Source organism: Oncorhynchus masou, chromosome 27 (assembly GCF_036934945.1).
Source record: "Oncorhynchus masou masou isolate Uvic2021 chromosome 27, UVic_Omas_1.1, whole genome shotgun sequence".
NCBI lineage: Eukaryota > Metazoa > Chordata > Actinopteri > Salmoniformes > Salmonidae > Oncorhynchus > Oncorhynchus masou.
Window position 1 is genome coordinate 50,788,166 of NC_088238.1, and position 112,410 is coordinate 50,900,575.

General features: G+C 43.3%; 5 protein-coding genes, 1 long non-coding RNA gene, 2 other non-coding genes and 1 pseudogene across 11 annotated transcripts; 3 read left to right on the plus strand and 6 right to left on the minus strand.

The window, feature by feature from the left end:
• Nucleotides 1-12,924: 12,924 nt before the first annotated feature.
• LOC135516357 (DENN domain-containing protein 4C-like) lies at nucleotides 12,925-64,310 on the minus strand. Its single transcript, XM_064940615.1, has 34 exons — nucleotides 63,864-64,310; nucleotides 42,794-43,104; nucleotides 41,161-41,413; nucleotides 40,540-40,609; nucleotides 39,071-39,240; nucleotides 38,284-38,525; nucleotides 37,994-38,060; nucleotides 37,855-37,913; nucleotides 36,579-36,723; nucleotides 36,175-36,350; nucleotides 35,893-35,993; nucleotides 35,463-35,681; nucleotides 31,970-32,115; nucleotides 31,242-31,280; nucleotides 30,515-30,648; nucleotides 30,222-30,354; nucleotides 26,201-26,407; nucleotides 25,841-25,969; nucleotides 24,710-24,857; nucleotides 24,249-24,380; nucleotides 23,902-24,027; nucleotides 23,606-23,749; nucleotides 22,293-23,413; nucleotides 21,789-21,993; nucleotides 21,439-21,530; nucleotides 21,014-21,189; nucleotides 19,760-19,951; nucleotides 17,172-17,361; nucleotides 15,866-15,976; nucleotides 15,442-15,579; nucleotides 15,109-15,226; nucleotides 14,716-14,869; nucleotides 14,515-14,579; nucleotides 12,925-14,297 (listed from the first exon to the last, which is right to left on the minus strand). Exons 2-34 carry the CDS (start codon nucleotides 43,090-43,092, stop codon nucleotides 14,161-14,163), a joined length of 5,838 nt encoding a protein of 1,945 aa, XP_064796687.1. The 5' UTR covers nucleotides 43,093-43,104; nucleotides 63,864-64,310; the 3' UTR covers nucleotides 12,925-14,160.
• Nucleotides 64,311-67,349: 3,039 nt separating this feature from the next.
• LOC135516360 (HAUS augmin-like complex subunit 6) lies at nucleotides 67,350-75,161 on the minus strand. The gene is made up of 16 exons (XM_064940618.1): nucleotides 74,704-75,161; nucleotides 74,410-74,505; nucleotides 74,246-74,324; nucleotides 74,001-74,133; nucleotides 73,318-73,462; nucleotides 72,897-72,959; nucleotides 72,697-72,751; nucleotides 72,410-72,583; nucleotides 71,923-72,122; nucleotides 71,564-71,693; nucleotides 71,336-71,438; nucleotides 71,158-71,236; nucleotides 70,733-70,865; nucleotides 70,278-70,364; nucleotides 69,297-69,429; nucleotides 67,350-69,196 (listed from the first exon to the last, which is right to left on the minus strand). Exons 1-16 carry the CDS (start codon nucleotides 74,829-74,831, stop codon nucleotides 68,433-68,435), a joined length of 2,502 nt encoding a protein of 833 aa, XP_064796690.1. The 5' UTR covers nucleotides 74,832-75,161; the 3' UTR covers nucleotides 67,350-68,432.
• On the minus strand, nucleotides 69,957-70,060 carry LOC135516614 (small Cajal body-specific RNA 8). Its single transcript, XR_010451961.1, has one exon. It is a non-coding gene; the product is annotated as a small Cajal body-specific RNA 8 (non-coding RNA).
• On the minus strand, nucleotides 70,958-71,088 carry LOC135516613 (small Cajal body-specific RNA 8). Its single transcript, XR_010451960.1, has one exon. It is a non-coding gene; the product is annotated as a small Cajal body-specific RNA 8 (non-coding RNA).
• A 2-nt stretch (nucleotides 75,162-75,163) lies between the features above and the next one.
• LOC135516363 (tripartite motif-containing protein 16-like) lies at nucleotides 75,164-78,467 on the plus strand. Of its 2 annotated transcripts, XM_064940622.1 has the most exons (7): nucleotides 75,166-75,280; nucleotides 75,388-76,017; nucleotides 76,162-76,257; nucleotides 76,466-76,756; nucleotides 76,934-77,093; nucleotides 77,209-77,268; nucleotides 77,383-78,467. In XM_064940622.1, exons 2-7 carry the CDS (start codon nucleotides 75,427-75,429, stop codon nucleotides 77,910-77,912), a joined length of 1,728 nt encoding a protein of 575 aa, XP_064796694.1. In that variant the 5' UTR covers nucleotides 75,166-75,280; nucleotides 75,388-75,426; the 3' UTR covers nucleotides 77,913-78,467. The 2 variants fall into 2 exon arrangements, with proteins under 2 accessions (XP_064796695.1, XP_064796694.1); XM_064940623.1 differs by having other exon boundaries at nucleotides 75,164-76,017; nucleotides 76,466-76,699.
• Nucleotides 78,468-82,604: 4,137 nt separating this feature from the next.
• LOC135516372 (uncharacterized) lies at nucleotides 82,605-88,665 on the plus strand. Of its 2 annotated transcripts, XR_010451925.1 has the most exons (4): nucleotides 82,605-82,941; nucleotides 83,196-83,324; nucleotides 84,740-84,881; nucleotides 84,980-88,665. It is a non-coding gene; the product is annotated as an uncharacterized LOC135516372 (long non-coding RNA). The 2 variants fall into 2 exon arrangements; XR_010451924.1 differs by having other exon boundaries at nucleotides 83,196-84,881.
• Nucleotides 88,666-88,740: 75 nt separating this feature from the next.
• On the minus strand, nucleotides 88,741-93,651 carry LOC135516367 (perilipin-2-like). Of its 2 annotated transcripts, XM_064940629.1 has the most exons (9): nucleotides 93,548-93,651; nucleotides 93,189-93,220; nucleotides 92,629-92,824; nucleotides 92,078-92,160; nucleotides 91,482-91,767; nucleotides 91,003-91,187; nucleotides 90,673-90,780; nucleotides 90,194-90,484; nucleotides 88,741-89,429 (listed from the first exon to the last, which is right to left on the minus strand). In XM_064940629.1, exons 2-9 carry the CDS (start codon nucleotides 93,216-93,218, stop codon nucleotides 89,307-89,309), a joined length of 1,302 nt encoding a protein of 433 aa, XP_064796701.1. In that variant the 5' UTR covers nucleotides 93,219-93,220; nucleotides 93,548-93,651; the 3' UTR covers nucleotides 88,741-89,306. The 2 variants fall into 2 exon arrangements, with proteins under 2 accessions (XP_064796701.1, XP_064796702.1); XM_064940630.1 differs by lacking the exon at nucleotides 88,741-89,429 and having other exon boundaries at nucleotides 89,727-90,484.
• A 2,137-nt stretch (nucleotides 93,652-95,788) lies between these two features.
• On the plus strand, nucleotides 95,789-99,860 carry LOC135516366 (stabilizer of axonemal microtubules 2-like; annotated as a pseudogene).
• Nucleotides 99,861-99,925: 65 nt separating this feature from the next.
• On the minus strand, nucleotides 99,926-108,761 carry larp7 (La ribonucleoprotein 7, transcriptional regulator). Its single transcript, XM_064940621.1, has 13 exons — nucleotides 108,443-108,761; nucleotides 107,913-108,146; nucleotides 107,482-107,582; nucleotides 107,295-107,378; nucleotides 107,040-107,204; nucleotides 106,836-106,941; nucleotides 106,311-106,673; nucleotides 106,004-106,142; nucleotides 105,605-105,759; nucleotides 105,254-105,369; nucleotides 104,980-105,139; nucleotides 100,728-100,819; nucleotides 99,926-100,544 (listed from the first exon to the last, which is right to left on the minus strand). The coding sequence occupies exons 2-13, from the start codon at nucleotides 108,127-108,129 to the stop codon at nucleotides 100,467-100,469; spliced, it is 1,776 nt and encodes a 591-aa protein (XP_064796693.1). The 5' UTR covers nucleotides 108,130-108,146; nucleotides 108,443-108,761; the 3' UTR covers nucleotides 99,926-100,466.
• Nucleotides 108,762-112,410: the final 3,649 nt, after the last annotated feature.

The window sequence follows — 112,410 nt, forward strand, 5'->3', positions numbered from 1 at the left end:
GTAACAACACCTCCGCCACTCTGATCCTCAACACAGGGGCCCCTCAGGGGTGCGTGCTCAGTCCCCTCCTGTACTTCCTGTTCACTGATGACTGCAGGGCCAGGCACAACTCCAACACCATCATTAAGTTTGGCGATGACACAACAATGGTAGCCCTGATCCCCGACAACGACGAGACAGCCTATAAGGAGGTCAGAGACCTGGCCGTGTGGTGCCAGGAAAACAACCTCTTCCTCAACGTGATCAAGACAAAGGAGATGATTATGGACTACAGGAAAAAGAGGAACGAGCACGCCCCCATTCTCATCAATGGGGCTGCAGTGGAGCAGGTTGAGAGCTTCAAGTTCCTTGGTGTCCACATCCCCAACAAACTAACATGGTCCAAGCACACCAAGACAGTCGTGAAGAGGGCACGACAAAACTTATTGCCCCTCAGGAGACTGAAAAGATTTGGCATGGGTCCTCAAAAGGTTCTACAGCTGCACCATCGAGAGCATCAATGCCTGGTATGGCAACTGCTCTGCCTCCGACCACAAGGCACTACAGAACAGAAGATAGTGCGAACGGCCCAGTACATCACTGGGGCCAAGCTTCCTGCCATCCAGGCCCTCAATACCAGGCGGTGTCAGAGGTCATAGATTGTGCTCTCTGCTACCACATGGAAAGCGGTATCAGAGCGCTAAGTCTAGGCCTAAGAGGCTTCTAAACAGCTTTTACCCCCAAGCCATAAGACTCCTGAACACCTACTCAAATGGCTACCCTCTCCCCCTCTTTTACACCGCTGTTATCATCTATGCATAGTCACTTTAATACCTCTACCTACATGTAAGGTTGAAGTCAGAAGTTTACATACACTTAGGTTGGAGTCATTAAAACTCATTTTACCCACTCCACAAATTTCTTGTTAACAAACTATAGTTTTGGAAAGTCGGTTAGGACATCTACTTTGTGCATGACTGTCACGCCCTGACCTTTGAGAGCTTTTTATGTCTCTATTTTGGTTTGGTCAGGGTGTGATTTGGCTGGGCATTCTATGTTATTTTTTCTATGTTGAGTATTTCTTTGTTTTGGCCGGGTATGGTTCTCAATCAAGGACAGCTGACTATTGTTGTCTCTGATTGGGAACCATACTTAGGTAGTGAAAACTGAGTTTAAATATATTCGGCTAAGGTGTATGTGAACTTCCGACTTCAACTGTACATATTACCTCAACTAACCGGTGCCCCCGCGCATTGACTCTGTAGAGGTACCCCCCCCCCCCCCCGTATATAGTCTCGCAATTGTTATTTTTACTGCTGCTCTTTAATTACTTGTTACTGTTATTTCTTATCCTTATCCATATTTTTTTTTAAACTGCTTTGTTGGTTAGGGGCTCGTAAATAAGCATTTCATTTGAATGTTGGGCTGTAGAGAGAACTTTTGTATCTGTCTCAGCTAAAGTCCGGTGGAAAATACTCAGTAGGGTCTCTACTAATCAAGTATGGTTAGCTTTGGAGAGGGACTGTGTCGCACGGCCTTCTGCTGGCTTTTCACTCCACCCCCTCCATAGCCCCCAATGCAATACACTGTAATAGACTGTACATGGGATACATATTGGCTTGTAGGGAGATACGTTTTCTACCTGTCTCAGCTAAAGTAGGGTGGGAAATACTCAGTAGGGTCTCTACTAGCTGTTTCTTTATAGAGAAATAAAATCAAGAACTTTGAGGAACACTGGGCTGAAGGGAGTTGTAATTTTCATTAAGAAAATATTAAACCTAGTTCAGCGCAAAACAAGTGACAATTAATTACAATGAGCATAATCCATTGCACTAGTTTGTTCCGGCTCAGAGAGGAAGAGGCGATGCGAGAGGTTTCACGCTCGCCAAAATCTGTCAAATAAACTCTGTGGGCTTATTTTGGATTTAAGCTTGCCTCCTGCCTGCCTTCCCGCTGTTGGGACAACAACTCCCATTGTTAGGGCATAGACATGAGCACCTCATCATTATATACAGATTTCTGGCTGGAAAGGCCTACACTTTTAAGCCTATACCTTAAGTTAGATACACACAGACCACATGAGAGAGGAATGTACACAACACAAGGGCGAGATAGACAGAGACAGTTCATGAACATCTACCTTATCTACTTTGAAGAACTAGTCAAATGATTTTGTCAGACAACTGTGCAGCATACTTAGGCAGGGTAGCTAAATAGGATGACTAAGGACAGTACGTATAGTATGGGGAGCACATTGGGTTCTGCTACTGCCTGGGCAGAGGTGAGATGATTACCTTAAAGGAAAAATCCACCCAAAACCACTAATTCCTTTAATTTACAGTGTTAAATAGCACTAATATGTGAAAACAATATTTTTTGTTAACAAATGTTTCATTTTGGCGTTTTAAGGTTGGTAGCCACATGGAAAATCCTTGTGGAAATCTGTTGCAGCTCCAGTCGACTCCAAAGTCCACAATGCAATGTTCTCTCTAAGAACTGGTCGGCAAGCTAGCAAACGTAGCGAAACACAATAATACCAAAGGCAATATCAGCATGTAACAAAGTTAGTTAGCTGTAAAATCGCCTAAACAAACTGCACTATCAATTTAGGAGTCTGCAATCTCACCATGTTCAACCCGCAGATCGATGAACCTCACCGATTCTAACATTCTTAACGGTTGAGGAGATGGGTAACGTTTCCCATGCTTCGTCAATGGGCCATGCAGTGCATTCTGGGCGATTCTGCGACCAGGAGAGCTCTCCTTCAAGGAGTGTATGGAAGTCTATTGGGCACGAACTCAAAAACCCAACATTAGCAATACTTTTGTGCAATGAGGGCGTTATATGTTTTTCATTCTTTGAATTCCTATCTCCTTTTTATAATGTCTCGGGCAATGGAACCATGCAATGCACCCTGGACTATAAAGGCAGGCAAATAGGAAAAATGTGCTAGACCCTCCGTTAAATGAAACATTTATCAAGGTAGGAATATCGCAAATTATCAATGGCTCATTCGAGAGAAGACATCCTCACGATTTATGACTTCGGCCAGTATTAAAATCTGACATGTATGATAGACGTTTTCACGATCTAAAAGTCGTATTCCTATTAACTTCCAGTGTGGTGAGTTTCACGGTGCTATATCATAACGGACGGATTTCTGCCTGCTTTAATGCCAATAACTCAGATACACAGGAAAACATGAAATGACAGAGGGAATTGACAGAATATCACTCAGAGAAGCACAAAAACAATACAACATTCAAAATGGGTGAACCTTTAAGGAATGAAAAAGAATAGTTATCAAATAAAAAAGTAATATACACAACTGAAATATTTTATTATTTCATAGTAATTGCCTATTTTTCTTTTGATGTCTATCCAATGTGGACCTGACAGAGACAATGGAACATTTTCATTGTTTTGCTAATTCAATGTTCACTATTTTTGGCTTTGGAATTTCCATTAAAAAGCCCCAAAATCATTGTAAGGTCATTATTTCATAATACATTTCATTTAAAAAAATAAATAATTGCACTGAAACTGAACCAACCTCAACAAGCACTAATTGGGCGCTAGAGGGGACAGTGAACGACACACTGCAAAACTAACCATATTTGGTTAGTAGAGACAGTACTGAATATTTCCCACCCCACTTTAGTTGAGAGTATCCCATATACCGTGTATTTCCTTGCAGTGATAGGAGTGGTTGGTGTAAAGAGTCACCAGTACACAAGATACCCATTTCGGTTTTGCAGACTCTATTGAGTAATTCCAATAACATATATTTGTATTTTATTAAAAGTGTATTTCTTTAAATATAGCCTACACAATAGCTTTAAATATACCAGTGTTTGTGTAAACTTTCAAAAGAAATGCTGGGCTCCCGAGTGGCGCAGAGGTCTAAGGCACTGCATGTCAGTGCTGAGGCGTCACTACAGACCCTGGTACGATTCCAGGCTGTGTCACAACCGGCCATGATTGGGAGTCCTATAGGGCGGCGCACAATTGGTAATGCATAGTGGATATGACACTACACAAAGTGGATGTCTACATGTATCCAGGCTACTGCAGTAGGCTATCTATAATGCATGGTGGATATTGAGTTCTCTCCTCAATTGGTCTTCTCTGTCTAAATTCTTCTATGGACACTCCTGAATTCCCAATGTGGCAGGTACCTCTGAATGGGATAACACTCTCATTATAAAAGCTTAGGAGTTGGATGATCACTTCACGACCCAGTCAGCGGGCAAGATTGTTGTAATGATGGTTGGTAAATAAAAAATGTACGCATGAATTTGCCTCGTGGAGCACCAGGCTCCCACTCTCGTCTGTGTAGCACAGCTAGAAGCCCACCACATCCAGAGGCTTGGAGGAAAACATGAAGGGGGACACGCCGAACATGTCGTACCCGGACAAGGGTAGCTGATTCAGGTTGAAGAGCCTCTCCACCAGGGGGGGTCTCATGCTCAGGCCCCCTGCGTCAGGGTGTGTAAAGCTACTGTGACACTGAGGGGGTCGGGGTGGAGGGTCTTGCAGGCCAACACAAGCTTGGAAGGCTTCAGGTTATGGGCCTGCTCGGTCCAAGGAGCATGAAGATTGATCAACATTGTCTATGGAGTTGATTGCATCCAAAGTCAGCCCATAGCACACAACACACAGACATAACGCTCCTGGAATAAGACACAGGCATCAATTTACAACATCACATACATAACTTTCCTGGGACAACTATGGTATAATGCAGTTGATATTAGCGAACTACAAGCTAACATTATTTTAAGGACTAAGAAGAATTTCACTAGCTATAAATCATAAAACATATTGCTAGGATTCCTAGGAACGTGAAGCGAGGCCGACAGAGATGGCCGCCTCGCTTCACGTTCCTAGGAAACTATGCAGTTTTTTTTTTTTTTACGTGTTATTTCTTACATTAGTACCCCAGGTCATCTTAGGTTTCATTACATACAGTCGAGAAGAACTACTGAATATAAGATCAGCGTCAACTCACCATCAGTACGACCAAGAATATGACTTTCGCGAAGCGGATCCTGTGTTCTGCCTTTCAACCAGGACAACGGAATGGATCCCAGCCGGCGACCCAAAAAACGACTTCGTAAAAGAGGGAAACGAGGCGGTCTTCTGGTCAGACTACGGAGACGGGCACATCGTGCCCCACTTCCTAGCATTCTTCTCGCCAATCTCCAGTCTCTTGACAACAAGGTTGATGAAATCCGAGCAAGGGTAGCATTCCAGAGGGACATCAGAGACTGTAACGTTCTTTGCTTCACGGAAACATGGCTCACTGGAGAGACGCTCTCGGATGCGGTGCAGCCAGCGGGTTTCTCCACACATCGCGCCGACAGAAACAAACACCTTTCTGGTAAGAAGAGTGGTGGGGGCGTATGCCTTATGGCTAACGAGACGTGGTGTGATCACAGAAACTCAATTTGATTTAGAATTCCTCACAATCAAATGTAGACCGCATTATCTACCAAGAGAATTCTCTTCGATTATAATCACAGCCGTATATATTCCCCCCCAAGCAGACACATCGATGGCTCTGAACGAACTTTATTTGACTCTTTGCAAACTGGAATCCATACATCCTGAGGCTGCATTCATTGTTGCTGGGGATTTTAACAAGGCTAATCTGAAAACAAGACTCCCTAAAATGTATCAGCATATCGATTGCGCCACCAGGGCTGGCAAAACCTTGGATCACTGTTATTCTAACTTCCGGGACGCATATAAGGCCCTGCCCCGCCCCCCTTTCGGAAAAGCTGACCACGACTCCATTTTGCTGATCCCTGCCTACAGACAGAAACTAAAACAAGAAGCTCCCACGCTGAGGTCTGTCCAACGCTGGTCCGACCAAGCTGATTCCACACTCCAAGACTGCTTCCATCACGCGGACTGGGACATGTTTCGTATTGCGTCAGGCAACAACATTGACGAATACGCTGATTCGGTGTGCGAGTTCATTAGAACGTGCATTGAAGATGTCGTTCCCATAGCAACGGTTAAAACATTCCCTAACCAGAAACCGTGGATTGATGGCAGCATTCGCGTGAAACTGAAAGCGCGAACCACTGATTTTAATCAGAGCAAGGTGACTGGTAACATGACCGAATACAAACAGTGCAGCTATTCCCTCCGTAAGGCTATCAAACAAGCTAAGCGTCAGTATAGAGACAAAGTAGAATCTCAATTCAACGGTCAGACACAAGAGGTATGTGGCAGGGTCTACAGTCAATCACGGACTACAAGATGAAATCCAGCTCAGTCACGGACCAGGATGTCTTGCTCCCAGGCAGACTAAATAACTTTTTTGCCCGCTTTGAGGACAATACAGTGCCACTGACACGGCCTGCAACGGAAACATGTGGTCTCTCCTTCACTGCAGCCGAGGTGAGTAAAACATTTAAACGTGTTAACCCTCACAAGGCTGCAGGCCCAGACGGCATCCCCAGCCGCGCCCTCAGAGCATGCGCAGACCAGCTGGCTGGTGTGTTTACGGACATATTCAATCAATCCCTATACCAGTCTGCTGTTCCCACATGCTTCAAGAGGGCCACCATTGTTCCTGTTCCCAAGAAAGCTAAGGTAACTGAGCTAAACGACTACCGCCCTGTAGCACTCACTTCCGTCATCATGAAGTGCTTTGAGAGACTAGTCAAGGACCATATCACCTCCACCCTACCTGACACCCTAGACCCACTCCAATTTGCTTACCGCCCAAATAGGTCCACAGACGACGCAATCTCAACCACACTGCCCTAACCCATCTGGACAAGAGGAATACCTATGTGAGAATGCTGTTCATCGACTACAGCTCGGCATTTAACACCATAGTACCCTCCAAGCTCGTCATCAAGCTCGAGACCCTGGGTCTCGACCCTGCCCTGTGCAACTGGGTACTGGACTTCCTGACGGGCCGCCCCCAGGTGGTGAGGGTAGGCAACAACATCTCCACCCCGCTGATCCTCAATACTGGGGCCCCACAAGGGTGCATTCTGAGCCCTCTCCTGTACTCCCTGTTCACCCACGACTGCGCGGCAACGCACGCCTCCAACTCAATCATCAAGTTTGCGGACGACACAACAGTGGTAGGCTTGATTACCAACAACGGCCTACGAGACGGCCTACAGGGAGGAGGTGAGGGCTATCCCATCGGAGTGTGGTGTCAGGACAATAACCTCACACTCAACGTCAACAAAACTAAGGAGATGATTGTGGACTTCAGGAAACAGCAGAGGGAACACCCCCCTATCCTCATCAATGGAACAGTAGTGGAGAGGATAGTAAGTTTTAAGTTCCTCGGCATACACATCACAGACAAACTAAATTGGTCCACTCACACAGACAGCATCGTGAAGAAGGCGCAGCAGCGCCTCTTCAACCTCAGGAGGCTGAAGAAATGGTTTGGCTTGATGCGGTGCAGACAGCTTATTAATTTGCAGCATCTCCGGGTCGCCTGAGAGAAATATGCCCCAGGCACAATTCAACAGCAGAAGGAACAGTATGACATGCAGGGATCTCAAACAGGCAGTGGTAGGCTAATGCACCCAATAAGCTGATTTGCACAGAAGAACCTTTAATTCAAAAACCTTAAACTTCACAAACAGGATTTTGAGGTAATTCACCTAAAGAGCTGGTTTGCACACCACCATAAAACTCTAAATACAAACCTTTGATCAAAAGACTTCTCAAACAGGTGTCTGGGATGAGCCGATGTGTAATCATCTTATCTGATACCAGGATGATGGGAAATGCTATTTCTGTCTGTAGAAAAACTAATTCTGATTGGCTAGGCTTGGCTCCCCAGTCGGTGGACCTGGCTCACAAGTGAGTGGGCCTCTGCCCAGTCATGTGAAATCCATAGAGTGGGGCCTCATGAATTCTATTCAATTGACTGATTTCCTTCGATGAACTGTAACTCAGTAAAATCTTTGAAATTGTTGCTTGTTGCAGTTATTTATAGTTTGTCCATCATAAAAAACTGTGGCATTATTGTAAGGGTCAACAAGAACTTTACATGCAATTCCTGGATTGTTGTTTTAAATGTATAAGTTTTACAATGCTCCACAATAGATAACTACTTCAGAACAAAAGCTGCTCAATGAACATGCATTTTTTTTCTTACTATATTAAATAGTTAACAGTTGGGCAGGCGGCGTACGCCACCCTTAAGCAGTCTAACCAAATTAAATGTTATGAACAGACCACTCAATCAGTTAGCAGCGGTTCCCAAACTTTTTATAGTCCCGTACCCCTTCAAACATTTAACCTCAAGCTGCATACCCCCTTTTGCACCAGGGTCAGCGCACTCTCAAATGCTGTTTTTGGCCATTATTGTAAGCCTGCCACACACACACTATACATTTATTAAACATGAAAATGAGTGTGAGTTGTCGTCACAACCCGGCTCGTGGGAAGTGACAAAGAGCTCTTATAGGACCAGGGCACAAATAATAAGATAATAATAAATCAATCATTTTGCACTTTAATTAACTATCTTACATATAAAACTTATTTGTTCATTGAAAATTGTGAATAATTGTGAATAACATTAACCACAGGTTAATGAGATGGATGTGCTTGAAAGGATGCACATAACTCTGCAGTGTTGGGTTGTACTGGAGAGAGTCTCAGTCTTAAATCATTTTCCACACACAATCTGGCTGTATTTAGTTTCCATGCTAGTGAGGGCCGAGAATCCACTCTCATATAGGTATGTGGTTGCAAAGGGCATCAGTGTCTTAACAGCACAGCCCAATTCAGAAATCTGGCAGTGGCTTCTGATTAAATGAAATTTTCACAGAACCGCTTGTTGCAATTTTGATGTTCAGATATCGATAAGTGGACTGGAGGCAGGCCATGAAAGGGATAAGATTCCAGTTGTTTGTGTCATCAGTTTCGGGAAAGTACTTGCGTAATCCCCTCTCGCCACTGGGATTCTCTGCCAGGGGCTGAGTCACGGGCTTACTGGTGCTCTTCCATCCCAGCCCTAGGAGGGGTGCGTCACTTGAGTGGGTTGAATCACTGACGTGATCTTCCTGTCCAGGTTGGCGCCCCCCTCTGGTTCATGCCTTGGGGGAGATCTTCGTGGGCTATACTCGTCCTTGTCTCAGGATAGTAAGTTAGTGGTTAAAGATATCCCTTTAGTGGTGTGGGGGCTGTGCTTTGGAAAAGTGGGTGGGGTTATATCCTGCCTGTTTGGCCAGGTCCGGGGGTATCGTCGGATGGAGCCACAGTGTATCCAGACCTCTCCTGTCTCAGCCTCCAGTATTTATGCTGCAATAGTTTGTGTCGGGGGGCTAGGGTCAGTCTGTTGTATCTAGGGTATTTCTCCTGTCTTATCTGGTGTCCTGTGTGAATTTAAGTATGCTCTCTCAGAGGACCTGAGCCCTAGGACCATGCCTCAGAACTACCTGGCCTGATGACTCCTTGCTGTCCCCAGTCCACCTGGTCGTGCTGCTGCACCAGTTTGAGTTTGAGTTTATTTTTTATTTTTACAGGGACAGTGCACATTAAGCAACGTTTCAGTAAAAGTGCCGGTTTTAGCCAGCCGGCTAATTTTCAACCGCAGTCCCTGGGCAGGTTATTAAAAACAATTACAATATAGACAATAGCAACATAGAACAAGCAAGACATAGCAACATAGGACAAGCAAGACATAGCATACAGACAGAGCAACATAGGACAAGCAAGACGTAGCATACAGACAGAGCAACATAGAACAAAAAGCAGCAAGACAACTATTCAACTATTCTGCCTGCGGCTATGGAACCCTGACCTGTTCATCGGATGTGCTACCTTGTCCCAGACCTGCCGTTTTAAACTCTAGAGACAGCAGGAGCTGTAGATATACTCGGATTGATCGGCTATGAAAAGCCAACTGTCATTTACTTCTGAGGTGCTGACCTGTTGCACCCTCTACAACCACTGTGATTATTATTATCTGACCCTGCTGGTCATCTATGAACATTTGAACATCTTGGCCATGTTCTGTTATAATCTCCACCAGGCACAGCCAGAAGAGGACTGGCCACCCCTCATAGCCTGGTTCCTCTTTAGGTTTCTTCCTATGTTCCGGTCTTTCTAGGGAGTTTTTCCTGGCCACCGTGCTTCTACACCTGCATTGCTTGCTGTTTGGGGTTTTAGGCTGGGTTTCTGTACAGCACTTTGTGACATCAGCTGATGAAAGAAGGGCTATATAAATACATTTGATTGGTTGGTTGATAATTGCGCACTCAACTCACTCAGGTGCTTCGATATATCACATTTGACATTGTCTATAAACTTGAGTTAATTTGCACACAAAAAAAATCATACAAATACCGGTGTGTTGTCCTTGTTAATGCAGACAGAGAAGAGCTCCAACTTCTTAATCATAGCCTCTAGGTCAATTTTTGAATTTTTAAAAGTACTTTAACAAACATTGGACTAAAAGGAGCTTATATTTTGGGTTAAAAGACATCTCAATATCAACTGTTCAGAGGAGAATGCGTGAAATCAAGCCTTCATGGTTGAATTGCTGCAAATAAATCACTAAAGGACACCAAGAAGAAGAGACTTGCTTAGGCCAAGAAACACGAGCAATGGACATGAGACCGGTGGTAATCTGTCCTTTTTTTGGGTTCCAACCACCGTGTCTTTGTGAAACGCAGAGGAGGTGAATGGATGATCTCCACGTGTGGTTCCCATCCTGAAGCATGGATGAGGAGGTGTGATGGTGCTTTGCTGGTGACACTGATTTATTTAGAATTCAAGGCACACTAAATCAGCATGACTACCACAGCATTACGCAGCCATCCCATCTGGTTTGCGCTTAGAAGGACTATCATTTGTTTTTCAACAGGACAATGACCCAACACACCACCAGGCTGTGTAAGGGCTATCTGACCAAGATGGAGAGTGATGGAGTGCAGCATCAGATGACCTGGCCTCCACAATCACCTGACCTCAACCCAATTGAGATGGGTTGGGATGAGTTGGAACGCAGAGTGAAGGAAAAGCAGCCAGCAAGTGCTCAGCATATGTGGGAACTCCTTCAAGACTGTGCAAAGCTGTCATCAAGGCAAAGGGTGGCTACTTTAAAGAAAATATAATTGGATTTGGATTTGTTTATCACTTTGGTTACTACATGATTCCATATGTTATTTCATAATTTTGATGTCTTCTCTATTATTCTTAAATGTAAACAGTAAACATAAAAACCCTTGAATAATTAGGTGTCCCCAAACTTTTGACTGGTACTGTGTGTGTGTCTGCATCAGGAGATAAAGCGGGTTCTACATATGTCCATCTTACACAAACTGCATGTGCCAATGGGCCAATAAACAGTTTCTCAAGGACTGAAATAGCTAAACGCACTGTTTTGCAGCATAGCCTCTTTTAGATACATCTATTTTATTAGATTGTTAACTTTAGCATACTAGTAACATATTTATCTTTACAGTTTCTAGGAAGTTTTGAAAATATAGATCTCATCTTTTATGGAATAGAAGAATAGTCAGGATTAGACTAAACATGTTGCGGTTGCATGTAGGATATAAAGCTTTAAAAAGCTTAAATTTTCCCCTAAAAAAAAATTGTACTGGTGTGGCATGTCAAGAAGCTGATTAAACAGCATAATCATTACAAGTGCACCTTGTGCTGGGGCCAAGGAAAGGACATTAAAATCCATAGATTAGGGCCAGATGAAATCATTTAAATTGTCTGATTTCCTTATGAACTGTAACTCAGTAAAATCTTCGAAATTGTTGAATGCAGTTTTTATATTTTTGTTCAGTATATGCATTTGTATAATTTATTTTTTACATATTGTTAGTATTTTAAAATCATTCATTCATAACTAAAGTTACTTTTCCAGAACTGTGTTGGTGTTTTGGTGGCAAGATGTACTCCCTTAATGCCATGTTGAAGAGTGGGTTTGTAATTGTCTCCAAACCAATGCAGTGACTAATGCAAATAAATCACTAGATGCAGGGTTTGTTTTGAATCAGGTCACAACTAATTTATTGCGGCACAATAGTGTATAGACATTCACATCAATTCCACAGGACAGTAGAGGGTCCGTTTAACCATTTTGAATAGAACGGTCTTTCTGTACATCCTCTGGCGAGCATATCATCATAAGCTCTTAGCCAACAGGAAACGCTCAAATGTACAATGCCACATATGGTGGGATCACTTCAATATAAGAAGTTAGTCAAACGTATAACACCACTGTGTGATTGGATTGATACATGTTCTGTAGTCCATATGTTACCATATCATAATAACAAATAGTTGGAATTAGGTTTATTTTAGGTTTCCTGTCAGTTTTAGATCCTCATCCCATTTACTGATTTGGAAAGAAATGGTGAAAGAAATGTTCATCGGTGGTAATGTTTGATGTTTAAACCTTTAAAATGTTGGAACAGAGGATAACAATTGTGGTTAAATCATGTACTAGTCTAAGCAGGGCAATCTGAACAATGAACAGTATATTCACACGTCTGTATATTCACCCATTGTCCTACAACGCGGTGTGTAAAGCCGTTGTAGGAGTTATGATACTTTCTGGGATGTCATTTGGGTCCGTATTCTTAAAGCATCTTAGAGTGCTGATCTAGGATCGACACTTCTATTCATAGGCGCTGGGCACATCTCTCCTGTTTGAATACACTATACCGTGTTGGTTTTAATGAGTCCTTTACGTTCTGTGTAGTCTCTTCTGCTCTTCTTTGTCAAAATTGATATTCCATTCACAATCAATGGAAAACAAGAGACGTGACAAAATGAATTTAGGCAGACCACACTAAAATATGTAAACCTTAAAAGCTAGCTTGTCCAAAGAAAACTATTTGCCATAACTACAATGCTTCATGATGCTTTCCAAGGGAGATGTACTAATCTATATATTATGGTTTATGATTAAGGAGTGACCCAAGCATGTACACAAGCAGATTTTTTATCACATGAATGCATATTTTGGCATATTTTACCATAATCGTTTTAACTGTACGTTGCAGTTAAAAATGAAATCGTTAAAAACAAACTAACACATTGGACTGACTGACTGGTCAACAGCTACCGCAGTAACTTACCATGGTTTCTTTTCATGTGAGAGAACAGCTCTCATCTTGCTTAAGGCATGGAGCGATGGCAGGAGAAGGAAAGAGCTGCATGTTAGTGGTTTGGCATCTCAGTTCCCTTCCAATTCACGCTTATGTTTGATGTCTAGCCCCAAAATGGGTATACTATCTCTCCCCTATTGGGATGTCAATATTGTTAGAATCCAAACTCATATAGTTCTTGCTTTTCTTTAAGACACAAGTGCAGGGTTCTGGAATGTTCTCGAACTGATCTTGACTGACCGTCTGCGGCAGCCTCAATATGCCCTTATCCAACACTTATTCACACACAAACAAGAGAAAAGTACTCCTCAAAAATAAATTGCATCGAGAGAAACCTCCAAAATGACAATAACATTAGTTTATAAGACTGAAACCGGAGAAATTATCAAGGCACCAATATTCCTCCTCGTTTTGAAAAAAAGGCAAACCCGGTTTTCAAATTTCTCCCATTTAGAAAAATATGTACAAAAAAGACAACCAATGGACTGGTAAAGTTACCGTTTCTAAAAGTGCACATCAATGACAGTGACGATCAGTATTCTGTCCATGGGTGAATGGCCTCCTAGGTTACTACAAGGTGGTTCTAGAGGTCACCGTGGGGCTACAGGACAGTAGGACAGAGCTGGAGCAAGGTCACACACAGGACTGGGCAGTGAGATACACACTTCACTCGCTCTACAACATCGATAAAGAAACACACCATTTCATAAAGAACAAGTCTCTACCGCATCCTCCAGAATATTCACATAAATAACTATTTGAGTTACAAATCGGCCTGCGGGAAGAGCTACAATAGGCAGGAGAAAAAACATCAACAATAGGGCCTTTCGGGATAGGGATAAAAAAAAAGTACCATCTTTGGGCGATAGGAGGGTGTAAAAATGATCTGTCCAAGATTCTCCCTTACACCCTGACCCACCACTACACCCATCAAGTTTCTTTCCCCTTTCTCCTCTGTCTCCTCTGTCTCCTCTCTGCTCCTCTCCACGGCGTGAGTGAGGGCCACAGGTGGAGCACTTCCCAGACCATCCAGTAGAGGGCAGCGGTGGCAAGGTCAGATGACTGGAGCGCCAAAGCACTTGAGGCACCACTGGACATTGCTGTTGGGTGGCCGGTCAATCTTGTGCAGAGCCTTGAGCTGCTCTGTGCTCAGACCATCAAAGGCCTGGCGGTATTCACGGTCAAAGGCCTCTGTTGGAAACACAGGAGGGAAGAATATCCAATCAGAACATGATAGAAACCTGGAAATAGAATTTGTTTTTTTTATACATAGCTTATCAAACTCAGGATAGAAAAGCTCATAGTAGCTGTGGTAACTACAGCAGTCTCAACAACAGTGGTTGATTGGAATTACCCAAATCCAAGTCTTGGTTTAAAGAGTGTTGGGTTGTGAAAACAGTTCACTCACCGACGTCAATGTTCTCCCGTCCCAATGCCACAAGCGCCAGGAAGAGGATCTCCCTATAGATACCCCTGATAAGAGACAGATCGATTAATTCATGAATAGATCAAAACAGTACAGACAGACACAAACAGAGAGCATTGACAAATGCAATGCTTTTGTCTCACAAAATGGATCAACCAAAACCATAAGCTTCAGAGGACGTACCTTTGGCGTTTGACCTCCGGGTGCCGCTTGACCTCTCGGAGGAGCAGATTGATGGGGCCGTATACGTCGTTCGTCTGGATGCTGCGGACGATGCTGTTGAGGAAGGTCCGTGTCTCCTGATGGTCCGTGGGGGCCAGGGTGGCCTTCTTCTCCACTGGGGAACAACAGATGGGTCATTACTCTTTACATTCATTGTTCAATACATTAGAATAATGTATGTCATGGGTATAGATATTTTTAATAGCAGACATCCCAAAGTGCTGTCCATTAACGAATATGGCCAAAAATACATCATACATGCAGACAGAGACCCAGAGAGAGAATGCACAGTGTTCTGAGGATGATTGCTTGGTCAGACGTACGAGCTCTCGCTCTCTGTCTCTCTGTACTCACGCAGGGTCCTCCAGCTCTGGTAGAGGGGATCGCCAGGCTCCTGGTGCAGGTTGATATTGTCCCACAGCAGCTGCACATACACCTGTTTACTGTCCTGGGACAGGGAGGTCTGGGGGAGCTGCAAACATGGTGAATTAAAAATACAGACACACACAGTCATCTTCTGTTACCCTACTTGAACAGTGCTCCGGCATGATCATAAGGAGAGAGCAATGTTCCTATCTGCATGAGATTGACCACTAGTCTATAGTTACAGTACTCTCATGTGGAGAGGAGTACTGTGTGTGTGTGTGTGTGTGTGTGTGTGTGTGTGTGCTCTGCATGGTCATGTACCTGTACTCCATTGTTGCAGTGTTCTGAGGTGAGGATGAGGCCAGGCAGGTAGCTGGGCAGGTCCAGACGACAGAAATAAAACACCAGGTTCCAGAAGATGATGGGGTGTTGACTCAAGAATTTATGGGTGTAGATCACCTGGTTGTGAATTAAACAGTGCTCAAAAGGAGTACAACAGCTTATTGTTCAAATCTGTCAAGTCACTGGGATGATGGAAACAGCAAAAGCAAGATTGAAACCTGAGCAGATCATCTGCTAAATGACTTAAGTCAATGGGACACACATACAATAGCATCTTGACATCATTGACACATAAATAAGTCATAATTTGTGTAACAATCTATGGGTTCTATTTTGCGTTCCTGTCTAGTTGAAATGTTGCATCTTTCTGAACATATTCTTAGGTCTGTTAAATGTGGATTACCTGGTCCCCCTCGTTCTCTAGTAGCGTCTCCAGTTCTTTGCGGAGAACCAGGGGGCTGAGGTAGGGCACAGACACTGGCATGGGGTTGGGCCGCTTTTGTCCCAGGCCATCCTGAGAGAGACACATACAGACGGCTTTAGGCAGTTGCGTAACTCCTTCTGACCATCCACACAAGATATCATTTGTTGGAAGGTGAATGGGCGCTCCAGTCTGAGGTCCTGAGCGCTCTGGAGCAGGTTTTCATCAAGGATCTCTATGTACTTTGCTCTTTTTCATCTTTCCATTTGATCCTGTCTAGTCTCCCGGTCGCTGAAAAACATCCCCACAGCATGATACCTACCTCTGGCCACTCTACCATAAAGGCCTGATTGGTGGTGTGCTGCAGAGATGGTTGTCCTTCTGGAAGGTTCTCCCATCTCCACAGAGGAAGTCTAGAGCTCTGCCAGAGTAACCATCGGGTTGTTGGTCACCTCCCTGACTAAGGCCCTTTTCCACCGATTGTTCAGTTTGGCCGGGGGCCAGCTCTAGGAAGTGTCTTGGTAGTTCTAAACTTCTTCCATTTAAGAGTGATGAAGGCCACTGTGTTTTAGGGGACCTTCCATGCTGCAGAAATGTTTTGGTACCCTTCCCCAGACCTGTGCCTCAACATAATCCTGTCTCGGAGCGATACGGACAATTCCTTCGACCTCATGGCTTGGTTTTTGTTCTGACATGCACTGTCAACTGTGGGACCATATATAGACAGGTGTGTGCCATTCCAAATCATGTCCAATCAATTACATTTACCACAGGTGGACTCCAATCAAGTTGTTGAAACATCAAGGATGATCAATGGAAACAGGATCCACCCGAGGTCAATTTTGAGTCTAATAGCAAAGGGTCTGAATACTTATGTTTTTTATTTTTAAAACATTTGCTAAAATGTCTAAAAACCTGTTTTCGCTTTGCCATTATGGGGTATTGTGTGCAGATTGATGATGATTTTTTTTAAAGTAATCCCTTTCAGAATAAAGCTTTAACAAAATGTGGAAAAAAATCAAGGGTTTGAATACTTTCCGAATGCACTGTAACTGCATGGCCAGTATGCATGCTGCAGTTTTAGAGTACCGGAAAATTACATTTCAATGAAAGTCCACAAACAGAAAGTCATTTTCGACTCAAAGATGAATTTCAATTGATACCCTGAATTGACTTAGCTGAAATGTAATTGACTCAAGTCCTGGAAGTGGTAAGGATTGCGAGGACATTACTTGGACGTTGTGAGGACATTACTGGGACATTGTGAAAACATTCTAAGGACACTCACCACCTCTGTCAGGCTGCAGGGCAGGCTGGTGGTGGACACACCGTGTCCGGGTTGTCTCTGGTAAGAGACCAGGCTCTGTAGTGGCCCGCCCACGCTGTTACTACGCGTCAGAGAAGTCCCCCGCTTCCCTGCCTGGTGTTCCAGCAAGCCCAGAGGGTCCGACTGAGCCGGCTCCGGTACCGGTACCAAACTGACAAACGTACAGAGGAGAGGGCAAATACAGAGACATATGAACTTTAACAACAAACATTTACAGCAAGTGTGAGTCAAGTCGTCAGCTTGTGATGTTTCGGCTCTGACAGTTCAATTTAAAAGAAGAAGAAGTTAGCATCATTAGGATACACGTGATGCCCTTATAATAGTATCAAATATATTTAGAACTGTCCTCTTGAGTGGCACAGTGGTCTAAGGCACTGGTTCGCAGTGCAAGCTGTGCCACTAGAGATTCTGGGTTCGAGTACAGGCTCTGTCGCAGCTGGCTGTGACTGGGAGAACCATGGGGCGGTGCACAATTGGCCCAGTGTCGTCCAGGGTAGGGGAGGGTTTGGCCCGTCAGGGATGTCCTTGTTCCATCGGGGACTAGCGACTCCTGTGGTGGGCTGGGCGCAGTGCACGCTGACACTGTTGCCAGGAGTACGGTGTTTCCTCTGACACACTGGTGGGGCTGGCTTCCGGGTTAAGTGGGTGTTGTGTCAAGAAGCAGTGAAGCTTGGCTGAGTTGTGTTTCGGAGGATGCGCCTCTCCCATGTCCGTACGGGAGGTGCAGCGATGACACAAGACTAACTACCAATTGGATGCCACAATATTGGGGAGAAAAAGGAGCGTTTAACACACACAATATAAATATATTTAAACTCAGCAAAAAAAAGAAACGTCCTCTTACTGTCAACTGCATTTTTTTTCAGCAAACTTAACAAATATATATATTGTAAATATTTGTATGAACATAAGATTCAACAACAGACATAAACTGAACAAGTTCCACAGACATGTGACTAACAGAAAGGGAATCATGTGTCCCTGAACAAAGGGGTGGGGTCAAAATCAAAAGTAAAATCACCAGTAAGTATCTGGTGTGGCTACCAGATGCCTTAACTACTGCAGTGCATCTCCTCCTCATGGACTGCACAAGATTTGTCAGTGAGATGTTACCCCACTCTTTCACCAAGGCACCTGCAAGTTCCTGGACATTTCTGGGGGGGGAATGGCCCTAACCCTCACCCTCCGATCCAACAGGTCCCAGACGTGCTCAATGGGATTGAGATCCGGGCTCTTCACTGACATTCCTGTCTTGCAGGAAATCAGCCATACTGCTCCTTTTGTGCGTGGTGGCATTGTCATACTGGAAGGCCATGTCAGGATGAGCCTGCAGGAAGGGTACCACATGAGGGAGGATGTATTCCCTGTAAAGCACAGCGTTGATTGCCTGCAATGACAACAAGCTCAGTCCGATGATGCTGTGACACACCGCCCCAGACCATGACGGACCCTACACCTCCAAATCGATCCCACTCCAGAGTACAGGCCTCGATGTAACGCTCATTCCTTCGACGATAAATGCGAATCCGACCATCACCCCTGGTGAGACAAAACCGTGACTCGTCAGTGAAGAGCACTTTTTGCCAGTCCTGTCTAGTCCAGCGACCGTGGGTTTGTGCCCATAGGCGGCATTATTGCTGGTGATGTCTGATGAGGACCTGCCTTGCGACAGGCCTACAAGCCCTCTGTCCAGCCACTCTCAGCCTATTGCGGACAGTCTGAGCAATGACGGAGGGATTGTGCATTCCTGGTGTAACTCGTGTAGTTGTTGTTGCCATCCTGTACCTGTCCCGCAGGTGTGATGTTTGGATGATCCTGCTTAGGTGTTGTTAAACGTGGTCTGCCACTGGGAGGACGATCAGCTGTCTGTCCTGTCTCCCTGTAGCGCTGTCTTCGGCATCTCACTGTACAGACATTGCAATTTATTGCCCTGGCCACATCTGCAGTCCTCCTTGCAGCATGCCTAAGGCACATTCACACATATGAGCAGGGACCCTGGGCATCTTTCTTTTGGTGTTTTTCAGAGTCAGTTTCAGTCACTTAGTGTCTTAAGTTTTCATAACTGTGACCTTAATTGCCTACCGTCTGTAAGCTGTTAGTGTCTTAACGACCGTTCCACAGGTGCATGTTCATTAATTGTTTATGGTTCATTGAACAAGCATGGGAAACAGGGTTTAAACCCATTACAATGAAGATCTGTGAAGTTATTTGGATTTTTACAAATTTTCTTTGAAAGACAGGGTCCTGAAAAAGGGACATTTCTTTTTTGCTGAGTTTATATATAGAACTAAACCTAGATACTTCATCTATGTTCTTTTCAATGGGAGCAAATTAAGCACAGTGGGCAGAGCCAAGAACAAGCTAACGAGACCCTATTGGCGCATTCCAACATGCATATTTCTGTTCGGGAACGTCTGCAGAATGTAGGCCCAGTTGCATTTCCTCTCCTCACCAGATTTATACATCCGGTGAAACATCTGGGTTCTTGTTCTACCTGTGTTAGTATAGTCACTAAGTCATTCATGAGACAGGCATTTCTGTGAACAGACCTCTTGTGAGTGGCGGTTTGGCTGGCCGGGGCCTCCCCTCGGTCCTCAGAGCAGGATTCTGGGAAGCTGATGAGGTCCGGGTGCGGGGTGTCGGCTGCACCCACAACCCCGAGCACAGTGGAGTCTGTAGTTGTGGGCTGGTGGCTGGCGCTGTGGATACTGTCTCCTGATGCACTGGGCTTCAGGTAGAAGCTGTAGGGGAGATCAACACTTTGAAACAGAATAGAGCATACACAACTATCCAGCCATATACAGTACTGTGAAAAAGTATTTTCCCCATTTCTAGTCGTCTCTATTTTTTATATTTTTATACTGAATGCTATCAGATCTTCAACCAAAACCTAATTTTAGATAAAAGGGAACCAACAATTACATACTTATTTAATTAATTTCATAAATAAAGTTATGCAACACCCAATGGCCCTGTGTGAAAAAGTAATTGCCCCCTTACACTCAATAACTGGTTTTGCCACCTTTAGCTGCAATGACTGCAACCAAACACTTCCTGTAGTTGTTGATCAGTCTCATGTCGCCGTGGAGGAATTTTTGCCCACTCGTCCACGCAGAACTGCTTTTACTCAGCAACATTTTGGGGTTTTCAAGTATGAACTACTCGTTTCAAGTCCTGCCACATCTCTATTGGGATTAGGTCTGGTCTTAGTCATTTTTATGTCGACTTGATAGTGTGTTTCGAATCATTGTCTTGCTGCATGACCCAGCTGCACTTCAACTCAGATGGATGGCCTGACATTCTCCTTTAGAATTCTCTGATATAGAAGGAACCATGAATTCTGCTCTGTAAATGTAAGTCATCCAGGTCCTGAGGCAGCAAGGCATCTCCAAACCATCACACCACCACCACCATGCTGGACTGTTGGTATAAGGTTCTTAGTGTGGAATGCGGTGTTTGATTTGTCAGGCATAACGAGACCCATGTGGTCCAAAAAGTTATACTTTTGACTCATCTGTCCATAGAACATTCTTCCAAGAGTCTTGATGATCATCCAGGTGCTTCCTGAGTCAACTTCTAGTCATTTACAACATTAACAATGTCTACACTGAATTTCTGATCAATTTGATGTTATTTTAATGGACAAAATATGTGCTTTTCTTTAAAAAACAAGGACATTTCTAAGTGACACTAAACTTTTGAACGGTAGTGTATATAAAACACAGGGAAATCACTGGGTTTTAAACCGGAAAAATGTACTATTAAACGGATCTATTCAACGATCAACAAATCCAGACACCCACGCTGTGTTGGTGCGCAGGTCGTGGAACTCGACGTGGAGCAGGGGCAGAAAGGCGGCGCGGCAGAAAGGACAGGTGGTGTTGAGGTTGGAGTCGTCTGCCGTCCAGCCCGCCATGATCTCCTCGTCGTACACCAGACACTCACACGACCGACACAGGGAGCAGCTGGACATCAGCACCTAGGAACACGTGGAAACGCACACACACAGAAACATTACAGATGCACCTGGCATAGGCTACTTGAGGCTCCCTGGCTAGATAACAGCAGCAAACTCATGTTATGGATAGCAAGATGTCACCATCTAAAATGACTCTATAGCTCCTTTGTAGGTACTGCCAGGTTATTAAAGCACTTGTACTCACTCTTTGACTCAGTGAGACAGTATGTTGAGTACTGTAGCCAGTAATTGTGAGTATGATATTCTCACCTCTAGGGCACAGTTTTGGTAGATACTTGAGGAGCTGGTGTGGTGGGAGCCTTGATCAGAGTCTGGACCTCTCCCTGGCCGTCCTGGAGTCACTACACACACACATAGAGTATACAGTCACTCACTTCTACACTCAGTTTTCAACCATACACCAGTCTACATATTTTTTGTGTGTTTACTGTGCACGCAGAGGTAACATTGCGACTGTTTATACAGGTAACGTTGCGACTGTGTATACAGGTAACGTTGTTTGTCTCTGCATGCATATATAGGAGTATGTGAGTATATGCCTATATACTTTTGCATTTATATAAGCTGTGTGTGTGTGTGTGTGTGTGCGCACGTCTTACGTGTGGAGTGAGGTCCTCTCCCTGTGTCACTGCTGCTACTGCTGCTGGCCAGGCTGGTGCTGCTCTGTGTCAGTCCGTTGGACACCAGGCCTTGGGTTGGCCCTCTGTGGGTGGGACTGTCCCCTCCTCCACCCCCTGACAGCATGGACTCATCCAGCCCGGCAGGGAAGCTATCCCTATCCCTGTAGCCCGGGGCCAGCTCATCCTGGGGAGAGGGGGGAAATAAGAAAAATGTCAAACTTCCAAACGATTGAGAATCTTCATATTATTCCCATGTACAACATTGAATGCATTCTGCAATATGATTTGCGAGGTGAAACTGAAATGAGAAGCTCTGCTTGAATAATGAAATTCTTACATCATTTTTCTGTATATAATGTGTTTGACCGTGTGGTATCTATACCATCCGGCTGTTGCAGGTTAATTTTGTGCAATTAATTACCATTTTACGGTTATTTCTTAGTTAATCTATGTATGCATGTTCTGCAGTCCATCCCCGCTCACCTCATCATCGGAGTAGGAATAGGCTGAGGCCACAGCCCCCCACACTTTGCTGGCCAGGTTCCCTGCCTGCTTCATGCCTGACTTCAACACGTCCATCTTGGGACCAGAGAGCAGGGTATCCATCTTCATGCCTGAGATGGAGTTGATGACCGAGCCCAGCGAGCCATTTTGCGATGACCTCACCAGCGCAGTCAGTGACGACCTCGGGCTGGCCACAACACCGCGGCTCCTGGTGGCCATAACGGCGAAGGTCTTGGAGCGCGTGACAGCAGCAGGGCTGCGTTTGGGCGTCAAGTCCCCGCTTGAACCCCCTGGGTGTTTGACAGGGGGCACAGGGAGGCTGGACCTCCGTTCTAGAGCTTGCTTAACTGGGGCAGTGTCCGGGGAAGAGTCCCCTCCCTGCCCCCCCTGGTGGAACTCCATACTGGAGGACTTGGGGCCCAGTGGGCTTCGCAGGCTCATGTACATCTCAATCTCGTCTGCCAGGTTTCGGGACACCACGGCGGGCAGGGAGTGCGGCAGCTCCTGGCTGGTTACGGAGGCCAACTCTTCGTGCTCTGAGACCAGCAGGGAGAGGGGATCAGCCCCCACATCCACCTCCTTCATCTCCAGGGTTGGCAGAGAGATATCACCCCTCCCCCCTGAATCTCCTTCCTCTTCCAACTTCAGTCCCATCTCATCCTCCCCGTCCATTCTCTCCTCCTCTTTCCCTAGCCCCTCCTCCAATGGGGTTGGGTCCATTACAGGACCCTCCTCCTCTGACAGTTTCCCCAGCATCGGACAACGCCCCTCCTCTGACTCCAACTCCTTAAAAAGGGCCTTGGCTGATGGATTTGTAGGTGGTTGGGTGGTGCCACACCCAGAAAGGGCATCGGCGAGGATTCGGGCATCGGCACCCATGCGTCTCGCGATGTGGTCCACACCATTTTTCTCCATCAGCATGCCGGCACGACTCTCGACGCTGAAGCTGCAGCTGCGCTCCGAGAAGGCCTTCTGGCGCTGGCCCTGCCCCTGAACTGCAGGCCCCGCCTCCCCAGAGCCACCCGGGGCTGTAGACTCACCCTCCTCCGGCAGAGAGACATTCTCGCTCTGGCTGCGCAGAGAGAACAGCTTCCCTGGGGCTGGTGGTAGAGAGGAACACAGAAGCATGCCTTCAATTCTGGGGACCTTTTTCTGTCCGGAAGTTTACTCAAATAAACCCCCCCCCCCCCCCCCAGAGTTCAGTGATATTGCAGACGTTACCCTTAATATCAAATGTGTCAACCTCAGATTGAGATTAGGTTTATAAGTTTGGGTCTGCTCCTGTCACTTACCAGTTTCTCCTCTCTTCATGGCAGTATCGAAGCTCCCACCTGTGGACAGCTTGACGATGCTGGGGACATGTGGGATGGCTTCAACAGGGCTGGTGGGCTCCGCTACGACCACAGAACTGTCCACCGAGCCAGCTATGTCCCCACCTGAAGAGACATTATCCCACACCAAGTGAACATTATTATTTTAGTAATTTTTGCTGATAGAAAATCCTGAATAAAAATGCATGCTCAACCAGCAGGTGCGTTCTTCTAGATTAGACTGGCGTATATATTTTGGAAATGCCTGATTTGGTTACCATTGTGCTGTGCTTTGGGCTTGCTGCGGTGATCCACATCAACAAGAGGGGCTGCTGATGGAGCCAAATCCACTTGCACCTGATGCAGCTCATCTTTAGAGCCGTAGCCCTGGTCAGACTGACCTCCTGTGGGACACCAACATAGTGTTGTCATCTACCCAGTCCGTTCAGACCTGTGCATATCTAAGGAGTTGGGGCTCGGAGCTATAGGCTAGTACCTAGGGGTTAGGGGCTAGCAGCGAGGGGCTGGGCAAAGTTGTGTGAGTGGCCTGGTCCAGTGTTTCCAGGCTGCAGCCTACCTGTGCTGCAGCCTACCTGTGCTGCAGCCTACCTGTGCTGCAGCCTACCTGTGCTGCAGTGGTTGTCCGTGGCGTCTCCTATGATGAGGCTGCGTGCGAAAAGCGTGTGATCCTCTCCGTTCACCTCACCGGAGTGGTCTGCACTCCCGTGGCTCAGCAGGTCGCCGCTCACCGACACCACTACAGACAGAGAACAGGCCTACATCACTTCCTGTGTCCCAGATCAGAGTTTTAGGTGAGTAAGGTAAAAGGGAGCTACTGCCCTTTACCATGTAGTAGTTATACAAAGAAACAAAGCAATACAGCCTGTACAGTATAATACTGTATTATTGTGAATCGACTTTACTGTCCTACAATCAAGCACTGATTCATTACATTGCATCGTTAAAATGGATTTAAAACATATAGAAAGAAATATGAAGTTGGCGCAAAACCTGTTGTGATTCAACTCCAACCTAAGTGAAGGACACTCTCCCATGCTCTGTCCCTGTAGTGTTCTGACACCTCACCTGTCGTGATGATGGTGGGTCCTTTCGTGGCGGGCATCCGGTGGAGTGCCTGTTTAAATTGGGCCACAGTGCGCACCACGTTGCGAACCTTGGCCCACATGAAGAGACCGCTGCGGTTCCTACTTGGCCAGGGGCCTTCCAGAACAGCCTGGAGGAAAGAGCAGATTGCAAGTTAACATGGACCTGCTTCGAATTTAGGTATTTGTATGAGCTAGTTTAAAGTGCCCTAATTTTAAATGTTTGCAGATATATAAGGTATAAGCAATATGGTGGAATCTCCACCACTAAACATCTTAAAGGGATAGTTCGATATTTTGGTAATGAAGCCCTTTATCTAATTCCTCAGAGCCTGCTGAACTAGTGGATACCATTTTTATGTCTCTGTGTCCAGTATGATGGTAGCATGCCAATGTTTCCTGTAGACTTCCAGTCATTGCGCTAACGCTAGTTAGTATTATCTCACAAAACTACTACAAACTTCCTTCATACACAAAAATGGTGTCCATGAATTCATCACTCTCGGGAAATTTCCCAAATATATCCCTTCAACCCAATCCAGACCAAACACTGAAGGGTCAAAGGAGATGGGGCAGGGAGATAATTGGACTGTATGTACATGTAACTGCCAAAATAAAAGGAAACACGTGAGTAAATGAGGCATACAAAATATATTGAAAGCAGGTGCCTCCAGACAAGTATGGTTCCTTGGGTTACAACAATAACAATGTCTACACTGTATTTCTGATCAATTTGATGTTATTTTATTGGACAAAAAAATATGCTTTTCTTTCAAAAACAAGGACATTTCTAAGTGACCCCAAACTTTTTAACAGTAGTGTATACATACATACGTCTCTGTCACCAGATCTCAACCCAAATGAACACTTAAAGGAGATTCTGGAGTGGCGCATGTGACAGCGTTTTCTACCACCATCAACTAAACACCAAATTATGGAATTTCTCGTGGAAGACTGATGTCGCATCCCTCCAATAAAGTTCCAGACACTTGTAGAATCTGTAACAAGGCGCATTGAAGCCATTCTGGCACAACGCCCGATTAAGACACTATGTTGGCGTTCCCTTTATTTTGGCAGTTATCTGTAAGTGTATGGGCTGGTTAAAGTAACCCACCTTGTTGTAGTAGCCATAGGTGATCGCGTTAGGGTGCACCCCTGCCTTCTTCATCTCCACCAGAACACGGACGGCCATGACCGGCTGACCGTACAAACCACACAGCTGCATCACTACACGGTAACACACCTACAGAGGGAGAGATTGTGGCTAATAATAACAACAACCTAATAGCTACAGTAGACTTCCACTGTAGTCGTTACCCCTGTAGTGGAAATGATGGCACTCGCGCACACACACACAAAGACTCATGTTAACATTGACAAACACACCGCCCCTTACATACCAATCCCCACACCATCCCCACAACCAGAACCCCACAACCCAACCCTTCCCATACCCCAACTCCCCTCCCTTCACCTCATCTAGGACCTCCACCTCAGACGTCCTCATCTTGAGCAGGACGTTGTAGGCCTGCTGCATGGCCCAGCTCTTTGACTGGACCAGCCTCACCCCCACGGGCAGACAGATGAACCACAGACTGTAGCAGTGGCTGAACAGACACTTGGCCCACAGTGGAGGGTCGGAGTAGAAGCGCTTGGCCATCTTGTAGGCCAGCTTGATCTCCTGCAGAGGGGCATTTCTGTTCAGTTTAAATTAGCTTTATTTGTCACTTTAATGGGGATGGGAGACATGAATACAATTGAATAATGAGTGATTCCAGATGATTTTAAGTTTATTATTATCTTGTGCTATTTCCTCATGGTCAGAGTTGGGAGGAGAGTGTGTGACTGTGCACGTTCCTAATGGTGAACCTTCCTTCCCTCCCTCCGTACAACAATGGCCTAATAATACTGCATGTAACCTTCTGAGACGAGTCTTTCAAGCACCACAGAAATATTAACACCCACATACTGACACCCACCATGTTTGTGGTATGTGTGAATATAAAAATGTGTGGTGTATATTATGTAATCTATTAATATAATTAGATTAGTAAAAATAAAAGTTTTGTAATACCCATGGTATACGGTCTACCAAATCAGCGTTCAGGGCTCGAATCACCCAGTTTATATTATGTAATCTATTTATTTTCAAGGTACTTTTTAGGTTTTCTACATGTAGCCAGTAGCCAGACAAGCGCTACACATACAGAGCAAACAGTTTTGTCTGACCTGGAAAAATATTGGCCTCCCACAAAAGCAGAGGATGACAAAACAACAAGAATCACAAGACAAAATAAGCCTGTTTCCTGGGAGGTCTATTATTCTAAAAACGGGTCACAGTGACCACCTTTCCCCTCCCCCAAAACACACACACCCCCTCTTCCATCTCTGTCCAAAGTAAGCTGGTTGTCTGTACTTGGCCTAGACAAAACTCAAAGAGCAGCAGCGTTATAGGCCAGAGTCTGCTATTCTACTCGGCCCCATTGTAAATAAGTTGCTGCTGATGACAGTGGTGAGTGACTTATTTTTATTGGAACCAGCCTGTGCACCATTCCAGAAGGAGAATGGTTGTCCAAAATGGCACCATATTCCCTACATTGTGCACACACTACCCTATAGGCCCTAGTGAAAAGTACAGTACTATATAGGGAACAGGGTGCCATTTGGAATACCAGGTGAGAGAATGACTCAGCAGCCGACAGCGTCCATGGCAGGCAACGTTATTCCCTGATTGGGGAATTGGTCATGTGGTCAGGGCAGTAGACAGGACACAGTGAGTAAAACTAAAATGATCAGGACAATGTTGTTGACCAATGTGTGTTGACCAAGATGGCGCTGCAGTGAATTGTAGCAGTTTTACGGGCTTCTGAGCAATTCTGCTTTTTCTTTTTTTTACACGCTAGTCTGAACTTTTTTTTTTTTTTTAACATAATGTCTCCGCCATAATTTCCTATGGCCAAAAACAGCATCTGGACATCAGAACAGCTTCGAGGCACACAACACTGAACCATGCATGAGAGCCCCAGCTGATCAGAACTGTGTGATCTCGCTTTCCAGAGCCGATGAGAGTAAGACCTTTAAACAGGTTAACAGTCGCAAGGTCCACTGAAAAATAGTCCACTGAAAACTCCAACCACCCAAGCCATAGACTGTTCTCTGCTTCCGCATGGCAAGTGGTATCGGCACATCAATCCCGACACCAACAGGCTCCTGAGCAGCTTCTATCCCCATGCCATAAGACTGCTAAATAGCTAACTAAATACACCACATGACCAAAAACATGTGGACACCTGCTCATCGAACATAATTCCAAAATCATGGGCATTTAATACGGAGTTGGTCCCCCCCTTTGCTGCAATAACAGCCTCCACTCTTCTGGGAAGGCTTTCCACTAGATGTTGGAACATTGCTGCGGGGACTTGCTTCCATTCAGCCACAAGTCATAAGTGAGGTCGGGCACTGATGTTGGGCGGTTAGGCCTGGCTCACAATCGGCGTTCCAATTTATCCCAAAGATGTTAGATGGGATTGAGGTCAAGGCTCTGTGCAGGCCAATCAAGTTCTTTCACACCTATCTCAAAAAAAACATTTCTGTATGGACATCCATTTTCTGCACAGGGGCATTGTCATGCTGAAACAGGAAAGGGCCTTCCCCAAACTGTTGCCACAAACTTGGAACCACAGAATTGTCTAGAATGTCATTGTATGCTGTAGCGCTAAGATTCCCCTTCACTGGAACTAAAGAGTCTAGCCTGAACCATGAAAAACAGCCCCATTATTCCTCCTTAACCAAACTTCACAGTTGGCACTATGCATTGGGGCAGGTAGCTTTCAACTGGGATCCGCCAAACCAAGATTTGTCCATCGGATTGCCAGATGGTGAAGTGTGATTCACCACACCAGAGAACACATTTCCACTGCTCCAGAGTCCAATGGCGGCGAGCTTTATACCACTCCAGAAGACGCTTGGCATTGCACATGGTGATCCTAGCCTTGTGTGCGGCTGCTCAGCCAAGGAATCCCATTTCATGAAGCTCCCAACAAACAGTTCTTGTGCTGACGTTGCTTCCAGAGGCAGTTTAGAACTTGGTAGTGAGTGTTGCGTGCTACAGCACTCGGCGGTGCCGTACTGTGAGCTTGTGTGGCCTACCACTTCGCAGCTGAGCCATTGTTGCTCCTAGACATTTCCACTTCCCAGTAACAACACTTAGTTGACCGGGGTAGCTCTAGCAGAGTATAAATTTGACGAACTGACTTGATCCTATGACGGTGCCACTTTGAAAGTCATTGAGCTCTTCAGTACGGGCCAATCTACTGCCAATGTTTGTCTATGGAGATTGCATGGCTGTGTGCTTGATTTTATACACCTGTCAGCAACGGGTGTGGCTGAAATAGCCGAATCCACTAATTTGAAGGGGTGTCCACATACTTGTATGTATGTATGTATGTATGTATGTATGTATGTATGTATGTATGTATGTATGTATGTATGTATGTATGTATGTATGTATACACACACACACACACATAGTGTAGCTAAGAAAATGGCTACACGGACTATCTGAGTTGACCTTCGTGCAAAATTAAAATAGTCTCTATCATCACTCACAGGGCTCTACGCACACGGATACTCCAACATAAATACAAACACTCACTCCAATAATTTGCACACACACATTTATACTGACTCTATCTACAAACACTCCCTCACATACAATCATCATATACACTGCTGCTACTCTGTTTATCATAGATCCTGATGTCTAGTCACCATAGCCCTATACATATCTACCTCTATCGATCCAGTACCCCTACACATTGTAAATATGGTACTGGAACTGACCCTGTGTATAGTATGCTTATTTACTTTATCGTGTTCTTATTTTTATATCTCGTGTTTTTGTTCTACCTTGTTATTTTTAGTATTAGACTGTTATTGATTATTGCATTTTAGGGGTTAGAACTTGCAAGAAACGCACTGACATTAAAAATGAAACACACCCTACCGCACACACTTTGCACTAACTCTCCTGCACTGACTGCACACACTGGATTACCCACACACACAATACGCCCACACACATACACTCACCACGTACGCTCTGCTTCGGTTTTACCCATCCTGTTGCCTAGTAACTTTACCCCTAACTATATGTACATACCTATCTCAATTTCCTCATACCACTGCACATCGACACGATACTGGTACGTCCTGTATGTAGCCATGTTATTTTCACTCTTTATTGTTATTCACTGTGTATGTATTCCTCATGTTTCTATTTTATCTTTAACTCTACATTGTTGGTAAAGGACCCGTAAGTAAGCATTTCACGGTCAGTCTACACCTGTTGTTTTTCAAAGCGAATAAAACGTTAAAACGTACTATACCAGAATTAGCCCGTTACACCTGATCCTCCGGTTGACCGCTTATGTTATTGTACACATCATTGCATCTATCCCATGGTCCTGCCACTGTGCATGTGCGCGCGCGTGTACCTGCTTGGTCCTCTTGGCCAGCAGTGCAGGGCTGCTGGACAGGCTGGCCCCTGGTGTACTGCTCCTCAGCGCTGGTATCACCTCTTTGGGACGGTCAAACAGGTCCATACGCAACCGAGGGAAACTCTTATAACTAACAGAGCGAGAAAGGAAAAAAAAAAAACACCAGAGGTATGAGAGTGAAACTAATGCAGACTGAGCCAGACGTCCACTGTAAAACACTACCGGTCTTACTGGTGTTATTGCGCTGTCAATGTGTTGGTGTTGCAGCATTGTACTGGGGGGTAGCTCACCTGTAGCGGGTAGGGGGATCAGATTCGTCCTCAGTGGTGGGAGGTTCTGGGGGCATGACGAAGACTGTATGCTCACTCCTCTGTGATTCGTCTAGTTCCATGAGCTTAGTGTCCTCCGAGGACTCACCCTCCACCTATGGAAAGGAAAACATGTTCTCAGTGTCAGCGCACATGGCCATATATACACACAGACAAGCCTCCAGAGTGGCGCAGTGGTCTAAGGCACTGGATCGCAGTGCTAGCTGTGCCACTAGAGATTCTGGGTTCGAGTCCAGGCTCTATCTCTACCCAGCATCGTCCGGGTTAGGGGAGGGTTTGGCCGGCAGGGATGTCCTTGTCCCATCGCGCACTAGCGACTCCTGTGGCGGGCTGGGCGCAGTGTATGCTGACATGGTCGCCAGGTGTACGGTGTTTCCTCCGACACATTGGTGTGGCTGGCTTCCGGGTTAAGTGGGCATTGTGTCAAGAAGCAGTGCGGCTTGATTGGGTTGTGTTTCGGAGGATGCATGGCTCTCGACTCTCGAGTCCATATGGGAGTTGCAGTGATGAGACAAATTGGATACAAAGAAATTGAGGAGAAAAATGGGTAAAAATTAAATAGAAAACAATCTATAAATAAAAACACAGACAAATCAAAATCACTAAAACCATTCTTCTAATGCATAAAAATGAGACTCTAGTTGGAAAAGGAGATGTGTTAAAACTTGATTAGGGTCCGAGGGATTACCTTAGTGCCTTTGTCGTTGCCTTTATCAGAGGGAAATAGCTGCAGGGGGAAAAAAGTAAAAGAACAGATTAAATCAGAGGAAAATTAGCCTTCCTCCGTCAGTCTCCCCTGGAGGAATGTTACGACTGAGTCACCAATAAAACACATTTTAAAGCGCCACAGAAATCGGGTTCGAAAATTGACATTGCTCTTGGGCCACGTTCTTGTCTAGCAGGGTTTGGGGGGAAATTCCAATTAAAAAATCTAAAAGTGAAGTTTATTTTCAAAGATACATTTTCAATTAATTAATTGATGTTCAATTCACTTCCTGGCTTGATGGGTGTTATAATGGTATTGGCCAACCCAGCAGGCAAAGCATAAAAAATGACATCATTTCAAGCAGTTTTAGCTGCAGGGAACACTGTTGGAACTTAAAAATAATTCATTGAATTTACATTTACATTTCATTTACATTTAAGTCATTTAGCAGACGCTCTTATCCAGAGCGACTTACAAATTGGTGAATTCACCTTCTGACATCCAGTGGAACAGCCACTTTACAATAGTGCATCTAAATCATTAAGGGGGGGGGGGGGGTGAGAAGGATTACTTATCCTATCCTAGGTATTCCTTGAAGAGGTGGGGTTTCAGGTGTCTCCGGAAGGTGGTGATTGATTCACTTCCTGGATAGACGGAGTTGATATGAAACTGACCCCCCACACGGACTCCTGTTGCTTTATAATGCTCACCTTCTCAATGCAGTCGTCGAAGAAGGCAAGGCCTGTATCCTTGTCGCTGACGAATGTGCACTCCTCGATGAAGCGTATAAAGATCTGAGTCTTGGTCAGCTGCGAATAGAACTTCTGGTGAGCTCGCTCCCTGCTCTTTAGGAAACCTGGGAGAGGACAGAGAGCCAGGTCAATGGGCCTACCCCATAGGAAACCCTCAGGAAATGCTACACAATTGTTATATAAACACAAACGATGTGTGGCCAGAGTCAAAATAAAATGGCAAAAGATATTTGCATTGTGTGAATTTTATAGTGGCCTTATTTTAAATTACAATGCTCCAGTAATAAAAACCAAATGTATATTCAGTGAATGGGTAGTGTGGGACTCGGGTCTTCAATAACTCATTGAGATGGTGAACTAACCTTTAAATCAAATGGGCAATAGAATATAATGGTATAAGTATATTTTCTTACGAATGCATTATGTAGTTGAAAGTATTTAACCCAGGATGAAGACAATATAGCCATTACAGCTTGTCATATAACCAAGATGTGTAGCTCTTTCCCCACTGGTTCTGCAGCCTCCATGGACCTAAATGAGGATGTGATTACTTTCCAAGAAGCCTACATCAGTGGGAAGTCTTTGCAGCCAATGCCACGGATGATTGATTTCAGACACGTTGAGCAATGACTGAGTAGGCCTGTGAAATGAAAGATATGCCTGTTATGAACACTTGGAGCAGCAGTCAGATACGCTGTCTGGTTCGCACAGCTCCTGGATGACATTAAAACAATGTAAAATGTACAGTACCAGTCAAAAGTTTGGACACAACTACTCATTCAAGGGTTTTTCTTTATTTTTACTATTTTCTACATTGTAGAATAAGTGAAGGCATCAACACTTTGAAATAACACATATGGAATCATGTAGTAACCAAAAACTAAATACATTTTATATTTGACATTCTTCAAACTAGCCACCCTTTGCCTTGATGACAGCTTTACACACTCTTGGCATTCTCTCAACCAGCTTCATGAGGAATGTTTATCCAACAGTCTTGAAGGAGTTCCCACATATGCTGAGCAGTTATTGGCTGCTTTTCCTACACTCTGCAGACCAACTCATCCCAAACCATCTCCATTGGGTTGTGGTCAGGTGATTGTGGAGGTCAGGTCATCTGATGCAGCACTCCATCACTCTCCTTCTTGGTCAAATAGCCCTTACAGTCTGGAGGTGTGTTTTGGGTCATTGTCCTGTTGAAAAACAAATTATAGTCCCACTAAGCGCAAACCAGGTGGGACAGCATAGCGCTGCAAAATGCTGTGGTAGTCATGCTGGTTAAGTGTGCCTTGAATTTTAAATAAATCACTGACAAAGTCACCAGCAAAGCACCCCCACACCTCCTCCTCCATGTTTCATGAGATCATCCGTTCACCTACTCTGCGGCTCACAAAGACACGGCGGTTGGAAACAAAAACCTCAAATTTGGTCCAAGCAGGTCTCTTCTTCTTATTGTGGTCCTTTAGTAGTGGTTTCTTCGCAGCAATTCCACCATGAAGGCCTGATTCAGTCTCCTCTGAACAGTCGATGTTGAGATGTGTCTGCTACTTGAACTCGGAAGCATTTATTTGGGCTACAATTTCTGAGGCTGGTAACTAATGAACTTATCCTTTGCAGCAGAGGTAACTCTGGATCTTCCTTTCCTGTGGCGGTCCTCATGAGAGCCAGTTTCATCATAGCGCTTGATGGTTTTTGTGACTGCACTTGAAGAAACTTTCAAAGTTCTCGAAATTTTCCGGATTGACTGACCTTCATGTCTTAAAGTAATGATGGACTGTCGTTTCTCATTGCTTATTTTAGCTGTAAAAATAAAGAAAAACCTTGTAATGAATAGGTGTCCAAATATTTGACTGGTACTGTACATTGCGCAATAATAATACTTTGAGAAATGTGTTAGAAGCAAAAAAATCTAAATGATAATTTTACAGTTTAAAAAAAATGTTTTTTTGGTGTTGTAGTATTTCTACACCACTTTTTCTTGTCTCATCGCTGGGGAGAGGCAAAGATCGAGTCATGCGTCCGCCGAAACATGAGCCACCAAGCCGCGCTTCTTAAAACCTCTTCGGGCTAGGGGGCAGTATTTTCACGTCCAGATGAAAAGCGTGCCCAAAGTAAACTGCCTGCTACTCAGGCCCAGAAGCTAGGATATGCATATAATTAGGTAGGTTTAGATAGAAAACACTAAAGTTTCTAAAACAGTTTGAATAATGTCTGTGAGTATAACAGAACTGATATGGCAGGTGAAAACCTGAGAAAAATCCATCCAGGAAAAAAAGAATTGAGTTCACGCTCTTTTCAATGGGTTTTCTATGGGGATCTACAATTCTGGGACACTTGCTTGCGGTTCATATTGCTTCCACTGGATGTCAGCAGTCTTTAGAAATTGGTTGATGTTTTTCCTTTGTGTAATGAAGAAGTAGGGCAGTTCAGAACGAGGGTTGAGTGAAGTGTACTGTTTGTTAGAGGCGCGTGACCTGAAAGCACACTCCACTTTGTTTTTATCCGCTATTGAACGCAGTTTATCCCGTCTTAAATTTGATTGATTATTTACGTTGAAAAAAATACCTAAAGTTGCATTAGGAAAGTTGTTTGAAATGTTTGAAAGTTTACAGGTAACTTATTAGATATTTTCTAGTCATGTTGCGCGAGTTGGAACCAATGTTTTTCTGGATCAAACGCGCCAAATAAATGGACATTTTGGAGATATAACGATGGAATTAATCAAACAAAAAGGACCATTTGTGATGTTTATGGGACATATTGGAGTGCCAACAAAAGAAGATCTTCAAAGGCATGAATTATATCATTATTTCTGCATTTTGTGTCGCGCTTGAGTTGAAATATGAATGTCATGTGTTTGTTTGGTGGGGTGCTATCCTCAGATAATCACATGTTTTGCTTTCGCCGTAAAGGCTTTTTGAAATCTGACACGTTGGCTGGATTAACAACAAGTGTAGCTTTAATTTGGTGTATTGCAAGTGTGATTTCACGAAAGTTTAATATTTATAGCAATTTAATTTGAATTTGGCGCTCTGCCATTTCACCGGATGTTGTCGAGGGGTTCTACTAGCGGAACGTCTAGCCGTAAGAACCGCTTGCTTAACCCGGAAGCCAGCCACATCATTATGTCGGAGGAAACATTGTTCAACTGACGACTGGATTCAGCTTGCAGGCGCCTGGCCTGCCACAAGGAGTCGCATGAGCCAAGTAAAAGTATTTTCTTAACTGTCCATTTGCACATTTTACGGCCGTTTTGTGTATTCTCTCGGGACAGACAATACAGCGTGTGCGCAAGATTTTGTTCTGGGTACCGTGATGTTGTGGGCAAATAAATGAATGAAGGACTGAAAACAATCTATTCCCCATTGTTACAGTGTAGTTCGTTTAGTGAGTCAGAGGGGACTTGGGTGATGGGTTTGAGATAAGAGTGGTGAAACACACCCACACTAACCCTGTAGGTCATATAGTGAGTCTGCAGAGGTGGCCTTCTCGGAGGGGGCCTGGGTGATGGGTTTGAGATAGGAACGGTAGCCCTTCAGGATGTGGGCCATGAAGCGCAGCAGGGCCTCTTGGATCTCCATCTCCAGGGAGGTCATCTTCTTGTGCCATGTGAAGTCCGCCTCGATGGGGGTCATCTCCACCGCCAAGCCCTCCTGGGCTGTCCGACGCACTGGAAAACAGCCACCAGATAGGGATAATTACATTTCACATACTGAAGGACTAGGGATAGTAGGCTAAACATGCTATTAACTTATATCCTTTTCACCAATCACACTATGCTGTATCAGATATTTTACAGCACGGTTCCATGTCTCAGGCATGAAGCAGTTTCTATGAGACTCGAGAATAAAGTTGAGCTAGAATTATGTGACTGTTTGTACCGATGCCCAGCTGGTGTTGCAGGTTGGTCAGGGAGTTAAACAGACTCTTGCAGGGCTTCTTTGGGAGGTTCTTCCAGTTGCTGTGTTTCTTCTCATCAGACCTGCAGAGATGGTTCAGAATGTTAGTAAGGCGTAATTGGAATGTGCTCATATTGGTGTAAATGATAAAATACCTCATATGCGATATACGGACTGAAAAACGGCTTCTGGGGCATCGTCAACAGTGAGGATAAGTGTGTTAACAGATGGGGGGAATGCTTCTTTAAAGTGTCTGGATCTTACAGGTAGATAGTGTTGGTGTCCAGGTCCACACAGACCACGTCCGGAGGAGGGTCATAGAGGTCAAAGTAGCGGGAGTCCACGCCCACAATGAAGGGACAGGGTGCGTTGAGGACCCCCGCCAGGGAGAGCGGGCAGAGGGGGATGTACGGGCACTGCCACTGGAATGGAAAAATCATCTAGATAGCAGGACACAGACAGAGAGAAAAGCAAACTTCTTTTTCACATTTTGATAAACTTTTTCACATTTTAACCTAACGTCATTCCTACACGGTCCACATAATGTATACAAGCGGTAACTGGATAAAAAAAAAAACACCAACCAACCCATCCATTTTATTTATATAGTTCATTTTAAAAACACTTGTCAAAATTAAAACCGAGTGACCATATCCTTTATCACTCACCGCCACCACAGCCTCTGCTACCCCGGTGAGTACAGCGGGTCTCAAGGAGTGCAGCAGGATCTTACTCTCCAGCAGGACAAAGTGCAACAGCGTGGCACAGTTCTCTGAGCCCAGGTTAATCAGCAGTGTACTGTAGTCTGCACCACTGAGGAGAGAGAGGAGGGTCGAGAGGGAAAGGAGAGTTGGGAAGAGAGGAGCACAGAGGTATTGGGGAAAGGATTCAAACGAGACTCAGGGATACAATGGGTCATGAACGGTTGGTTGGATTGGTACATGTGCAGCAAAGAAGGTGTGTGGGTAAATCAGAAAGGGGTGAAGGTAAACTGGATTGAGACAAAAAAATCAGATTACAAAACCTGTTTTTATTTTTTTTTAAACCTTTTAAGGGAAAAAATACTTTATTTTATTTTCAGAGAGTAATAGGTTCAAACTTTGCAAAGCAGCAAACGCTTGTAAATCTGTCCCAAAGGCACTAGCCAGCAAGTCTTCCAGTCCCAAAAGGAATGAGCTCACTAGCTGACCATCTACTGAAGAGTTTGTGGTCATAGACACATCTTTGTGAAAATGAAAAGAACTGAAAGACCGGCACGCTGAATATGCTCCCAATTTACCACCTTTATTGACAACGTTTTGAATCAACACAGATCTTCAGGTCAAAGAAAATCCATGTTGGATCGAAACGTTGTCAATGAAGGTGGTCAACTGGGAGCATATTCAGTATGCAGGCCTTTCTGTTCTTCTCACTAGCTGAGCAACAACATATTCTACTCTGAAATGAAAAGTAGAGAGGAAAAAGCCTGATGGAAGACATGAGGTTTCTTGGTGGAATGCAATAGCAGCACAACAGTTTATTTCATCTGTACAGGGGCTGTGTTTCTGCACTAAATAATGACGGAACTGTCCACAATGTGACAGACAGGCAGTGCTGTTTCTGGGACAGTCCTAGTGCCTGTTTTCCAGTGGTAGTTTCAAAGCGTGAATATTTGACCTGGGGAAACTGTCAGTAATTCATGCGTTTTGCATTACAGAGACAGTTTGGAGTGTGCTTGGTGGATGATTGCCTTTTCTAACCCCGGTATTTCCTCTGGAAAAACTGTAGTTGATGCTCTACCATGACAACGGAAACGACCGTGCCCTTTCTCTCGTTCTGCAACTGAAGTTTTTCCTTAGGACCTAGATTATACTGTCTCTAAACCAGTTGTCGAACGGACGTACCCTCTGAAATCAAGCCATTGAAAAAAAATAAAAAATGTTGATAGCCTAGAAAAGGTCTTACCTGAGAGGCATAGGAGTACACACAGGCTGTGCGAGCATCAAGGTGTCGTGTGCAGAGAGCTGAAAGAGAATACAACGCTGTCACAACAGCGACACCAACATAAACTGCATTCGCCAGCACAGAAATAACGACATCTCACCTGGACCAAGATTCTGGGCCTCTGAGGTGAGGGGAAGGACACGTTGTGCATGAAATGGGAGATGTGCCTGGCAAAGAAACACACGCAAGCAAAATAATAGCATTAGCTTCAAACACCCACCTCCTCCTCTCCAGACCCGGGTCAAATACATGCGTCAAACACTTTCATCTTGAGCTGCGTCTGATTTCGTTTTCCTGGTACAATGAAGCAACGGAATAGTCCCAAAAGTGAAAACCCCAAGCTAAATCCAACTCAAATCCCCAACCATTGACAAATGACGGCATCCTTACTTTTCGATGGGCAGCGGGTGGGGGCCCGAGACGGACAGCTTGTAGAGGAACATGAGGAATTTGCGGAACGACTCGAAGAAGGGCCAGCGGGAAAGGAGGCAGATGCACTTGTTGGTGTTGACTGTCCGGTTGGGGATCATCTTCTTCTCCACGGTGGTGAGCAGGCCCAGCTGCACCTTCTGCTTCTCACTGAGGAGATCTATGGGGTAGGCCTCGTAGAACTGGATGGCAGCACCGTACACCTGGCACAGAGCAAATTAGATTAAAGATATATTGATAAGAATTTTAGGGACTTTAGCGAACACCATTCACACATTTTTATGATAGGGAGAGTAACATTTACGCACCCGTTACTAAATTGCGAAATGCAACAATTATATAGCAAAGTACATTTTGAAAAGCAAATTCCCTACTCCCTCTAGTTCAGGGAAATGCAACGTGGTTTGTGACATAACTTGTGATGAGATTGTAGTTTGCTCAAGAGGCAGCTGACATTCAGGTGCCTTGATACACACAACCTGAGGGGAAAAGTAATAATTCTCCCCAATCCCAATGTCACATGCAGCTCAGGAAGTGAGACTTGAATGTTGACTATGACAACTCTCACAGGGCTATTCAATTCCTGTCCTGGAGGACCAAAACATTTCCGGTTTTCATTCTCTCCTAATGAAAAACTAAACAAGTGTTTCAGCCCTGCAGGACATAAATTGAACAGCCCTGATCAATCCATTCACGAATCAGTGTAAATCCCTGTTCACTGATAATTCCATTGTTATAGTCCACCTACCTTTTCCCCAGAGGAGTTGGTTAACACAAAGGTGGAGAAGACAGGGAGAGGGTAGCGTGTGTTGGGGGTCCAGCATTCGATCTTAGCCCCCATGGGGAGGCAGAACAGGGGCACAGACTCCGACAGGGGGAAGGATTCATAGTCATCCTCTGGGTAGCGGAAGATGAGGCCTGGAGGAGAGAGAGCAATCAGTCTATCTTTTTTTTTATACTGCCAGTCACACACAAGACATGTAATAAACCTAGCTATGCAATATTGATCTAACTGGGGTACACACGATGTCAACAGATCCCACTACACAATCATAACAGAACATTGAAGGGACGAGAGGAGGTTGAAAGGACAGAACTTGGAATAAGATCAAACCCCTTTCACTTGTCATCCCTTCATTAACATCAGCCAGTGTGTTGAGATTTAGAACACATTATTTTCAAAAGAAATCAACACTTTGCTGACCAATGCCTTGTAGTAGAAAAACAAAGCAACTGAAGGAGTAGGCGGGGTAGGAAGCAGCGTGTGGTCTGGCAAACAAACGTCATCACCTCACAGGAAGAAGGCCTAGTGAAGATAAAGTGTGTGTGCATGTGGAGTCTCTGAACCGGGGCCCGTCTAAGCCAACACCCAGCTCTGACCTCAAAAAGTAGCAAGTTGGAGATGGGGACAAACTGCTGCATTTACAAGAAGGTGGATACATAGCGTGAATGAAACCCTCTGAACATTTTAAGGGGTAAATGTCTTCAGAAACATTACATTTCTACACATGCTTTTGTATAGTCCATAAGAACCTGTTTGGAGGTCATTTAAGTGAAAAACCCAAAAGCAAAAAGATAAACCATTTAACACTGGGTGACAGCAATGACGCACACCACTATTTTCCACCTTGAAATAAATTAGCACCAGAAATTTGCCAATGAGAGTCGCCGTGAACCCATCTAATGTGAGGCCAGTGCCCTTTTCTAAACTCCAGGTTGATGAATAGTGATTTCAACCTAGGACTTTGTCCCAAATGACACCCTATTCCCTACAGAGTACACTACTTTCGACCAGTGGCTATAGGAAATAGGGTGGCATTTGTAAAGCAAAACATCGAGATTCAAAAACGCCAACAACAGCCCCCAAAACAATCCTGCTAATTTCTAGCCATTTATTCCAGGAGTCATCAGGGAGAGTGTGGTTCAGTTTCCAGGTATTTGAGTGACAGATAGAGTTGTCATTTGCTAGTGCATTTAGTCTTATCGTCAGCACACAGAAAGCTCCTTTCAAATCAGATCAATCATAGGAGATCAACGTACAATTACTGTGAAGTCAACTCAGGCACGAAGTAAGTGGAAACATATGGTAAACAGCATTGAACAAAAGGCTAGAGAAAATAATAGCTATCCATCACTGAGCGCAGAAAAGAAAGACTGATGCGGAGAGATGGGTAGATTGAGAGTAACAATAAAGAGCCAATAGCGTGTGAGACTCACCGGCTTTGTAATTAATGGAGTTGGACACCGACACTGATTTCTTGTAGCACAGGAAAACACTAGAGCCCCACTGGAGGAGGAAAAACAAGACCGTGTGACTTTGGGCTCAAAACAACATTTTCAAAGATTCATTTCGACAGAATGTTCTCAGCGAGGTTGAGTGGCTTGGCCTGAATTTCATATCACGGTATATTCCAGCTCCATACGGTACATTCCACACCCATTGATTCCAAAGCTCTATCTTTCTGGCCCAGGCGAAGACGCTTCTAGGGGTCGAAATGTTGTAAACCAACCGAAAAGGTTTGTGTTAGAGCAATTGAGTGTGTGGGCATGGTTAAGAAAGTAGCCGTGTCCAAACCAGAACTCCCCATAGGGCAGGAGCCCATCTCCTGTTTCTGTAGCGTGAGGGAGCTTGATGTACAAGTCCACCCCTGGACAGGGCTCTAGTCCATCTCCTAATGCGGAGTGCCAAGCAAAGGCATCGGGTGCCATTTTTAGAGTCTTTGATATGACTCGATGAGGGATGGAAGCACCAACCTTCTAATCACAGGAGGGAAACTCTAATCACAAGGCCACTGAGTTGGTCATGAGCCTACTTCATTACCAGTGGCCTCAACTCACCATGCCACAGTTGAGGTTCTTGTCCACCTTGCAGAAGGTGTGTGGCGGCGTCTCGCCCTTGCTGGTGACGATGACGCAGATGTCGGTAACGGACAGGGAGTTCTGGGGCTGGACGGGTGGCGCGCGGCGTAAGGTGATGAAGATGCGCTGCGAGGTGGCAGAGCTGTTGTTGACGTTGGCACAGCGGCCATACGGCGTGGCCTGGATTACCTCACAGCCCTGGATGAGACGCTCCTTACCTTCATATAACACCCTGAGATACAGAGAGCGGGGGGAAACAGACAGACAGAGGGGGGGGAGGGGAGACAGAGGGGGGGAGAGAGATAATATTAGTGTATAATATGTGCACATTCACTCACATCACACATGAATACATACAAACAACAAACACATTCACAAACTAGACAGAATAATTCTACAGATGAAGTGAATTGGAGGAGCAATTACCTTTACAGAGTCTTTCACAAACTGGTAAGAATGAAAGGGAAACAGAAAGACCCAGTACCACCATGGACAAAAGAAAATAAGCCTAGGTATGGCCAGCGCCTCCAACTACAGGACACCACTGGAGTGAATTTTCAAAATGTTGTCCAACATATCCCATAGTAGGTAAAAACTGAGAAAGAGAGAAGGAAAGAGTGTCACAGACTAATGCCTTCGCCCACGCGGCTACCCTCTGACCTGCATTCAAAAGTCCTGAGCGTCAATGTGTGAGGAAGCCGAGACTGGCAGATAGAGTGTTGGGGAATGGCAATGACTCCTTCCTACACATAATCAGTCCTCACGCAGACCTGGCCTCTTGTTCACTCTGCAGAACGTGTCTGACCTACTGTAGTAGGCAGTCTACCACAGAACACAAATGTTTCACTGAGCCATCTCTGGAGTTTAACCCCAATAGATAGCGCACATTCTACTTCAGAAAACATACAAATTGTAAATACACGGGTCTTTTGAAGTTTATTCAACCTTGCAACACCAAAATAGGTTTTGGAGTCTCGGTGAGTTAGCATGGTGCAAAGTTTAAACTTCAGTGTTGTCACATTTCAAGTAGGGCCAATGGGGGTTATTGCTACACACCTTCTCTGGCCACAGAACGTTACATGGCCACTGGAAACAAAACAGAACTGAAGTGAAGGCAAAACGCAACAAAGAGTAGATATTTTCCACTGGTGGGGGAATATCTGTGGTTTCTAGACACTAATTAAATAGTGGGTGACATCACTCTTCTAAAATGCCACATTATTGGGTGCTGTTATTTCCCTAATAGACAAACAAGGAAAAGTGCCTGAAAATGAAATGATTTACTTCACAAATTGGGATGCATTCAATAAATCTAGCATATAACCCATTAAACCCATAAGCACAAAAGTCCACAAAAGCGCAAAAATACACGAGAAGCAATGTTTCACGACCATTTTCTCTCTTATCAGTGGAAATTGATTAAACTAGATGTACTTTATTAGAAATGACTACTCCGGTAATTGGTCTCATTAGGACGAGTAAGGGACTTAGAGGTTATGGCTTTCCTGTTTTAGAGTTAACCCTAATGATACCATTGTGTAACACTTTAACTAGTGTAGTGCTCACACACTTTGAATAGCTCATTTGGGTTCACAGAAGAGCACACACACACCCGATGTCAATGAGCGGGGGCTTGTCGTGGCCCCTCTTGTAGCAGAGAAATATCTCGGGGCTCTTAAGGCTGCCATGGTTGAGGTTGGCCTGCTGCGCGCTGTAGGTGCTCTCGATGCAGGTGAAGCCCTCTGGCACCGTCTCGCCCGCTGACTTGTTGATGACGGCCAGGTCAGTGATGGGCGCCTTGGGCCCGCTGGACTTGGTCTCCGACAGGTCCTGCTCCAGTGGCGTGGACTTGTCCGTCAGCCCGGCCACCACAAAGTAGTCGGTCACACGGTGACCCTTGTCCTCGATCATGACTGGGCGTGCCTGAGGAGAGAGAAGAGCAAAAGGTGAGGATAGAGGTCAGAGAATGTAGCCTAGGTCTTAGGGTGCCATTTGTGATGCAGCCTATGCGCACTATGTAGGGAATATTTATATTTATTTAACTTGGCAGGTCAGTTAAGAACAAATTCTTATTTACAATGACGGCCTACACCGGGCCAATTGTGCGCCGCCCTATGGGACTCCCAATCACGGCCGGTTGTGATAAAGCCTGCAATCGAACCAGGGTGTCTGTGGTGATGCGTCAAGCACTGAGATGCAGTGCCTTAGGCCACTCGGGAGCCCAATAGGTTGCCATTAGGATGTTAAAAGTATAAAGGGAATAGGTTCACTTTTAGGACACAGCCTTAGTCTATAGATGGTACTGAGGAAGTCACATGGGAGCGATCGCCTACTTATACCTCACTTTCACCATGGGACAGTCCTATACATTCTAACAGCATATGTAGAATCCCCAATATGATTGTATATGTCTAACAGTAAGTGAGTGTCTGAACAGCATCCCACCATAAATTACCTAAAGTACTTAAGGAATGACTGGACTTGTTCACTTCCTGGTCGCAGACTAAGGGGCATGGAGAGAGTTAGGAGCTTCGTGACTTGGGAGAGGCAGAAGAGAGCAGCAGAGCAGTGTGGAATCCACTGTGAGCATAAATCAAGACGAAACAAGTCTTAAAAAACCGCTCTGTGAAAACTAAAGAATTGGAGTCTTGTTATTCTTTTCACATGGGATATAAAACGTTTCCATCCGGAGAATAAGGACCACTATGCTAAAGCTCAGAGATGATTGAACAGATGTTCCTGCTGTAGAAGACGTAACATGACTCACCAATTAGCAGTAATAAGCACCATGGCAAATATTTAGTAATTAGCATATGTAATTAGTGATGTGCAATTTATTCCTTGTGTTACTATTTTTCACTCTGCATCGATGGGAAGCAGTTTACACCTGTTATTTACAACACAAGTTTGACTCAGAGGGGGTGGCAACTATCATAGCTGCTCTCTCTTTGTGGGTATAAAAAACAATTACTTTTATAATAGTCTACATGGTACTCAAATCCCTCAACATATCGCTGAACAAGCCATTGGCTGGGCACGATAAACACAAGCATAAATACTGTCAACGGTACAGCCTCAAATAACTCGGCAGCATAAGTCCAGATCATCTTGCATAATGTGACATGTGAGAGTGTGGGGATCCCATTGAATACGGACTGCTTCATACACTTTGAAGCAATTGGAGGAGTTCTCTGTGGTGCAAATAGGGATTATTCAGACGTCCAAGAAAAACACTGGGCTTTGGAAGGAGAATATAGCATAAAGAAGCAACACGGCCGTCTAAGAAGAAAGAAAAGCCAAGAAAGCAGTGGAGACCCACACAGGAAGAGACATTTTCCAGTGGTGAGTCAGGAGTCAGCTGCAGCATGGGGCAGGAGCAAGAACGAAGAAAGGAGCAACGTGGCTCCTCTGAACTGAAAGAGCACACGGCTCTGGACTTAATTTAGCCGGCTTCATAATAGTGTTTAAATCAACTCCGTCTCAGAATTTCAGCACGGCACCATGACCTTGTTCTTGCCAGGTCAGACGTTATCCAGTGCGTCACGTGTAGCAACATGAGCAGCAGAGGAAGAAAGAGTTTCAATCTCCACACAGGCGGTTGGGGAGGGAAGCATAGCAGGGTTTCTTTATTCACCAGCAGCAAAGTCAAAATGGGAGTTTCAGGATATCCCTCTGGATTTAGCAGCCTTTAATTATCTCACTAAAAAGGTGTAGGGATAAACAGAACTGCTACCAACTCAACGAAGAGCAATATTTTAGATCAGGAGGTACACAGCTCAGCTCTGTATAAAGAATCTCAAAGTAGGAGTGCTGAACTAGGATCAGATTCCCCTGTCATATGTAATTTTACGAGTTATCATCAAAAAAAGGCCAAACTGATCTTAAATCAGCACTCTTACTGTAAGACACTTGATACAGTCGCAGTATGCTAATCAAAGACTGGTTTCTCAGCACGACTCAAGAGTGAGTGGTGCATCCCTGTTGGATTTCACCCTCAAAGCATTACATCATGGTCAAGAGCCAGACAATACAGTTTCATGTTTTGTGAAAGATCGAGGGCTTCCACAAACAAGGCAGGCAAAAAAAAAGCTTTGATTAATGAGAGAGGGGTGGCATCCCCTCTGATGGCGTTTGGTTGGAGAATACAATGGAAATGCTAAAAGTTCCCTGGAGCGTTACATGGTCAAATGGTGAGGGAAGGGGGACGGACGACATATGCACACAGTGGCTTCCTCTCTGGCTAGCTCAATGGAGAGAGTGAGTGGGACAGACAGGCACTCAGGCTCATAGGAGCACACAGATGCATCCCATAGAACGCTCTTACCCGTGGCCGTCTCCTTAGCTCTGGGGGGGGTGGAGAGAACCACAGCCAGCCAGCATTCCTTCCATACCATGAGGGTTTGTCATGTATACATGTCTCATGTGCCTACTTAGTGGTACTTTCCAAATCATGGGATAGAGACATATGCAGGGTACTGATCATGGCTGATATTGAATCTTGGCCAAAATATTGTGTGTGTGCAAATCAAAATGCATGCAAGTTTCTTTTCGCGTCGCGCATTAAACAAAGTTCTCATCCAAATGAATCCGAACATGCTTTCTCGTACCACAAATATGTTGTTTGTCCAACCCCTTCACCATTCAGATAGTGAGTTAGCTTGATTCAACAGAGCCCATAGTATGCTATGCAGTGCACTATAGCAGACAGAGATAAGGCACTGACGGTCCTACTTTCTGCAGAGATTTAAACCATCGTATCCATGGTTACACCTCACTGGTAACAGAGTCAAGAAATAGACTTTTGTTTTTTTAAATATATTGTTTACCATATAATAAAGCACACCATAAAATGTGTTCCAGCTAAACGCTCCGTTATGACACAGAGACCGTGTTTGTCTGTTGGTGGTTAGTGGACATGTGACTGGAAAACAACTTGTCTTGTTACTTTTTAAATGTGTATGCGTAGGCAGAGGGGTCTGGCTCTCTCAAAGTAGTGTCAGACATTTCACATCAAAACTCTGAAGACCACTAATTGGTCTTTTGACAAAGCACATCAGTGCTATTCACATCAGACCTGTTTCAGATCTGATTGGTCAAAAGACCAATTAGTGAAAAAAAAGATCAGAATTGGACTACCAAAGTAAACGCATTCACGAAAAAAAACAGCTGAATTTACAGGTTTTTGCACTATGGCAACATAACACATAACTTAGTGACTGATGTATTGTTTGTTTCAGAGCTAATCAATACTATACTGTGTTTCAATTAACACGGACTGAGCCATTTAAATACATCTTGCCATAACATCTAAGTTATAACATTGCATTACCCACAGCTTAACGAGGCTAGCCTGAATGGGCTTTTAAAGCAGCTTACCATGTGCCCTGTGACAATGAAAATATCAATATTGATGGACTAGGGACACACGGTCATGATAACTAGACCAGAAGCATACACCTATTTAGAGTAGCCTCTAGACTTGTTCATTCAAGCAGCTGTCACTCAAAGTGTGTTGTCACGTTTGTCTGAGTCTGACGCCTAAAGGGGTCTACACAAATAGAGCCGACAGAGGACCGTTTGCATCGCTCTACACGTAGTTGTATGTACATTTGTGCAGCTGAATTTTTTGGAACCTCTGTCAGCTCCGTTTGAGGACACTGTGTTGATCCCTTCGAGTGAACATAGGGGTGAGCGTTGAGAATTAAACTATGAATTGGCATTGAGCTAGGGTGGATGGGTGCTAGCCTTAGCACCATGCGTAGCTAGGCTATCCTGAGGTGCTAAGCTCATGTTAGCTGATGAGAGGTCAGGGGTCAGCAGCAGAGCCGACAGTGTTCATTCCTTGACCCAGAGGCCCTCATTCTTTAGCACTGTCCATGTGGTGCCAGTATGGAGGAACTTGATTTCAAAAAGCATCACTTAATGTAATAATTAGTAGTAGGTTAAGTAGTAGTAGTAGTAGTAGTAGTAGTAGTAGTAGTAGTAGTAATAGCAGCACTAGTAGTATAGTATTAGCAGCACTAGTAGTATAGTATTAAAAGCACTAGTAGTAGCAGTTGCAGTAGTAGTAGCAGGAGTACTAGCACTAGTAGCATCAGCACTAGTAGTAGCAGCAGCAGCTCTAGTAGTAGCAGTAGCATCAGCACTAGTAGTAGTAGTAGTAGTAGTAGCAGCAGCAGCATCAGTAGTAGCACTAGTAGTAGTAGCAGCAGTAGCCGTTGCAGTAGTACTAGTCATAGTAGTAACAGTAGTACTAGTAGCAGCACTAGTATTACTAGTCGTAGTAGTTGCAACAGCACTAGTCGTAGTAGTTGCAGCATCACTAGAAGCAGCAGCACTAGTAGCACTAGCAGCACTAGCAGCACTAGCAGCACTAGCAGCAGCAGCACTAGTAGCACTAGCAGCAGCAGCACTAGTAGCAGCAGCAGCACTAGTAGCAGCAGCAGCACTAGTAGCAGCAGCACTAGTACCACTAGTAGCAGCAGCACTAGTACCACTAGTAGCAGCAGCACTAGTAGCACTAGTAGCAGCAGCACTAGTAGCACTAGTAGCAGCAGCACTAGTAGCACTAGTAGCAGCAGCACTAGTAGCACTAGTAGCAGCAGCACCTAGTAGCACTAGTAGCAGCAGCACCTAGTAGCACTAGTAGCAGCAGCACTAGTAGCACTAGTAGCAGCAGCAGCACTAGTAGCACTAGTAGCACTAGTAGCACTAGTAGCACTAGTAGCACTAGTAGCACTAGTAGCACTAGCAGCACTAGCAGCACTAGCAGCACTAGCAGCACTAGCAGCACACTCACCCTCCGATCAAACAGGTCCCAGACGTGCTCAATGGGATTGGGATCTTCGCTGGCCATGGCAGAACACTGACATTACTGTCTTGCAGGAAATCATGCATAGAACGAGCAGTATGGCTGGTGGCATTGTCATGCTGGAGGGTCATGTCAGGATGAGCCTGCAGGGAGGGTACCACATGAGGGAGGAGAATGTCTTCCCTGTAACGCACAGCGTTGAGATTGCCTGTAATGATAACAAGCTCAGTCCGATGATGCTGTGACACAACGCCCCAGACCATGACGGACCCTCCACCTCCAAATCGATCCCCCACCAGAGCACAGGCCTTGGTGTAACGCTCATGCCTGCGACAATAACTGCGAATCCGACCATCACCCCTGGTGAGACAAAACCGCGACTCGTCAATGAAGAGAACTTTTGCCAGTCCTGTCTGGTCCAGCGACAGTGGGTTTGTGCCCATAGGCGACGTTGTTGCCAGTGATGTCTGGTGAGGACTTGACTTACAACAGGCCTACAAGCCCTATTCCCAGCCTCTCTCAGCCTATTGCAGACAGTCTGCACCGCTACTACTACTAGTAGAAGCCTAGCACCACTACTACTAGTAGAAGCCTAGCACCACTACTACTAGTAGAAGCCTAGCACTACCACTACTAGTAGAAGCCTAGCACTACCACTACTAGTAGAAGCCTAGCACTACCACTACTAGTAGAAGCCTCGCACTACTACTACTAGAAGCCTAGCACTACTACTACTACTACTACTACTACTACTACTACTACTACTACTACTACTACAAGCCTAGCACTACTACTAGAAGCCTAGCACCACTACTACTAGTAGAAGCCTAGCACCACTACTACTAGTAGAAGCCTAGCACTACTACTACTACTAGTAGTCGTAGTAGTAGCAGCACCAAGAGTAGCAGCAGCAGGTGTGTTTGTGTAAACCAGAAATGATTGACACTGATCACTGATCATTACGATTAGATAAGTAGCCTGTACTAGAGAGGTCTAATGAAATAAGTTGACTAATGACAGATTGTTAATGGAAGAATTGATGGCTCCAACCATAAAATTAGTTGTAGAATACAATTTTAAAAAAGGTGGGACAGCTTAATGTTAAAAACGTATCATTCCATTTATCATTATACCATCAATTAGTCCATTTATCGTGATATGGATTTGTCCATACAGCCCAGTTGTGGGGGTTAGGCCACTAAAATCCACTTACAGTCCACTAAAAAAAACATATTGCCACATATTTTCTGTTGAATAAAATTACCAACTCAAACGATTAGTTCACAATATCACTGGATTATTGAAGACGACTCATACACGGAGTATAAAACATTTATACTGTAGACAGTTAACATTAGACCACAAACATCCACTAACACAAAAAGAGCTCCTTGTTCTCTCGCCGTCAGTGTGGTGCCAGCAGGAGTCGTGAACAAACTCTTATCCCAGATCATCCTTTAAGGTGGTAGAAGTAGTAGTAGTGGGGGGTATGACTCATTCATGGCCATGCCAGCTTCCCGGCAGCGTGGGCACAGATGCCTGCTCCCTCACATAAACAAGCAACACAGGCACACAGACACACACTGTACTGCCTGTCCTGCCAACACCCCTTTATACCAAAGCAGTTAGTCCTTCATCAAATCTGTAAATCTGCACCTTGTCAGGCTCAGAACAAAATAAATCCCCCAAAACTACCTACAACCACAAAGTCGTGATGTAATTTGTGTCGGCCTAAGTAAACTAATGCACACAGCATCTCATATCAAACACGCCCTTCGCTGGAATTAAACAGAGGAAACATCACCCTTTATAATCACTGTCTGGTATGGACGACACTTCCTTTATCCCCCGGGATAAGAGGCATCATCACAGCTTCGTATTCAGAAAAGGGTCCTGACAAAGTGATTAGCTCCACCGCCGTTTCCCTGACAACGGCACTCTCAACCAACCCAATCGCTTGGAATTCTGCAGCACAATGGATTACCTGCTGAACACCTACACTTAGAAAAGTACCCCCAACACACACCACACCCACACATCCGGAGAGATGTGCTGCCTGCCTGCCAAAAACCTGATCCACCATGCCAAGAGCCTCCTTCTGACACATAGGGCCAGATCAAATTCCTCCAGTAGACAGAGGGAAAGAGGAAAGAGACAGTAAGAGACAGAAAGAGAGAGTTGAGAGAGAGGCCCGTCAGGTGTGTCATGCCACATGCCCCACAGAGCAGATGATGTGTTTCTCCTTGTGGGAAACAGTTACGCAGAACACACACACGATATGACTCACATATTGCACTAGTACAATAAGACAAGTAGGCGACCAGTACGTTGCAATAAACTTTAGTGAACAGAACAGATAAGCATTGTTCATCAGGAGGCACAACTGCAAAGTGTTGACAACTAGTCTTCCAATTTAGAGAAGAACAAGCAGAAGTTCTTCTCTTTGTGGGCAGACTGTGCAGGGTAGACAAACACTGGCGCTGCCATGGCAACGCTTCCCCAACAATGCCAGGCAGCCTCATGTTGTTATTCTATCTGGCCAGGGGTGAGTTGCCACAGGAAATCAATCTGGTGTGGGTCTTTCAGGTGGCACGCAGAGACTGTATCCCTACATGCACTCTGAGGTCTACAAACAGTTCAATTCAGATGTAGGCCTACAGTAAATAAAAGCGGGGAAGGGCTGTTTTAAAGTCCACTTTAAACATCCGGAAAGCAAATAAAGATAGCTTAGGCAGGGATTCAACTAAAAGCCTTTGAGGTTTATGGTGCTGTATGGTTCAGTTGGTGGAGCATGGCTGTAAAGCATCTTTCTACACCCGCATTAACATCTGCTAAATATGCGTAAGAGACCAATAAAATGTGATTTTTATTCTATTGGGAGTTCAATACCCGGCTTCCACCCATACATAAAATGTATACACACGACTACATGTCGCTTTGGATAAAAGTACCTAAATTAAAAATGAGCGTGCATGGACTCCATTCTCGTTCGGCCATCTTGTCTTGCGAGGACAGCGGCCTGTGTAGACTATGGGGAAACATGGAAGAGGCATCGGCCAATCAGACTGTGTGGCCAGAACTAACCGTTCAACAATCTGACACCAACATAAAATGAGTCAGCAATAAATGTGTTGAGACAAAACAGTGACTAAAGCAACCGCAGGCCTCAGGCTAATAAAACAAATTAATATACAACTACTATCAAGAAGAGGTTCATAATAAAGAATTGAACTGGTCTGTGAAATGTCCATTGTTCTTACTAGTCTTTCCTAATGTTGTAACATGAGCCCGAGTCACTAAAGGTTGTGAACATAAAAAAAGGCCCCTCCCTAACAAAAACCTGTTCCTGTGTACCTCTGGGGCAGAGCTGAACTACTCGGGCGTCACACTGTATTTGTTTGGCCTTTACTATAGGAGCGCTGTCTCCGCAATGCTGGCTGTGTGACTGAGCAACAGAGGGCCATATCAAGTGCCAACACTACTCAAACCACTCTTGTTTTCACATGTCGTATTCATTAGACACCAAAACAGAAGAAAACAGACAGGGGGAAAAAATGACAAAAACAGGGAGGGCCAACCTGGACTGCAAAACGCTTTGCTACGGTGTTCCCTAATGACTATGTCCCAAGAAAAGAAAAAACACATTCCGACATGGAGGCACGACCTGAACTTGTCCAATAAGAACGCACATTTTTTGTTTCAAAACATTTCCGTACATTGTGCTCTTTAGAACACAGCCCTGTTGTAAGCCATATGGCAGAAATTCCCTTAGTCTTTGGCCAACCAGGGGGCGTGCTGGCCAGTTCCTCACACCCAAATTTTATTTATATATATTTATACACACACCTTCATCGAGTCTCTAGATTCACAGGGAACGAGAGGCCAGGAAAAGGTCATGTTTTTTGGCTGTGGCGCTGGTCTCAACTTGAAAACCTGACAAAGCCTGCAGCGTTGGTCCAACGGCCCTCAGGCAGATGAGGTCTTTTCTAGGAACCCTCACAACACACAAAACGCACTAGGGTGGCACCCTTAACAGGACACGGTGTACCAACTGCCAAGTTTATGTCCAATTTGAACAGCACTCCAAATCTCTCCCTACTAGGGGATATGGCCAAAATATGTTTCTCATTTTTGGCAGAATGGCAGTACTTTACAGTATTTTATGTTTCTGAATAATCAAAGTTCTAATTACGTTGTATGAGTAGTAGAACTTAGAATGGCAACAAAGTCGTTAAATGGGCTTTCTCAGTGTTGGTGTTTTACTCAACCAAATTAGGACAAAACGGAGAATAAAGTAGTCAAATGCGCAGAACTTCACTTAATTTAGCACTGTATCAAAATAGTGTTAGATGTCAATTTGGGATGTAACGATACACGTGTCCTTACCGAACCGGTCGGTCCGCGCTCGGGGCCCGAATAAAATACAAATAGAAATATAAAAACATTAGGCCTATGGGCAACGCTGCGCTTCCTGACTGATGCCTTGACATGTTGCTTCAATATATCCACATATTTCCCTTCCGCATGATGCCATCTATTTTGTGAAGTGCACCAGTCCCTCCTGCAGCAAAGCACCCCCACAACATGATGCTGCCACCCCCGTGCTTCACAGTTGGGATGGTGTTCTTCAGCTTGCAAGCTTCCCCCCTTTTCCTTCAAATATAATGATGGTCATTATGGCCAAATAGTTCTATTTCTGTTTCATCAGACATTTCTCCAAAAAGTACAATCTTTGTCCCCATGTGCATTTGCAAACCGTAGTCTGGCTTTTTTTTTAATGGCGGTTTTGGAGCAGTGGCTTCATTCTTGCTGAGAGACCTTTCAGGTTATGTCGATATAGGACTCGTTTTACTGTGGATATAGATACTTTTGTACCAGTTTCCTCCAGAATCTTCACAAGGTCCTTTGCCGTTGTTTTGGGATTGATTCGCACTTGGCTGGTCTTGGCTGATTTCTTTAGATTTTCCCATGATGTCAAGCAAAGAGGCACTGAGTTTGAAGGGAGGCCTTGAAATACATCCACAGGTACACCTCCACTTGACTCAAATAATGTCAATTAGCCTATCAGAAGCTTCTAAAGCCATGACATAATTTTCTGGAATTTTCCAAGCTGTTTAAAGGCACAGTCAACTTAGTGTATGTAAACTTCTGACCCACTGGAATTGTGATACAGTGAATTAATCTGTCTGTACACAATTGTTGGAAAAATGACTTGTGTCATGCACAAAGTAGATGTCCTAACCGACTTACCAAAACTATGGTTTGTTAACAAGAAATTTGTGGAGTGGTTAAAAAACGAGTTTTAATGACTCCAACCTAAGTGTATGTAACCTTCTGACTTCAACTGTATACACAACCACACCTGTCATACAGAGTTAGTGAGAGAGATACGAGCGTATCACAGAAGGAACAAACAGAGTTCACCTACCGAAGAACAGATGCTTCTCTCTCGATAACGGTTTACAGAAAGTTTCAATAGGTTGCAATGACAGGAATCCCATTAACTTAGATTCATGAAACTAAGGCAGAGTTGAAACCCTACACAATTTAGTAAGCCATCTCCTTCCCATTTAGAGTGCTATAATCAAACAATACTTTTGAGCGAACTCAAACAGGATTCAGCAATATCTCCAGGAAGTCAAATAGAACACAAACTAATATCCAGAGGGTCCTGAGAGAGGGCAAAGCAATTCAATTCATATAAACTTGAGGCTCATTCCAGTTCACATAGAAAATATTGCTCTGACAATTAATTCAAAACTACATTCTTTAAAAGACAAGAACAATGTGTTTGTCTCATCCCCATAACATCAAGATATAGATGTTGATTGAATATACGTCAAAATACTTTCATATACAAGATACAACAGCATATTACATATAGCCTGCCCTAATCACATGGTAAGAACCTGCTTTCGTCAATCTGGTGACAGCTTGGACTAATACCTCCATCGTGCAGGACCCATGTCTCCCTCAAGTGCCACTCCATGGTTATAGTCTGCCTAGAGCTTGTGGCAAAGCAGCGGCCCTGCCACCTGTCATCACAGAGTGGTGTCTGTCTGCGCCACAGAGCTGGGACAAGGTTGCAACAAAACTCCCATATGAAAGGAAATGGGAGTTTGCCTGTTTTGAGTCGGATGGAATTCCCCCCCCAAACACACAAAAATGAAGTCAAATATTAACTTCAGTGATCTACAGAGCTCCGTCTTGTCTACACATGACACTTACAAGTGACTTCTGCTCTCATTGAAAAAGACAGGTCTAGGTGCACAAAAGTGGCTTTGTGGTCTGATTATGTTCAGAACTGGCTGACCACTTCAGGTGGTGGGCAGGGATTCATTGTGTGCGGATTTCTTCTCAGTCTGAACACAATTAGGCTACCAAAAGCGCATCCAGTGGCCGATGTCATCAGCACTCCTCCCAAAAGTCTCCCGAAAACATGTGTTTTTGGGACCAAGGCACCTTTTCATTATAACGTTGCTTCAAATGCTAGCCAGCTAGCTAAAATTTAGAGAAAAAAAATGGGGAGGGGGGCTAGTTATGGTAACCCGTTTGCTATCCCTTTAACGTTGCTTGCTAGCTAGTTACAGAGGTTAGCTGGCTAGTTAACACGACAATCACAACTGATGGCAGTAGCTAACATATTGTGCCTATTCCACCGTTAATAGAACGCATACTGGCACTTGATATAGAGCGGGAAAAGGGAATCTGGTCACTGTGGACACATTCAAAATGTACAGTACAAGTCAAAAGTTTGGACACACCTACAAGGGTTTCTTTATTTTGACAATTTTCTACATTGTAGAATAATAGTTAATACATCACAACTAGGAAATGACACATGGAATCATGAAGTAACCAAAAAGTGTTAAACTAATTCAAAAATATGTTATTTTACATTCTTCAAAGTAGCCACCCTTTGCACACTCTTGGTATTCTCTCAACCAGCTTCACCTGGAATGCTTTCCCAACAGACTTGAAGGCGTTCCCACATACGCTGAGCACTTGTTGGCTGCTTTTTCTTCACTCCGCGGTCCAACTCATCCCAAACCATCTCAATTGGGTTGAGGTCAGGTGATTGTAGAGGCCAGATCATCTGATGCAGCACTCCATCACTCTCCTTCTTGGTCAAATAGCTTGGAGGTGTGTTGGTTCATAGTCCTAGTATCATTTGTTTTTCAACTGGACTAAGTGCAAACTATGCCTATCACTGCAGAATGCTGTAGTAGCCATGCTGGTTAAGTGTGCCTTGAATTCTAAGTAAATCACTGACAGAATCCCCAGCAAAGCACCTCCACAGATTACACATGCAGGGATCATACATTCACCTACTCTGCGTCTCACAAAGACAGCGGTTGGAACCAAAAATCTCACATTTGGACAAAAAGGACATATTTACCAGTCTAATGTGTATTGCTTGTGTTTCTTGGCCCAAGCAAGTCTCTTCTTATTGGTGTCCTTTAGTAGCAATTCAACCATGAAGGCCTGATTCACGCAGTCTCTGAACAGTTGATGTTGAGATGTGTCTGTTACTTGAACTCTGTGAAGCATTTCTTTGGGCTGCAATTTGTGAGACTGGTAAACTCTAATGAACATATCCTCGGCAGCAAAGGTAACTCGGGGTCTTCCTTTCACGTGGTGGTCTTCATGAGAGCCAGTTTCATCATAGCGCTTGATAGTTTTTGCGACTGCACTTGAAACTTTCAAAGTTCTTGACATTTTCCGGATTGACTGACCTTCATGTCTTAAAGTAACGATGGACTGTCCTTTTTCCTTGCTTATGTGAGCTGTTCTTGCCATAATATGGACTTGGTCTTTTACCAAATAGGACTATCTTCTGTATACCTCCACTACCTTGTCACAACACAACTGATTGGCTCAAAACGCATTAAGGACGAAAGAAAATCAACAAATTAACAAGGCTGCCCCTGTTAATTGAAATGCAATACTGCCAACTACCTCATGAAGCTGGTTGAGAGAATGCCAAGAGTGTGCAAAGCTGTCATCAAGACAAAGGGTGGCTACTTTGAAGAATATCAAATATATTTTGATTTGTTTAACACTTTTTTGGTTACTACATGATTCCATGTGTGATTTCATTGTTCGTTTTGATGTCTTCAATATTATTCTACAATGTAGAAAATAGTAAAAATAAATAAAAACCCTGGAATGAGTAGGTGTGTCCAAACTTTTGACTGGTGCTGTCGGTGTTGATGCATGACACATTTGGAACACTAAAGCTGCATGAACTGTCAAGTCTAGACACGGATAACAGGCAGCAATCAGCCAACAATTCCACCGATGCGCAGGTAAAGAGGTTAACATCGAATAGCTTATTGAAACTATTTGCCAGAGGCAATAAGCCTCATCTGCAATTTGCAGCAAAAAGGGAAAACAAATCTGGCTACGTAGATGGAGAAAATAACGCAGCCATCCAGCAGAATGGGAAAACAAGAAGCTGAGTGAAAACCCACATGACTGGGGAAAAGAGTGATTCAAACGTACTCCATGGGCACCACCTGTTTTTCAGTGCAAGCAACATGTTGACTCAACTCCTGATGTTTTTTCTCCTGCTCTGGGTAACCAAGTGCAGTCCGACAAAGACTAATACATTACACAGGGTTTCCAAAACTCGGTCCTGCACGTTTTGGTTTTTGCCCAAGCACTGCGCAGTTGGTTCAAATAATCAAATCTTGATGAGAAGTTGGCTATTTGAATCACTTAAAATAAAGAGCTGTGTTTCATGTAGGCTTAGCCTGGCGTGATGTTTTGATAACCATGTAAATCATTAGGACAAGGTGACTTATCAATATATCGCCAGCAAGCTTCTGCACGTCATCTCTAGCTGACACCTTTGCTAACAGGTATTGTGTCGATTTAAAACTTGCACAAGACAGTTAACAGAATTGTCCATTTAAGACATGGTTTTCAAAACGTCACACCAGGGTAAGCCTACACGAAACACAGCCCTTATTTTAAGTGTCTCTAAAATCCCCTATGGGAAAATTTTATGAAATTGGAACCATTTCCCTGTTTGACCGCTAGGTTTTATGGGTATTATGACTCATACTGTGGTACTCTATGACAATGTCATATTCCTAAGTCTTCCAGGTCCTAGTGATTATCCAATTTCACGTCGGAGCATCATCTGATTTCAACAGACAAGCAGAGTATACACAACCGTTGAGAAATAGAGCGGCAGAACAATCAATTCTATGCAAGACAAGCTTGTAAACTTCCCTCGCACCAATTCTATGTAAAGCTGTGTCAAAAACTGAGTTTCTCCAAGGCAATTTCATGATGCATATCATGCAGGCATAAGAGCACAATAACACAAATATGTTTTGTCACATACCAGACAGTTGCAGGGAATTGTGTTGTTTTACAGAGTCAGCCATAGTAGTAGGGCACCCCAGTGCAAATTAGGGTCAAGTACCCTGCACAAGGGCACGTTAACAGATTTTTCACCTTGTCGGCTCGGGTATTCGCACCAGCAACCTTCCGGTTACTGGGCCAACACACTAACCGCTAGGCTACATGCCACCCACAAGTTCAATACAATAGGCTACATTACAGTGCATATAGAGTTGAAGTCGGAGGTTTACATAGGATCACCACTTTATTTTAAGAATGTGAAATGTCAGAATAATAGTAGAGAAAATGACTTATTTCAGCTTCTATTTCTCCAATACCTTGACATTGTTGTCCTTAAGCCATTTTGCCACAACTTTGGAAGTATGCTTGGGGTCATTGTCCATTTGGAAGACCCATTTGTGACCAAGCTTTAACTTCCTGACTGATGTCTTGACATGTTGCTTCAATATATCCACATATTCCCCTTCCGCATGATGCCATCTATTTTGTGAAGTGCACCAGTCCCTCCTGCAGCAAAGCACCCCCACAACATGATGCCGCCACCCCCGTGCTTCACAGTTGGGATGGTGTTCTTCAGCTTTCAAGCGTCCCCTTTTTCCTTCAAATATAATGATGGTCATTACGGCCAAATAGTTATATTTTTGTTTCATCAGACATTTCTCCAAAAAGTACGATATTTGTCCCCATGTGCAGTTGCAAACCATAGTCTGGCTTTTTTTTATGGCGGTTTTGGAGCAGTGGCTTCCTTCTTGCTGAGTGACCTTTCAGGTTATGTCGATATAGGACTCGTTTTACTGTGGATATAGATACTTTTGTACCGGTTTCCTCCAGAATCTTCACACGGTCCTTTGCTGTTGTTCTGGGATTGACTCGCAATTTTCGCACCAAAGTACTTTCATCTCGAGGAGACAGAACGCGTCTCCTTCCTGAGTGATATGACAGCTGCGTGGTCCCATGGTGTTTATACTTATTCATCTGTACAAACAATAGTACGCGTGGTACTTTCAGGCATTTGGAAATTGCTCAAGGATGAACCAGACTTGTTGATGTCTACAATGTTTTTTCTGAGGTCTTGGCTGATTTCTTTAGATTTTCCCATGATGTCAAGCAAAGAGGCACTGAGTTTGAAGGTAGGCCTTGAAATACATCCACTGGTACATCTCCACTTGACTCAAATGATGTCTGTTAGCCTATGAGAAGCTTCTAACGCCATGACATTTTCTGGAATTTTCCAAGCTGTTTAAGGGCACAGTCAACTTAGTTATTACACAGAAGACAGTGAATGTTCCTGAGTGGTCAAGTTACAGTTTTGACTAAAGACTACTTGAAAATCTATGGCAAAACCTAAAAATTGTTGTCTAGCAATTTTCAACAAGCAATATGATGGGCAGTAATGGGCAAATGTCACACAATACAGGTGTGGCAAGCTCTTAGAGGCTTGCCCAGAAAGACTCACATCTGTAATCGTTGCCAAAATGTGCTTATACAAAGTACTGACTTAGTGGTGTGAACACTTACGTAAATTAGATATCTGTATTTAATTTAATACATTTGAAAAAAAATCTAAAAACATGTTTTCACTTGGTCATTATGGGATATTTGTGTGTAGATGAGTATATATATATAAAAAATTATTCAATTTTGAATTCTGGCTGTAACAACAAAATGTGGACTACGTCAAGGGGTATGAATACTTTCTGAAAGCAATGTAACTACTAAAGTCGGGACAATACCAATAATATTGTTTTCCATGGCAAAATGAAAAGAACTACACAGACCAAACTCTTTGGTCCTTTAAAACCCTCCTGTGTAAAATATAGTCTACTATAACTTGGGAAACTCTGGATGACAACAATGATGTACGTAGAACGCCATCTCTAAAGAGTCTTGTAAAGAGAGATGTCAATAGAACCTGACAATGTTCACTTGTCTTTCTACCCTTCTTTTCACTCATCAGTCAGCAGCTAAAAGCAGGTTCTCTGTGTCAGTGTTCCATTCTAAGACGGCTTGGTTACCATCTGAAAGTTGGGCACTATGAAATATAGTACTGTTGCATTGATGTTTATAATGCACTTCATGTCAAAGAATTCGTATCGCCAAAATATCCAACAAAAGACATGCTTTACATACAAGCCTGATAAAATGGTAGCACTGCGAGGCGTGACGTTGTCTTCTGCCCATGAGAGTAGTGTTGGCTGTAGGAGAAACAGAATAAATACAAGGCTAACAAACCCTCTTGATCATCGGTCTGACGTATTTTTATTTAACCTTTATTTTACTAGGCAAGTCAGTTAAGAACAAATTCTTATTTTCAAATCACGGCCACGGAACAGTGGTTTAATTGCCTTATTCAGGGGCAGAATGACAGATTTTTACCTTATCAGCTCGGCGATTCGATCCACCAACCTTTCAGTTACTGGCCCAACACTAACCACTAGGCTACCTGCTTATGATGACTATAAGCAGGAAACAGGGAGAGAAAATGGGAGGGAATGCGTTTTTAAAAGGCTAAAATATACTTGAAAAAGGCTTAATTACAATATTTATAATTGAATAGCTCTGGTGCCATTATAATACTTTGGGTACTCATTAACAGGTGAAAGGCAGCGGATAAGAATCCCACAGTGGAAGCTGAAGAGTGAAGGAAAGCTCAGCTGAAACGTCAAGACTCACTGCCTCCTTCCTCAAGCGTGACGGGCGGCCAGACAAAAAGCAATGTTTCCACAGGGAAGTGAAGGGAGAGGGGAAACACTCACTGCCCTAACTACACTGACAGACGAAGCACCCAGATCCATTGAAAGATCAGAACAAAAAGATTGCAGAGACATCCGAGTCAGAGGAAATGAATAGGTCACCTGAGAAGACACCAAAGAATGGATTCTTTCAATTATCCTTTGCAAAGTTGGACGAGTAGGCCCATCTCCATTTATAAATGACCTCCTGACTGTGTGTGATGTGCACGTCTTATTTAGAAAACTGAAGGCATGTGCTACAGTGTCAATACTGCACTGAGGCTTCAGGTGAATTGAGGCCTATGTCGTCTATAGAAACATGAGTATTGGGATGCAAAATCTTCAAACTAAGTGTAGGACTAAATTAAAATACGATATTTAGAAAACAAGGCCATTTTAAAAAGTTAAAGGCAAAACATAAAGCTTTGTTGTGAGCACTAGAATACCAATGAATTCTAACTCCACTTGGCCAAACTAAATTCCCTCATTGGAACTATTGCTGTAACTCAATTAAGAGACTGAAACCATATTCAGATTATCTTCTGCTTCACACGGAACGAACCACAATATCAATTTCCTCTGTGGCACATCTGAAACACACAGAAACAGCGTGGACCTAAACAGCATGCTGAAGTGAAGCATATAAACGGTATCATAGGTAGGCCTTTTCCTGCGAAAAAGAACTAAGTACATGCTGTACAAATTAATTATTACTTTTTCAACATTGTATTTGTCAGAGGATGGGCAGTGCCATGGAGGCCAGCTCCATTTTGAAGTAGTCAATTCTTCTACTTCTATGAGTTGGTAAACAAACTAAGACTGTGCACTGCCCCCTGGAGTGTGTTGGAGTGTGTTGTATGAACAGGTACCAAAGCCACGGTTGGCAATTTACTGCCACATGCAGTTATGGAATGTTTGCTCAAGAGTATAATTCAGTATAATTCATTGGCTGAACACTCCTGATGACCTGGATGGAATTATGTGATACTTTCTTTACCCATCAGAAGTCCCACCAAATTTTAAAAAATTTAAGTTCTCAATGGTGTTGCCCATGCTAAAAAATGATTTTTGGCACTAGAGTCCTCTATCCATCTCTATGTTTGAGCCCTGTTCGTTGTTGTTCCCTATATAGAGTGTGGAGCTCTCTTTTATTTTCAAGTTTTCTACTCCACCAGCACCTCGCCTATATAGGTGTGTGTTTCTTTTTCTTCAAGGTTGATGTTCCCTTGCCAGACTGCTTCCTTATTTTCCCGTCACCTGACACAGATCTCCTGGCACCTAGTTGAAATATCTAATTTACCTACAGTATCAGTCAAAAGTTTGGACACAGCTACCTCATGAAGCTGGTTGAGAGAATGCCAAGAGTGTGCAAAGCTGTCAAGGCAAAGGATGGCTACTTTGAAGAATGTCAAATACATTTTCATTCGTTTAACACTTTTTTGGTTACTACATGCTTCCATGTGTGTTATTTCATAGTTCTGTCTTCACTTATTTCTACAATGTAGTAAATAGTAAAAATAAAGAAAAACCATTGAATGAGTAGGTGTGTCCAAACTTTTGACTGGTACTGTATGCACGAAGACACACCCAACTGGGTCCATGACCCAATTAGTCATGGCATAACATTGAATGTGCCAAAACATACTCCAATACCCACTCAGTCACAAGTTCTCACAACAGACACACTAGTAAGTACTATGGCACCACTTGCTAGAGAGCAGCATTTCATTGCATTCCATAGCGGTTGGCCTGAAACAATATTCAAGATAGAAATCTGAATAGATTGTGTAATTCATTGTTTCCCATGCACAGAGACAAGTCAGATTATGTTCCTCCTCACAAGAGTATAGTCTTATTTTAGGGAATACTGTGCCACAAACTGCATTGCTAGTAAAATGCCTGAGATGACACACACCCAAAAATTGTTTGTAGAGGTGCTGACTAACAAAGAATAAACTGTAGAAAAATAAAGTCACACTTCATATATGGTCCCAACAATTTCATGTGTTAATAATTTAACATAAAAAAAAATACAAAAAATATCAACATTTCGGCAATGCAGCACCAATTAAACCATTCAATTCGGTAGCATATAGAGCAGGGATGGGCAACTGGCGGTACGGCCTGCGACCCCCAAATCAATTTCCCCCTTATATAATAGCAAAATCTCTCCACCCATGGAGTAGTGTAAAATTGTAGCAAATTTGTTTTAAAACTGCAACATTTTCTCTATGCCCCATGGCAAAATGTGTAAAATGACAGGAAATTAACTCTAAAACAAAATTACACTTAGGGCCTCAAAAGGCTGGGGCCTGCTCTGACTGCATGAGTGAGTATGGATGTGGGTACGCAGACCCGCGAGCCACTGTGGGCCTCATAATGAGTTCAAATTTTTTTTGTGGCCCCCACCTGCATCAAAGTTGCCCATCCCTGATTTAGAGGGTGAGACTTTCTTTTAGCACAAATGCATTGCTACCCTAATGGAAACCAAAATGTGGCTACAGTAACCTGTGGGGAAATACCATTCTTTGCCCTGCTGGAACTAATGCCATAGACAACTGGCACAGAGACGCCATCAAATCAAACTTTACTTATACAGCACATTTTAGACATGAATGCAAACGCAATATTCTTCACACAATTATTATAATATTTTTTTAACTATAAAAATAAACTGAAATATGTACTACAAAACACAAGAGGATAAAAAAATAACAAAAACAGAGACTAAAAAAGCACCCTAAGGAAAAGCAAAGCTAAAAAGGTGTATCAAGATCTCTTAAATATGTCCACAGTTTTGGCCCTCAGGTTGCCATGGCAGACACACATGGAGACCCGCTTAGAAGTAGGGAGGAAGGAATGACACATTCTGTTTGTCACTGCAGCACCACAGTTGCTTGCTGGCAATCAGTCAAGTGCTGAGCAACATATATTGTATGTGAGCACCTTGGCTTGCAGGAACCTGTAGGTTACAGAGCGTCATTGACAGACATTTAATTCTTAGTCAGGGTCACACAAACGCAGACAGACATTGCAAATTCAGTAACAAAAGTCCACTTAGGCTCAGCCTAAACTGAGGTCCACACTTTGAATGACATGTAGTAGAGACTTATGGAAACACTAGGCTACTACAAGTGCTCTCTGCATGTTTGTTTTTTTAGGTCCATTACTACATTTAATGTTTCCCAGTGGAGAATGGTATTTGTGAAAAACAAGTAAAAGTTATATATTTTTAAAGCAGTTATAGTATGAGTGGTGGTTGTTTCATTTGATAGTATATTGTTGGAATTGATCTTAAGACTTTCTTGCTGGAAAAGCGAGGCAGATATTTCAAAAAACAATGGTTTTGCCTGACAATAGACTACCTGAGCGTTGACACACCAAAGGCCTACAGGAGAACCTCTCTCACGGTATAAGGGGCCTAGAGGGGGCGGGGGAAGTATTACGTTCCAACTGTTGCATCGTAGCCTATGGCTTTATTATAAAAGTAGGTCAACATTTGATCACTGAAAACAAAGCATTTCATTCTCAATAAGAGACAGCCCGTCTATGTTGCGCAGTAAAAAAACAATTACGCAGACACCGGGCTCTAGCAATACATTCACGCAAAGGATTTCAATTTAAATGTTTGAAACATTGCATATCGTTACTGCATCATAAAGTAACAGTTTATTAACACAAAGTTAAAGCGCATAGAACCCTAACAAAAACAAACTTGCTTTAGCTCCCTAACCAGAAGAGGCAGACAGTGCTGTAATACTTACCAGCTGTTTACAACACTACAAGAGACAATTTTGACATGTAGGCAACTTGCAGCTTTCACTCGCTCGAGTTATTCCGATCCAGTTTTAGATTACAAAACCACCACTGAAGGCACAAAGTGTCCGAACTTCGATAATCCTTGGAAACTTTGTCACACTTGTTCGCTGAAGTATAGCTTGTTCACGACACTCTTATCGGTAGCTGTCGGTGCAAGCAGTCGCCATGTTTGCGTTTGGTCACACTTTAGTGAGCAATTATTTTTAATCTTTACACCGCTGCATTAGACAGAATGAAACCGCCCAGATAGTGACTGGCACTCAGATGACAAACCCTCTCTGCCTTTTTCCAACCGCCTCTTAAAGCCAGTTTATGCTTGATCTGAAAATGTGGTCGGAGGCTTCGTATGGCGGGTGTGACGCAATTGCGGAGCATCCAGCGGCCAAATCAAGCTCTGTACCGCATCGCTGTGCGCCTATCAAATTGTGCAACAATGCTGAGGGCTCTGTACAGCTGCATTGACATGATTGGTTGACGCTAGGTGGGGGCGGGAGGTCATGTACAAACACAAACTCATTTCCTTGACAACTTCCTTCACAACAGCTCTTCTCTGCTCCACGAAGCGCAAAAAGTATGTTTGCTTTGACTTCTGCGGAGGCGCATTTACTGTATGGTCACTGTAGATGTCAGCTTGACAATGTAAGGCTAATGCCCCTACCCCCATGTGAAATGTAATGCATGATGTCTTGACACCAAAATATTGTAGGCTGCAAATTCAACAGGTGTTATCGAGTGCTATAGTATTTGACATTTTTTGACAATATATTTTATATACAAGCTCCCTTAGTCAGTTTGGGTGTTATATAGCCAATACTAGGTCTACTGTATAAATAAGCAATTTTTCAAAAATCAAGTAGGCCCATATTTCATGAATTGAAAAATCCGATCAGAATTCATCCAAAAATAATCCAATGATTATTCTGGATAACGTATATAGTTTCCCATGACTAAATGTTCTTACTGATGAGACCCTTAAAACCTTAAGAAGCTGAAATATTTCACTTTTATACATTCCCCAATCGCTAGAAAAATGGGACTGAATTAATACTGAACAAACATATAAACAGAGCACGTAAAGTGTTGGTCCCATGTTTCATGAGCTGAAATAAGAGATCCAGAAATGTTCCATACGCACAAAGCTAATTTCTCTCAAATTCTGGACACAAATTTGTTTATATCCCTGTTAGTGAGCATTACTCCTTTGCGAAGATAATCATCCAACTGACAGGGGGCATATTAAGAAGCTGATTAAGCAGCACGATCATTACACAGATGCACCTTGTGCTGGAAACAATAAAAGGCCACTCTAAAATGTGCAGTTTTCGTCAAACACTGTCACAGATGTCTCAAGTTGAGGGAGCGTGCAATTGGCAAGCTGACTGCAGGAATGTCCACCAGAGCCATTGCCAGAGAATGTAATGTTAATTTCTCTAACATAAGCCGTCATTTTAGAGAATTTGGCAGTACCTCCAACTGGAAGCTCATCTGCTTGGTCGTCGTCCTCACCAGGGTCTTGACCTGACTGCAGTTCTGCCACGCAACTGAATTCATTGGGGAAATGCTCACCCAATGGTGAAAAAAGTATCAAATTGTCATACTAAAAGTAAAGATACCTTAACAGAAAATGAAAACAAAGTTATCCAGTAAAATACTTATTTGATTTTACTCAAGTAGTATTTGGTTTTAAATATATGTAAATGTAATTGCTAAAATATATTTAAGTGTAAAAAATATATATATATTCCTTAATACACTGAACAAAAATATAAATGCAACATGCAACAATTTCAAAGGTTTTACTGAGTTACAGTTCATATAAGGAAATCAGTCAATTAAAATAAATTCCTTAGGCCCTAATCTATGGATTTCACTTGACTGGGAATACAGATATGCATCTCTTATAGAACAAGACTTGTTCACAGATACCTCAACAACCACAAAGTAGGGGCGTGGATCAGTAAACCAGTCAGTATCTGGTGTGACCACCATTTGCCTCATGCAGCAGGATACATATAATTTGAATAGTGTTGATCAGACTATTGATTGTGGCCAGTAGAATGTTGTCCCACTCCTCTTCAATGGCTGTGCAAAGTTGCTGTTAAATTGGCAGGAACTGCAACACACTGTTGTTCACGTCAACCCAGAGCATCCCAAACATGCGCAATGGGTGACATGTCTGGTGAGTTTGCAGGCCATGGAAAAACTGGGACATCTTCAGCTTTCAGGAATTGTGTACAGATCCTTGCGACATGGGGCTGAACAGCACAACACTGGGCCTCAGGATCTCTATAAAATGCAATTGCTTTCATTGTCCGTACCTAATGCCTGCCCATATCCCGACTGCTGCCATGGGGCACGAGAGTATAGTCTTATTTTAGGGAATACTGTGCCACAAACTGCATTGCTAGTAAAATGCCTGAGCTGACACCCAAACATTTTGACATCTTTGACATCAGCAAATCTCTCGCCCACACCATCTGCCCGGTAGTTGAAACCGGGATTCATCTGTAAACACACGTTTCTGTAGAAGGTGAGCATTTGCCCACTGAAGTCGTTTATGACACCGAACTGTAGTAAGGTCAAGACCCTGGTGAGGATTAGCATGCAGATGAGTTTTCCTGAAACAGCTTCAGACAGTTTGTGCAGGAATACTTCGGTTGTGCAAACCCACAGTTTCATCACCTGTCCGGGTGGCTGGTCTCAGACAATCCCGCAGGTGAAGAAGCCGGACGTGGAGATCCTGGGTTGGTGTGGTTACATGTGGTGTGTGGTTGTGAGGCCGATTGGACACACTGCCAAATTCTCTAAAACAACATTGCAGGTTTAAGGTTTGAGAAATAAATTATCTGGCAACAGTTCTGGTGGACATCCCTGCAGTCAGCATGCCAATTGCACGCTCCCTCAAAACTTGAGACATCTGTGGCATTGTGTTGTGACCAAACTGCTCATTTTAGTGTCGATTTATTTCCCCCTGCACAAGGTACACCTATGTAATGATCATGCTGTTTAATCAGCTTCTTGATATGCCACACCTGTCAGGTTGGCAACGAACTGCTCACATCCCGGTTACATAAATTTGTACACAAAATGAAATACGTTTTTGTGCATATGGAAAATTTGTGATCTATTTCAGCTCATGAAACACCTTACGTGTTTATATTTTTGTTCCGTGTATTAAGCAAAGCAGACTACACACTTTTCTTGTGTTCTTACATTTACGCATAGTCAGGGGCACAGACCAACATCATTTAAAAACAAAGCATGTGTTTAGTAGGTCACCAGATCAGAGTCAGTAGGGATGACCAAGGATGTTCTTTTGTGAATTAGACCATTTTCCTGTCCTGTTAAGCATTGAAAATGTAACAAGTACCTTTGTGTGTCAGGGACAATGTATGAAGTTAAAAAGTACATTTATTTAGGAATGTGAAGTAAAAGTAGTCCAAAATAAAATTCTGAAGTAGATATCACCCAAAAAACAACTTACGTTGTACTTTAACAACACTATGCTCACTGGCATACTGAAGTTGTGTGCTCTTCAATGACTAATCCTGGTTTCCTGGTACCAGGCAGACAGCGTGTATGACGTGGGGGAGCAGTTTGCTGATGTCAACTTTGTGAACAGTGCCCCAAGATGGGCAGGTGTAAACTACAGACAACACAATTGCATTTTATCGATGGGAATTTGAATCCAGAAATATCTTGACAAGATCCTGAAGCCCATTGTCGTGCCATTCATCCGCCGCCATCACCTCATGTTTCAGCATGATAATGCACAGCTCCATGTCGCAAGGATCTGTACACAATTCCTCTAAGCTGAAATTGTCCCAGTTCTTCCATCGCCTGCATACTCAGACATATGACAGCATGTTCCAGTTCACTCCAATATCCAGCAACTTCACACAGCCATTGAAGACGAGTGGGACAACATTCCACAGGCCACATTCAACAGCCTTATCAACTCTGTGAAGGAGATGTGTCGTGCTGCATGAGGAAAATGGTGGTCACACCAGACACTAATTGGTTCTGATGCACATCCCTATTACTATGTTATCTGACCAACTGATGCATGTCTGTATCCCAGTTATGTGAAATCCATAGATTAGGGCTTAAGGAAATCAGTCAATTGAAAAAAAAAAAAATGCATTAAGAACTGTAACTCAGTAAAATATTTTAAATTATTGCTTCAGGGTAGTTTAGATGATTGAACCCCCAATAACTCCATGCAAGTGTAAACAAGGCCTTTACAAGCCCAGGAACTGAATCCCAAAAAAGATTGGTAACAATTTAATTCATTTAACAATATACAATTCATGTTTGTTTATTCTCACCCATCATATGTCATCTTAGACATAAAAAAATATTTAAAACTTGTTTCCATGTTAGTTTCAGACCATGTTAGATTGGCACACATATGTACAAATATTTTAATTGCATGTGCATTGAAATTAGTTAGCCTTAATTGTGAAAAAGTAAGAAACTAGAAGACTGCTCAGAAAATATATAATGTGGAGACACTACAGGTCGTCTATGGGGGAGAATGTGAACAGTTGCGGGAGGTTATACTGCCCTGTTCTTGGCGGTGAGGGGCTCTCTAGAGTGTCCAGATCCAGGGAAAAGACCTTGTCCGTCACTTCCACTGTGGCTGAGGTCTCCAGTGTTGCTGCCATCAGCCAGTCTCTGGCGTCCAGGCTCCTCTTGTCATGCTGTGAGAGAGAGGGCTCTGGCGCCCCCTGGCGGTGGTCCATGAAAGAGGCCTCTCCAAAAGCCTGCTGGATCTTGTCCAAACGCCTGCGTGCATCCAGCAGGGCTGGCTCAGTCTCTGTGGGGAGATAGGGGATGTGGGGGAGGAGCAGCTCTTCCTCCTCGGTGTTGGATATGTCCCTGGAGTTAATGGAGGTCAGGAGGCTGCTGTCGTTGCCCGGCAGCTCGGGAAGTGTCTCCTGATCTATACTGTACTGCTCGGGGAACACCTCTTGGTTGATGCTGAACTGGACCACGTTGTTGTTGCTCAGGCTATTGAGGGCCTCCATGTTGGAGGAGTCCCAGGACAGGGTGGACATGAGGGAAGCCTGCTGGGGGGCTGCAGTACTGCACCCATTGGTGGGATCCAGGCTTGTGCTCAGGGAGGAAAAGTCGTGGCCAAGGGAGGCCTCATGTACCTCGCTGAGGGGCATGAGGCACCCACGGATGTCGTCGCAGTCAAATGTAGCAGACAGGCAGGCCTTCTGAGCCTCCCCTTCCTCCACCGCCCTTCGCCAGGAACTCTTCACATCCAAAACTGAGGGGGGGTGAAAACATTGCTCCTCTGACCAACAAAAGGCAAAATTGAAGAGAGCATTCTGCCTTTCAAATTACATCAAATAAGGTCCAATACTCACTCAAACTCTCTGGGGTGCGTGGAATCTGCTTCCTGGTGGAGAAAGGGTCTTCGCCAAGAGTATCGAGTATGTCTCCCAGCTCAAGTCCTCGTAAACTTATGTTGCCAGGGCTGGGGGTCACAGCCTCCGCAAACTAAAAACGCACACAAACAGTAAGGAATTGAAAATGCTCCATGCATGCATGGCATGTTAAGCAACATGGTACAGACAATACCAGTCATACACAGATCAGTGGGTTAGAACAGAAATTTTCCAATCGTGCTGAGCAGAACCCCTAGTTATTTAGTTACGTTCCAGTGTTCCGACCAGCATTAATACAGTTCTGAACTGGTTCAAACCCCCAAAAGGTAATGGTTCAAATAGTTATTTTTTACCATTTAAAATCAGTTTTTACATTTAGCCAATCATTAACTCCACCAATTAGCATGGACAGAGCAGCTTGCTATGGAACATGCAAGCTAGTTGTTTACATGCTCGATGAACAGTTAAGTGCAAGGCACGTGATGTGAGGGTGTGGATAGAGTGAAAGAGGGGTGAACATTGAGGGGGCTTGGCTTAAAGCGCTGAGCATCATGACATGTGAATTGGAATGGTTGTCATTATTAGCATCCTAATTTCACTGAATTCCCAAAACCAGTTCCAACCCCTGATGCAGGTATGGATTGTCTGCTCCGTATCTCTCCATTGAGATTTCACGCAACTCGCCCCGGTCTTCAGAGAGCAGGTATGCTATAGGGAAAGCTAGCGACGGTCAGAGCACCCCAGGGGCGGCAGGGTAGCCTAGTGGTTAGAGCGTTGGACTAGTAACCGGAAGGTTGCGAGTTCAAACCCCCGAGCTGACAAGGTACAAATCTGTCGTTCTGCCCCTGAACAGGCAGTTAACCCACTGTTCCCAGGCCATCATTGAAAATAAGAATTTGTTCTTAACTGACTTGCCTGGTTAAATAAAGGTAAAATAAAAAATAAATATGGAAACTGTACCCGATTTGCTAAGTTGTCCAACTCAGAGTCAAGGATCTGAGCCTTTTTCTTCACTGCAGACACACAAGGAGTCTTCCTTACACTGGCCTATAAAGAAACAGAATGGTCACATAGGTGATTATCATACCCTGATGAAGACAGCTTGGCTGTCGAAACGTTGGTAATTACATTTTTGCATCTGAGCTCCTAGAGTGTGCAGCTCTTTTATTTTCAAGATTTCTACTCCGCGAGCCAGCACCTCGCCTAAAGAGGTGTGCATTTATTATTTTTCTTCTAGATTACCTGTGATTAGACATGTACATAAATTAGGGACATATTTTGGTATTCAGGGGTGACTAAAAGGCCAAAAGCCTTTAAATCTAAAAAAAACAGATTTATACATTGAATGAGCTAAAACAAAGCCTTAAAATATATATTTTTAAAGCCAATTAGGATGCCTATTGCACATCACCTACCGGCAGGTGGCTTGGTGAGGGAGCTTCGGCAGGGACATCCAGAGGAGATTCACAAAGTGCAGGGAGGGGAGTCAGTGGGAAAATGGCCACACGAGGAAGAGATGCAATCATCTCAACAGCTGGAGGGTAGAAGCTGTAAAAAATAAAAAAAGAGACCTGTTATAAAGACATTCTGTGGATCAAATGATGTTGGAGATTTGGTTAGAAAAAACAAGACTGGATAACGGTTGTCTGCTCCGTATCTGTCCATTGCGATTTCATTCAACTCGCCCTGGTCATCAGAGAGCAGGTATGCTATAGGGAGGGCTTGTGACGGACAGAGCACAGCTCAGGACTGACCAGGTATCTGCCTCCCAACAACAGAGGAATCAGAATACTAGTTGCCCATTAGCAATGAATGCAAGGCAAGCAGAGTTTTAATATACCTTTTGAGGGTATAATCCATTGTGGTAACGGTCTCCATTGGAACAGAGTCAGTCGCCACAGGCTTCTCCTCAGGAAATTCTAAGTTATGAAACCACCACAAGGTACCACTTGTTAAAATATTCAGTTAAACAATAAAAGCAACTTAGAAGTGGAAATATTTTGTTTTGCTTTACTCACCGGGTAGATTGGCCGGATACTGAGAGAAGATGCTGGATTTGAAGCTGGCGTCGGTGGCTGGCTCAAAGGACAGAGGAGCCATGGGGAACAGAAAGTCCAGGGCCTAAAGGGAGAGAGAGAGAGAGAACAGACCTCAGTCAGATTTGAATAGCCCTGGCCTAGGCAGTAGGGGCTGTTGCTGGACAAAGCCATTTAATACATCCATGTCAAACCAGAAAAGGCACTTACAGGATCCTCGTTGAGGAACGAGGTCAGCGGCGTGCGTTTCAAACAGTCCGCCCACTTCCGGTCCCACTCCGCCTCCAACTTTCTGATGAGGCTCTTCACCTCGGGAATTTCTTCCTTTGAAATCCTCTTCCTGTAAAGAGAAAGACAGTGGGATGCAGTGATGCCCGAGAGAACCGAGCTTGACAGTTTAAAATAGCTATTAATACTGTCCAAGATGGATTTAAATTGCTGCGGTTTTGTGTTAAAAGACAACGAATTACAAACATGTTAAATGCTGCTACGCAATTCTACCAGTAATACATAAACTGGGTAGTAGTTCCCCAACAAGCAAGCCTCTGCAATAGCAGTTTGTAGCCCACCTCATGACTCGGAGATCCTCCATGGCGCGGGCCATCTGTAGGTTCCTCTCCTGCAGGTGCAAGGGGTGGAGCTGGGCAATGGGGGTGTGTCCTGCCACCCGGGTCCTTTCCTCCTCTAGGAGGACCAGAGCCTGGTGGAGCAGCTCCAGCATACGGAGGATGTTCAGCTGGCCTGCCTCGTAAACACTGCCCACACTCGACTGGCGAACACACAGAACTTACTTAGTGATAAACACTAGGGCAGTAACCACACCACTCAGAAAGTTCCACTTATTTGTAGCATTTCCAGTACTAGCATACCTGATTCAATCAGTTAACTTAATGACCATTTATTAGTTTCATCGGTTGTGCTAGCTCTGGAACATATCAAACACGTGGAACAGCTGGGGTTACTTGAGAGGTTTGGGAAACATTGCACTGACATATGGACTAGGTTCCAAATGCACCATCCCCCGCTAAGCTAAAAAGGCATTTTTGCACGTCTCACCAGGTGGCATAACTGCTCTATCCGCTCTAGCAGAAGCCGGGGGATTTTGAGGGCAAGGTCCGTCCCGTCCAGGGTGTACTGGTCCACATCTCCCCTGATGACACTCTCCACCACCCGCCGCTCCTCCTCCAGGGTGGACAGCACTCCGTCCATGGACGACCACAAGGAGCGCACCTTGGGTGTGTTCAGAGGTGAAATGGTCAGACTATTGCACATATAAATGTTATGAATGTCCATTTCTAATCATGTTATACAAACTATAAGTCATTTATAAAATGAAGGAAAACCTTCTGAATCTTGTCAGCTTGAGGGGTTCCCTCCTGTTCAACTTTCTTGTGACGCCTGCACAGGGGAAATACCTTTATTTTACCAGCTGCCATTGATAATTAGCACTTGGTGTATGTTTGATACAAAAAAAATGTACATCTCAACTACAGTCCCAAAAAATATATACTTAAAAAAAGGGTAGATGGAGACTCATACATACTTATGCAAATCATCATACTTTGCATCTTCAGCCCTCCAATCTCTCAAAGACTTCACTCGAGACCTACAATTGAGAACAGATGTAGAATGGCCAAAACAAGGCACATTTGAAAAGAAACAGTTGACTGGCAAAGGCAAGACATTCACCTCAGGGCATACAAACTCCAAACCTCTGTGACCACTTGTTTTAAGAGGGTGGCTTGATGATTACTTGCTCATCATTTGCACCTGTGCCAATTCACCAGAATCACAACACATCTAACCAATTAAATTAAATTAAATATATATATATATATATATATATTTTTTTTTATCTAACCAAATTAGTCTCAACAACAATTTGACACTTATAGGCATTGTAAACGCCAGTGTATCTACAAACACATCCAATGCCTGTGGTTTGTGTAGTAGCCATGACTTACTGGGCCTGTCTCTGGTACTCCTGCAGCATCAGGTCCTGTTCCACAGCTCCTCTCAGGAATCTGGTCTTGACCAGCTGAAACCGCTTCAGCGCCATTTCCACAGAAGAGGCAGGGGCTGCCGCTGCCTCTGGGACCCATGTGCCATCTAACACACATTGGCTGCGTTCACACAGGCAGCCCAATTCTGATATATTTTCTTCACTAAAATTGGTCTTTGACCAATCACAGACCATTCATATCAGTTTTTTTCATCTGATATCAGAATTGGGCTGACTGAAAATACCCACTAGCCAGGTTTCCATCCAATTGATGACAAAGTGATTATTGTAAAATATGCACATTTTTCCACCAGAGATGTTTCCATCAAAATTACTTCTTGCGGATAAAAAAAAAACATTTCAAAAAAGTCTGTGCGTGATGACGTAGTGCACATAAAATAACTTTGCAGTCAAATCCCCATGTACCAAAAAAAATACAAGTTAAATTGGTTTGCTTCACATTTACCTCTACCGATGGTTGTCACAACAAACAAAAAAATGTGCGTTATATAGCGAATATGCCCACTGTTAATGGCACGTGCACTCTAACAATTTAATCCATTTTAGAATAAGGCTGTAACATAACAAAATGTGGAAAAGTCAAGGTCTGAATACTTTCCGAATGCACTGTATAGGTCTTACTACCTGTTGAAAATGTCTTCATCTCATGCAACATGACATGATTGGCTAGATGGAGCATAAGGTTGACGAACTTGGGTCCACCAGGCGAGAGGAATAGTGACGCCACCACTTTGGGAACTGTGCTCCCCTGCTCATCCTGAAAGCACAGATAAAGTTCAAACACTTTAGACCTGTTGACCAGACAGTAGTCTTCTGCAACAAGTAGGTCAAATCATGCACATCTGAAAGAAGACATGTCAAATCCTTACCATTAGATCTCGCAGCCAAGCACAGGTCACCTTACGGAATTCGGCATCTGCTTTGTGGTCCAACACTGGCCAGCAATGCCTGCATACAAGACCCAGCATTTTACATGATTGCAAAAAATGGCAAATGTGTGAAGAGAAACAAGCCGGGACTGGGACCATCATACCTGTATGCATCGTGGAAGCGTGCGGGGTTGAGTTTTTCTAACAGGAAATTGGTAACTATGTAGAATGCGTCCTTGTTTGGTTTGTCAAACATATTGCTGTTGGTGAGAAACTGGTGTCAAAACAGGCTTCTGACTGAGCTGAGAGAATGGAGTCGTTCTACCTATGCCTATTATTTTCATTGTCATGACATCGCCAGTTTGTCTCACTGGATTGAAACAGGGTTGCAAGATTGATGTTGATACTGTCAACGCTAACTGTTAACGTTAGCAGTTACCACAACAGTCAATACTTACGGTCCAAGAATGATGTGTTTAACATTGGCTTTGCTGGCTCCTGATGATAGTGCGACTTCGGGTTGAAATCCAAGACCCACAAGAGACCACCACAGATATTTACCATTCGTTCTCTGAAGAGTCGACATTCTTCCAGCAAGCTGACAGTTTTGAGATCTAAAAGTGATCTGCTAGCTAGCAGAAGACTGAAACATACGATGCAACTAAATTACCGGTAGCTAACTAAATTGTCTAGCTAGTTAACGTTAGTTGGGCAGAAAGCGAACATAGCTAGCGATAGTAACTAACGTTACCGTCGTCGAATTCCAACAAATACAATTGCCGTAAAAAAAAAATAAAGCATGTACACCATACAAATGTAGGTACTCGACATTACGCATGCCAACTTCGATGAATGTCTTCTTCAAACCGCCAAATATTTCAAGAAGAAAAGAAATAGCCGGATGCTGATCTGCATACTTCCTGTGTTGCGCATAATTTTGTCCCCTACAGATCTCGGATTGATCCTTCGCTGCTAGTCGATTCAACAATAAGAACACATTTGAATTGTCATATCTTGAATTGATAATCACGACTGGTAAAATGTGTATTATTGAATTGGAATTAGACTAGTTCAACTAGGTGGCTGGGATATATTTTAATCGTCTAGCTGTCTAGATTAATTCACGTTTTGTTTGTATGTAGCATTACTGCCGGGGTGTGTCTTTGTGAGTGATCGGTGAAATGGCTGAGCAGGGAGTTCTCCTGGACCAGGGCCAATTCTGCTGCTCTATCTGCCTGAATTTACTGAAAGAGCCGGTCACTATCAACTGTGGACACAGTTACTGTAGCAACTGTATTGAGGACTCCTGGGATAAGGATGACCCAACGGGTGTCTACAGCTGTCCCCAGTGTAGACATACCTTCTCCCCAAGGCCTGCTCTGATGAAGAATAGCTTGCTAGCCATGGTGGTCGGGAACATGAAGAAGACAGGGCTCCAGGCTACTTCTCCTACTCTGTGCTTTGCTGGACCTGGAGATGTGGAATGTGATTTCTGCAATGGGAGAAAGCAGAAAGCTCTCAAGTCATGTCTGGTGTGTCTAGCCTCTTACTGCGAGACTCATCTCCAGCCTCACTATAATGTAGCTCCATTGATGAAGCATAAGCTGGTCAAAGCCACCACACAATTACAGGACAATATCTGCTCTCATCATGACAAACTGATGGAGATTTTCTGCCGGACCGACCAGCAGTGTATCTGTTATCTGTGTACCATGGATGAACATAAAGGCCATGATACAGTCTCAATCACTGCAGAAAAGACTGAGAAACAGGTGAGAATCAGAGCTAATCTTAGTTATTGTGATGAAAACAACATGGGAAAAAAACATCACATGTAGATAGGCATATGAGGCAGATTTGCATTGTCAAATCGCATCAATGCCATGTAGCTCAATAAAGTGTTTTTTTGTCCACAGAAGCAGATAGGGACAAGTCAGCAGAAGGTCAACCAGAGAGTCCAGGAGAGGGAGAAAGAGTTGAAGGAACTGCAACAGGCTGTGGAGTTTCTCAGCGTGAGTATTGACCAGAGGAGATTAACCATGTCATCTTTGTTGCAGTCGTGTTGGGCAGATCATATGATCCCAAACCGCCTGGAGAAGCGTTTGATATCTCAGGAACCACAATGATATGATATTGCAATCTTCTGAGGCCCCAAGTCAGAGAAATAGAATAGACTTTTTAACATGAAGCCATCTCTTGTCTACATGTGTGTTTTAACAGCGCTCTGCACAGGCAGCAGTGGAAGAAAGTGAGAGGATCTTTACAGAGTTGATTGACTCCATTGAGAGAAGGCGCTCGGAGATGAAGGAGCTGATCGTAGCCCAGGAGAATTCAGCTGTGAGTCAAGCTGAAGCCCTCATGGAGCGTTTGGAGCAGGAGATCACTGAGCTGAAGAGGAGAGAGATTGAGCTGGAAAAGCTGACACACACAGAGGATCACATCCATTTCCTGGAGGTAGCTTCACTGAGTGACCATCTGTCTGTTATTGCAAAAGGAACTCGTTATTCTGGGGTGGGTTTACCAAAGCCTTTATAGCTAGCTAAAGTAGTGAGTAGTATGTTATTTATATAGTTAGCGGACTTAGACTTATGTCTCTTGTAGAGTAGCAAAGTGCTTCATTTTAGGAATTTGTTAGTTCACACACAAGATTGACTGTCAAACATCCATACAAATTAATTCTCTCTGCAGAGTTATCAGTCTCTCGCCAGTCCCAGTGTATTTTCAGACTTGCCCACCATCGATGTCCGTCCTCTTCAGTACTTTGAGGATGTGAGTGAGGCTGTGTCTAACCTCAGAGAGAAACTGGAGGGCATCTTGAAGAGAGAATGGTGCAGAATCTCCACCAGAGGTAGGTTAGAAAGTAGAGTTCCATCTGCATACTTTGATGACATTGAAGTTCTAGCCTACACTTCATTATATTGTCTAATCATAACACTTTCACTGTGTGTGAATGTGCATTTCAGTGAATCTAGTGGATGTTCTACACCCACCCGAGCCCAAGACCAGAGCCGACTTCTTACAATGTGAGTGCAATTGCTAACTGTTGTACTTTCAATGATACTCGCCACAAACCCTGAGATACAAGTAAAGAGGGGGACTCATATCATGTTTTTATTTCTTAATTTCTCTTCCCTCAGATTCATGTCGGCTCACCCTGGACGCAAACACGTTATACAGACAACTCTTTCTGTCTGAGCGGAACAGAAAGGTGAAACTGAAGCGCAAAGGCTACTCCTACCACAGTAGTCCAGACAGATTCACTCAATTGTGTCAGGTGCTGTGCAGGGAAGGTCTGTCTGGGCGCTGTTACTGGGAGGTGGAGTGGAGTGGGTGGAAGATTTATGCAGGCGTTTCGTATAAAGACATCAGCCGATCTGGGCCTGCAGATGATTGTCAATTTGGACACAATGACAAGTCCTGGAGTTTAGAGTGCTGTAGTAATGGTTACTTTTTCCGACATAATAATGTAAAGACTGAAGTGGCACGCCCTCAGTCCTCCAGAGTAGGAGTGTACCTGGATCACCAGGCGGGCACTCTGTCCTTCTACAGTGTCTCTGACACAATGACCCTCCTCCACAGTGTCCAGACCAGATTCACGCAGCCCCTCTATCCTGGGTTCTGGCTTCATTGCTTTAAGACCACAGCTGAGTTATGTGAGTTAGACTAGAGTCTTATGTCAGTGATGCTTTACTCTACTATTCAGTGAGTTGTTTATCAGATATAAAACTTTCCTTCTATGAATCTCAGAGGATTGACTCTCACGGATTGAGCTCTCGGTAGTCTAGATAGAATTTGAGGTTATTTTCCCCAAATTGTAGGATGTTTAAAATCAAGTAGTCAAGTTAATCAAATGTCTGTGTTAGTCAGACAATCCATATCACTAGTGAGATTTTACTTCTGGAAGTATGTATTAGGGCAGGCAATACATTGTTTTCAGAATGATCTCTGAACTTGACATGTCTGTGTGTTATTGCGTATTCTATGTCAGCAATTTTTATGTAGGCTACTGTGCATATGTTGCAGTCAGCGTTTTTGCCGGTATATTCAATTGGTATTTGTCCTAGAACTCATGTTGCATCATGTTACAGGTCCCCTCGAGGTCCATATTATACCAATAGTTTTTCAATCAACTGAAGTAAGTAGTTTACTGAGCCCTTATTAACTCAATATTGACAATGCTGAAGCAAATGGAAACTGATAAATAAACTGCGTATTTGTTGAACATCTGATTAGCGTACTACTTCTTAAACCTTCAGAGCCTCCTAATGTCACGAGAGCAATCAGTCGTTGGTGTCATATTTACATTTGAGTCATTCAGCAGATTATATTATCCAGAGCGATTTACAGTAGTTTGCCTTGTTTCACAGCCTGAGGAGAACTGGAACCACTCTGGGCCCAGAACCTACATGATTTGAAGTTGTTAAATGGTCTTCTGACTTAGCTGGTAGATTCCTTTCACTGGCCAGATTACTTGAAAGCTCAGGTGTGCAAGCAGGCGTTTGTGCAGATAGACTTCTGCTAGACCTAATGAGCCCTTCGCTAAAAACTTTAGTGGCTTCTGACTTCAATTCAACACTGGATCATTTCTCAATGGTTGTCATTACAGGAGATCCAAGCTTTTTCTCAGAAGGTGAAAGTACGAGGATGTTTGGACTCATCAAGCTGCCAGAGGATACAGTCTCTTTCAGATTGTTTTTCTCTGCTAGGGAGTCTTCCAGAAGACCACCAACACTATCCCTTGAAGCGGGGGAGAAAAAAATGGACTTTCGATTTCTCGAAGCACATCCATTGTTCTTTTACTCTCCTCCCTGGCATTCTCTGGAGTTGACCATAACAGCCATGACCTCTCCTGTCGACAGTGCAAGAGAAGCCTCAATGTCCACATTCTCCTTAGATGGATTGGTTTTGGCTTGAGACGCAGCCTGTCCAGTGACTCCAAATTTCCGCAACTTGGCACAGATAACAGACACCAGCTTCTGGGCGGCCTACATGGCATATTGCCTGCCAGTGTCACACAACACTGGTCTTGATTTACCTGAGCTGGAACAGGAGATGATCAGTGAGATGTCAGAGTTCACCTGACTCACAACATCTCTGACCACAGATCTGGTCAATGCAGGTGAGCCAGAAGAGCAGGATTGATCACCCAGCGTTTGGAGAATTGTGGCCTCTGTGATCCCAAAGAGGGCATTCAGAGGATCTGTCAGTTGAACGTCTCCTCGATGTGCCCTCTGCAACGACGTCTGGGAACTTCAAAACAAACACAAGAATTGATCAATCTTGATGAATGTTTACATATTGATCTCTACAAATAAATACTTTAAATTCACCTAAATCACAATAATTGTAATATTTAGTTCTCTAAAGATGTGGTGTCTGCCTTCTTACTTTACCATAAAAACAGTTGTTCTTTAGCTTTTCATTATTAGAACTGTCATATGCTAGATTTCAGGGTGAGGATTTCTTCCGCTATATGGGAAACTGTTTTCACTCTATTCCCATTATATTTTGTTTTAATACAAAAAAAGAGCATGATATTTATTTTTAAGAGGCTGTGGTGTGAAGTGCTTAGTTAGTCAATATGATAAACTTCATGTCCAACTTTCTATCAAATAATCACATCAAATGTTGACAGATAAACTTACAGGATTTCTCATGCCCTCCTGAATCACCTCCCACTGCCTGATAAAGACACAAGTTAACATGTTCAGTTGTTTTGTAGTGGTCCAGACAGGGTTGTTGTATAAAGAATGGACGCTATTTAAAGATTTTGAGCATACCTATCAGTGAGATTCCTCATGAAATTGATGATGATTGGGAAGCAGACGTCCTCTTGGGTAAAGTAGACTCTTCCGTTGTGCCTTCCTCCTGTAAGAGTTGAATTACTGCCGCTCTGTTTTGGTATTTATCTGGATACTGAGCTCTGGGTGAACAGAATGCCACTGAGGAACCTAAAGGACATGAGCTGTTTTGTTTTTTAAAGAATGAATCTGAACAACAAAGGGCACACTAGTGAAACAGTACACGTACTGGGAAAAGCAATAATTTAATATAGAAAAATATCTAACCTGCTTCAGAAGTTTTCTTGGAACTTGATTTTCTCTTCATCTTCAAGGAAACAGATTTCAGGTACCACATGAATTATTATCCCTAATGTGTTGCACCAAGTCAAGGCATCCCATTATTTAGCCAATACATAGGCAGATAGTAATTCAAACCTAGCAAGGAACCCAAATGATCAGAGGAGTAATCTTACCTTCCTCTCATTCTTCACCTGAACTCTTCTTTCTTCACAGTGTTCATCAAAATTAAAATAAGAGGTTTTTTTATATGCATGAAGCTGTCGAAAGACATAGGCCTGCCTCTTTTTTTGTCTGACATTGAATCAAGTTTGTAAAATAAAACAAGATCGCTTAACTGAGAAGGGGAAAAAAAGGACCAATCCTACTTTGACAGACTTGTCCTTCTCCTTTGGTTGAGTATCTTTTCCTTCACCTCCTTCATCCCTTTCTTCTGACGACTATCTTATAATTCATGTTATAAGCAACTTTTGTTGTTATAATCATCATAGCCTACAGTATATATAGTGTTCATGAAAATTAAGCTTTACATTTTTTTTTAAATATTTTAATCTGTAGACATTTTATAAACGTTTTGTTGAAAAGACTATAACACAAAGCTGCCAAAATAGACCTAGAGCGTTTTCATCTAACATTGGATCAAGTTTGTAAAAGAACTTAAAAGCGCAGAATTGTGTCCTAGTTATAGGCTATGCCCTCTAAACAGTCTGAACTGTGGACAAAGGTGTTGACCTTTTTGACATCATAATGGTGTAGTTGTGACAATTCCTGGACAGGAATTGAAATCCATGCAACCATGTCCCACTTAAAATAGCCTACTGTAGTCATAATAAGACTTGTGTTGTAGGCATAGGCCCAATAACTGGTTCCACACAGTTAGGCCCATGTGCAATTTCCTTCATCACTTCCAACTTCAAGTCAACCTATTCATAAAAGTTAAACTTGGTCATTGATTTAAATAAATATTTCTGCTGTCCCTCACTCCCCATTTTGTATGTCTACACACAGGAGGTTGGTGGGACCTTAATTGGGGAGAACGGGCTCATGTTAAGGACTGGAGCGGAACATTTGGAATGGTATCAAATACATCAAACGCATGGTTTCCATTCAATTTGCTCCGTTCCGGCCATTATTATGAGCTATTCTCCCCACAGCAGCCTCCTATGCTACGAACCATGTTCAACCCGTATTTTGAAGACCTAGCAGTGACTTTGTCTCAGGAGTAGGCTTAAAACTTTGATGGTGCTAATTAGTAGGCCTAAACAACAAGCAAATAGCCACGATAGGAGATTCAGCCCCATTCCAGTGGACAGCAACTGAATTGGAATCCCGCAATCTGACGTTCAGCACCCAACACTCAGTTAAAGCAAAAAAAGTGGGGCTGCAGTTAAGACAAACGCGCGCGTGTGTGTGTGTGGGGGGGACATGTGCAACCCATAGCTCAAAATGTGTAAATTCTTATACTTGGGTTATATTTTTTGAATGTACAATAAATGATACTGTGGGTACTTAGCATAGGCTAGACGATTCCATTGCAAGACTCGTCTACAAAAGGCACAGTTCAGTCATAGTCTAAGTAAACCAAATATGTGTATATAGTTATTTTCAGGGGTAGAAATTAGGTTCTCTGAGCAAAGTACAATAAGTGTCAACTATGATTTGCATAGAGAAATCAAAAAGTTTGTGAAATTATGCTGTGTTCAAGACAACTGGGAACTTGGAAATCTCCGGCATCCGACTTCAGTGCATTCAAGGGCTTGTAACTAAGCATTTCACGGTAAGGTCTACCTACACCTATTGTGTTCGGCGCATGTGACAAATACAATATGATTCGATTTGATTTGACAACTGGAGCTCTGGGGGGAAAAAAACAAGGATCCAACTGGGCAAAAAATGTATTGTATGGTCATCCATGTTGGACAGTAGGACAGTAGGAAAAACTCCTCCTGGACATATTAAAATGTCATGTATGTTGTACGTGACGTTATAGATGTGTGTGTGTTGATGAGGCCCAATAATTGCTACCTAACATTTATAATAACGTTTTGTCTAAGCATCTATACGAATGGTGTGCTGGTATTTAAATAAAAACAACAACATGTGTTTAAATAATGCCAAACAAGATAATATCCACATGACCTTACTTCAACCGATAAGGAAAAGCAAAAAGCTAAAGAGAGGAAGTCACAAACTATTGAGACGTAACCCCGTTTCCAAAGGTTTATGCCTCTCCAGTGCTTTCCTTTAGTTTACGTGACACACCACATTCATTCAGTGAGCAAAAGGCAAATGGAAAGCTCTGCTCCATACCACAGGAAAAAGTGTGCGTGGCAAAAAAATAAGAATTAAGAAGAAATATCCGGCATCCGAAGAATATAAAGCAGTTAGTTAGTTAGCTAAATGGTTGTGAGAAGCTTAGCCAAGTAGTTCAGAAAATATTCACTATCTTATGGCGAAATATTGTTTACTGGCCAGGACAGCTTGCAGTGATGTTTTGTTGACAATCAATGCATAACATTTAAGACGTTAAAACCACGTTTTGCCGCACCTGCTAGCAAGCTAATTGGAAAGTTCCCCAAGAGAGTGAGGAAATGGACCCTACATCAAGATTTTCAGGTTTGTTGAATTGTTGTTTTATTAATGCTTTTCATTGTCTGTCACTTCGACAAGCCAGCCTAGGCCTGCCGCTTCTTTGGTAACCTGCCGGGGAAGTAGAAATAGCTAGCTAGCTAGCTAGCTAAAGAGCGAATGTAAGGACTGACATTGTACTTTCAAACATATAACAACATTTGTTTACAACTAATTGTATGACACACCAAAACAGTGGAGTGTACTGACAGGAGCTGCCTAACTTCCACCTCTGATAACAGGTGCTGATCTCCCTCTATCCTCCCTACATCTCCTGGTGCCACCACTACTTCTGAAGTCTGCTTTCATGTGGCAAGTGGCTCAGCAGCATGACGTGATGCAGTATGGGAAGCTGGAGGAGTTTGTGACTGGTAACTAGAGATGGTTCCGGTCCAACTCATCCTGGGACTGAGGGCGAGGGTGAGATGGGTGGAAGTGTTTAGGGTTGAGAATGGTGTAGGGTCGGGGGTGAAATTTAGACTTTTGTTCCCCCCTGGATCTCAGACATGGGATGGTGACCCGAAGATCGCTCTCGTCACAATTTCCTGAAAGCCTTGTATTCACTCCTTATCAGTTACATATTTGGCTCCTCAATTTGTCTCCTCAGTATATAAAATGCATACATCTCCTGTTTCAGCTGGTTCTTGAATTTGGTGGTGGTGTGTAGTCTAACCCAGCTGGGTACAAAACCATCCAGCCCCACCTAGACAGAATCCATTCATGCACAATGCGTGAGGTGGTACTTAACCTGCAATATGTGTAACACACACCAGTCTGTTAAAGGCAAGTCTGCTTTACCTAGTTGCAGATGTTTGCAATTATTTTGTGTGTGATCGCATATTCAGAGCAAAGATAAAGAAGTGGAGGCATCAACAGATAACTTTGCGGAGTTGGTCCAAACACTGCGAGAAGACCCAACAGAGGGAACACTTCAGATGAGATAATATCTAACGTCTAGATCATGTCACAAATCCCTTCTTCAAAGGACTAGAATGACCTTGAGGGGAATATTGAGTATGATTTGACTACTACTTACGGTATCCCTGGGTTTAAACTACATAATGACTCTATTTCTGTGTTGGAGGTGTTCCCTGTGCAGTACAGCTCTAGGTATGATACAGCGTTGCAGATATTGGTGTGGCAGTTCTTTGACAGACTGGAGGAGATGCTGCCAGTGCTCAACTTTACACAGTACTGATGCCACTCACAGGAGGTTGGTGACACCTTAATTGGGGAGGACTGGCTCGTGGTAATGGCTGGAGCAGAATAAGTGCAATGGTATCAAACGGGGTTTCCATGTGTCTGATGCTATTCAATTTACTCCGTTCCAGACATTATTATAAACCGTCCTCCTCTCAGCAACCTCCACCCTATTAGATAATCTAAAACATGTCAACATTCATTTGTAAACTTGCTTGACATGTAGGTAAAAAATATATATTTTTAAATGGCCCCTCCACGAATGAATAAACATCCGTAAGTATCAACAGAGTAGGGGTCCTGTGGAATTGGGCTGTGTTTTTCTCCATTCTTCAGGCATGCTTATGTAACCGGTGTGAAATGGCTGGCTAGTTAGCTGTTCGTGCTAGTGGCCCTGGTTCAGGCCCTGGTTGGGGCGAGGAGCGAGCCCTGGTTGGGGCGAGGACAGGGCCGTGGTTCTGGCCCTGGTTGGGGCGATGGGAGGGCCCTGGTTGGGGTGCGGGCCCTTGTTGGGGCGAGGCGAGGGCCCTGGTTGGGGCGAGTGGAGAGATAGAAGCTGTTCTACTTATTATTCTCTCCCTGTCAGACAGCATCTATTCTCAACCTGACCCCTACTGACCTGGAGGAGTGTGAGCAGTCTGTCTCTGTCTCTGACCCAGAGCATCTGAAGACACTGCTGCAGCATCATAGACATCCTGGGCACCTTAAAGAAGCTAAGGATTCCTCAGGTGATCTACTTGAACTTCACCTCTGTGGTAAATGCTTGTGGGGGATTCTCCTGAAAGAGAATAGCTTTAGTAAGCCGGTTGGATTCTCTCTTTTCCAGATGTTCTCTTCTATGATTCTGATACCATCCTGTTCACGTTGTTCCTCCTCGTTCCCTCACTGGAGTCTAAACCGACCCAGAAAGGTGGAGGAAAGGGCAGGGTGAAGACAGTGATGTGACTACAGAAGGGGGGAAGAACAAGACTGGTGAGAAGGGACAGCAAGAAGTCAGCAGGGAAGATGAAGACACTAATGAGGAAAGTGATGAGGACACTAAAAGACTGGAAGAGGCTGGGAACTCTGGGCATCAGAAACGGCCATCATCAGGGGCCGTCAATGGTATTGAGATTAAGGACAGAATACTTTGCATAGATACTGAGTTTACAAAACATTTAAGAACACCTGACTGACCTATGAAAAAAGCTATGATTTCTTATTGATGTCACTTGTTAAATCCACTTCCATCACTGTAGATAAAGGGGAGACGGGTTAAATTATTTGGGACTGGGGGGCCGTATTGAGTAGCTTGGATGAATAAGGTGCCCAGAGTAAACTACCTGCTATTCAGGCCCAGTTGCTAATATCTGCATATTATTGGTATATTTGGATAGAAAACATTCTGTAGTTCCTAAAACTGTTTGAATGATGTCTGTGAGTATAACAGAACTCATATGGCGGGCAAAAACCTGAGAGAAAATCCAACCCGGAAGTGGGAAATCTGAGGTTTGTAGTTTTTCAACTCGTGCCCTATTGAAGATACAGTGGTCATATTGCACTTCCTAAGGCCATGGAGAACAGGTACATTTGTTCCCAGTGTGGGAAGGGTCACAAAAACGAATCTGACCTGAGACACATTTTTTTTTAAACCTTTATTTAACTTGGCAAGTCAGTTAAGAACAAATTCTTATTTTCAATGACGGCCTAGTAACAGTGGGTTAACTGCCTGTTCACGGGCAAAACGACAGATTTGTACCTTGTCCGCTCAAGGATTTGAACTTGCAAGCTTTCGGTTACTCGTCCAACGCTCTAACCACTAGGCTACCCTGACGCCCATATGAAACAGTTCACTCTGAGGCAAAGCCGTTCCATTGTGACCAGTGTGAGAAGAGGTTCCAATCAAATGTGGCTCTGAAATAGCACCATCGAGTTCACACTGGAGAAAGGCCATACGTTTGCTCACATTGTGGCAGGGGCTTTAGGAACACAGAGGTCTTGAAATCACATGTACACACTCACACTGGGGAGTGACCTTTTGTCTGTTCCATCTGTGGGAAGGGATGAAACCAACAGCGAATACTAGTTAGTGTACCGTTTTTGGAAATATTGTTTCGTACCTCAGGTGCACTCACAAACACACACGGATGAACGTCCCAAAAGCTGTGAGCATTGCGGATCCACACGGGCGGGCGGACGTTCTCCTGCACAGTGTGTGACAAATGCTTCACCTCCCACAGCAGACACAAGCGAATTCATACATGAGAGAAACCTTACAAGTGTAGAATGTTCACTGAAAGTGGCAACCTGAAAGTAGACCAGCGGGTTCATCGGGAAAAAGCCACATTTACAGGTTCAGTGAGTAATATCAGTTCGGTCCACCACCAGTCACCAAGTGTGGCTGGGTTTTTTTTTACCTCCTTTTGCTCCCCAATTTCGTGGTATCCAATTATTAGTAGTTACTGTCTTGTCACATCGCTGCAAATCCAAAACACAACCCAACCAAGCTGCACTGCTTCTTAACACAGCACACATCCAACCCGGAAGCTAGCCAGGTTGGAGGAGGAATGGGTGTGTCGGAGGAAACACTGTACACCTCGTGCACACCTGGTCAGTGTGCACTACGCCCGGCCCGCCACAGGGGTCGCTAGTGCGCGATGAGACAGACCCTCCCGACCAAACCCGGACAACACTAGGCCAATTGTGCGTCGCCCCATGGACCTCCCGGTCGCAGCCGGCTGCGACAGAGCCTGGGCTCAAACCCAGAGTTTCAGTGCCTTAGACCACTGCGCCACCCGGGAGGCCCTCTAGAACTATAGTTTGACCACGCAATGTGACAAAACCACCATATCATATACAGTTGAAGTCGGAAGTTTACATACACTTAGGTTGGAGTCATTTAAAACTCATTTTTCAACCACTCCACAAATTTTTTGTTAACAAACTATAGTTTTGGCAAGTCAGTTAGGACATCTACTTTGTGCATGACACAAGTAATGTTTCCAACAATTGCTTACAGACAGATTATTTCACTTATAATTCACTATCACAATTCCAGTGGGTCAGAAGTTTACATACACTAAGTTGACTGCCTTTAAACAGCTTGGAAAATTCCAGAAAATGATGTCATGGTTTTAGAAGCTTCTGATAGGCTACTTGACATCATTTGAGTCAATTTGAGGTCTACCTGTGGATGTATTTCAAGGCCTACCTTCAAACTCAGTGCCTCTTTGCTTGACATCATGGGAAAATCTAAAGAAATCAGCCAAAACCTCAGAAAAAAAATGTAGACCTCCACAAGTCTGGTTCATCCTTGGGAGCAATTTCCAAATGCCTGAAGGTACCATGTCCATCTGTACATACAATAGTACGCAAGTATAAACACCATGGGACCACACAGCCATCATACCTCTCAGGAAGGAGACGCGTTCTGTCTCCTAGAGATGAACGTATTTTGGAACGATCCCAGAACAACAGCAAAGACCTTGTGAAGATTCTGGAGGAAACGGGTACAAAGTATCTATATCCACAGTAAAACGAGTCCTATATCGACATAATCTGAAAGGCCGCTCAGCAAGGAAGAAGCCACTGCTCCAAAACCACCATAAAAAAAGCCAGACTATGGTTTGCAACTGCACATGGGGACAAATATTGTACTTTTTGGAGAAATGTCCTCTGTTCTGATGAAACAAAAATCGAACTGTTTGGCCATAATGACCATTGTTATGTTTGGAGGGAAAATGTGGAAACTTGCAGAACTTGAAGAACACCATCCCGACTGTGAAGCATGGGGGTGGCAGCATCATGTTGTGGGGGTGCTTTGCTGCAGGAGGGACTGGTGCACATCACAAAATAGATGGCATCATGAGGGGGGAAAGTTATGTGGATATATTGAAGCAACATCTCAAGACATCATTTAAAGCTTGGTCACAAATGGGTCTTCCAAATGGACAATGACCCCAAGCATACTTGCAAAATTGTGGCAAAATGGCTTAAGGACAACAAAGTCAAGGTATTGGAGTGGCCATCACAAAGCCCTGACCTCAATCCTATAGAAAATCTGTGGGCAGAACTGAAAAAGCATGTGGGAGCAAGGAGGCCTACCAACCTGACTCAGTTACACCAGCTCTGTCAGGAGGAATGGGTCAAAATTCACCCAACTCATTATGGGAAGCTTGTGGAAGTCTACCTGAAATGTTTGACGCAAGTTAAACAATTTAAAGGCAATGCTACCAAATACTAATTGAGTGTATGTAAACGTCTGACCCACTGGGCATGTGATGAAAGAAATAAAAGCTTAAATAAATTGACATTTCACATCCTTAAAATAAAGTGGTTATCCTAACTGACCTAAGACAGGGAATTTTTACTAGGATTAAATGTCTGTAATTAAGACCTGATCGGAAGACATGTGAAGGATTCCTGGCAATGTTTTTGTATAGATTTTGTGTAAATGTCTATTCCTCATAATTGTTAGACATTGTCTTGAAGGCTTTATGAGCAGCATGTCAAATAAAGTGGTCCCAGCTTTTCTTTAGTTTGTAAGTGTCTTTACTGAATAAAGAACTGATCATTGAAACACAACAGGTTACATTTACTCCTAAATGATCTGCAACTGAGTGTTGTATTCTTGTTAGTCCCACTGTCTTCCATTATGTTCAGCTAAGGACACCATGGTTACTTGTAGAGCTGCAATGTTTATTTAAAGGCTCACACACCTGCCATGAAAATACGCTGGGAAAGTGGCCGCCTTCTGTGCCTTGTAGTTTTTAAACGGTTCAGTGCAAGAAGTACAAAAATAAAAAATGCTGTCGCTAAGGCATCAGTAGATAATCCACAAAAACAGTATCTTAAATGACTGCTTTCATGAATTCTATGATATCTTGAATCCCATTCAAAACTCTATTGGACATGGAAGTAAAACGGAAGAGGCGGTCACTTTCACAGCGAATAAATATTTTTTCAATCCACAACAGAACAGACCTTTGTTCAAATCCATGCGTATTTAATACCTACATATTTAAATACATAGTGTATTTTCTAATACACTGGCCAAATCAACTACTATGATTGTCTACCAATGGTATTTCAAAAATATTAGAATGTATTTTCAAATATAACTAAGCATTACAGACAGATGACCTGTGGACATTTGATTTATCTGACAATGCAGGTTATTGATGAGCAAGGGGAGCTGATAGGGGTTCGTTGCTGTTGGACTCATCTGACATGCCATCATCCTCAACTGAGGAGAGGTCAGGTTCCGAGGCCAAGTCTGAGAAGGAGAAGTCTGGTACCTGCCAATGGAAAATGCAACTAAGTCCAACAAATTAAACAGCCTAATGGTATGTTCTTAAGACTACAAATAAATACAGGGAGGGTTGCATCATTCTTGCAAAACCTAGTCCTGGAAAAACATACTACTACTGTTCAGTTAGTTGAATCACTCAACTCCATATCCAAGATATCTCAATGCATTACACACACAATTCACTGAAGCGGAAGATGGGTGCGACAATATATAAAAACACCAAATTCCATTTTCTCATGCTTTCAAACCGGTGTATTTTCAAGGCAGCAAGACAACACACAGATATATTAACCCATTTATTAGACTTGTATAAAGATGAAAGCATACATGGTTATGCGCTAACATGAGTCTATAACTACTATATGGCAAGTTATGATTACAACAGGATATAAAATGATGTCAAAAACAACAATATCAAAAGCACTGTGCTGCATAAGTCAAGGCACAGGCAAATGGAGCTAGATTATTGAGCACACATGGAGCAACGTTCAGTCGGAATGCCTAAATATTGTCAAACAGTATGTCATCATTTATTCATCAACATGCTGAATAAATGCAGGCTCATTAGTGTGACTCAGGGATGTTTGATGAAGGAATAATACTATGGTATATGATAGAAAGTCGTTAAACAGGCAGCTAGTGCTTAGAGTCCATGGATTTCATCTCCACCTCTGCGGGGGCTGGTGTCTTCTGGGACGGGGAAGATGCAGCAGTGTGGGGTGGGGCCAGCCGGGGGTAAAAGGGACCTACCAGCCAGTTGAGGGGTGTGTTGTTCACCAGGTAGTCCATGACGTCATCCAGCGACTCCTTCATCTTGTTCAGCTGGGCCTTGCTGCTGGCTAGAACGCCATCCGACAGGTCACCGAACGCCGACGCCTTGCTGAAGCTGGAGTAGATTTGCGAGGCAGAATGGCTCAGGGACAGCGCCTCCTCCTGGATGTTCTGTGGAAGGCCCTGCAGACCAGAGACTAGCGCCAGGCACGTTGTCTGCAGCTGCTGAGTGAGGGAGCGTGCCATCGCTAGGGTCCTCGATTCTATGTTCTGGGGGAGAAATAAGGAAGTCCATTTAATTAATCTATGTTCACATTAAAATAGCCTTTCCCCAATGATTAGCCAAATAAAATAACTGAAATATGCAATTTAGATGCAACCTGCCAGAGGGTAGATGTACAATATGACTTGGCTAAAATAGTATTTTATGAGACTGCTCTTTGGAACGTGATCATTACCTCTGCCTCATTGCCATCTCCTTCATTAGATTTCCACTCGACTAGGGAGCTCAGTTTGCCTTTCACCTTCTGGTTAGCTCCGTCAATATTCTTTCTGGCGTAATCAATCTAAAAGGGTTGGGGGAAAAATAGATATAAAAAATATATATAATGTTCCATCCATACAAAAATGATGTTTGTATTCTGTCTCAGTGTAAAACGAGTCTCATGAGATCTATAGGATCTTCATTTTCAATCATTTGAAAGAAAGGTCATCTCCTCATCCTCTGAAAATGTCCACATTCTATGGACAATTAAAGTTCTTGATTTCCACAATTTGATGTCACTCACCAGGTCCACAGTGTGGTTGAGCTGTGAGATGGACTCCTGGCTGCGCTGCTTGGTGTCTTTGATCTGGGCCAGGGCCTTGTGGTATGCCCTCTTACGCAGCTTGGTAGACAGAGAGCCCAGACGAACATAGTAGTTAGGTGCATCCTTGGCCACGTCGAAGCCTTTCACCGTTTTAGCCTCCATTTCTGTCCAGATGAAAAGAGGAGCATGAAATAAAGCATTTCATTACTTTGAAAGTTTTATGTAAAAAACTTCAAGCGTCTTATAAAATCATTATTGTAATCATCATAAATGCTGACCTTGTATGTGTTTAGAAGTTAGCATGCATTGTGAATATTTTCACACATTCTAGGAAATGGATTTATGAGTAGTTCACTTTCTAACAGAGTCCATTGACAACATTTATGTTTTGGATTGTAGGAAAACATTGTGTACAGGATTATGCCCACTGAGCCACAAGTTAGAAGTCTGACACTCACCCAGCTCGTCCTCAGTGCGAGGCAGGTACTGGTCCACCAAGCGCTCAGAGGTGGTGAGGGCCGTCTCCATTCCGCTACTGACCATCTGGGCCATGCGGCTCTCCATCACCGTGTTCACGCTACCACTGACCGCAGCCCGGGTCATCTGCACGCTGTCCTGCACAGCGCCCCTGGTCCGGTCCACCGCGCTAGTCAAGGTGTGGGACACACTGTCCTTGGCCCCCGTGACGGTGACAGACATCACGTCTTTGGCACCGGTCACTGCATCCTTGGTGTTGGCAACAATCTAAACAGGAAGATTTGGATTGAGAAAAAAAAGGGTAATTTTTTCAGTTATCCTTCATTTAAAAAGTGAGATCACATCGAGGTTGACATCTGATTTTCAAGTGAGCCCCGTGCTTTAAATGACCTCTAACTGACTAGACACTTTTTTACGACACAGGGAGAGCCAGATCCAAATGGGTGACCCGTACGAGTCATTACTCCTCCCTCTACGGTTGGCCTCCCTGACTGGCATGCGCTTGATTCGTTGTGAAGTGTGTTGTCGCGTTGCCAGTCAGTGCTAAGTAAAGACTGGGCATTGAGTCATCACATACCTGATCAGAAGGCTGGTGCAGGATTGGCAAGGTCTTCTCAATCTTATCCAAACCTTTACAGGCCAGGTCATTGGCCATGGCAACTGGGTTCAGAAAAAGGCAGAAAAGAATTATGAGCTAAATGTAGAATGAGAAGAATGAGCTAAATGTATCACATTCAAGGTTGGGAAGGGAGAGTCATAATTTGTATCACTACACATAAATACATACAAAAGGAAAAGTCTTACTGCTTCAAGGCAAGGCCTTACACATTACTGGGTAAAAGGTCATGTTGTTGAGCAACAGCACAGAGTTGACTGGCCAGACTTCATGCTCCTTACAAATGAGGAAGTCGGACTCAATCTTCTCATCGTCGCAAAAGGCTTGGCAGATCACCTTTGTGTTAGTAATAAGCATGTGCTTATTCTAGCATCTCACAATAGAGTATTTTATTCCGTTTTTTTTAGGTCTCTGGATTTTACCAATGAATCAAACAGATGAAACTCTATGTAGGTCTACATTAGTGAAAGTATACCAGGTTGCTATAGATTTGGAGATGGCTAAATTCTTACTTTGTGGCTCCAGCTTGCCGATGATGGGCGCTGCACCAGTGAGGGCCACAGTGGTGATGGTTCGCACCCCCAGCTCGGCCACCTCACACATGGACTTGAGGTAGGGGTGGTTATCCTTGGTGGTGCAGTAGGCACTGGACACCATGTCATAGGTGGAGCTCACCAAGGGGAGGCTGGCCACCCTCTCAACCACATTCTGGTGACAGTTGAAAGTGGATGTTAGAACACTCAGTCAACAAAATATCTCAAGTACAAAAAAATACTAGGTTACAGGTTGCTAAGGAGGTTAGGATGAGCAATCCAAATCATATCCACTGGAGGCAATTAGCGAAATAATGATTGTGAATCCATGTCTGGGATACTGGTCCTGCCTACAGTAGTATAGTGTAAAACGGTGTAACTTGCTAGGATTTTTCACAATACTGGACAAGAAAACACAGAATCTATATAAAAAAAAGTAATTATCAATGCCACTTGAACATGTTAGTTATTTGAATTTGTGTATGTTATATTCTGCTCTCATGTTTTATTTTTTAGATACTTTAGTCCCAAAGTCAAACCTGATTATTGACGACTTCAACTGACTCCATGTCTGCAAACATAAGCAAGAGGAGAAAAGTAAATGTTATACAAAATTAAATCAGTCGTTTCATTAAAAAGATAAAAAGAAAACTAGTTGATTATGATTATTTTCTGCTGACTAGACGAATTAAACTATCTACCTCTGTATGTTCTGACATACCCCACGACAGCATACACATTAGTGCAAGTGATATTGATTGATACAGTATAGCAAAGGTTACAGCAGCGCAGTCAAAATCGAAAGATGAACTCTCACGTTCGGACAGTTTTCCACAAAACACAACCACCGTCACTCATAAGCAGCATATATAATAACAGCTTTGAAAAATGTACCTACCAAATCTGTTGGGTAACTTTGGTAAAATTATGTTCCCAGCAGTACAGTAACTCACTCTATATCAGGTTTGATTTGACAGTGAACAGACAGCGTCCGTATTTATAATATCTGCTTCTCGCGAGATATTGCTCATAACTTGACGTGGTCGCCACTAAAAAATCTAGGGCAAAGGTAACGGGCACGAACTGCCCTGCATCACTTGAGAATAAATGATGTCAGACATACATTGTATGTGCTTTATACTTCATAGTCAACATCTAGTGGATATCCCATAGTGATATGGCCTATTTATTTCAGTGCATACAATGTCATAACTTTCTGCTGTTTGGATTCTATTCTATACTGGTTATGTTCAGAGAATATCTTTGAATCATAGTCCCTAAAAGTAGGTGCTGGCCATTTTGGATTATATCTCGAGCAAAAAGTCCTAGGATTCCATAGACTGACCAGCTATTGAAGCTGGATTTTACAGTACTTGAGTCTTTACAGTCATGGGTGTCAGAATAATGGATACTTTTATCAAAACGTTTAGGTTGTATGGTACAGTCATTGGGCCCTGGACAGTGTGCCTATAATTACAATACCTGTAATTAAGTGTAATTCATCTTTAGGCTGAGTCAGCATGCCATGTGATTTTGAAATACTCAATACTTTGGTGTTACTCAATTAATTATTCCCCAGTTGGCTATTATTTTTGGCCATGCTCAAACGTCTGGTTTAAATAGATATTGGACTAAGATACTGATATTTTCTACATAACTGAACTAAACCCCATTTCCTTTGGCTTTTATAGTTATAAGCAGGAAGGTAGTGGTACATTCTGAACACCATGGGTAAATAGGTGGGCATAAATCAATCAGCAACAAAAAAATGTAACCTTTATTTAACTAGGCAAGTCAGTTAAGAACAAATTGTTATTTACAATGACGGACTACACCGGCCAAACACGGACGACACTGGGCCAATTGTGCGCCACCCTATGGGACTCCCAATCACGGCCGGTTGTGATACAGTCTGGATTTGAACCAGGGTGTCTGTAGTGATGTCTCTAGCACTGAGAAGCAGTGCCTTAGACCGCTGCGCCCTTCGGGAGCCCAAATGATCTATAGTAATAGGTGGTTAAACCTATTCACAAAATAAGAAAGTGGGTAAAAACAAAGTTTGCACTCCACTACGTCACTGGTTATAAAATGTAGGCTAGAACCTTCCAATGACTAAGTGACGTTTGTGATTACTATGCTGTACTGGTGTGAACTATGATACGATCACATAGTGCATTATAATCCAGAATGGATCATCATATAATTTTAATTGCCCAGCATGATCTGATGACAAGCAAAGTACAACCTATGGATCAAGAACAAACAATGAATGTCATCACTTTTTTTCATTCACTTTGTGATGTCACCATTGTACTAGTAGTTACTGATGTCTTGAATCTTATACTATAGGTGCTCTAGACCTATACATATCATAGACAATAAGCGATATTTGCATTTGGAAATATTAGGAAAGTCTAACGCAGCTTTAACTAATCAACAAGTTGAAGTTGTCTAGCAGCAATGCATAATCAATGTGTAACTTTGTGTTTTTGTCACATTGGGTTTTGTTATTAAGCCTAGGCTATGTCTAGCATGTGACATGATAAACTGACAAGATGATGTATTTGTACAGGATGTGGTAGGTTTTGTAATCCCAACTTTATATAAATGTTTACTCAATGTTGATTGATAGTGAAATCAGCTCCAATGGCCTGTTAAGTGTTATCAAAGTTCAATGTCCTATTTTGACTTCCTTGACTGCATCTGTCATGCCACAGCTTTACAGTTTAAAGTTAACTCTCTCGCTCTCTCTCTCTCAATGTGATTCAATCATGTAATATGAAACCAAGCAGGTAGTACGATTGTGATTGTGTTGATAATGAAAGAAACAGGATATGGCTGCCTCTGTGTTGACGTTTTGAGACATTACAGGCTAAGATTGGAAATGCTTTTGGATTAGGGTCCACTCACTACGTACTGTATTATGGGCCTTATGCCCAGCGATGCATTAATGGCATAATGGAATTGATTTAATATAGGTTGAGGTCACTATGACAAATCCACAGAAATATAATGAGAACAGCCCAGATATCAATGTCATAAAGTCTGTCACATCCAAAGAATTTGTTCCAATTCTATGATCACACTCGTGGAACAAGCCTAATTATGACACAAAAACAATAGCACATTAAATTAAATATTAAATTGCAAGCTTGGAATCATTATTCTCTCAAAACACTGTTATAAAAAAATGCCGAAACCATGGCAATCCAATGCATGTGCCAGATATGCACCTGCGGGTAGGTACCAATATCCCTACCGACCGGTGCACTCACCCAGCATTTTCAGTTGCGGTCTACTGCTTTTTTTTTGGCTAGGAAAGGGTAACAGATGGACAGCACTGCAACTACGACACGGCCTAGGTCATGGAGATCGCACACTGGCTCAAAATCTGCTGCAACATGTCTCATGGCCTATTATAACTGGTAACCTACACTGACTGTACAAAACATTAGGGGAACACCTTCCTAATGTTGAGATGCATCCCCCTTTTCCCTCAGAACAGCCTCAATTCGTCGGAGCGTGGATTCTACAAGCTGTCGGGTGCTGGCCCATGTTGACTCTAATGCTTCCCACATTTGTGTCAAATTGTCCTTTGGGCGGTGGACCATTGTACTTTGGGCGGTGGACCATTCTTGAGACACACAGGAAACTGTTGAGTGTGAAAAACCCAACAGAGTTGCAGTTTTTGACACAAACCAGTGCGCCTGGCACCTACCATACCCCGTTCAAAGGCACTTAAATATTTTGTCTTGCCCATTCAACCTCTGAATGACACACATACACAATCCATGTCTCAAGGTTTAAATATCCTTTAATATGTCTCCGCCCCTTAATCTACACTGATTGAAGTGACATCAATAAGGGATCATAGCCTTCACGTTGATTTACCTGCTTAGGTTATGTCATGGAAAGTGCAGGGGTTCCTAATGTTTTGTACCGTCAGTGTATGTCAATCATTCATTTCCACTCCAATTTCGTAATTGGAGTGGACATGGAATGACCTATATATCTGCTGTTCATTCATTTAAATGTAACTATTTTTGTTTACTAAAAGTAGCTGGACTTTATGTCATCCATTTCCACCACAAAAACCCTAAAAATGATCCTCTAGTACAGAGCAAAAGGACAGCCGCGTCCAGAACTTCTCACCCTCATCAAATATGGACAGCACTGCGTCTTCGCTCAGTGCTTCAAACGCGCCAGTTAGAGAGGGAGTAATCCACTTGCATTTATTTTTTAGAAGCGCTCTGTCACTGCGCACTTCATTTGTAGCCTACTACAACACAATACATGTTCTTCTGGTCAATAATTTCAAAGCTGTTTGGTACGATGGATTGGGTCACAACGCCCGAGCGTAAAGCGTAAAGATGCGCAGGGATATTCCATGAGGGCGATGTTTCAAGGTATATCCATAATTTGGAGATGCCCACCTTTGCCAAGGAGGTAAGATTCATGTTTAAACTTTGCGGTCGTTAATACATCGGAGTTCCTATCTGATCGTGCATGGGGTGCGAGTTATATTCTGGTGATAGCGAGAGTAAACTATATGACATAAATCGTTGATGAGAGGAAGAAAAAACGGGGTATGGGTTGCAATGCATGTTTACTTGAAGGTAGGGTAGGCTTAGGGCTATGCCTTCCAAAAGAATGCAAACATACTGACTGAACTGATTAAACGACATTATCAAGTTTAAGGGCTGTAGACTTGATTTCTATGCTGTGTGTAAGCAAATAATTATTTGAATGTAGCTGAGAGACACAAAATAACTGGAGATCAATATAATTTCAATATTTTTCTGATAAGAAAAACTACATTCCATTACTGTTTTGAACACCAACCAGCATATTCTCAACAACACACTCTCTTGGCCATTCTAACCAATCCCAACACTTAATCCATTTTTCTTGGTAGGAAGCACCACTGTTTACAAGGATCCCACCCAGAGGAGCTGTGTGTCCTGATCCCAGGCTGCATGGTCTCAGAATACCAGGAAAAGTACCCTGCCTACTGCAACACTGTTGTCCGTGCAGCCAAGAAGCTGAAGAATGAGTACCAGCCAATGGAAGGAAAGATATCCAACATGACCACTTTCAGGTAAGAGACAAACACATAATTCATCAAAGACGATATGATATTCTGATTCTGACAACATTCCCTCTTTAATAGTTTGCGTAGTTCATTCAGTCTGCACGTTGCAAGTCATGAGTGTAACGTCTTTAATGTCTTTCAGGTCAGACTACGTGGCCCATGAAGTGACCCAGAGGCCACCAAAGGTCACCAAGTTGTATGTGCCACCTGATGGGAGAATGAGACACAGCAGCACTTACGTCAGGGACTACCCAACTCACCCTGTTCAGAAGCACATCGTGACCAAGCCAGATGGGTACCATCCGCCCACAGCAAAGATGGTTGCCCAGTCTTTATACAAAGGTACAGTATGTGCGACTTTGGGGATGTCATCAGATACCAATAACCTATAGATTTCAAATTAAACTAAGTCCTCTCTTTCATTATTATTTTCAGAGGATTTTCGAGCATGGCAAATCCAGAAAGTCCAACCCTACAGGACGCTTGACAACCTGAAGTTGAACAACAGCAAATTTGAGGTGACCACCACCTATCAAGACGAATTCTGCTACAAGGGCCCAGCCGAGGCCAGGGAGAGATTCAAACCAGCCCCCGATGCCCCAGAGACCCTGCCCTTCGATGGCGCCACCAACTACCAGACGCAGTATATGTCCCATCCTGTCTAGCCCAGGCAGCCCAAGGAGAAGGCCGTCTGCAGGCCCACCAGCGCCCCCCTCAATGGGGTCTCCACCTACAGGCAGGACTCTCTGGGCCTGCCGGTCAAGCCCGTCAAGCCCTTCAGGGCCAAGGTGGCTTGGGGGAGCAGCCCGGCAATCTTTCAGGTGACCACCGAGTTCCATGATCAGTACAAGTCCTGGCCCCTGCAGCCCAAGCACCGGCACCATGCTCAGGGCAGTATGTTTGGTCTGCCCACAGCTCATGCTGACCCCTGGTCGAGGCCTGGACAAAGGAGGCCAGGGCACCCCTCCAGACCAGGTCCACCATGAAGGAGCACTACCGTGCCTGGGTCATGTTGCGTTCCCGCCCCACTTTACACGCAGATGAGCTAGAGAAACCCATGGGGGCTTTCGCCAAGACCACCACCTTCCACTCAGCATACACACCCAAGACAGCCCAGCGCGCCACTAGCTTCAAGCACACTCAGACGCTGCTGAGTCCCCAGGCCATGAATGAAGACTCTGTCTGTCGCCCCACCTACACACCCAAGGAGATCCCATCTTGCCCAGCCTGGGATGGCTGTCCTCCTGGCTTTGAGTACAGCTCCATGGGGGCTGGAGGACACAGGCTGTACCGGACCATCTCGATACAGGAAACAGGGCCGAGTCAGCTGGCCGCAGCCACGAGCGATAATTCTCCTTACTCCCACAGCAGGAAGAGCTGCATGGTCCCCAGCCAAGCCAAGATGGTGCCAGATTCCTGACTACTAACCTGTACACACACAGCTAGCTAGAGGACTTTCTTATTTTTCTATTCAAATAGAGCACCTTTGGTATTTTTTAGTCACATTTTTAAAAATGTGATAATGCTAGTTGTGCATTTCATTTATTTTATACAAAGACGTCTGAAATTCTTACTTGAACATTACATCGTTAAGCTTTTTGCTATTTTATGTTACATAAGTTAACAATGTGGACACGAACATAAAAGATCAGACACCATATAGCATAATAACGCACCGGATGCAGCAGAATGTGTGTACCAGCAATATAATCAATTAAGTTTTTATTAATGAGCTGAATAAAAAGCCAGTCCATTAAAGGCCCAATGCAGCTGTTTTTATCTCAATATCAAATAATTTCTGGGTAACACTCCATCCTGGTTACTGTGTTATCTGGGTGAGGATGGTAAGTAACTTAGTGTGATTGTTTTCAATTAAAATGGTCAAAAAGAAACAATAGCTTCTTAGCAAAGAGCAATTTCTCAAGCAAGAAACCGTCTGGGAGTGGTCTGTGTGGAGATGGGAAAACTGAAAACAAGCCGTTATTGGCAGAGAGGTTTGGAACTCTTTGTTGGTCTATTAACTCATTTATCTCCTGGTGATGTCTCCAGGCAGGCTGAAACTCCATCCCACCAAAACTGGCAGAAATTTCAAACAGCACTTTAACTAAAAAGGGCATTTTCAGTGTGGAAACGAATAAAACACAGGAAATTCATATATATATATTTTTTTTACTTCACTGGGCCTTTAACCACCAAAATGTATGTTTATTAATTAGAAAATAGGTACATTACTTCAAAAAGAAAAGTTTATCGGTGCCATGACAAATTACAGAAAACAGATCTTGGGCGAAGCGCTGACCAAGTTTTGAAATCCTATGTACAGCATATATACATTCATATTTCATAACTGAAATCTGGGCAGCTCTCACTACAACACAATAAAAGAAGACTAGTGAGCGAATCTATTCGCAATTTGAATAATGCAGCTGCTTTCTGCTTGTAGAACATATATAACCTTCCAGTTAGTGGAACTGAAACTACATTGGACAGAATGGCTGTTTAAAAAATAAACACAACGTTACCATGACTTATTAAAATTCAATTTTAAAACCATGGCTTCTCTGCTTGTACCACTCATGAACAGTAAAATAAAAACATCAAACTATTTAGGAATGACAAAATGGCCGACATTTCAATAAACTCTTAGGGAAGAAAAGGATTCAGAAAAGGATTCAGAAAAGGATTCAGAAAAGAAAGAACGCACAGTAGAACTTGACAGTCTTGATCAGTCTTCCATGAAGCGGATGTGCTTAGTGGCCTCCTTGGCCCGGGCTATGATGATTTTCTCAGCTTTGGAAATGAGCTGGGGCAGAAACAGAGATGAAAGGGAGACATTGCTCTGTTAAAATCAATTTTAACGCCTAGAATAATATGAGTGAACAACATGCTCATTCAAAAATGGTTTTCCTCAAAAGAAAAAGGTTGGGTGCTGCTAGAGATACTTGTAAATAATCCATTAAAAAATGTAAATAGGACGGAACTCTACCTTCTCTGTGCCCCGTTTCTTGTCTCTGGGCCGGTTCAACTTAGCTTGGCGGTCCACCAGGATCTTCTGCCAGTACCTTTGTTCATGGTCGCCTACAAGTACAAATTAATGAAGAAATTAGCAATTGTCCATTTCAATGTAACCACCAGCCCTTCCACTGGAACGCAGCAATACATGAAAACACATCCAAACATCTCTTTCCAAAGTGCAACAAATAATTCAGCTACATTCTTCTCTTAATAAGCAAATGAAGCCAAAACAGTCAGACATATTTTGGTTAAGATGTCCTTCATGAATATGCTTTCTTGATCCTCAAATTAAGATGCAGTAAGGGGACTCGAAAAATGTCATATATAATAATTGAATAATAATATATAATAATTCATTACTGTATGAAATATTATAATAATAAAATGCCATTAAGCAAATGCTTTTATCCAAAGGGACTTAGTCATGTGTGCATTTTACGTATTGGTGGTCCCGGGAATCAAACCCACTATCCTGGCATTGCAAGAGCCATGCTCTACCAACTGAGAGACAGAGGACCAGCAATTGTTAATTAACAAAGATATTACAGTGCATTTGGAAAGTATTCAGACCCCTTGACTTCTTCCATATTTTGTTACGTTACAGCCTTAATCTAAAATGTATTAAAATGTTTTTTTCCCCTCAAAATCTAAACATAATATACCATACCAGGCTTTTAGAAATGTATAAGAAAGAGAAAAAAAAGAGAGAAAAAAAAAATCACATTTACCTAAGTATTCAGACCCGTTGCTCAGTACTTTGTTGAAGCAGCCTTGGCAGCAACTACAGCCTTGAGTCTTCTTGGGTATGACGCTACAAGCTTGGCACACCTGTATTTGGAGAGTTTCTCCCATTCTTCTCTGCAGATCCTCTCAAGCTGTCAGGTTGGATGGAGAGTGTCGCTGGACTAGAGGTCGACCGATTAATCGGAATGGTTGATTATTTAGGGCCCATTTCAAGTTTTCATAACAATTTGTATTTTTGGAAATCGATCATGGCCGATTACATTGCGCTCCACGAGGAGACTGCGTGGCAGGCTGACTACTTGTTATGCGAGTGCAGCAAGGAGCCAAGGTAAGGTGCTAGCTAGCATTAAACGTATCTTATAAAAAACAACATCTTAATATCTTAACATAATCACTAGTTAACAACACATGGTTGATGATATTACTAGTTTATCTAGCTTGTCCTGCGTTGCATATAATCGATGCGGTGCCTGTTCATTTATCATTGAATCATAGCCTACTTCGCCAAACGGGTGATTCAACAAGCGCATTCGCAAAAAAGCAGTTGTTGCACCAATGTGTACCAAACCATAAACATCAACACCTGTCTTAAAATCAATACACAAGTAAATATTTTTAAACCTGCTTATTTAGTTAATATTGCCTGCTAACATGAATTTCTTTTAACTAGAGAAATTGTGTCACTTCTCTTGCGTTCTGTGCAACAGAGTCAGGGGATATATGCAGCAGTTTGGGCCACCTGGCTTGTTGCGAACTAATTTGCCATAATTATGGCATAATATTGAAGGTTGTGCAATGTAACAGGAATATTTAGACTTCTGGATGCCACCCGTTAGATAGAATACGTAACGGTTCCGTATTTCACTGAAATAATAAACGTTTTGTTTTCGAAATTATAGTTTCCGGATTTGACCATATTAATGACCTAAGGCTCGTATTTCTGTGTATTATTATATTATAATTAAGTCTATGATTTGATAGAGCAGTCTGACTGAGCGGTGGTAGGTAGCAGCAGGCTCGTAAGCATTCATTCAAACAGCACTTTACTGAGTTTGCCAGCAGCTCTTGGCAATGCTTCAAGCATTGCGCTGTTAATGACTTCAAGCCTATCAACTCCCGAGATTAGTCTGGTAATACTAAAGTACCTATTAGAACATCCAATAGTCAAAGGTCTATGAAATACAAATGGTAGAGAGAGAAATAGTCCTATAATAACTACAACCTAAAACTTCTTACCTGGGAATATTGAAGACTCATGTTAAAAGGAAACACCAGCTTTCATATGTTCTCATGTTCTGAGCAAGGAACTGAAACTTTAGCTTTTTTACATGGCACATATTGCACTTTTACTTTCTTCTCCAACAAGTATCTAAGTATCTGACTGAGCGGTGGTAGGCAGAAGCAGGCGTGTAAACATTCATTCAAACAGCACTTTCTTGCGCTTTGCCAGCAGCTCTTTGTTGTGCGTCAAACATTGCGGTGTTTATGACTTCAAACCTATCAACTCTCGAGATGAAGCTGGTGTGACCGAAGTGAAATGGTTAGTTAGCGCGCGCTAATAGCGTTTCAAACTTCACTTGCTCTGAGCCTTGGAGTAGTTGTTCCCCTTGCTCTGCATGGGTAACGCTGCTTCAATGTGGTGGCTGTTGTCGTTGTGTTGCTGGTTTGAGCCCAGGGAGGAGCGAGGAGAGGGACGGAAGCTATACTGTTACACTGGCAATACTAAAGTGCCTATAAGAACATCCAATAGTCTCTAAGGTTAATGTAATACAAATGGTATAGTACTCCTATAAAATAGTCCTATAAGAACTACAACCTAAAACTTCTTACCTGGGAATATTGAAGACTCTCCAACACTTTGTTTTTACATTATTTAAAACAAATTGAACATGTTTCATTATTTATTTGAGACTAAATTGATTTTATTGATGTATTATATTAAGTTAAAATAAAAGTGTGTTCATTGTTCATTAAGTATTGTTATATTTGTCATTATTACATATATATACACACACATAGAGGTCGACCGTAGAGATACCAGTCCTCCAATAAATTGGTATTGAAAAATCATAATCGGTCAACCTCTATGCTGGACAGCTATTTTCAGGTCTCTCCAGAGAGGTTTGATTGTGTTTAAGTCCGGGCTCTGGCTGGACCACTCGTGGAAATTCAGAGACTTGTCCCGAAGACACTCCTGCGTTGTCATGGCTGTATGCTTTGGGTCGTTGTCCTGTTAGAATGTAAACCTTCTCCCCAGTCTGAGGTCCTGGGTGCTCTGGAGCAGGTTTTCATCAAGGATCACTCTGTACTTTGCTCCTTTCATCTTTGCCTCGATCCTGACTAGTCTCCCAGTCCCTGCCGCTGAAAAACATCACCACAGCATGATGCTGCCACCACCACGTTTCACCGTAGGGATGGTGCCAGGTTTCCTCCAGACTTGGTGCTTGGCATTTAGGCCAAAGAGTTCGATCTAGGTTTCTCATGGTCTGAGAGTCCTTTAGGTGGTGCCTTTTGGCAAACTCCAAGCGGGCTGTCATGTGCCTTTTACTGAGGAGTGGCTTCCGTCTGGCCACTCTACCAAAAAGGCCTGAGTGCTGCAGAGACGGTTAACCTTCTGGAAGGTTCTCCCATCTCCACAGAGGAACTCTGGAGCTCTGTCAGAGTGACCATTGGTTTCTTAAATCACCTCTCTGACCAAGGCCCTTCTTTCCCAATTGCTCAGTTTGGCTGAGTCTTGGTGGTTCCAAACTTCTTCCATTAAAGAATGATGGAGGCTATTGTGTTTGGGGACCTTCAATGCTGCAAACATTTCCCCAGATCTGTGGCTCGACACAATGCTCTCTCGGAGCTCTGCGGACAATTGTTTCGACCTCGAAGGCTTGCTTTTGCTCCGACCTGCACTGTGAACTGTAGGACCTTATATAGACAGGTGTATGCCTTTCCAAATCATGTCCAATGAATTGAATTTACCACAGGTGGACTCCAATCAAGTTGTAGAAACATCTCAAGGATGATCAATGGAAACAGGAGGCACCTGAGCTCAATTTCAAGTCTAATAACAAAGGGTCTGAATTAATATGCAAATAAGCTATCTGTTTTTTATTTTTAATACATTTGCAAAAAAAATCTAAAAATCTTTTTTTGCTTTGTCATTATGGTGTGTTGTGTGTAGATTGATGAGTAAATACATTTTAGAATAAGGCTGTAATGTAATAAAATGTGGAAAAAGTCAAGGGGTCTGAATACTTTCCGAATGCACTGTATATAGCCATTGCATACATCCATCCCTTCTCCCATCCTTGAAAAAAATCACTAATCTGATATGATTTGATCAGCGTGAGCAAGGCTACCTCTGTGTTGCTGTCACTAGTCATGTCAGCGCTTGCCTCAAAGAAGGCAGGAAGAAAGGTTGCAAATAAAGATTATTTGAACAGGGCCCTTGGTGAACTATAGTGGTAGTAGTGGGAGAGTCAGCCTACCAGAAAGGATCTCCAGCTGCCAGCTGTGTTTGTGCTGCAGCTCGGTGCGAGCGTCAATGATGGCCTTGGCCTCTGCTGGAGTCTTGAAGCGGACGTGACCCTCGGCGTCCCCCTCTAGGGTGTCCACATACACCACTGGGGACACCTCAGAGAGAGCGTCCTAGATACACACAAACTTGGAGTTAGAAGAACACATGGCTTTAATCATTTGTATGTGAAACAATGAATGCATAATAAACATGGTAAAAGAAGAGCGTTAAAAGCTCATCTCTACCTTGATGACTTTTCTGCCAGGTAAGGGTGTGGTGTGGGTGATCCTGACGATGCAGCCACTCTCAAACTGAGGGCCAAGGGGGCTCTCCTTTTCACCTACTTTCTTACTCTCCTCAGCTTAGGAAAAAAAAATGGTGAAGACATAATATTGTGTGTGGAAATGGTCAACTGTATGGGAACCGGTTTCAAATGATTTTCAGCATTTATTCTGATGTAATATGTGGACAGCAAACTAACATGTGACTCAATATCAATATGTGGGAGATTTATATGAGAGTGCTAGGGGATTTAAACATGCAGAAGTTGTACTACTGACAGATAGGTAAGTAGTGGATAAATATTAGGCACTAACGAGATGTCTGTTTCTGTTGGAGACTGGTGTCCATCTCCATTTTCTCTCCTGCTCCTGCCCCCTTGTGGTGGAACTTGGTCAGGCACGCCTTCAGAGCTCCCATGCTCCTTTTCTGCAGGGTCAGATACTCTACCTTCAACTTCAGCCAGTCTTTCCTTCCATCCAGACAGCAAAAAGGAGAGTGTGGAGAGAAGGAGGAAGAGAAAGAAGAGAACGAGAGCGAGCAAGCTCTCGATTTGAATAACAATATCTTGTCTAACACTGGGGTATTGGATTGTTCAATAAAGATGCTATGGTTTAGACCAATTTAATTAGGGATTTATTTAGATTAAATCAATGCCATTGGTCTGATTGACTCAGAGCAGGCTTTTAGTCATAAAGATGCATGAAGGTTCTTACTTGGAGAGAACCCGGAGAGGAATGACCTCTTCACCAATCTTCGCCCTCTCCTTGTGCTTCTTCTTCCTCTTCCTCTTAGCTTTTAGCAGGGAGTCGTCCATCTTCTCCTCCTCTTCCTCCTCAACCTTGACAGGCAAATCTGAAGACACCAGATTACTATTAGGCATTATTTGTCTCTACTGACCAGTGGACCATCTTTTGGACTGGATTTAGTCAAAACTGCCCACATGTAGTTTCTTGTACCCAAAACCAGTGATTTTATCTGTTCACAAGCAATGTGTAGGTTCAATACAATGAAGATCCTTACCTTTCCCATCGCTCTCCTTCACCTTGTCTTCCTCCTTCACCTTGCCCTCCTCCCCCTCGCTCATCCTTCTCAGCTTAGCGGGCATGTCTCCCTGGACGTCACTCTCTGAGCTTTCCCCTGCCTGGGACCGCCGTCTCTTCTTCTCTAGCCTTTTGGCCGGGGCCTTATCTGTGCCCCCCTCAGGTGCTACAACCTCTGCACCCTCGGCCGTGCATTTCCTCTTCCTGTCAGAGGGCTTAGACTCAGATTCTATTTCTTGTTCTTTGGCCCCGCCCACTGTTGTCTCAGCCTGTGACGGGGTGTCCTCTTTGGTGCTACCCCGGGACTTCTTCTTCTTCCTCCTTTTCTTTTCCTCTTCCTCATCTGCAAAAAACAGACACAGTAGTTTAACAGATGGTAAAGGGCTTTAACTCGACACTTAAATGTTGGCACTTAACTAAAAAGCTTCCAAAATATGCATTTGTTGTAATTGTGTGTAGTCACTCTGGAGTTAACCAGCAATGCTTTATTCTTCCCAATACCCACCTAGTGTGGTGTTCAGGGCGGGTGGATCGGGGATAGGCTTCCTGTTCTTGGTCTTAGGGAAGATGCCAGGTTTCCTGGGGGCGTCCTCTGGAGGGTTGTTCAGCATCTGGACGAGGAGAACATGGTTAGTTCTCTACCTTATTACTAGGTAGGACACATCCATTCGATCACAAAAGTCATTACAGAGGAATCTTTATATCTCACCTCTATGGCTTTCTGTGCCTCCTCTTCCGTCTCAAACTCAATGAAGGCGAACCCTTTGGAGTGGCCTGTGGTTTTGTATCTCGGTACACTGACGTAAACCACATTTCCACATTTGGTAAACACTCGTTCTAGCCAGTCGTGTGTTACTTTCTTGGGCAGAAGCTCCTGGGGGAAAAATATATTTATTTAATATAGCGTTTTGCATTCAAAGGACCACATCATGACTTGACAAACATGAACAAAACTGGTATTTACCACATAGACTGTTCGGTTGTCTACATCTTTCGGATCCTCTCCAATTGGACGCTGCCGTCGCACTTTAGTTCCCTCTAGGTTGACCTGAAAGACCAAAACAGATCACAGTGAACACCATACGTCTAAGATTTCAATACAAAATTCCAACCAGCAACCTAAAAACAGATTATGTACAGTAATACTTGACCTCAACGACAGATGAATTTTTCAGTGCCCTTGCAATCAATTTGCAATCAGTTGTCAGATTTTTCATTCGGTTGAAGGACGTCAAAACAGATATATCAACATCTGTAGAAAATAAAACCACTGTTAGTTGACAGGAACATAATTCCAAAGGAGCAGTACAGGACAAGTGAGAATAGGATGATTGTTGTATGTTATCCCTTCATCTCCATCACAAATCTGGGCCAAAATTCTACCCTGACCACAAGATAGACAAAACACTTATTGGTGTTTTTAGCTATGTTAGCGTGGTCCCGGATCTGTTTGTGCTGTCTTGCCATTTGTCAACTCAATGACCATAGGAGTTGGCAAGACAGCACAAACAGATCTGGGATCAGGCAACAGCTACGTAGGATGGGACAATGACGCCAAATGCTGCCCATTACAACTACTTACATCCATCTCGTGACTCCTCAATGAGTCGTCTTAGAAACCTGTCCTTGTGAAGGTTGACATCCCCAAACCAGAAGTCCACCTGCTTCTTCACGTCTGCAAGCAGCTGTTTCACACGGGACCTCTTCTTCTTCTCATTCTCTTTGTTCTTTCCACCTGGGTTCATGGTAGATGATAGGGCACCACCACCACCTACGACTCCTTCCTCTGTGTCTACCATTATGTGTTTAACTACACCTGTGAATGATCATATCTCATGATATATCTCATACTCATGGCTGAGTAACATTGCACTGAAGGTATTGGCATTCATTCATCATTAGTTATCTAGTGTTTTGAATTCTACAAGTGAGAACACGGAGTCTACGTTATGTAGCTAATGTGCATGCTTATATGTATTTAGCTCATTCGAACTAAGTTAGCTAACAACCTAATTAAACGTTAACTTCCTAACGACTTACTCAGTCTAACAAATAACAGTATGGCTGTTTCAAAAGATTTTAGAAGGTAGCAAATCAAACAGAAGACATTACCTTATTATCTGCGGCAATAAGTAATCATTTAGCTAGCTATATTTTAGAATTCAGAGCTACTGGCGTGTATGTTTCGTTTTCCAGTGAGGTCCTCGCACAGTTGAGAAACAGAATCAGAGTCGCTCAACCTTTCTTGACGAATAATTAATTAGTTAACACACTATAATTTAGCTAATTAGTATACCCAAATTACAAATGTGATTATACATATCAGAGGAAATGCATTAAACACATGTAATAGTACCAAAAGCTAAATTAGATGGTCTGTATTTCTCTAAAAAGGCTTTCCTTTGGAAACCTATTTTGTCTCTTGTTGATGACGTTTCCTCCACGGGAATACGAAAAAAGGAGCGAAATACAAAAATACGTGTTGGAGAGGATAAAAACCATAATGTGTCATGGGTAAATTGTGACTGACTGACGGATCTAAAAATAACAATGAGATTTATTGAGGATGCAAGGTTCTTTGTATTGTAGATCAGTCATTCGGAAATCGCCTGCACTTTCGGCTGCAATGTAGAACAAGCCTACAGACACATCGTTATGTCATGTACAACTAAACATAATCAAAACCTTCTATTTTGCTACCATTTAGATTAGAACCTTGGAGACAGTGTCATGAGCACGTGTCGTTGTTTTCCCCTAGTTTGCCTTAAAGCTAAAATCCTTAATTCGTTTTTCAGCTAAACAGCACTGCTGCCCAGACACTTTTTCTATAGGCCTATTACAAAGGGATGAGGTTGGCTCTATGGTGAACAAACCATGTTGTGGATTTAGAATATTTTTTAGACATGTGTGAATGCTTATGGCAAAACTGTTTTATTTTAAAATCTTAGCATTTACTTTGCCTCGTGAAAAGATTGATAACGCCACAAAGACATAAACACGCCCACCTCTCTGTTACGTCATGTACAACCATTGTGTAGCCTATCATTATTAATTGACATCCCACCACATAAACATTTTCATCAATTCAACACAGAGATGGATGAAGAAAAAGTAAGTGCCTTATGTCGCTTATTGAAAGCTATGGCTATATTTCAAAATATTTCTTACTTTGCCTAATGCAAAATATAGTCAAAACCTTGTATTTTGCTACCATCCAGATCAGAACGGACAGATAGTGCTATCGCCCGTGTCATTTCCCCCCATAGTTTGCCTTAAAGCTACAATCTTTACTTCGTGTTTTCACCCAAACTTTAGCCCGCCACTTTTTGTTATAGGCCTATTACTGAAGGATGGGGTTGCACGAGAGACGACCGCTGTCCACTGCACTTTGGTGCTGAACGCGAGATCGCGGTATTCCGATTCAGTCGCTGTCAATTACAATTATTCTTAAACTGAATCTCCAATCGCGTCTGTTTTCGTGTTGTTTGCGTAGTCCTACTTTCACAGCATCGTTTTGTTTTTGCTGACAGCTGTGACAAAGTCGACACACAGTTTGTCGACGTAAAGAATGGTGAGTAATAGCATAAATCTTTTTTGAAATCAACCAAGTTGAACGTATATTAGGTTGACTTGCAGGTGATGTTGACTTGCATGTGATGAAGGAAATATATCACATAGGCCTAGCTGTGATATTGTCGCGTAGGTCTAACTGTGTGGATGGAGCCAGTTATTATGCCTTGTCAGAGGGCTTGGGATAAATGCGGAAGACACATTTCATTTGAATGCAATTAATTTTTGCAACTGACTAGGTATCCCCTTTCCCTCCATATAGGCCTTATTATTACTGCAACCGAGATATTTATTTTTTATCATATTAGGCTATTTTTAATGGTTGCATTCAAATTCCTGTGCAGGGCCACCCTTTGTCCACTATGCCATCATTATGACGTCAATCAGGTCAACACCATAGAATTAGGAATTAGAACCTTGGAATTAGAATGCTTTTATTTCATAGAATCTCTAATGGTCAACACCTGTTTGAGTACTTTGGCTGCAGTTCAGGCGGACTCATCTCTGCTGTGTCCTTGGTGCAGACTGTGCTTAGATGGCATAGCATATAACTAGAATACATTTCTGCACTTTTTGGTTTCGTTTTACAAATTCATTCAAAGTCAGACAAAAAGGAGGTAGGTCTATTTTGGCAGCTTTGTGTTACATCTTATTAACACAACTTTTCACAATGTCTACAGATAAAAAGCTTCATTGGTTAAAACACTTTTAATGACTTTCATTTTGAGGATAACTGCAATAGGCAAGTTATGATGATTATAACAACAACACTTGATTACAACAGGACTTGGAAGATAGCCACCAGGAGAAAGGGATGGAAGAGGAGGTGGAGGCAGAGAAACCAGATCAACTAAAGGAAGAGAAGAAGGTCATGTCTGGCAAGGTAAGATTGGTTCTTTTATCATTTTTTACATTTTTTTTGCTCGATTTTAATCTATCCTGTTTCATTTTACAAACCTGATTCAATGGCAGATGAAAAGGAGGCAGTCTTTCAACAGCTTCACAGCTTTTCAACAAAAAGTTTACAGAATCTCTACATATTAAAAAAAACTCACTTACTTTCATTTTGATAAACACTGTATAGGATAGAAAGAATGAGAGGAAGGTGTGATTGGTCCTCTGGCCACTTGGGTTATTTTCTAGGTTTGAATCTATCTTGCTGTCAATTGGCTAAATAATGGACTGCTTTAACTTGATGTTAAAAATAATAATGTGTGATTTAAAAACTGTATTCTTGAAGGCCCCCAAAAAATCAGCAGACCAAGGCACTGAAGAAGGTTAGAGATTTTTCTATATTAAACTATTTATTTTCCCAGTACATGTACTGTTTTGTTCCTTTTGTTGTGCAGATTCATTATTTTAAACACTAATTTATTTTTGTCCTTTAGGTTCCTCAGTGGCATTCTGTTCACCCCGAGCTCACTATCTAGATAAATACCAAAACAGAGCGGCCGTAATTCAACTCTTACATGAGGAATTACACAAGAGTCAACTTTACCCCTCAGGAATGGAAGAGGACGTCTGCTTCCCAATCCTCATTAATTTCATGAGGAATCTCACTGATAGGTATGCTCCAAATCTTTAAATAGCGTCCATTCTTTATACAACAACCCTGTCTGGACCACTACAAAACAACTGAACATGTTAACTTGTGTCTTTATCAGGCAGTGGGAGGTGATTCAGGAGGGCATGAGAAATCCTGTAAGTTTATCTGTCAACATTTGATGTGATTATTTGATAGAAAGTTGGACATGAAGTTTATCATATTGACTAACTAAGCACTTGACAACACAGCCCCTCAAGAATAAATATTATGCTCTTTTTTGTATTGAAACAGACAACCAAAGTACAACTTGCCAAAATGTGTAGGAAGATAGCGAAAACGGTTTCCCACATTGCGGTAGAGATCCTCATCCCGACCCTTGCACAAATATTAGAGCTTGATTCCGCTGGAGAAGCTAGTTCCTCTCCCTCGCTGACTGGATCAGAGTGCGCCAACATTGCAAGCATCCAGGAACATGTGGTGAAATTGAATGAAGATGGTCTACCTAAGAGGACGGGCAGTGGAAGGTCCCTGTGCAGTCCACGGGCCAGGACTCCCTCCCCCTCGGCCACTGATTTTGAGCAGTCACACATGGTGACATTTGATGACAAAGATCTATCCACAAGGCCCAGCAGTGGAAGGTATCTGTACAGTCAATGGGTCAAGAGTCCCTACCCCTCATCCACTGAATTTGAACAGAGGCTTGAATTGATCCGCGGACACAGTTACCACAACAGAGAATTGACGGCGAGCGGCAGTGGCAGACATTATTACAGCTCCCACACACCCACTCCACGTTCTTCCACAAGGTATGTTCACCGACCAAACTTCAACTGTGTGCCTGACCTGACTGATCTTAGCACCGTGTACATACTGAATTCAAACCAACTTTTTTCACACAGTACACAGCATATGACACATCTAAGAATGAAAAGCTAATGAACGACTGTTTTTACGACTGTTTTTA

Bases quoted from the DNA above. Each gene is read 5' to 3' on its own strand.
- LOC135516357 (XM_064940615.1), bottom strand. From the start codon at position 43,092: ATGATCGAGGACAAGGGTCACCGTGTGACCGACTACTTTGTGGTGGCC. The intron at 26,408-30,221 runs GTACACGCGCGC...GCCCCTCTGCAG, and splicing joins TGGCCAAGAGGACCAAGCAG to GAGATCAAGCTGGCCTACAA. The intron at 14,580-14,715 runs GTACGTCCTCTG...GTCTCTTATCAG, and splicing joins CCGGAGGTCAAACGCCAAAG to GGGTATCTATAGGGAGATCC.
- LOC135516360 (XM_064940618.1), bottom strand. From the start codon at position 74,831: ATGTCGACTCTTCAGAGAACGAATGGTAAATATCTGTGGTGGTCTCTT. The intron at 72,584-72,696 runs GTTTTCCTTCAT...AACACACCCAAG, and splicing joins AAGCTGACAAGATTCAGAAG to GTGCGCTCCTTGTGGTCGTC. The intron at 70,365-70,732 runs GTAGGTGATGTG...GTTTCTTTATAG, and splicing joins CCTCACCAAGCCACCTGCCG to GCCAGTGTAAGGAAGACTCC.
- LOC135516363 (XM_064940622.1), top strand. From the start codon at position 75,427: ATGGCTGAGCAGGGAGTTCTCCTGGACCAGGGCCAATTCTGCTGCTCT. The intron at 76,018-76,161 runs GTGAGAATCAGA...TTTTGTCCACAG, and splicing joins CAGAAAAGACTGAGAAACAG to AAGCAGATAGGGACAAGTCA. The intron at 77,094-77,208 runs GTAGGTTAGAAA...TGTGCATTTCAG, and splicing joins GTGCAGAATCTCCACCAGAG to TGAATCTAGTGGATGTTCTA.
- LOC135516367 (XM_064940629.1), bottom strand. From the start codon at position 93,218: ATGGAGTCAGTTGAAGTCGTCAATAATCAG. The intron at 92,825-93,188 runs GTTTGACTTTGG...AACTGTCACCAG, and splicing joins TTGAAGTCGTCAATAATCAG to AATGTGGTTGAGAGGGTGGC. The intron at 92,161-92,628 runs GTAAGAATTTAG...TTCTGAACCCAG, and splicing joins CGGCAAGCTGGAGCCACAAA to TTGCCATGGCCAATGACCTG.
- larp7 (XM_064940621.1), bottom strand. From the start codon at position 108,129: ATGGTAGACACAGAGGAAGGAGTCGTAGGTGGTGGTGGTGCCCTATCA. The intron at 107,205-107,294 runs GTAAATACCAGT...TTTTTCCCCCAG, and splicing joins ACAACCGAACAGTCTATGTG to GAGCTTCTGCCCAAGAAAGT. The intron at 105,370-105,604 runs GTTAGTGCCTAA...TTTTTTCCTAAG, and splicing joins CCAACAGAAACAGACATCTC to CTGAGGAGAGTAAGAAAGTA.